The sequence below is a fragment of the Zeugodacus cucurbitae genome, chromosome 5, assembly GCF_028554725.1.
Source record: "Zeugodacus cucurbitae isolate PBARC_wt_2022May chromosome 5, idZeuCucr1.2, whole genome shotgun sequence".
NCBI lineage: Eukaryota > Metazoa > Arthropoda > Insecta > Diptera > Tephritidae > Zeugodacus > Zeugodacus cucurbitae.
In genome coordinates this window covers 38,192,313-38,336,491 of record NC_071670.1, presented here as the reverse complement: position 1 = coordinate 38,336,491, position 144,179 = coordinate 38,192,313, and the positions used below count along the sequence as shown (strand labels likewise).

Here is a 144,179-nt window from a genome sequence, read left to right as displayed (position 1 = left end):
GTAATGCCTAAATTCACCACATCTATATCCAACATATCCATATCTAGATATGGTCTCTGTACTATTCACTGAAAACTCACCACATTTAATTTCACCCAGCTAAATTTAAAATATATATGAACTCACCACACAAACTTTTCAGTATTTAATTGGACACCCCTAACTCTTACTTAATACCATGCACACTTAAAGAATTGTCATTACAATTACGTAATCGGTTGGTATATTGGAGAGAGCGATTGTCAGACCGCAAGCGACCGCACTTAAGCCATCATTAGTCTCATTGAGCCCTCACAACCTCATTATTAAAACTATTACGTTACGATAAATGAAAATAAAAGATTAAAAATATTTAAGCAGCTTTATAAAAACAAAAACAATTCATAATTGTCAATGATATGTATCAGCGCACAGTTGGAATGTTTTCTTAATCCGCTTTTGGTTTTGTATTGGTGAAGCTCGTGGCGCACATTAAAAGCGCTGCAATATTAAATAAATTTATTGGCATAATTGTCAAGCATTTTAATCACAGTGTGGGTCCTGTTTTATTAATAAACGAAATTGATATTGAGCAAACAAATAATATTTACGATAATAATATTAAACTACATAATATGATAGCTAAAGATTAACTTTTAATGAAGCGATTAATTTTAGCTAAAAAATATAATGAATTTAATCATTAAAATGGAAAATTGATATTCTAAAAAAACATATTTATATTAATAAAAGCAATATGTGGTGTGGAAGTAAGCGGAGTATATGAAAAACCCCGAAATGAAATTGGTGTCACTGCAACCTACGCATTTCAATCTACTTTATTTAATATACGGCAAAGGGAGTAATAAATGTATGTATATACTCATATAAAGAATGTGCAAAGCATTGTTAATTTCATTTATGATTGATAGGGATTCCGTACAAAGTAAAAGCACAGTAGGAGACCATGAGTTAAATTAATAAACCCACATGTAGCAAATATAGCTGTCGCCAGTAAGTGAGGCATAAAAGAGGGTATACTTGTATCTAATTTTCTTTATGATTTTTCTTGAGATGGCACAATATGTGCACACTCTACATATGGTGACAGTTGCTGCAGCTTACAGGGAACACAAAGTAGTATATGTTGTTAGTGTATATATACTTACTGTATTAAAACTTCTTCGCAAACGGAAGACATTAAAGAATAAATTGAGTTCACTCTTATTTACTTGCTTTCGCTTTAATTATTGTGTAATTTTGCTAGAATTTTCTTTACAGCCAACTTCGAAATGTCTTTGATTACTTATACTCGAATACGAGTAATTAAGGTAGGCTTTATTATGAAAACCTAACGAAATTCCAATACTAAAATCTTCTTATTACTGATATTAGCATGAATTCTAAAATTTGAAATTTTTTCTTAAAAAAGCCATTCTGTTTATTTTATTGTTATTTCATGTTCAAATTTTGCAATTTCTGATTTTGAGAAATTTTTATTTTATCTTTAAAGGATGTTTTTGAGCATAGTAGTCTGAGAAATGGAATAGTAGTAGTGCTTGAAACAGGATGTGGATTTTTTCAACTTTTGAACTATTTTAGGAAACGTTTTCGTTTAAGGTCATATTGCTGATACCGGCCCCTAAGGGCGGTGATGCTATAATCATCGTAGTCTGCATAGCTTAAATATAATAATTGTCTAGAACGCTGTCCTAATTCGTTTGCATCGTCCCTCTGTTGGATTTTGGGACTATTTTTTTTTATTTTTGTGGATCAAATATAGATTAAATTATCTACGACTTTGATATTATAACTGACGTAGGTTGGACTATTGCTTCTTATACCTTAGGCGAGATTTTATTTTATACCTCACCTCTTTTTATCTTCGACTTTGTCCAAGCTAATGCTATATTTCTAATTAACTTACTTACAAAATTAAGAAAATCACATTTGTTCTGTGACTTTCGAATTTTGCCGTATAGCCGAATAGCAACAACATTCTCTTAATTTTTCCGTTGTTTTAGTAGTTGTAAAAGTTGTATAAGCATATATTTCACTCAATAGTTTTGGAGTATGATTCTTGACAAAATATAAACACATGTCCAATTGGGAGAATCGGATATCTCGAGATCGGAGAACTATTAATAACGCTCTGATTTAATTATAGATTTTAGATTTAGTAAACATATACTTTACATTTTTTTCTTGTTTTATAATCCACCTGTAATTCTCAAATTTGGCCTAAGATGTTTTAGATTCAATGTGATATATACATATAGGGAGCCAACATTCTATTGTACTCTTCCTAACCACTTTTATGATCTTCTTTTCTCAAATTGGAATTCGTTTTAAGTTTGTATAAGTCTTTTCCCATTTCTAATTTCCTCATGTTTCAAGTGCAGTGACAACAATTGAACTATGGCATACATCAGAAGAGCTCTTGTGATTCTCTATAGCCATAAGACAACTAATTCGCTTTATACGCATAATATGGTTTATTTAAAGTAGCCCAAGTAAATTATAGTAAAAGTAATGCCGATTCCTCTTCACAAATAATACAACTATTTACAACAACAATACAAATAATAAATGCCATAGTTTGTATCAGATCTCCAGGGAAATTAAAACACTCATTGGAATAAGTCAAATAGTTTGTTTAAGCACTTAAAACAACACTTAGTAGAAAAAAATTGATTTGGCTACCCTTTATTTATATTGACAATAAAAGTTATTGTTGTACGGCCGATAATAGAAAGTGAAGGGCTCCATAGAGCATTACCTTACGAAATCAGCAAGTAAAAAGTACACAATAAAATAGGTACACAATGTAAAGAGCAGTAACGATGCGAAAAATGCAAAATGAAAGGAAAACAATTTACACTCAATAACAGTAAATGTTAATTGAACAAAAGAGTTATTTGAATACTCAATAAATAAGCACTAAAGGTACATAATGAGGTTTTTTGTTGATGTTGGTGCGAGCTTTTTCAAAAAGAGGTAAACGGGTCAACATTTGCATACAAAAAGAAGGGTGGCAATTTGTATTTTCTTTTCACTTAATTTAATTCTTTTATGCCACCATATTTAACAAATGATTGATTCCCTTTTTAGCTCTTAAGAGGGTCATCCCATGTGACGTCCTATTTTTAAGTGTTTTTTTCTACGACCAGTAAATAGATAGAGGCTTAAGTTTGTTATCATTTAACATATATTTCGACGGTATAGATATAAATTATAAGCTAAATATTGTGTAGAACATGAGTTACAGCGTTCTGAACACCCCCGCCTCGAAAAAAGGCTCCACGATTCCGGCTAATTGAATTTTCGGAAACAAAAAAAGTTATCTTAAATGCACGAAACTCACTAGGATCAAGTGAATATGCCAAAAATTGGACTTTTGGTAGACATTTAAAAAAAAATGCGATATTTTTGAGATACGATGGAGGAAAGTTGACAAACACTGTTTAGAAAAAAAAAATATCGTCAAAGTTTCCAGCTGCCAACTAAGCGCTTTGGACAGCTCAATCTTCTAACTGCTGTATCTTTAAAAGGACTTCGAATTTCTGAAAATCACTTCACTACCATATTCTAGGCTTGTTATGTAAGCACTTTATCATAATATTTTTTTTGAGCCCATCACATCAGATGACCTCCTCAATTATAATGTAAATAAACTGAATTGATTTAGAAATGTTGAATTGCCCGCAGAATTTGCGAGATCTTAAAATAAACTCCGCACAATATAAATTCCTGTTTCCAGGAAGCAGGACAATAACACACAGCGGCTGATGTAATCGTAATCGACTAAAGCCCACTTGAATAATGAAAATCATTATATACATATAGTATATGGAAGCTGGAATAATTCCTTGACCGATTTCACTAATTTTTGCCACCAAGCTGCTTTATATTCAAGATTATACGTTCACTGATATCTCACATATTAATCGATATATATAATATGAAGCTCACCGGATGTTTGAAAATCCCTGTAATAGGAATAAGTAACTAACCGATTTTATCAAGTGTGATTATCAAATGATGCACACTATTATAAGGAACATACCTCCTCTGAGAGATTAGCCACAGGCCGAAACCTTTATGTACTATGCCTTAAAGAATTATTGTCTTTCAACCATTGATAAGTGATCCCACACCTCCAATGCAGTATTTATGCATTCTTTTCTTCTTAACTGGCGTAGGCACCGCTTACGCGGCTATATGTAGCCGAGTTTACAACAGCACGCCATTCATGCTTCCTCTTGGCAATTTGGCACCAATTGGTAATACCAAGTGAAGCGAAGGAGATGGGATTTTTAACCAAGAAGTGGACAGGCCGCGTCGATTGCAATACCAACCTGCTTATCAAACTATAGCTTGTATGGAGGGATGGACGGATTCTAACTCTACGTGATAAATTATGCTATTATTCACTGATATTACACTATTTGCCATGAAGTTAATAATAATATAATATTTCGCAAAAGATATTTTACTTGCGGCTTTGCATGTTTCTTCGCGTTTATACAGATATTGACATATATTTGAGAATTTAGAACGTACTTGTCAAATTTCTGTATGTAAATGTACTCCGTTACTCACTTCTAAATATCAAAAGCAATTATTTGATTACACTGTGTGTGGAGTAAATAGTGAAAACACATTCAATTAAAAAAAGCCTCCTGGGCGTATGAGGAACATCTTACCCCTTTAACTAAAAATAACTCACGCACAAATGCCTGAGGATAATCATGAGCACAAAAGTTCGTAGCAAACTAAAATATTTGTATGGGAGTATCTAAAAAACCGTAGAAAATTCAAGTGACAGTTAGTAAACCGTATAACTTATCTGGCGTATTACTCATACGCAACGTAGCACATACTCCATTAATATTCTTCTCCACATTTTATTGTTTGCAATCATAAATACAGAATGTGCGTGTAAAGGCGTATAACAAAAATATGTAAATAATATTTTCGCTCACTTAAAAATCACAAAGAAATGCGTTTGGCTTAACAGAGTCGTTGAACTTGTCGCCTAAAATAAAAAATAATAATTCAATAAAAAAGACTACAGTACAAAAATACAACAATATGCAAGCGTACTAGTATTTCAAATGTTTCGTTTCCAAAGTTCTCTCAACCTTGGCTTCAGCAGCTATCTGTCTACCGCAAGGCTGGAGTTGCTTGCGTTACTGTAAATAAATGCTAATCTATTATGCTGCCTATGTACATATAGGTATATATATATGTATGTTAATAAGCTGATGGCTATTGAAAATGTATACTAAGTAAATAAAATTGAACTCGTGTATTGAAAGCAGTCATTCGAGAGTGGAAAATTAAATTCGTCTACCAAGTGAATTTAACAAAGCAAAACGAGAAAGATAACATGGCATTCAGGTTGTTGACATCGGCATTGTACCCAAGCGACTAACTGTTCAATTTGTTGTTATAGTTGTTATGGCTGATTTTCGTTACAGCAACAACAACCGTTAAGACTACGCGTGCAGATTGACAGGTGTAATATGTTCTTAGTGCGTTTGTTTGTTTACAACTATTATGGCTGCAATGAAAATGAAAATAGAAGAGAAATAATAAAAATTGAATTTATACTGGTGTGCTTTAAACCGCTAAGGTAGATTATGATTTTAAATAACTGTATAGTTTTAATAAATTTAATTTTTTAGTAAAATTTATTTAACTAATTTTTATTTCCTTATATTCATTTTTATATAACATGTAAAGAATTATTTTAAAATTCCCGTAATTTTTTGAACACACCACAAAAATAATAAATGTTAAAATTTTTTAATTTTCACCAAAGCAAAACTAGAATAAATCAAGCATTACCTCTGGCACCATTAAAATCTACAAATAACATGCGTTGGGTATACAGAGTTCACTACTATTCGCACATAGACACTACAGTACACTTTATTACTGTCTCCGAATGGCTGCAAGCTGGAATGTCACTATTAAAACGAACGCATGAGCACATGCAACGGCGCAAGCAGCGCCATCATCACCAACACCATTACGAACGCCCGACGCATTGTCAACGTCATCACCTTTGTCTGCCACTCGAAATATGCATGATTCATGCCTTTGTCTTTCCGATTCTCCGGCATTATTTGCTCATTCATACTTGCATGTCCACGCAGACACGCATAAAGAAAAACATCGATGAGTCTGTTTGTCCTATCAAATTACATTAATGCCACATTCATTGTGCGCTTCAATGTCTGGCTGCAAAAAACAATTCCAAGAAGTCTTCCTTTCCCACTCTCTTTTGCACTCGCACGCTATTACATTTCCATGCCATGCGGCAATGTTTCTCGCTTTGTTTTGTCGCTGTTGCATTACTCACTTATCCCTGTGGCGTCTTTAACTGACATCGAACTTTGCTAGCTGCTCTTACTCGCCTATTTCTTTTTTGTTTTTGTTGCGCTGTTGTTTTTTCGCAGTTTTGTTGTTTTTGTTTTTCCAGTGTGTGTGTTTGCTTTGGCTGGCTTTCACTTGCAGTCAGCCCACACGCAATCAATTTGATTGACATGCATCAACGTTTGCACTTTGTGCGACACAAATGTCTGATTGCAACTGGATTTCCGGGTTGAGAGTTCAACGACAGCGGCAATAGAAACCGACGAAATGTCGCCCAATTGTCGCTGTGTGTGTGTTTGTGTTATTTGTTGTTGGCTGAAACTTGAAGCAAATATTGTATTTGTCTCTGTGGAATTTTACCAATTTTCATCGGATTTCATGCAAGTAAAAGGAAAATTGAGAATTTGCCATTCAATTACTGATTTTCTCCTAATCATTTCATCAAATAATTTAATTTCATTCCTCAAGTGTAGAGCTAGATTATGGCACCTATGGTTTCAGTGCTTACTAGTACATTTAGATAATTGAGAAAGTATGTTGCGGAAGGTGTGCCTTCTCAATTACATATGTATGTCTGACACGAAGTTAATCTAGGACTATTAGCTGTTAACTCTTAAGTTCAACATTAGCTAGTTATAGCGGTTTGGCTTAGTCTTTGTACTATTATATTGCTGATTGACTGATGTGGTTTCGCTGGACCTTTGCGTTTGCAACTTGATTATCCTGTTCTTATTGAACTCAGTTTATAACACCTTTTCTATCTTTAAGACATTATGGGCATCGATATAAGTAAGGTCATCTACATTCCTTTTGTTTTGTGACAAATAGAATACGATTAAAAAACCAAATCTGATCAAACCTTATATAATCTAAGGGAACATAACCTAGCTCAAAAAAGTGATCAGAAAACTTACACATTGAGTCGATTTATTCGATGATACCGTCATATGAACCAATGAGACCTACCTATGAACATTACATACTAAACGGGGTGGTAGTTCTTATTTTCCTTACTTACAGATATTGAAAGCAGTAGTAGATGCCTTATTCACAGTATAATCAGAATACAATTGAACAAATAACAAGATGACAGTTAGACATATACAAACATGTATCCTAAAAAAGTGCTTAGAAAGCATCCAGAACTGGCTGAGAATATATGAAGATAAAAGTTTGAATTTATTAGCCGTAACTATATATGTAACGTGTGTTATACCCCTGACAGACGGCGGCGTTGACTCGGAATAACTGCTTTAATCGGGGTTAACTCGAGAGTTATCTCAGTTAACTCCGTTTACTAACTCCCATTTAATCCTTAAAATTTTAGAGAGTTAGTGGGAGTTCGTGGCATTTTCGTTGGCAACATTGTTAATCATGGCCGCTTTTTATCTATTGTGAATGAAAATATGCAATACTGACAGATGTTTTCCAATTAAATGTAAACAAAAACATACGCATGCTAATTTTTTCTAAGATGGAAGTTCTAATAATAGCGTATTTATGTCTATTTTTTAATAATTAGTGATTTTGTACTATTTATGCGGCTAACAACCACAGTAATTGCTTTCTATCCAATTTTATTTCATCAAAATGGAAATATTATTGCCAATCAGCTGTTATAGGAGTTTATAACTCGCCTTGCTGCCGTCTGTCACCCACAAAATTGGAACTGATTAAAAGCGCAATTAATCTGGGATAACTCTGCCGTCTGTCTAGCGTATTATGTTGTGCTAATTACGAGAGATACGTGGTGAGTTCAAAAATGAACGGAAATTGTAAAATTTAAAGTTTCACGGATTTTGAGAGTCCAATTGTCAAAATATATATAACGCTGAAGTACGTCAAATAATGTCCCAGACCAGTCTCCTTATAACTTTTTCCTATTTCCAAAAATAAAGACAACCTTAAAGGGTCGTCGTTTTGCAAACATACAAGAAATCACTGAAAGAACCAAAGGCTATCCCAAAAATCGATTTTTTGTTTGATTTATTTTATTTGAAATTTATATAAATCATATGATAAGCAAATTGTTTAACAAACTCTTAAATTTAACTTATGTTATTGATCTCCAATGAGGTCAATGTGATTTCCTCCATTGTTGCAAGAGTATAAAAACGAAAATTACCAATAATTTTTTAACACACCTCGTATAAAGTTTTGTTTCGTTAACCGCCAGACACAGTCATTAGAGCTTCTTACAGCTAAGGTCTAGAAATCTCGAAACCATCGCTGTGGTTTTTGGCATGCAAATATTGAACTTAAATGTAGATTTCCAGGTATAAAGTCAAGAAAATATAATTTTATCAGACTTAGCGGTAAATATTAATCACTCTAACTTCACTGATGACAGCATATTTTATATGATATTAGAATTTAATTAAAAAGGGAATTAAGAGTCTTAGCTGGTAATGTTTCCGTGCTTAACCCTGAAAATGACTGCAAAATTTATTTCATATTATATTACCAAGTAACGTAAAACTCCTTATTTCGAAGTAATTTGGAGTTCAAAACTCAAATGGCTTGCTGATGAACCTTATTTTTATACTCTCGCAACAAAAGTTGCTAAGAGAGTAATAGTTTTGTTCACCTAACGGTTGTTTGTAAGTCATAAAACTAAACGAGTTAGATATAGAATTATATGTATCAAAATGATCAGGGTGACGAGACGAGTCAAAATCCGAATGTCTGTCTGTCCGTACGTCCGTCTGTCCGTGCAAGGGATAACTTGAGTAAACATTGAGATATCTTAACGAAACTTGTAACACGTATTCCTTGGCACCCTGAGAAGGTTGCTTTCGAAAATGGGCAAAATCGGACCATTGCCACGCCCACAAAATGGCGAAAACCAAAAACTATAAAGTGTCATAACTAAGCCATAAATAAAGTTATGAAAATAAAATTTGGAACATAGGATCATATTAGGGAGGGGCACATTTGGATGTAATTTTTTTTTGGAAAAGTGGGCGTGACCCCGCCCTCAAATAGGTTTTTTGTATATAACTCGCAAACCAATAAAGCTATATAAACCAAACTTTCTGCAGTCGTTTCTTTTAGCGGTTTCCTTATAAAGTCCAAAAATTGAGGAAATTGGATTTTAACCACGCCCACCTCCCATACAAAGGTTAGGTTGAAAATGACTAAAAGTGGGTTAACTCACTAACGAGAAACGTCAGAAACACTAAATTTTACAGAAGAAATAGCAGAAGGAAGCTGCACTCAGATTTCTTTACAAAATGAAAAATGGGCGTGGCATCTCCCACTTATGGGTCAAAAACCATATCTCAGGTACTACTCGACCGATTTCAATGAAATATATAATACTTTCTTGAAACCCTAATGGCACATGTGAAAAATGGATGAAATCGGTTCATAACTACGACAACTTCCCATATAACTCAATTTTGAATTCCATCTGATTCCTTCACTTTATAATATATACATAAGGAACCAATGAAGATAGCGGAATAAAACTTTACACAAATAGTACATATCATCTCTGGCTTCACTTGAGAAAAAATTGTCGAAAACGGACTATAACTTTTCAAGGCCCCTGTTATCGAACATGTTGAACTCCGCGCCTAAGGGTAAATTTTAACCGAAAATATGGATAAATCTCTCTGATAATTTAATGTAATTCAGAGGAAATTGTTTATTCTAATAGTGTGTCTCGGTTCCAAAAATTATTAAAATCGGATAATAACATCTCCTAGCTCCCATATACTCAATTATAGGCTTTTCAAAAATATGGTGGACTTTAATCTGCATATATTGATTAACATGTGAGATATCTTATCGAAATTAAGTGAGTGTATAGTCTTGGATATAGTGTACCTTGCTGGTGAAAATGAATGAAATCGGTTCAGGAATTTCCTCAGCCCTCATATATATGACGATTTTCGTTATTCTATTAAACTTTGTGCCGAATTTATAGATAAATTTGGGTGTAATCTTAATAAAATTTCTTCAATAAATTGCGAGAGTATAAAATTTTTTCCTTACTTGTTAAATATGAGTCACTTCTCCGTGCTAGCAGCTATGCTGTTAATCGTAAAGTTGGTAAGCCAAAGAGGCGGTCTTGCATTCATGCATTTATTTTATTATACTCATTGACAAGCGACCAGTTCTTTACTTGCGTTTTTTTTTATATTTCTCTGTTTTATAATTTATAACAAGAAGAATCGCTTTCTCTATGAGAATAAAGGAATCCATCACTAGTACCAGGCAAGTCGTAAAAACGTAATAAAATTTATTGCCTGTGAATTTCAAAAATCTCTTGACGAACGTCCTCTTCGGCTAATGGACTTAACGACTTGTGGTTATATACATTTATAATATATATTTATTAGCATATATTTATGCATGCAAAAACTCAATTTTATTATCTTTCTGAAAGATGCTAGCATTAATACTACACCAGTATTTATACTAACGTATATACTATGTATTTGTATATATATATACACTGTGGAGACTTAAATGAAAATTGCTTAACCAAATTCCACTCCTACTCTTATTTACTGGTTATTTGTTGTTATTGCACGTTTATTATTTTCTCACTGACGTTGCTTATTTAAAATTGCAGCGCTTTTGCATCGAGTAGCTTATCAGTGCGGCAGTAAAAACATAAAATCGGTTTTATGAAGCATGCAATAGATTTCTAAGGAGGCTAATAAGCTGGGAGTTGAAAAATATATTAAGCAGCCATAAAATGAAATGGTGCAATCGTTTGTTTATTACTATTCTACACTTAAAGGTCAAATTGCCTGGTAGTGGCAATAAACGTTTTATTTCAGTAAGAATTTTGAATAATGGCTTACTATTTTACTCTAGATTTGTAATATAAGTTCCATTGTCGAAAATTCCTCGATATTTTCAATAGGTATGAAGAACGCAATAAGATCGATACATTTCTGAAGTCGGTGGTTATTGGTGATGAAGGCTGGTTCAATAACGACAATGTCAAGTGGAAACGGTCTTGGTCAAATCGCGGTGAACCGACGTAAACGGTGGTTACCCAGAATTGATTGTCAGGAAGGTTTTTCTATGTATTTGGTGTATTTGACAGGACATAATCTGCTAAGAGCTGCTTCCCTAAGGTAGGAAGCAATTAGCTAGAAGTGGCCACTTTTGGCAAATAGAATGGGTGTTGTGTTCCATAAGAGCAAAGCCAGGCCACACACATCGATTGTGACTCAACAGAAGCTCGGTGAGTTTGTTTGCAATGTTTTATGCATCCATCTAGCCATCTACTTCAAGTCCAGACCTGTCACCAAGTAACTACTACCTATAATTTTGCTTGTGAAAAAGAAACTTATGGAAATTTACTCTCAGGTTTTTGTCAATAGGGACATAGCTTCTATGAGAACTATGAACTTAAAAATGTCAACAAGTTGTCGAACAAAGCGATGTACATTTGAGCTAAATCGGATAATTCTAACTATGCTATATTAAACCTTCAATTCAATGCAAAAATAATTCTTTCCGCTCTATTTTTTTTATAAATATAAAAGATTCAAATATATGAGATTCAAATATTAACTAAATTAGATTTTAAAAACGGCTTTTTGAAAAATTTTGACATTAGCTCCACCAATCGGGTACATTTTTGATTGAATTATTTAATTGTTTGCCATCAATATGTGTTGCGATATGAACAAAAATCGTAGTTATTACACGAATACATATAAATACGCAATAAATACAACTTAATTACTATAATTAATAAAGTGGCAACACTATCATTCAATAAACGCTTACGCAAAAGCTGATAAGTTACACGCTTACATTCATAGTTAGCAATTAAAGAGTTAAAGCCAATTAAGAGTTGTAAAAAACTTTACACACAATTAACTCAGTTAATTAAATCATAGAGCATTTCAATTAGTGGCAATTAAGTTAATTAAAGGGCGGTGGGAGTTGATTAAAAAATATATGCAGCTACTTTTTTCACGTTAACAGTTTATATATAATAAAGGACGCATCAACTTAGTAGCGCGTGTGCACTGCGCCGCTGATTATAGCTACCTTATTATTGTTTTCTTAGTTTATTTGCTCGTTTTCTTTGTTTACCAACGCTTGCAATCCGCATTAATTTACGCCGGAGACTTTTTAACGAATTCATGCAACCCGGTTGCAATCAGCTCACTGCACACAATTGGTGGTGGAGAGAGACACGTTACTTTATTTAAACATATTTACTGTGGCTACATATGAATATGGGTATATTAGGGTGTGTGTTATTTTTGAAATGGTTTTTCGTTATTTTTTTTAATTAAGAATATTTTTTTAATTAATTTTACAGATTTGATGATCAAATATATATAAAACAAGTAAGGAAAGGCAATTTATTGATATTGTTTTATTAAGAAAACACACAATATATGAGGGCTGAGGTCCTGAACCGAATTAACTCATTTTCACCACCAAGGTACACTATGTCCAAGATTATATGCTCACTTAATTTTGCTAAGATATCACACATATTAACCGATATATTTTATACCGCCCACCGAAACGTCGATAATTCGAATATAAGGTATATGTGACCTAGGGGAAGTTATAACCCGATTTTAACAATGAGAGATTTATCGATATTTTCGGTGAATATTACCCTTAAGCACTGAGTTCTTCATGTTCGATATACGGGGCATTGAAAAGTTATAGTACGATTTCGACAATTTTTTCACAAGTAATGCCACAGCTCAAATACAGTATTGTGTAAAGATGTCAATAGCAACCTTCTCACGGTCCCAAGGAACATGTGTACCCAGTTTCATCAAGATATTTTAATTTTTACTCAAGTTATCCGTTGCACGGACGGACGGAAAGACATTCGGATTTTAACTCGTCTCGCCTTCCTGATCATTTTGATGTCTATTTTTCTATTATAAAGAGGAAAGATTTGTATGTATGTTTTGTAATGAATAAGCTCAAAAACTACTATGCCGATTTTAAAAATTCTTCCACCATACGAAAGCTGCATTCACCTGGAGTAACATAGGCTACATTTATTGACATAATCCAAACTTTTTGGAAATAGTTCCCAGATGAGGGTAACAAAAAGACTCCAGAGAATCTTGTCGTTGGGGAGTGGGGTCGTTGACCTGTAAACAAAAATATCACGTGACCTTGATGTGACATCACGTGATCAGGGTGGGGTCGTTGACCTCACTCAAAAATATCACGTGACCTTGAAATGACCTCACGTGATCAGGGTGGGGTCATTGACCTCACTCAAAAATGTAAACAAAAATATCACGTGACCTTGATGTGACATCACGTGATCAAGGTGGGGTCATTGACCTCATGGGGTAACAGGATATGATGTTACCGGAACCGGAAATGGGGCATCCGGAAACGGATATGGATAACAATATTGTCGGAACCGGAAATGTGGTGGCTGGATATTGGTTACTGAAACTGGAAGTGTGGCATCCGGAAACGGAATGAGCCAAATGAAGCAAGATATAGGATAACCGATGGAACCAGATATGGGAATGATGTGTCGGAACCGGAAATGAAGCAACCGGAAATATTTTACTGGAAACGGATGTTCGATATAGATCGAAATTGTACAGGAAACGTCCCCTCTCCAGAAAGTGCTAAGTGACGGAAGCATCGTCAGCTTCAGGCTTAACATAAATGTTTCCTGTTCATGGAAGTCTTTGGATTGTATCATATCCGCCGTTTTTCGTTATGAGACTTCTGTTTACTGTAATCGTTATCGATATTGGTGTAAAGTTTTACTCCGCTATCTTCATCGGACACCGAACAATATTTATCTCATTACAAATAAAATATAATTTCATGCTCGAATTTTCTTCATTTTACTTTTTTAAATGAACCCACACAAGAAGTTGTTTAATAAAATAAAAAAAAAAAATTAGATTGAACCTTTTTTTTTGAGAATCCGTAGTATTCGTCATTAGACCCCAGCTAATTATGACAGTATGATACCTATGAATTTCAGCATCTCATACACTTTTTCGTGTTGATATCATTAAGATATTTCAGTCCAGTCAAAACCAGCGTGTGAAAAGAGAGTTAAGAAAATCTTCGGCCACAATGATCGGATCGATTCGGTCAAGAAAAGTATTTATAAATCAGTATACATCTGGACTTTTTCGCAAATCGTTGAATTTTTCCACATTTTAAAACATTTAAAGAACAATAAATTAAACCCCCCTAATGCACCCACTTTTAAATTACATAGAGCGCTCAAATGTGCTCACATGCAAACCAGTGGAAGAAATATTGCAACAGAAGCAATAAGACGCGTCTTACAGCTGCGTCAACCAAATATCCACAATGCACGTATCCACAAATTAACCAGAGATGCTGTCAAACTGCCGTATAAAACAGGAGACTAGCTGTTGATTGTGTCGTCTTCATTGATGCATATCCCTGGAGCGGTGCGTTCATTAACAACAATACTTGGCATATAAATAAATGACTGCACAGAAGTGTTGCGATGGAATATTCAAAAATTCACAGAAATATACATGCATATATGCAATATGAGCGTGTATAGAAATCGACTCCACTGTGTAATAATAACAAAAACAGCTGCCACATTTGTAACCAGATCCCTTTCAGCAGTCATTGCCACCATGCAACAATGCAGCATCAGCGTGCTTGTGTATGTGTGTCTGTATGTTTATATCCGACGACCACAAACCACATACTACCAACCGCAAAGGAAGCCACATGTATGTGCCTGTGCCCGTGGATATAAGTATATGCATGCATATGCAACCGTTTGTTGCTAGTTGATAAAACGCTACACAACTCTGATCGTTTTGCAGCTGCTCAGCAGCAGAAGTTGCAGCTCATTGACGGCGCTCAGCTCAACCGAAAACCACAAAATGAAACGTGTGCAACACAACGGTGATAAGATGTGCATATGCGCTGGGTAAGGAAGCATACATTTCGGCGCATATAAGAAAATTAATTCGACAATGTGTATTTGCAAGATATAGTGTACTGATGCAAAACTGGCAACACTTTCACATAACACACACAACTGACTTATGTATATTATAGTGGTAGTAATGTGCTTTGGTAAAAGTTAGAAAGAAGCTAAAATAATTCAGTAGCTATGTGGAAGAAGATAATAAAATAAATGATACTTGCCATGTCTGCCTAACGTCCATATCGAAATTGTGTGGTTGAAATGAACGTCTTAAGGTTGCTACTGTTTTTTCGGTTAAAAAGCAATAAACAATTTCTGACTTATTAATGAAATATATTAAGAATTTTTGATTATTTTTATACTCTGCTAAGAGAGTATTATAGATTTGTTCACCTAACGTTTGTTTGTAAGTCATAAAGCTAAACGAGTTAGATATAGGGTTATATATATCAAAATGATCAGGATGAAGAGTTGAAATTCGGATGTCTGTCTGTCCGTCCATACAAGTTGTAACTTGATTAAAAATTGAGATATCTTGACGAAACTTGGTACATATGTTCCTTGGGATTGTGGGCGAAATCGGCTTATTGCGACACTCACAAAATGGTGAATACCGAAAACCTAAAAAGTGTCATAACTAAGTCATAAACAAAGTATGAAAGTAAAAAAGTTTGGTATAGAGCATCATACTAGGGAGGAGGAACTCAACGCCTACTTCCTATCTACCAGAACTTTGAAGCCGATCTGAATAGTTTACTTTACAATATATTAGCACTAGTGAATATATCAGAACAAAACTAAATATTACATTTATAGTGCGACAGCCCCTTTCTAAAAATCGCCGAAATCGGTCCATAGATTTTCAAGGCCCCATATATCGAACATGAGGACCTCAGTGTTTTTAATAATTTTTTTACCGAAAATATAGGTAAGTCTCTCAGATTTTTTGAAGAAATTTTAATAAAATAAAATTAAATTAAATTAATAAATTGCGAGAGTATAAAATGTTCGGTCAGCTTAGCCCGTTCTTACTTGTTAATATATACATTAGGAACCAATGAAGATAGCGGAATAAAACTTTATACAAATATTGCATTTGAGCTGTGACATCACTTTTGGAAAAATTATCGAAATCGGACTATAACTTTTCAATGCCCCAGATATCGAATATGAAGAACTCAGGGTAGGGTAATTTTTCTCCGAAAATATCGGTAAATTTCTCAGATAATTTAATTCAAAGGAACTTTTTTTTGTAATATGTGTCTGTGTCTCTGTACCAAAAGTGATTAAAATCGGGTCATAACTTCTCTTACCTTATAAATCGGTTAGTATTGGAAATATATTAGCTAAATTAAGTGAGCATTTAGTATTAAAAATGAGTGAAATCGATTCAGGAATTAAACTACATGTAAAGATGTTTATTATTCTCCTGAACTTTAGGCCGACTATGCGAGTCAGTGGTAAATTGCGAGAATATAGCATATCCGATTACACCGAACTTAGACTTTCCGTACTTGATCTAATTTAAAAACCAGCATTTTTTAGACACCCCTATATGATTGTTTAACGGGTAAAATTCTTTCTTTGGCTATTCTTTTTTCTTGACACCATTCGTCTCAGTACAATAAACGGTTCCCACTACAGTCGGGTATATATTATAGGACCGGATTCCAGTTTATGCCAGACAAGGAAGTCTGGAAGTTTTCTGGAAAATCATCATTATGTCATTGATACTTATTTGTCCCGGTTACGACAAGAGAATGTATTGCTTGTTATTAGTGGCATCAGTGGAGCTCAGTGTGGTTTGTAATATTTCATAATCTCGTTGTGATGATAAATTGGGGAAATGATTACATACTAATTTAGTTCTAAACAACACAAAGGTTCTTTCCGACTCTTAACAAGCATTGCAGTAGAGGAAAATAGTGGTGTTAGTAGAGGAACGTATATTTGAAAAATCATGGGTTTCCTCTGGTTTAAGCATAAATATATATCTACCTATAAGACGAGAAATCCCTTTAATTTGTCAAGAAAGTAGATTTTAATTCGACAAATTTCTGCACTAAGTGTCGTCATTTTGAAGAAAACTTAACATAAGGTTTAAACGATAATGAGATTGTAAAATTAAAGAAAAATCAAATTTTGTGCAGTTATCTTATATGATATGGTATGTGAGAAGTTCTCTGCATCAATTACGAATAGTTCCTTGTTGTATTACTTTTTTCTGGAAGCTCAGATAGCCTCTACCGTAATGCTTTGACAGATTTTGATTGGAACTTTATGCTATGCTATCATTTACACAATTCTTATTATTAAATAATAAATTTGATATTTTCAAAATTTTTTTTGAATCTGTTGCTTGGACAATTGATTGTGAATAAAAAAATAATTTACAATTCTTATTTTTGTATTATTACATACATAGTCATATAAATAAAATTCTATGCTATTTCAAATTACATGTGTAACTACTATATTACATATGAGTAATTCCTGCTTAAGGCAGTAAACTTGTTCAATTTGTTCTCTTCATTACATCTCTTGACGTCATTGCCAACAATGAGGGCTTATGTATATTCCAGCACAGTGAATGTAATAATATATCATAATACACAATCACAATCGCACTGACATAAGTTCACATCAGCTTTAGCTGTAAAGACTACACTTTATTTTTACATGACTGAAATGAATGAATGCGTTACCAACGCAAACTACTATAACAATGTGTGGTAGACCTAGAGCACAATAATGTACTAGTATTGTTGTAATGCGGTATTGTAAGCAGAATATGAGAAATAGTTGAGCATCAATTTTTCTTCATTAGCTGGCAAATGCCAAGATATGCATATGCCCTCAATGATGTAATTGCATTTGAGATTTGAACAATATGACATTAATGCCTTAAATAGCGTCTAAAACGATGTTTAGGAGACAATTTTCTATATCAGATATAAATTCACAATTTTTTATTTAAATTAATAAGTGATTGCATATCTGTGTTGGGTATATGTCATATTATTTTATTTATTTTCAAAACATCTACTGTGATGCGCATTTATTATTTGCCTATACGAGTAATATAAATGCTGTTGTAAAATATGAGTGCATCCCACACATATCACATTCGTATTGTATTCTAGTATTCCATGCATATTTATTCATATTCGACCTCATTATTACTGCAACTGATCACTCATAACTGACGTGATTGCATTGCCTATAAATGTATAAGCAGGATATAAGTTGACAATTGCGTAAATATAGGCTAAGCAAATTCAATATCTACATGCATAAATACAGACAGACATATTATTGTTCACTTGATAATCTCCATATTGCAGTATTTGCTTTTGTGCCTACTTCGCTTTAATTTTGAAATAATCTTTGATGGTGTAGTTGTGTGGGTATGTGAGGGCGTATGACGAAGTAATAAGCATTGATAAAATTTATAGAATTTATATTTAATACTCACATAAAATATTCACACATATAATTTTTAATTCATATATGTAGGTACATATATTTGAATTTATTGGAAATTATTTCAAAAATTTAATATTTTTCGTTCATATTTAAATATTATAAATTTCCTCATTGCATAACTTGAAATAGTCTCGCACTCTTTGACTAGTTTTAAATAGTTCTTAATACCCATAATAGTTTCTTGGTTTTAGGTTTATGGCAGTGGACCATTGCGTATAAGTAACCTCATCGCAGTTGAATCCATAACTTTTCGCTAAATTATTTTACTTTAGTTGGTTTAGTGGTTATGTTGATATGGCTGCTATTTTATGTACTGTGAAAGACGATATAAATTATTGATATATAGTACAAAAGTGAAAATTAAAAGAATTCTATATTTTCTCCATTTAATAAAATGTTAATAACGGGTGACCCAAGTAGAGGTACTATTTTCAATGGCATTTTTTTGACTGATCAGTGAGTCGTTCTAAGCTGTCATGTTATTTTTGTTCAGTATTGTTTGGCATTTCTTAATGGAAAGACTTATGTCTGAACAACGTTTACAAATTGTTCAACTGTTATTACGAAAATCCACGTTCTGTTAAGAATGTGTTTCGTGCGCTTGGCTCAACTTTTGGTCAACATAATCGACCTAATCGAGCGTACTATTCGCAACACCATCACCCATCTTGAGAAACAGCGGTCATTATTGGATAATGTTCGACTGAATACCACGTTCAGCACACAGTGAAGAAAATATAGCAGGTGTATCTTAAAGAGTACATGAATTTAGTGAAGAGTCGATTCGGCGCCGTTTGCAGCAACTCGGGCTGCCGTATGGAACGACTTTGCGCATTTTACGTCGAGCTCTTAAATTGAATACAGCTTGTGCAAGAACTGAAGCTGATGAACGTAATAGCCCTTTCACACAGGAGCTAATTGATCAATTAACCGGCCTCTGCTCGAGTAAAACGCTGATTAAGATCGATTTACCATACCAAAATAAAAATCTAAATAAATTTTTAATTGAATTATAATCGACTTGAAAATGAAATGCAACTCTGCGACCAAGACCATATTTGTAATTATATATACGTTCTTTGTCTACGGGTTGTTGTTCACGCTACACGACGGTAGATGCCGCTGCTGGAAATAAATAAAAAATAGCAAATAATGAAACTTACCTTATGAGAAGCAAAACCAAAAATATTTAACAGTTGATCAATTACCAGTAGCCGGAAGTGTGAAGAGCAAAAACTGGTTTCTCAATCAAAATTTTAATTGATCAATTAATTTGGCTGTGTAATGGCGACCAGTGGCACAAACTATCGACTATTTGATGCCTGAAATTGAAGCTCGTGATCTCGGCAACATTTGGTTTCAACAAGACGACGCTACTTCCCACACATCGCTACAATCAATGGATTCAGAGAGCAGATTTGCCTTCGAGCAGAACATCACGCGTGTCATACGCCAATTAATAGTCGAAATTATCGAACGAGTCATCGAAAATGGTACTCAATGGATGTACCATCTGTTTTCTGTGTTTTTTTTCTTTAGCGAAGCTCGAATTGGATCATCCTTTATAAGACAAAAATACTCAATGTACAATTATAAAAGGACAAAATCTTTTAGAATTATTTTAATTTTTCCTGGTTTACGCGAGCTTTGAATTATGTTGATTGTAAAATTCTCTTAAAGAATATATGTGACCTGGTCTACGAAAAGGGAGCTAACGTGCGAAAACTTGTTTTCTGGGAAACAGCTGTTAAAAATAAACAACTCTCATCTTCCATCCGAATCAACTAAAAAGTGAAATTTGATTTTTTGACACCTAAGCCCCCTTTCCGTAGACCAGGTCACATATATCGAATAAAAAAATTGTGGCTATAAATCCCTGGAATATAGTTAAAAACAGTGCAAGAACGTAACAAGACATCTAGAACTTACTTAATATTGATAGAACATTTCTCCAACTGTTTATTCCTTGAATATCGAAACTAAACTACAAACTGAGATTGTCAATCTAATGTATGTTTTAATCGTCAGCGTTTTATCAACTTCGAAATGTGAAAGTTGCCAAGTCCTTGTTGAAGAATTGTTCGTTATTTTTGTACTTGTCACGCGATCTTAATACACATTAGACTTAGTAATAAAGCTTTTTCCTAATCCACCAGCTAGATGCCTTTAAGACACTAAAATGTGCTATAATACCCTTTTCGCACAGGAATTAATTGTTTAAGGGGCACACCTATTGTAATGGCCCAAAAAAAGGTGATTTGTGGGAATTTTTATTAAAAAAATATTTTATCAGTTATTTCAAAATTTTAAGAATATATTTATACATGTTTCAAGAATATACAGTGAAATTTTTGAAGAAAAAAATTAAATATTTTTTAAGTTATAGTCGATCTCCAACGGCTTGAAAGAAAGGTCCTTCACTGCTGCAGTGATTCCGGCCTTCTCCGTGGATGAAATCTAAAAAAAAAAATTTCCTTAAACTAGATAATATTGTCTGTAGAATGACCTACGATAAAAAAAATCAAAAATTGACAATATGGCGGCGTTTTAAAAAAATAGTCGAATTTTACCCAAAATGTTGGTCGTTTGTGGCCTGCCAAAATTCGATTTTTTGATCAGATCAAAAATCGATAGATCATTGTACGGAGAACTATATATAGAACATGTAAAAAAAATTCGATAGTGATCGGATCATTTGTTTTTGAGTAACCACTGCAGCAAATTTGGAAAGAGCTGTTTCGAGAAAAACGCGTTTAAAGATAAAATGATCGTTTACACTGTTACCGAGCGGCTACTCTTTAAATTGCTATAACTCAAAAACTCTTTGAGATATCGATTTGAAATTTTAATATGTTATTTTAAATCTAAATTTTTAATCTACCGAAATATGAAACAAAAAAAATTAATTTTTTTTGAAATTTCACACTGGGTGTGCCCCTTAATTAACAGGCATTTGCTCGTTTAAAGTGCTGATTTAGATCGATTGACTATACAAAAGAAAAACTTAATTTTGCTACATTAATTTTTAATCGAATACCAATCGAGTTGAAATTCAGTTCTGAGGGTTCTGCTGTGTGTATTGATAAAATTGCTGTACTGGTTGTTAAAATAGTTGTCCGCACTGGAAATTTCGCTGATGAAACTTGCCAACTTTTTATGAAAACCAAAAATATATAACAACTGATCCTTAATCGAATAGCCGGCAGTGCGAAAGGCACAAACATTTCTCATTTATTATTTTAATGTATTAAATTAATCTGACTGTACAAAATCTAGACTGTCCTAACTCTCCTAAATTTTACGACATGCCTAAAACACCTTCAATCAGGTGAATTTTTTTCTTTTATACTTCATGGATGAGTATATATTGAGACATAGAAAGTCTACTTTCGAAGATTTCCCTTACATTTCAGGATCTTCCTATTATACAAATTACATCAACTTCGCGAAGTTTATATCAATTTCTTAAATTGAACTTTGTTAACCGGCAATAAGCCGCTTTCAACACGCTATGGCGGTGGTGTCTACTTAATATTCCCTCAATATACACAATTTAAATTTAATGGATTAAGACACTTAAGCAAAGTGGCGTACCACATAAAGAGACATTCGAGGACATAGCGCGGAAATTCAACTCTTCCGCTATTACTTGAGTTTCTTGAAAAAGCATAAAAAATATATATAAACATACATATTATATATCTGTATATCTGTATATTATTGTTATCCATGTAAAGTATGCACATACACATTATTACCAGACATTAAAACACGTTAACAGACATACGAGTATCTATGCATGAGTAGAGGCAGAAGCGTGAATGAATATCAACAATTTGGCGTCGTTAGTGGGCTGACACGCTACGTTACGCTATAAAGGGCTATAAAGGGACGTATGTGGATATAGTCGTAGATATGTACATATGTATATATAATCATAGTAGATGTGCATGTGTGTAGCGGCATAGAGAATTGAGTGATATGTTGCAATAGAGCATGCTTCTAGTTGTAGCTGCCACCGTTGCCGTTGTTATTGTAAGCCCTGTGCAACGAAGCGCACTATTGTCCATGCACGACTGCAACTGTAAGCATTTTGGAAAGCATGCGAATGCAAATAAACAGGCAGAGCCACACACATATGCATATACATATATGTAGTTTGTAGTGAGTTTTTACATATATGCCTAGCGATTTGTGTAGGCGCCTGCAGTTAGTGTATACAAATTTTACCCAAGTGAAATTTCATTTCGCTAATGCGCCTCACATTTTGTGGCATTGTCTGGCCAAACACACAACAGACAACACACATAAACTTACACACGACAGTCAGTTTATGCACATGTGCCTTTACAAATTGACATTTATATGCATAAAAACCGTCTATAAGCACACATACACATGCCTGCTAAACCCTTTGCTGCGCTAACTGGTGACAATTGAAAGCGAAGGCAAACGGCCGGAAAGACAACTACCACAAAGTGTGGCAGTGTGACAAATATGGGTCAGTGAACTCGCTGTTGCACGACATAGCAATCACAATGCATGCACACATACATATTTTAGCATATAGACATTAATTTATATGCGCATACATACTTACACTCATATAAACAAAAAACACACGGTATGCAGTGAAAATTGCATGAAGTTGCAATGAATTTTCATAGCAGCTCATAAAACAATTATCCAGTCACATCCCTGCACTGCGTTAGCGCAGAGAGCTACTAGTAATACACGTATAATATACGTAAATGCATTGTGTTGGGCGCGTCGCTGGCGTATGAGTAACATTTGTTTGTTTTCATGGCGTAACAAAGTAATTGACTTAAGTAATATGCATATTTCATTGCGGCGGATATTTAATTGGAGGTAATTATGCGTGTTATAGTAAAGACAATATAGATTTTGTTATTATTATTTGATGGAGCCTTCAATATATGTAAACAATGTGCTACTGCATGATAAATACATATTTTGTGTGGCATATTTGATTTCTTAGTTTCTTATTAGAGTTCAAAGCAAAAATAGCAAAAATTTCGTTTATGGTGCTCCAACTTCATTATATCAGAGTAGTGAGTGAGGTATTTTATACATAAAATTACATAACGAGGGCGATACTACTCAAATTTAGCTGATATTTGATATCACAAGAACATAATATTACCATGTCTTCTGTATATTACAGTTTGAAAATGTTAAACATCGTTTCGCAACCATGCCTACTTCTTATATAACACAATTTTAAATTACATATAACTCTCTAACTTTACAATATGTTATACAAATATCATATGCTATCTATAAATATAAAAATTTCATGTCACGTTGTTTGTCCGGGATTGGCGCCTAAACTAATGAACCAATTTTAATGAATGAATTTGTTTGATAAATTGGCGGGAAAAAATCAAAGATAGAGTTTTGGTATATTTATCGCAAACTACGAAAGCTGACAGAAAACATGGAAAGTAGTAGAGTCTTCTCAATATAGTAGAGAAAGGCTTCACTAAAATTTAGATAATGGACGTAACACTACACACTACTCTTTGGCCGCTTTGATCCAAATTTGATGCATATTATTTTGACATCCTTATGTACTTTTGATAATGAGAATAACGGACGTACAAAACATTTTATGGCGAAATGTTGAAATACTTTAATCGAATACAGCTTCAAATTGATTCCTCAGCAGTAATATTATTATGACTTTTTACTGAAAATATAGAAATAAAGGGCATATTTTCTTGATAATATTGTCAAATTAGTGTATATTGGGGTCTGTACTTCTCCTAGACCCTCTGTATATATCTAATATAATGATTTTCCAACTCCCGGCTTTATGGTGGTTATCAAAGAGGCTGCCGTATTTGGTATTTTTGACAGCTGTTACTTGATTTAAGCAATTGTGAGTGCCATTACGAACAAACTTACTCTGTCAGTTGTAAGAAATAATTTTTAAGACATAATGGCAAACCCATATCTTTATAATTAAGTTAAATTCTTAGCCATAACATTATATTACATGCGTTTTATTTCTTCTTGAAGACCACATGTCTCTAAACACACTCTTTTATATCGGCCAATATGTGATACAACAGGGCAAATATGTATAGCAATAAATTTATAGCCTTTTCGCACAGGAGCTAATTGATCAATTAACCGGCCTTTGCTCGATTAAAACGCTGATTTAGATAGCTTTACCATACAAAATAAAAATCTACATTAATTTTTGATTGAATTTTAATCGACTTGAAAATGAAATGCAACTCTGCGACAAAGACCGTATTTGTAATTATATATCCGTTCTTTGTCTGTGAGTATTTGTCCACGCTCTAAATTTGGAAGTATTTTTTGACAAAATACCAGCAATACTACTCGACGGTAGATGTTGCTGCTGGAAATAAAGGTTGTGTTTATTGATAAAATGGTTTATTAGCTGATGAAACTTACTTATGAAAAGCAAAAACAAGATTGTATAACAACTGATCGATTATCGAATAGCCGGCAGTGCGAAGGGCAAAAAAATGGTTTCTCAATTAAAATTTTAATTGATGAATTAATTTGGATGTGCGAAAAGGCTATAGCTGTACTATAATTTGGGGCAAAAACGGATGAAATCAGATCCCGACTTGTTTACTTATTTTTTAATATTTCTTGTTCTTTTTTTAATTTATTAATTTTTTGTCTTGTTCAGCTAATATAAGCATATTTTCCTTCGAAATTCTGTGTGGTAATTTCATTAAGGCATGTTAAATATATAAAGTGTAGTTTTTATCGTATTATTATTAGAAATTTTATTGGCACTTCTTTCAATTCTGTCAGTTTAAATACATCTAAACGAAAATACACCTAAGCGACACAGCTGATGAATAGCTCTGCAAATGCATTTATTTGATTTATGCACTAATTTCGGTGACACAAAAAAAAGTTTATTTCATTTCTTCACTTGCTGAATGCGCAGCTGGTTTCTTTACCACCACCGGCATTATTTGTGTCATTCGGCAGACGAAAAATATAAAAAGGAGAAGGAATTTTTATTTCGCCTTTCGTTTATAGTTTGCTTATAATTTGGTCGCTTCCGGGCTTTCACTTACAATGCTGCTTCTTCTTTCTTCATTTTCTTCTGCTCGGTCTTTGCTCGTTAAAATTCGCTAATTAAATTTTATGCTTTTTCTCTTCCTTGTCGACGTTAACCGTATACACTATACGGGCGAACTGATTGTAACGATTCCCAAGTGGCTGTTGACCCATATTGGCATACACTCTGCTCTGTGTGAGTGTGTGTGTAAATATCTATATGGCTGTGTTTGTGTATACGCTCAGCTATCTACCGGCTATTTGTAGGTGCCATAAGTCTTTCAACTAATTGTTTCCGTTGCTGGGTGGACAATTTAAAATCTCAATGAATTTCGCGCGTAATTAGTTATTTAATAGCATGCGATTTACGCGAGATTTAATAGAATTTTAGCTATAAATATAAATAGAGGTTGATGTTTTTAGTAGCTGTAATCAAAGTTGTATGCTAAAAATATGATGGAGATGATAAAATGTGATTTCATACTCAATTCCAGACTTAAATGGAGATATTGCCTAAACACGTTCGTAGTTGAAGAGTACACGGAAATTCCTTTTTATATCATAACATAAATACCTATTTGTATTACTAATGAAATTTTCGTTTTCGTATTTATATATCTATATGATCACTTATTTTATTTTTATATATTTTAGGTGATGGAAGTTATAATATCATTAGTGGTAGTATAAAATGAAGAAAGAATTTACAATAACTCTGCAGCTCAAAATGAGAACGCTAGCCTCGGATGCAAACATAAGCACAACTACATATTTGGTGAGTCCTATAATTTATTTATATTAACGTTATTTTAGTTAAATTCAAAAGTATATCGACTAGTTTATATTATACCCTTAATATAGTATGCGAAAATGAGAGTCTTTTTTCACATTTTCTATTCTTTAATGTCTTTAAGTACCAAAAAGTTGTGAGCTTAAAATAGTTAATATTGAAGTTAGAGAAACTAAACAGCAATCACTAATCACTAAAAGCTCTTGATATTTGTATTTTAGGGCGATCCTTTAAATTTAAATGAAATGAATCAAAAGTCAAATTACTCTATGGATAACAAAAAATTAAACTTTTAAAAGAAAAGATAAAAAGAATTACAGCAATTTCGTCGATATTTTAGGTTAATTTTAAAAGAAATCTGACCTTTGACCTCAGGTGAGTTATCTTAATTATTAAACCAGAATTAGAATTAATGCCTAATATTTATGTCTTCTGTGAAAAATAAGTTGGTTTGGTAGTTTAATTGAATCCACATCCCTTGATACATTTGACTTTTCGACGTTTCGGTGTTGAAGTTAATACTGTTTGTTTTAAAACTTGTATATTTGCATTTAAGGATCACCTTAATTTACACATATGAATTACATATTAAAAGATCCTAGTAAGATGGGTATTGTGCGATATGTTCGTGGTTAATTCAAGCGAGCCTAGAAGCATCCCAAACTATCAAGAGGATACAAGTGAATGAGCATTTGCGTATAAGCATGGACATATTTATAGATAAATATATGAAAGTAGCCTGCTGGAAATGTTTTCAAAATAAACTTTTTATAGAAGAGCATTTTAGGCCTCAAAGATATTTAGGCCATTTTTGAACTTTAAACCGGTTGATACAACGATAACACTATACGGCAAAATCGACCATTTTATGGGTATTGGACAAAAAAAAATTTTTTCCATGAAATTGAGTCGAAGATAGCCACCGAAATCGAAATATTTGGATTCGAAGTTCGAAAAAATTTAATTTTCTTCTTAATTCAAATGTGTATACAACTTTTCCGTCAAGCGTATATGACAGATGCCATAAAAGGTCAAAATTTGATCTCCTAAAAAAATAAAAAACGTGTATATCGAAAAATTCTGAAAAATACTGGACCCCTTGTATGATAGATGTTAAACTTGACCGAAATATTTTATACACCATTGAATTAAGAAGAAAGCTTAGATTTTATGTATATTTAGGATTTTTTAGTAATTAATAATATGTTTTAAAAACGTCCTTTTTTCGAACTTCGATGGCAAATATTTTGATATTGGAGGCTAACTTCGAAAATGGTAGAATATAATTGTTTTACTTAAGACTTAATTTCCCTGAAAAAAATAGTTTGGTTCAATACCCTGCCGAGTGTTGGACAGTGTAATTGATCTAAATACATATGTCTCTGGGCACCATATTTGATAGCGCCTCCCCTATTGTAAAAGGGTATAGAGACATCTCTCATCTCCACTTTACTCTGATCACCAAACTTAGCGAGAAATTTAACTAAATGAAGATTTTCTGCTGTAGAGAATCATAATCTCCAGATGTATAATTAAATTTAGTTTTGCTTTCATGTTCTACGTTTATTAACTTGGCGTTGTCATATTAAAATAATTATATATAAACAAATAATATCTTTTTGCTAAATATGTGCCGTGCTACTTTTTCAAATTCCATTTTTCGTCCAAAAGTTCTTTGTCTGTATACCACTAAGCTAACTTTATATAAGCATTCCGATAAAAATATACAAAAACTACTTTTTCGTCAAAGTTTCCTACTGGGGAGTATGCTAAAGTATTCTTAATAGGCATTCACATACAACACAGCACATAAAAGTACTCATACAGATATGTGTAATTATATTGTATCAATGGGAATATCTTTGCGATTTACGACTTCAGGCGCTAGATGTTGTCTGGCAACACACAAATAACTATACAAACAAACAACCAAAGCTCTGGAGAGTGAGTGCGGAGATTACACAATAGTATCACATTTCATCGGAGTGCCTTCATAACCGATTAATTTTATCGCTATGTTGAGGTACCCATAATGAAACAATAATAGCAAGAAGCTCAATGAAGTATGTACATATTTGCCAGTAGTTACTGTAGCGTAATCTTTGATTACTTCGAACATATTTCTGTGTATTTAAAGTATCATTTAACAATGTTTAATGAAGGGCGATGCTCACTCACAACTTCATTATTACTGAATTTTCCGCATACCTTTACATTTCTGGACTGTAAAGGTTGCTTACTACCTGCCTAGGGCACTTAAGAAGCACCATTTAAGAAATACCGTTAATTTGCTGTTCTTATACGTATTAGAACTATAAATAGAGTAACTAGATTTGGCAAAATTTTTTGGGATGCTCTCTGAAAGTCAAATAGTTTCTAAAATTAATATGGTTCCCTTTCTCAAATCACATTTTATGGTATCCCATATGACCATTACTGGGTGTAATGTTGTTGTAGTTAGTTTTAAAGAAATACTTCTTAGTAAATGCTCTTTTTAATATACGAGATCATACGGCATTTTTGATACAAAGGTTCAAAGTCTGGTCAAGTCTTTATCACATTTATTTGTATACATACAAAGAATTTGTTTAGCTCGGAGTGTATTTGTAAACAATATTTCTGACATGTATATGAAAATTGAGACCCATTAATAGATTTGCATTTGTTCAATTTGCATACTTTTAGGATGATAACTGATAAGCTTTATAGTGATAAACATACGCACAGGCGTTTATGCATGGTGAGCGCAGAAAAACAGAGAAGTAAAGTGAGCGAAGCAGAGTAAGATAACATTTTTATGTTATAAAGAGAGCATCCACAAGCTAAGAGCTGAGCGGCAACAAGTGGTGCTCCTAAAAATATTCAGTTTTCTTCGAAGTAAAAGAGCGCCGCATCTATAGAGACACCATAACAGAGTGGCACAGCTGTTTTGTGTATAAAAATAGCACAGTTGCCAATATATAAACAAACGGTTACTCTCGAATTTGTCAATAGTGCATGAAATCGACAGCATAGCCAACCTCAATATTTCCGAGTTTATCCACTTTCAGGCTCTCAGTTCATGCTTTGATAAACATAACATAACAGCAGCTGTTACTAACAGTATTGCGTGAGCGCTGTGCTCTCAAAGTGCGTAGTTGTCTGCTGTTGAGCTCCTGAGCATTGCCAATCAAAAAGTCAACTCACATGAACACAACGAATTGTGTTGGCTGCAATCAGTCGAAGGCTGCACGCGAAACGATATGGTTGCTTCAACGGGTTGAAAAAGCTAATTTGGATATCTTTAAAATTTGTATGTGACTAGAAAAAAGTACACAACATGGAAAAACAAAGTGAAGCAAAGTGAAATAATAATTACTTGTAACTTGTGTAAAGATGTTGAGATATTTAAAAAAATATAAAAAGTTTTTGAAATTGTACAATTTAATTTGAAATTGTAATTTTCATGGGTAATGAGTTAAAAATATGTTAATATCCTGTTTTAAAATCAGTAAAAAATTTTAAAATTTTCGTGAGATAGAAAAAGTGCAAAAAAAAATTAAAAAAATTTAAAATAATATCAAAAATGTGTTTTTCAAAATAAACATATGTCTATACTAAGTGACACTGATTTAAATAAGTAGTTACTAATATTAACAATTAAATTTTTATCAAAGTCACTAACGTCCTTATCGGTACTAACAAAAATGTTCAAGTATGAAAATCAATCCACAGTCTCCTAAGTAATAGTTAAAAATGTAAATGGTACAATATATTAAATATACATCTATTCTAAAACTTGTGTTTAGATTAATATTAACCTCAATATATACATAATTGGCTCTTATATTTTTGCTAGCTGTTTACCAAAGCTTTTAGTTCTATTTACTTATAAAAATGTACATATATAAATCAATCAAAACGGTATTGGCTGTGTTATAAATAGTCTCACAAATTGTTTGAGAAGTTTATTACTGCCAGAAATGCTTTTGTGGGTGTAATCTTATCGGTCTGTTATTGCTCATGTTCCTCTTTTCAATTGGAATTCAAGCAGTTCATCCACCGTTATAGTAGGTTCCACTTAAATTGTGATATATTTTCCTGGTGCTAATTTATATAAATGCTAAACACGGTTCTCTAAAAAATAGCCTTCATCGAACTTCATTCAAATTATCCATAGTAGCCTACTCATGGTTGAGTTATTAAATATAACGAGCATACATTATAGAACCACAATAACTTCATTTCCATTTGTACTTACAAAAACCATATCACATTTGTGACACCATTACCACATGGAATATCAAATGAAGGAGTAAGCACTACGAATTTTATTGTATGCGTAGACAATTTTGCATTATTCATGGAAAATACTTTGAAAGTGTGATTTAAATAATCATTAAAAGGAAATCTTTCATTTACTAGCCAATTACTAATTCATTAAATTGAGTGTTATATTTAGAATTGAGAAACTGAAATTCAAAATCAAAAAGCGTTGAACTTTAAAGCCTAATAATCTAATCAAACCATATATTGATTGTAGTTGAAAATTCCTAAATGTTTGGTTTGATCCTCAAGGATTTCTTCAAATTTCTGGCAAGTGATGAGTTCGCCTGTGGTAGGTTAAATATGATAAATTGAAGTGCATTGAACTGAGGCGTTATTTTATTATTTAGATGATATAATCAAGAAGAATGTGATATTAGATATTATAAATTCGAAAAGTTGCAATTAGGTGTGGTGAGTTCGCTTTAATACTTCATGCTTCTACCTTTACTATTTTCAAAACTTTCTGATCTTTAACTCATATTTCTCTTCTTTAACTTTCCCCATTATTATCAACGATCGAGAAAAATTGAGGAAGCTGAAAATGAAATTACATTCCGTCCTAATCATTGCCACGAATTACAGAGCTAAATTACTTTCCCTACACCAAAAATTTAATTAATTTTGGTTCAGAAAATGTGCTTCATAAAAATGCTTTCCCACATAATTTTGTTTTTTTTTATCATTTCTAATAAACTTTTTTTCTGTTCTCCACAAACCACTTAAGTGCCTTTTGTATACATATCCATATGAATACATAGTATCCTTGTACATATTTCAATGCATATGTATACAACATTTTTATGTGCTTTCTCCCCTCCGCTTTGCCTAATTGTGTTTTACCCAAGAGTCATTTAACAAAGAAAATAGCAACAAAGAGCTATTCAATTTTCGCAAAATTTAATGGTGCATTTAATGGTTTATGACCTCAAGTGTAGTGTTATATTCAATCGAGAGAGAATACAACTCAATGGCTTTTACTGGTTTGTGGTAAAGAGCTGTGCGGTGTGTTTGCAGCTGTTGTAGAGGCAATTATCCCTTGAATAGATGCGCTTACAAATTGAATTACCGATTCTGCGAAATATAAAATGTAAAAACATTTTTGTTCAAAATTTATAATTAAAATTAGGAAATTTATATTTTCTATAATAATGTTAGAGACTACTAATGTGTTTCATTAAATAATGGGTATTCATATATTTGCGCTATGATTATGATTAATTATGAGACGAATTTCTTCAAGTCTAAGCTCGAAGTAACCGTAAAGTGCGCAAAACGCTCTTTTTGGTAAAAAATTGTTGATCTGTCTTTCAAAAATATTTTTTACTTATTAAATAATTGAGGTATTCTTAGTAAACTATAAGTTGGCGTCCCAGTGCAAGATTGAATAATTTTCTTTTATAGTAAGAGATCTTGATGTACAGATTATTTCTCAGGTTCTTTTATAATCTGATAATTTTGCATTATTTAGGATCCCATGGAACATACAAGTCATGAAAAAGTTTGGCAAATATATGAACACATTTTGCTATGATCTTAAACTTTGCTAGGCTTCATTATTCCTCACTCTTTAATAAATACATTTCCGAAAAAGATTTTAGTTTTTATGGAGTCTTAGGTCGGTAGGTAGGAGTGCTGCCCTGTTATAGTTCGGGCTCAATTAGCACTATCTGTGCCATTTTGATGCACTAAGTCGTTGACCTTTTTATTTGCTATCAAGTTTAAGCTTCTCGTTCAACCATTTTGTGGTTTTGATGAAGCTACTAATATCCGTTATAATTTTGTAGACATCCATTTGAGGTTTGATACTTGATGGATTCCCAGTGTCCTGTGTCGGATCTGCGATAGGGCTGGGCATTCACAGAGGAAGTGGAAAATTGTTTCCTTATTCCCTGTTAGTTCGCAGCTTCGACATATGTTACTGTAGGTCATACCCATTTTCGACGCGTGTTCTCCCAATGGCCAATGTCCTGTTATGGTAGCAGTTAGCCTGAAGATACTGTTCTTTGACTTATTTAATAAGTCGTTAGTTCCCTTAATGTCGTATTTTGTCCATATCTGTTTGGTTATTTTGCACTTAGTTGTATTTTTCCATATGTTATTTGCTAACTGTTGAAATTGTATATTGAACTCTCTCCTGATCGAGCATAGCGGTCTTGGTATTAATTCTGCTTTCGATTTGTTTAGATAAGCTCCCGTCTTTGCCAGCTCGTCTGCTTTTTCGTTGACGAAAATGTTCCTATGGCCGGGAACTCAGATCAAGTCTAGGAGGAGCTTGTCTTCTAGCGACTTCAGTGCCTTCTTGCAATTTAGGACAATGCTTGAATTAGTCATGTGCGACGACAATGCCAGGAGAGCCGCTTGGCTATCCGTGTATATTGTTGCTTTATGTATCCTCTCATAGTTTTCCAATAGAGCTTCGCAGGCCTTCTCTATGCCTAGTACTTCCGCTTGGAAGATGCTAGCCGAGTTTGGTAAACGGATAGAGAGAGAAATGTTCAGATCATCGGAAAATACTCCCGTGCCTACACCGCAGTCCATTTTGGACCCGTCGGTATAGACTGAGATGGTATCTTCCTCCCCTATTCTTCCCCTTCTCCATTTTCGTCTAGAGGGTATCCTCACCTGGAAGTTACTATTGAAATCCAGCTTTGGGAGAATATAGTCTGATTTATTGACTTGTACTCTGAGTTATAACTATGTTCATAGTTCTTCTGATTCCAACCTCCTAATTCCTTTATTCTTATTGCAGAGCATGCTGCTAATTTTTTGTTTAACTTTTCTTAACCATTATGCTTTTATATATGTCAATATATTTTTTTAATTATTGGTCAAAACGATCACTTACGGAAGAAAAGCAATAAATTATTAAAATGTTCTTACTTTTTGTTCTCGAAATTTTAAACATATTGCTGTTGAAAATTTAGTTCACTGTAAAAAGTAATAAAGTTATTTAGAGACAAAATGATGGGTCTTAAAGTGATTTCAGAATGTAATGGATTATAAAATAGTCAGATCAGTTTTTAAGAGACGATGTTATTAAGAATAAGTAATAGATATACGATACCTACCTGGAATACCATCCTTAAGGGACTAAATGAGTTGATATATACATATACTATACATATACATCAAATACATATATATAAATATTGTGATAGGTCATCTGCCAGCAAGTGCCCAGTGATGTGACTAGAGCCCACGTGCAAAAATTAGCGTGCTTGATTCATTATTCATCTCCGGACGAGATTTTGACCTTGAGTTACCGCATATAATAGTGTCTGCTTGCTAATTCTTAAACCTCCGAGGTCTTGAAAAACATCATTCTATTTTTCGAGAAAAGCTCAAAATAATACAGTTAGTTTGTGATAATAATATTAAAATACCTACACAAATAGTATGTTTTACGAAAAATGTTCCACAGCAAGAATCGATTGCTATGTTATTGATTTGAATATCTTTAGCGAGTAGTCTTGCAAACTTCCTACACAACCTTGTCAGTAATAATCGAAATAGCAAAAAAAAGTTTTACATTTCTAAGAAAAAAATTATGAATTTTATATTCAACGTTAAGGTTAAGTACGTTGAAACCATTCATAACACACAAATGCAGTAAATCAAAACACACGCAGCACTGACGGATATTTGCAATTGTAAAATTTCGCTAGAATTTACGATTGCCTGTAATAACATGGGAAATTTAAAAGCTAAGCCATTAAATTCAATATATATATATATAATTTATCTTAGTGGTACTTTAATTTCCCGTCTAAATGCAAATAAAACAATTGCAGCACAAAAGCAAGGTAAACCAAACGCCAATTAAAATGGCAAACAAGCCAAACAAAAGGATAAACATAAAATAATAAAAAAGAAAAAAAAATAATATAAAAAGTGCATTAAAATATCGAAATTGATGAATAAGGTAAAATATTTACATTTGACTGAAGTGTTTACCTTTAGTGTATGTGAGTGCAAAACAAAAGAGAAAAGTGCAAAATAATCAAATAAAATAAAACAAGCTGAATTGCAATCCAAACAAGCGCCGGCAAATAGCAATGAGGCAAAACAAAAAGGCAAAATATGCTTAACAACACAAATAAGCGAAATTGGCGAAAATTATTATGCAAACAAATAAATCAAAGCGCAGCAAACAGAGCAGAAAACAGTGGAAATGTTAAACAGCAATGCTGTTTAGGCAGCAATAAAGCGTTTAAAGCACAACATCCCTTTCCTGCAAATCAAAGCAAAAATATTTAATATATGAAAGCCCAGCGAAAATAATTGTTAAAGAGAATAAAGCATAATTACAGCATATCAAATGAAATCAAATGAAATCAACTATTTTAAAATTGAATTACACAAAATCATAAACAAAAGTGTTTGGAAATTATTAAACCCAAATAAAATACAGTGCAATCTAATATGCGCGGCAAAATATTGCCAAATTAATGTGAAATGTGAGTGAAAATAATCTGCAAATTTCGACGAAACAAAATACGCAATTTGAATAAAAATACATACATATTAGCATAAACAGATACTACATGCCTGAGTGTGTGCACCATGGCGTATGAGTAATTGAATATTTCAAATTCAGTCAAACAGCAGCGCAACGAACGCGCGTGCATGTGGAAACTGTAACTCATTGCTGTCACAAATTTATATTTTATTTACAAAATTTAAGCGTTGCGCATTTCTGCGACCAGACAGTTAGTTTGACAGTCACGCAGACAGACATTTGTACAAACTTGTCGGAGACTGTGCATAGCGCAGTGTAATTGGCGCAAATGTCGCCAATGTAAATGTGAAAAAAAGTATTGTCTGTGGTAAGTCATGTTTTGTTGTATGATAAAGTAAATAAGTATTACATACATATGTATCTGTATAGTGCGCAAAAAATTATTTGTGTATAGGATAACTACTGTTGTTTTAAAGGGTTTATGTTTGTTGGAGAAAATTCGTTTTTTTAACTTTGCAGTTTGTAAAACTTCACTGAGGAACTGCATTAAATACATAGCTTTCTGTTGTGAATTTTTTAAATTTTTCGAAAGATTATAATACAGTTTAAAAGCGGATTTAAGGTCGGAAAAGCAAGAAAAAATCTAATAGAGTGTTTTTTTTGTATTTTTTTATGTTTGTTGATCTTTTAAATCTTTTTTAATTAAAATACAATTTTGCATAGTCACATATTAAAAATGAAAAATATCGTGTAAGACTCACATAATTAATGAGCTGGATATGCACAGATTTATGATTTATAGCTCGAAACTGTCTTTCAAACTAATTTTCGAAAGTTTTTACCACTTTCTTTCTCGTTCATGCCAGTTCATGTTCATTGCAATAAATCCGACCAAGCATGCCTCCTTAAATTTAATAATTCATTTACACTATGACATAATTTACAGTTATAAATGTTTAAACAATAAAGGTCATGTAATCTTAATTTTTGCAAGGATATTTTTATTTGGGAGAATCTAACCTAAAAAAGTCACTATCATAATTACTATAATAATAAGTGCTCTCATCAAGGTTCCATTTCGGTGTAAGCTTTTACAAATCTACTCAATCGTCTGGTTAAAGTATAATTCTATCCTGCTATTATACTATGTACTTATAATAAAAGCGAATAAAAAGACAGCGGCTACGCTGGCTAGGTCATGTTGTCCGAATGGACGAAAACACTCCAGCTCTGAAAGTATTCGATGCAGTACCCGTCGGAGGAAGCCGAGGAAGGGGAAGGCCTCCACTCCGTTGGAGGGACCAAGTGGAGAGCGACCTGGTTACACTTGGGATCTCCAACTGGCGCCGAACTGCGAAGGAAAGAGACGAGTGGCGCGCTCTCATCGATTCGGCAATAACCGTCTAACCATTCAACGCCAATCACATACATACTTATAATACAACAGATATATTCCAATACAACTTAAGTAAGTTTAATTTATAGCTAAGATTCTTTCGATTTGCCTCATGTAAGGGGAAAATAATGTGAGTGAATATCATTCAATCCAACAGGTGACACTCTAGTTTTAATTTTTTGTATCTTGCTGGTTTCTATATTAGTTAGTTTAGGAGCTATGAGACAGTGTAACACTTTTAAAAAATCGAGTTTTTTATTTTGCTTATTCGATAGTTTCTACTTTCAAAAATATCATGCGAAAGCATCGTCGTATCTTAAATAGTTTTTGAATGACAGCGTTCTAAAGAACGACCGCTCGTTAAGCCCCTAGAGTTGAAACTGTAAATGCGTTTTTCTCGAAACAATATTTTTCAAAATTGCTGACATCATAACTCAACAAGACATTTTCCGATCGACTACAAATTGAAACTGAGTATTCTTGAATATATTTGCTATGCAATGACCTACGATATTTATGATTGGTTGAAAATTGACAATTTGGCATTAAAAACACTATTTTTTTACCTAAAAAATGGACACCTTTATTCAGAACTCCGCCATTTTTGTTAATTTTTGATATTTTTCATTCGGCTGGAATAATGTCGGCTATTAGGGACCTTTTTTTTTGACTCTTTCGAAGACCCCACATAAGTTTTTTGAGTTTTTTTTTCAATATTTAAAAAAAAAAATTTAATATAGCTTAAAATATAGCTTATTATGTCCAAAAAATTCGAAACATTCGATCGAGTACTTTAAAAAAAAAAATTCACGAAACCGAAATAATTTTTCATGGGTTACACTGGTATTGCCCTTTAAGGCAGTAGTCTGCTTTACAGGCTTCAAAAAATCGATTTTTTTGTATTGTTTTAAATCTCTTCCAAAACTATCCAAGAATATGTCTTTCAAATTCCAGAGGCCAATTCGACATATTTTCGAAGCTAGAGCAGTTTTTGTGGCCGAGCATCGAGCAGGTGCGAATGCACCTTTTTTCATAAAAAAGTGAATTTTTTTCAAACTTCGAAAAAATTTGGAATTTTATAACTTCTTCGGTATTTTTTTAGTTTCAAAAGAAACTTATAAAAATTATAAAAACAAATTTGGTTCGACTGTTTCAGATGCATCGCACGACCTCCATCACCGGCACCGATTTACAAGTCTCCAGGCTCCAGGCAGACTCCAGGCGATCCAGAAAAAAACTTACAACTTTGAAAAAATTGCAATATTTTTTAATATTAATATGGTTTTTTAAGTCTTAAATACAGTACACTATCGTCTTAAAATTCCGTTTACCGCAATCATTTCCTTCGCTTTCAAAAAAAAAAAATGCTAAAAAAGCTTTTTTTCGGCTTCTAAAGCAGACTACTGCCTTAAACTATGCTGTTAAGTATTTCCAACTTTTTTATTATCTAATTATTTATTGAATAGACAGACTCGATATAACAATCTGTACATTTGGGACTAGTTACTTAATTCAGGAGTCTGTCTTAAACATTTTAAATGGACCTAAAGAACAGATTACTTTAAAAATATTCTTCAAGAACATTTGTGGAATTCTGAAATTTTAATCCTCCAAATTTACATAACTATAACTTATATCATCCATAGTATCAGGTATCAAGTTTAATTTAATAAATCAAATACACAATTGTATTTAAATTTTTTTTTTTTAACGCGATTTAATCACTAAAGTAGGTGAAACTGTTTTCTTAAAGTCCCTATTAATATATTATTTACTCATATCAGTTAATTTACCTATATTCTTCTCCAATTCACATTCCATTCACGTTTTTATTCAATTTAATTTTAATAGAATTTCAATGAATTCCCAGAGCAAACTTCATGCTTTTTACTATATAACACCGAAAATAGCATAATCGTGTGGCTAGACGACATTTTATTCCAAATCGAATTATTCATTGAACCACACGAAAGAAATTCAAATCAATGCTTTACACCTAAATCACACTCGCACATACACACATACGTTTAAGTATGTCAAACGAGTGAGTGCAAACATGTCGCCATCAACAATCCGAGCAAATAAAGGCGCACACACAATGCATGTCAGGTATAAAAAGCACAATGCACTGGTGAATAGACATGTTAGTTGATTCTATGCCGCACGTTAATTCCCCCACTGGCTTTCGTTGTCTTGCTCAGAAAAAGCTGTGTGAAAACTTTGACTGAAGAAATTGCCGATAACCTGTCAGCACAGCACTTGGCGCAGGCAATAGAATGCCATCGGTCTAGTGTGAATGGTCGCCAAAATCGGGGTGTTTGTTGCGACCTTACGCATATGCACATATGTGTGTGCGTCTACTCGAGTTACAAGTTTACAGTTAGATCGACATGCTGATAAAGGCATCACAAATGACCTGTGCACAAAGGTACCGTGATTGTCGGGCCGTCAATGTGTCAACATTGTATTTCGAGCGTGTGAATTTTTATGCTCAAAGTAATCCGATTGCCTAGCGGAAATGTGTAAATGGTAATTTAATTAAATTCAAAAACTTTAACTTGAAAATTGTACATATTCATAAGGTTTCTAATAAAAATATACACGAAATTCCGTAACATTATGGGAAATACCACACACCTATCATCGATAAAAAGAAATAATTTCATACTATGAAATCACTACGAGTGTTGCAATTCTGTCAAAAGTCCAACCTTGTGTCACACTTTACATGAGTTTTTGCTGTTCTATGAACAGTATGCTTCAATATGGAAGGCTTTCCACATGCTTGCCCTAGCATACATTAGAGATCAATAATCCATCGAAGTGCAGTACTGCAATTGGTAATCTGGCACTCTTTCATCAAGATGTGACGTCATAATTGTCACTTGTAGGAATTAAATTACAAAATGTCTGCCTCTTCAAGAACATTTCTTCACATATTGCAGCCATGAACTGATTCCAAATAAAATTGTTTACTTAAGGGGCTATACCAGTGTAACCCAGTAAAAATTAGGCGATTTTTGGAAATTTTTTAAAAGATAGATAGATCAAATGTTTGTCGAGTTATGATGTCAGCAATTTTGAAAAATATCGTTTCGAGGTTTATATCTGCGAGCGGTCGCTCTTTAGAACGTTGCCATTTCAAAACTATTCAATATACGGCCTTGCCGATTTCACAGGATATTTTTGAAAGTATAAACTATGTAATAAATAAAAATTATTATTTATTTTTAAAGTGTCACCCTTAATCAACTATAAATTCAGAACCGATAAAAAGGCCGACAGTTTTTTTTGTCCTTTTGTTGGTGTATTGCTATAATGGTTGACGACTTGACAGTCACAGTCCGTAATCCGTTTCGTTTACTTATACACGACTTTCGCGAGAACAGTTGTGATTGATATCAACTACTAACGATATAATCTAGCTTCGCAAGAACAAAATATTTGAGTAATAAAATTTTATTTATGATTTATGTATATTTCTGGTAACACTTGAAGGGGTTAGATCAGTCCAAGGTTTTAAAAGAAATAATGTTTTCTACTTAAAGTACTCTTTAGAGACCTAAAACATTATTCAATTGGTAGAATAGGCAGAATCTTCCAAATCGTTGTAATGTTAAAGCGTTCGGGCCAATCAAAGTTGAAACACATTTTTCTCGAAACGAAAAATAGAATCACCGTATATGATCTCCATCCATATGTGTATGATCTCTTGAAAACGGTGGTTCTAAAGATTGTCTGGAGCAACCATTTTGATAATTTGTTTTGCATAAATCAATGCCTTAAAACCCTTAAATGAAAAAAAGTTATTTAAGTTTTATTTAAAGGTATTATTACTAGCTTGAGTTTGTTTATGAAGTGTTATGTAAATATTTGCGAAAGGTTCATAATTTCTTAAAAAGTTTCTTCTTGTGCTTGTCTGTACCCCCAGCCTAATTATGATTGAGTAAAAGCTCGGTTAATCATTAGAGTATTTTCTTGAAGATTTTTCAAAGGTCAACAAACAATGTAATGTTTCTTGTATGTTTGTTACATAAATGTTGATCTCAAGTATTTTAAATCAAGGTTGTAGTTGCGAGTTTCAAAACAACTTTTTTCAATTATTTTGCTTTATTTATTAATTATAAATGATGGTTTTCAAATAGAGTATACCTTTAAGAACAAACTAGCGCTTCGATCATGTAAAAATATTGAAATGGACCACTTCTCTAGAACATGTCATGAACGGTGTTTTCAAAATAATCCTCTTATAATAAGTACATTTTTATTTTTGACAAAATGGCGTGTTTTTTGAAAAAATAAAATAAAATCGTTTTTAACTGAAAATTTCACAAATAATAGTAACATTTTTTTAAAAACTCATAACTTCGTTCAATACTTAAGAATTATATCTAAGAATATTTAGTTAAAATTTGAGACCGATCGATTGAGCTATTTCTGAGTAATCGTACTCACCGACTTCGAATATACAGTTTTTAGGAAAACTCATTTTAAGCACTCTCTGAGGCCGATATTTTTTAATTTCCAGAGAATATACTTAAATACATTTACATTTCGAAAATACAATAAAAAATTAAAATTCGAACTAAGTAACTTGCAGATCTTAGTTCGACAAAATGCGCTCTAAACTTTCGGGTACAACAGCGACTAATCGGTCTATATTTTCGTTTATTGCACTCTACCTAACACCCCTAAAAGAAATAATTTAAGAAAGCGTCTTATTTGGTTTTCGGGGTATCTAATCCATATGGTTGAGTGAGAGGCTAGCTTCTTGATTCCAGCCCTCTTGAGCTAAGTCTCTTGTCAACGCTGTATTTGTAGCCCTAGTTGTAACTTTATCGAGGAGTTCTGATACATCGCATCTTAAAAATATTGCCAAAAGATTTTAATATTATTTAAGACTTCTTCATTTTGATGCGTATTTTTTTCCTAAATAAATCATTTCGATTATATCAACACCTTAGCTTTAAATTTACCTCTAACATACATATGCATAACCTACTTAAGCAAAAAATTGACGCTTACATAATCAATTTAAAAAAGGCTTAATAGCCGACCAAGAATGCGTTTAAGCTCTTCGTGTTATTTTCAAGATTGTGGACAACTATGTCGATGATGTCCTCACCATGAATGACCTCATTTTCCGATTGGGCACTTGTACTATCTAAGTAATACTAAGTAATAGTGGCACTCACTACAAATTTACTGCATATGCATATATGGGCAGGTGTATGTATGTGTGTGTGCGTCGTAGTAAGTCAACAATGACTGATGGCAAGTTTTTGTAGAGCAAGCGACACGTGTGAATACAGCCAACTCAGACAAGCTCGAATCAGCGCACATGCCTGCACTTGAAAATTAGTTAGGATGTTTGAGAACCTTCTATGTATGTATGTGTTGTGTTGTAAGTACGTTTGTATGTGTGTGTATGTGTGCGCCTATAACGTTAGCGGGAGCGGATGAATCTTGAAGCCCACTCAAATGAATGGCTGATGAATGTCAGCAGAATGCTTTGCACATGAATAAGTGTCTGAAGGACATTTTCGTGCACAAAGACGCACGGCTGTAGATGTGTGTGTATGTGGGCATACTTTGATTTACAGCTGGTGCACATACACAGCTAAGATGCAGGGTGAGGATAGCGCATAGCAGAGATTGGTGAAGCCTTAACAAGTGTGCTTGTTAGACCTTTTTTTCTCTCTGCAATTTTCGGCACACAGACATCCGTTTGAGTAGTGCGCAAGCAACAACAACAACAATGTCACTTTTAAGCTGATTAAGCAGGCTGAGTAACGAATTTTTTCTATGTAGCCTATGTTGATGGACTAGGTTGGCGCGCCGCATGAAGGACGATCATCGACGAGTGAATGATGTGAGAAATCAACGCAAAGAAAAATTGAAAATTCAAAAAATTTCCACAGAAAAAATATATACATATATGCGCTCTATAAGTATAGAGTATAGTCAACTGCTGTTGAAAATATCGTACATGTAAATTGAGAGGGCAACAGCAACAACAATGGATTGCAAGTATTTAGCAACAACAAAAGCGACAAAAAATCTAAAAACGAAAACACTTAGCATAGCTGCCTAACGGTCTGGCTACAACATTATGGCGATGCTGACAAATATGCATAACAAAGACCTAGTGGGCGGCATTAAATTAGAGAATAATATGTACAGCTTTTGACAAAGGCCAGCTTGAATATAATGAGATCAAGTAGGTGAAAGTAAACGAAGCGGAGCAGAGCAAAAATAAGTATTTGTAAATTGCATGCAAACACAGCGAAAAAGAGAAAAGAGAATTAAATGGAAAAACACGCGCTTGTCAGAAAGCATTTAATCAAACATATTTTTTCGCTTTCCTTTCGCACAAAAGCTTTCTTAAGAAAACTCAGCTTTCACCTTTTCCGTTACCTTTTGTGCACTTTCTTAAGCATCTGCTACTGTTTCTTAATTTTATTTATTTATGTTTGCATTTGCGTTGTCCTACTTTCCTTTTCAATTTTTTGCTTTTTTGCTTCTCTTTTGTGGGCAAACAGTTTGCGACATGCGCTGCCTTTTTGCTAAGCGATTTAAACTAAATTAAAACTCTTCATCGTGTTTTTGTTCGAATTCACTGAAAACCCATGGTTGCTTAATCGACTGGAAGTTAAACACACTGAATTGGTTCAATATTATTTGGAAATAAAAAAATTAATACCATTTTTTCTTTCTTTTTGGTGGTTGCCTAAATAGTATGCGTTAGGTACGTAAGGTCTGTGTAGTCGGTCATTGGTTCAAATTCCGTTGAAAGAAGGTCTAAAATACTATTAAATTGCTAATAGCAGCTTTTCCTTTGAGCTTTTTTTATATGAAATATGAAAGCACCATATTCTTGTTCTATAGAATTAAAACATACACTATAAGTGTACTGTTCAGCAAAATTGTTATTATTATGACAAAAATTTTGTATGAAATCAAATCTACTAGAAACTCTTTAATTTATTTAACCTAAACTCCGATTATCTGTCTATACATATGTAACTGGAATATGAGTTGAACCAGTACAGCTAAATTTCGCCGACCGTTCTCTTCATACATTTTTAGTCTCGTCTCCAATAAAATAATTACAGCATAAATCTCTCAACCGAACCTCATTCTCCTAATCATATCTTCCTTTTACAATAGTATTTACTATATTTCTATATATGTCAATCCTTTTGGCCCAATTTTAAGTTAATTCTTCTATCATAAACCGTATCATACCTTCAATAACAACGCACTAAATGTTGATTTTCAATTAGAAAGTAGTGTCTGGTTTATCAGCGCAGACCGCTGAATTGATTTTCAGTTCAATAAACAAACGTCGTAGCTAAATATATAGTATGATGGCTGTAGTTACTGCATAAATAGGATTTCATTTGACGGATCAGGTTATTTATCACAGTGATCCTTCTTGTGGAGGCAAAGACTGGTGCTAATATTCGCTGATTTAGAACCAATCCTTTCACGAATTTTAGAAAGACAAATCTTCCCCTTTCTTAGTAGTAAACACAAACCAAACTTTATCAAGATATGGAATCATATATCCACAGTCGAAAAATAAATTTGCCCACTAATGAGTACGAACATTCTTGCGAATATCATTTGTAGAAACGAATAAAATGTCTGTCAATGTTTTCACCCTAATATAATTTTTCATATGGGATGTTTGGGCGAACACTGCCATCCATTGCTGAATTGTCCGCACGAACACAGGCAAGATAGAAAAATCCTATTCTCTCGAACAAAATATATCGAATTTATATTGTGAAATACAATATAGAGCCAATTTTTGGAAACATGGTATGGTAGTGAATATCATTAACCAAGCTTTCTCCAAAACGTTATACACAATTAATATAACTACCAAGTGAGACAGCAATTTATCTTTACGTTGGATTAGGATTATTAAGACATTGATTTTTAAGACATTGAAACAGTTAACTTCATTAATTTTTAACTTAAATGCACTTCAAATTAGGCCAGTATTATAGTATAGTAGATATACAGGGACTCACGAAATGATCACGGTATCAATAGGTACCCAATCGATAGTAAAAAGCTAATAAATCTTTTGATGTTTTTTTTTTATTTTTTTTTCTTTTGTTATAAAGGTATAATAATGAAGAATTAAATACAAGTAATATTTCATTAAACAACAATAAATAAAAGCAATAACGAAACCAAATGTAATTTTGTCACATACATACACACCTGCTACACCTCAGGCCGTAATTCGCTCAATGCGCCGATATCTCGTGCAACCGATTTTTTTTTAATATATCCCACATGTGCTGGATAAAGTTTAAGTACGGAGGTTTTGGAGGCCAATCTAGCGTACTAATGTTATTGTCCTGGAGTCATTTGCGAGTGGCACTTGCTGTAATTTCGGATCATTGTCCTGTTGGATTGTCTCACCTATTTTAGGCAAAGTCACCTACAGTGCCAAGCAATAACACCGCATAATTTCAATACAAAACTTTGGCGGCATTCGATTTATTTTGCTTCATATTGGTAACCAACAAAAGTTTTCAGTTGGATTTGAAGTTGACTGCGTGTGTTAGACGGAATAAAATAAGAAAGAAGCGAGATCAATTTCGTGAGTCACTGTAGATTATATATACATCATCATCATTTAAGCTTGACCAAAAATTTGTTATAAATGTTGATTAGGCCCATAGTTTTACTTTTTATGGTACTTACTCATTTCATTTTCGAACTTCGAAAGCAAATATTTCGATTTTGGATTTTTTTTATTATTATATTATAATAACCCAAACCTTAAAATATAAGAAGAAAAGTTTTGAAATTTGAATTTTTTTTTCATTCGTAGCAGCGAAACAAAAAATAATGCCAATATGATTTTTGATTACATCATTAATATGTTATAAATATTAGATAATATATAATAAATGCTATAAATATTTATAAATTCATTTCTAATTTTTGTAGTAGTTTCTTTAGTGCTTCAACCGCTAGTAATCAAATACTCAACCTATTCGGCTCAACTGGCCACATCTAATTTATTACAGAAATTATTAAATGTAGTTTTTATTATATATTATTGAATCAAATATTTTACTGCAAGCAAGAAAACTTGTTTTATACATATACATACAACCAATAAAAGCTTTATCACAAATCCGCTATCAGTCAAGCCCACCACACATGACAATCCCATAATACAACTGTGCTCCGTTGTGCCGCTGTCATAAATTATCTTTTTTATGGCACTTCCAGTTTTTTCTAATATTAGCCAGCATTTAATAAAGTTTTATTGCGAATGTTTAATCGCATTCCATTGAATACACTCATATGTGTATATTTGCACTCACACTAATAAGCTCGCGACGGGGCGTATGAGTAACGCATATAACTTCAAAGCTAAGTACCATATGTTGAAGTATCTATGGCATCGCTGGCATTTTTAATTAGTTGCCCCACATGTTGCTACTAAACTGAAATAAAATGTTGATTAACGAAGTTTGAGTTGAAGTTGCAATAAAATTTACCAATAACATGTGAGGCTTGTAACTTTTTTATGGCAGTGGCATACATTGCTTTACATATGTGTATATGAAATTATATTTGTACGGAATATATTTATAGCACAATTTCCCGCGCAGATTTCAGCAAAATGCGCTATCGATTAACTGCCTTCATTAACAAGGATTCACATTAATTAAACGTTGGCATTCAATGTTGTCCATATTGCGGTATGTTGGACACATGCATCATAGTGTATTATTTATTCCATACTCTATGGTATTATGAGTCCCGCAAATTTTGCATGTAGCATATTTGAGCACCCCCTTTCGATCATCAATTGTAAACAAAGCTTTTGAGTGTTTAGTAATGCAACTGTGTAAAGTCATTGTGCTTTACTCCCTAATGACAGGTAAACTAATCAATATTTACCTTAATTTCGAATGAGCTGATTAGGTGCATAGCATTTGAACCCCAATGAAAAATGTGCCAAAAATTGTGGTTGCTTATATTCTCATAAATAGGTCAGACTGTTTGGAAATTGCGTATAAACATTTGTAAAATTCAATATCTCTTAGCTAGATGGGCGTAAAGGTGCGGAATTTATTGTAGAGAATAGAGTGGTTACCTTTATACCTATGAATATGGGTCTAAAATGGTTCATGAGAAACTAAACTTGCCATTTATGAAAAATAAGAAAAACATAGCATATATGTATACATATATATAAATAAATATTTTGGCATACAGTTGCTAGTCTAAAATAAATATTGAAATAGGGGCCAATTATATATTGAATATATGAATTATGTCCGAAATTTATGTTCCGAAAAACGTTTAGTTCCGGAAATTATTATAACGGGTGATTTTTTTGAGGTTAGGATTTTCATGCATTAGTATTTGACAGATCACGTGGGATTTCAGACATGGTGTCAAAGAGAAAGATGCTCAGTATGCTTTGACATTTCATCATGAATAGACTTACTAACGAGCAACGCTTGCAAATCATTGAATTTTATTACCAAAATCAGTGTTCGGTTCGAAATGTGAAATCCGCTTTTTTATCGACAAATTTTGTTCAGCGATGAGGCTCATTTCTGGTTGAATGGCTACGTAAATAAGCAAAATTGCCGCATTTGGGGTGAAGAGCAACCAGAAGCCGTTCAAGAACTGCCCATGCATCCCGAAAAATGCACTGTTTGGTGTGGTTTGTACGCTGGTGGAATCATTGGACCGTATTTTTTCAAAGATGCTGTTGGACGCAACGTTACGGTGAATGGCGATCGCTATCGTTCGATGCTAACAAACTTTTTGTTGCCAAAAATGGAAGAACTGAACTTGGTTGACATGTGGTTTCAACAAGATGGCGCTACATGCCACACAGCTCGCGATTCTATGGCCATTTTGAGGGAAAACTTCGGAGAACAATTCATCTCAAGAAATGGACCCGTAAGTTGGCCACCAAGATCATGCGATTTAACGCCTTTAGACTATTTTTTGTGGGGCTACGTCAAGTCTAAAGTCTACAGAAATAAGCCAGCAACTATTCCAGCTTTGGAAGACAACATTTCCGAAGAAATTCGGGCTATTCCGGCCGAAATGCTCGAAAAAGTTGCCCAAAATTGGACTTTCCGAATGGACCACCTAAGACGCAGCCGCGGTCAACATTTAAATGAAATTATCTTCAAAAAGTAAATGTCATGAACCAATCTAACGTTTCAAATAAAGAACCGATGAGATTTTGCAAATTTTATGCGTTTTTTTTTTTTTTAAAGTTATCAAGCTCTTAAAAAATCACCCTTTACAAAAATATTTCAAAAATTTTGCCGGAAAGAAGATCTTTAAGAAGATTTTTCGAATGTTTTTGTTTATTATTTAGCTGATATGATACCAAGATCCCATATATTCGGCATAAAGTGCACCAGAACAAAAGTCATAATAAGCCTTATCATTGAATCCGTTTCATTCGAAAAATGGTTCGATACGTTTGAAAAATTTTACGTTGAAATCATTGAAATTGTATCGAAAATAAAACTCACTTACCGACTTGATAAAATACATTCCGCGGCTGATTTCGAAATCATTGAATCAGCATAATCGAAAATTTTGGTCGAAATCTATTTGTTGGTGAATGAGTGAGAGACTAAAATATATTTTAAATGGGTATTTTAGAGACAAGAGACAAAAACACACTAACAAAAATAAATTTAAGGCGTTTAAAAGCGATATAAAGTTGACCTCTGAAACGGCTAAAGAAATTTCCCAAAGAGCCTCAGACGAATTAAATACTTTTTGGTATGAAATTTCACAATAGTTAAACGATGTAGGCTTCCAATCCAGGACAAATCTGGATGAAAGAAAATGTGTAAAGGCATCACGTGTATATATTACGGGTTATTCAAGTATTTTATTTATAATTTAAAACTGATTTTAAGTTTTGGCAAGAGACACACTTTGTAAGGAAAAAGGGAAAATTTCCTCTAAGTTTCTTTATAGCCTTTTCGCACAGCCAAGTTAATTGGTCAATTAAAATTATAATTGAGAAATCAGTTTTTGGTCAACGCACTACCACCTACTCGATAATCGATCAGTTGTTATATATTTTTGTTTTTGCTTTTCATAAGAAGTTCAGCTGATTGCTATTTTATCAATAACCACAATCTTTATTTCCAGCTGCGATATCTACCATCGAGTAGTATTACTGCTATTTTATCAAACAATACAACCAAATTTAAAGCGTGGGGTACAACTCGCAGACAAACAACTCGATTATGATTCGATTAAAAAATAATGTAGAAAAATTAGATTTTTATTTTGTACGGTAAATCGATCTAAATCAGCGCTTTAATCGAGCAAAGGCCCGTTAATTGATCAATTAACTCCTGTGCGAAAAGGCTGAAAAATTTAGCGATATTTTAGTAAAAAATTCCGAGTTTCCTGCAGGCCTTAAAAAGTTATAGAACGAATTCGTTCATAGATAGTGGTTGTGAAGCGCCCATTTTCCAACATAACATCCTGATGTCAAGCAAATATAATACCTAAAAAGTCATACTCGCACGGAATTTAAAGATGTCATTTTAAGGTTTCTTCCCAGCTTCAATAAACATTGATTTTCAACTAACACTCAGAAACGCAGAAATTTTCTAATAGCATGTCTGTAACTGTCTATTATCAATCAAGTTGAACTTCCCCTTGCATTTAGAATTTTTTTAAACATTATTGCCACTTTCATTTCACTTAAGCTGCCCCAGAAAATAGTTAAATGAAAATGGAATAGAAGTCACGAAGGGAAAGTGCACGCCTCTTACCCGCCTGTCTACTGTCCAACTGCACAATTCAACATTTTAACGACAGTCCTAGAAATACTTTTTTCCCCTACTTCTACTAAACATTTGCTCTAAATTCTACAATTTCTTTATTTCTGGTTGTTGCGTTTTGTTTATCAGTTCGGTATTGTTGTTTTTTTTTTGTTTTGCAAAGCCAGCAAGTAAATTCACTTCTGTGCAAACCAGCAAAAAAATGTCAACATTTTTCAAATGCGTACACCAATTCAGAGAATTTATTGTTTTGTTTTGACTTCTTGATGTGCGTGAGGGCATGCGCCGCTGCAATGCTCGTATTTGTGTATTTATAAGCGCCACAAAAACCCAAGTTGCTAGCGTGGCATATAAAAAATTTATAAACTCGCAAAGCAGTTTTTGTTGTTTTTACTGCAAAATATTTACACAACCGGCTATGCACGAGTATTGGCAACTTCCGTGTGTGTGCGGAGAGTTTTTTTTTTTTTGGTTTGCCATATTTTCTCACTGCCAATGGTTCAATTCAATTCAAAGTTTCCTGCAATTTTTCTGATTCTGCTTCTTCCCCTCGCTCGGTTTGTTTTGTTTTTATGCCTTTCGGTTTCTTCTATTGTTGTTGTTTTCTTCCCTGTTATGTGTCTTTTGTATGTATTCCCTTTTAGCTCCCACTCATTGCTTCCGTTTATCTTCTCAACACGCCAGCATGTGTCACCCCACACCGCTCATGCACATATATACATTTTGTTGTTTTGGTTTTCTGCAAGTTTTTGTATTTTGATATGGTTTCCTTGGAATCTGTATCTAGTTACAGTGTATTTCATGTGCGTGTGTGTGCAGCATCAAGTGTATATGTATGTATGTATGTAAAAAAAATACTGATTTCAACTGCTTGTAGCAAACAACATTTCCGAGAATTGTTTTGTATATTTGAAGATATAGGATTACAAGTCAGTTTGGAAATCGCATATGCAGCATTTATTCGAATTTCAATGAAGCACTATTCAAGTACTTGTCTTACAATTATATTTTCATAATTATAGATTTGTGGTTTTCTTTAAAACCTTTTTATAAAATTAACAGCTGTTTGAGAAGTTCATCAGAAGTCCATTCAATACCTTTATAGAATTGGTTGCCAAATATCCTCCATCTATTATATGCTCGCTACATGTTGCACAGAATACAATAGTTTTGTTTACACAACAGTTGTTGTTTGTGAGTGCTAAAACTAATCCTATATCTAGAGTTATACTCTATATAAAGTATATACTATAATGTTTAGGTCCTCACCCAGAGTTGAAATCCGAATGTCTGTCTGTCCGTCAGCGATAACATGAGTAAAACTTGATACATCTTAATGAATCTTGGTACACATATTCCCTGTCACCATGCGAGGGTTGCTATTGCTGATGCGAAATCGGCCCATTTCCACGCTCACCAAACGGCGTTAACCGGATATAACTCAAAATAGTTCAATCACTTAACGCCGCAAAACTGCAGCCCAACTCAGCTGATACAGCCTATCTTATGAGATCGCAATAAAATGAACACTCACCACTGTACAGTGGTTCCGCTTGTATGAAGCCGCGGCCATAAATACTTCCCGTTGAGATATCGCTATGAAATTTTCACCAAAAATCTAGAAAAATAGTCTAAATATATTATAAAAGAATTAGCCACATCGAGCGACTATATTCTATAGCTCCCATAGGAACGATCGGGACAAATTATAATTATTTTGTTACTTTCGGTTTTAAACTTTGTAAATTTATTGTAATAACAGAGATATTAATATATGGTGGGAAAAAGGAGTGGTTCACTCCCGCTCGCCCACTTCTTTAGATATATATATATAGAAGACAGTGTGGCATCATTAATTTAAAAATTGTCAAAATCGGACTATTTTTAAGGCTCCACATATCGAAAATGACGAGCTCAGTGATAATGGATAAATCTCTCATACTTTAAAGAAAATTCAGAAGCAATCTTTTCTTTCTTCTAATGTGTCTCTGTGCCAAAAATGGGTGTAATCGGGTACTAACTTCCCCTAGCTCTCATATTCCTCACATTAGTGAGTGAGCGTTTATTCTTTGAAATAATGTATGTTGGTGGTGAATCTGAGTGGCATCAGCTCGGGAATTATCTCATAATAAAATTACAAAAGTAAATTGCGAGAGTATGTTTGGTTAAATGTTTGGTTACACTTAACTTAACTTAGCCCTTTTTTGTTTTTAATTAATAAACTGAATTAGCAATAGAATTCTATTTCCATTTTTTGTTTTATTTAATTTTTATTTATTCCTATAAGCTGTAGTTCTAATACGCGAATATTTTTCCACATAATCTCCTTGTTAATAATAATTTGTTCTGCATTTAAACAAACAGTTTCACATGCACTTCGTAAACAAGTTTATAATGTATTTAAGTATACACATAGAAAATATAGAAAATTCTATCAATTTTATTTTTTTTTATTTTTATACTTCGCTTAATCTCCTTAATTGCGTGGGGCTCCGCCATTTATGCCAAATTGGATGCTTTAAAACTTGTTGAAATGAAAATAAGCAAAAACGAAATATGTGATTCATGAGCACATAAACGCGTATATACTTATGTTTATGGTATATACGAGTATACCATCGTTACTCGCTACACTGAGCTCACTTTTGCAAAAGTCTCAAATATCAAATATTCACTTTCAAGAATCAACAATCAAAACAAGCATCAAAAGAAGATTAAAAAGTGAATTTGCTTGATTATAAATGCAGCTGTTGCAGATATGTTGATGTTTTGGCAACATATTGTGCCATAAAGTTTATAGCGAAAATAAGCAAAAGTGAAAAAAGGAAAGAAACATATTTTTTTATGCGTGCTAGTACAAAAACAAAAATGGGGAAGTAGACAAAGGTTTCATATATATTTCGTATGCAGTGCTGGAGGGCGTGTGCATTTTCAGGAGGGGTTGAATATATTGTTTTTGATTTTTTATGGATTTTCTGCCGAATTGGGCATGGTTTTCTTGATGATAGTATAAAATCAGTGGCAGTTCTTACCTAAAACAAAGTTCAGAGTATCGCGAGTTCGATAGATCCAACCTCAAATTATCTGGAATATCTGTTGAAAAATAGATATCCTCTTCTAGGATATGAGTTCGTTATTGAATAGATAGATAGATATTTTAGAAATACGACATTAATTGACCATAAATAAGATCATAGTCTATCTTCTACCATAGAATTCACGAAAAAGCAGGGACCATATGAGTTACTAGTATGTACTTGAACTGAAAGGGAAGACCTGGTTTGATAAAACATAAACTATTAAATTTCTTTGAACTACTACTTGGACTACTTTACAGACCAACATTTTTAAGAACAAGAAAGAGCAACAAAACTTACAACAAATACGTGGCTCCACCATTTGAAGTCTAAAGTAGGTTCTACTCCCCCTTTTGTTACTAAAATGCACAAAACTGAACCTAAGCAGGTGGTCATTTTTTGAAACAATGAAATGTAAAACCCTTCTTTCCCTCTTAACGGTTCTTTTTGCTACTAAAATCATGAAATATAGACGTTATTTCAGGATAAATAGATTCATGAATATATGTGTATGAAGAATGATTGTTAGTAGTTATGTTATACATATATATGTATCCGGTCCTTCTATCCTTTTAATATGCTTCTAACCTATTGACTTTTTGCAGTTTTCTGCGCATAAATAATCGCCGTCTTCTGTGCGCGCTCGAATAGAAAAGAAAACTTTATTTTTAACTTGAAATTTCACTTATGCAAATTCTTGCGATTTTTTACCAGCAACCTCGTCCCGCACTGGCGCTTAAGCATTTATGCATATTTAATAACTACCCATAAACTGAGAACTAGTTATAAATACTAGCAAATAGTTGAAATTTTATATTCAGCCTACGCTTCCTGGGCGCCAGTTTCTAGCTTTGCGCTGATGTCTATTTACCCCATTTACATAGCATTAGCATAGACGCGTTTGTGTAAATAATGCGAAGGAGGCGTAGCAGAATTTGAAGTAGTAAAAAGATATTTTATTCGTGTGTTGATCCGTTTTGTCGACCCTTCAGTGACATTCGAGCCAAAGGCTTAGGAAATCAAAGCTAAGTTATGTGTAGTCTCTCATTGAAGGTTTGCATAAATTTGCATCAGAAATTATCCAAATGGGTTAAATTACAGACCATTAAAATACTTGAGTATCTTGGACTTAAATCTGTTGAAGTTCGAAATAATATTTTGTTAGTAAATTACATACATATAAATATATATCTGTACATTACTATTATATTGTCCACTTCCTATATATACATATATCTATGCAGTTATTTATTTATATTCTATAGTATATGCTGTGCAGGGAATTCCGATAACAATGCAATATATATTCAATATCTAGTATAAATAGCAATTATACCAACTGCGTTACATTCATTATGTAAGGGCTTTACCTCGAATTCCATGAAGCTTATTGAGTAGTGACCGACATTAAGTTATTATTAGACTTAGAGCAAATATTTAATTAGTGTGGTTATTTCTGAGAATTAGCATTTGAATCTTGTCTGCTGCAAGAGTTAACTAAATGTTGGTAAAATTTTGTGTTTAATATTAAATTTATATTGTTATATATGATTGTTTAATGGCATTTAACGCCGATCTGATAGAAGAGATGAAATGTAATATGCGAAATTTTCACAACTAATGAAAAAATCGCATAACCCAATTAAATGAAAGTTTAAGTCGTTGGTTGCTTGAACCTTGTGGAGAAAAATCGTTTTTGGTCACTCCCAAGTAAATGACAATCGAAAACTTTTCTCACTTGCTTCTACACATTACTGTCGAGGGTACTTAGCTCTTAATATTTTGGAATAACATACATCTGTATTTTATAATTCTATATTTATCATAAGCTGTCTTCGATTCGCCATTTTCTACTTGTTATCTTTCCGTCCGTTGTGAAAACAAACTATTGCATCAAAATTAGGAACTGCTTACTCGGAAATATTCAGCAGATTTAAATACTCTACAGAAAAAAAATAAAACTGCTTTTCAATGAAAAATTGCAATATGCCTATCACCCTATATACAGTAAACAAATTCTGTTAATTTGTTCGTGCTAATTGTGGTGAGTAATAAAAATACTTCTTTGGTGCACAACAAAAAACTGAATGTAGTTGCTTTAAAATTACTGATAATCCTTCAATATTATTACCTGTTTCAACTTTATAGCTTCATCATCCATATTAATATTATAAATGCGAAAGTAACTCTGTCTGTCTGTTACTCTTTCACGCCAAAACGGCTGAACGGATTTTGATGAAATTTGGTATGGTAATAGATGATAACCTAGAAATGGTCATGTGCTATAAATAATCAAGCCATCGTTCTTAGGGAGTAGGCATTAGGCAGATAACTAAATTGAGTTAGTGATTTTTAGTCGAGTTTGTTAGGACTTTTGCTCTTTCACGTCTAAACGGCTGAACGGATTTTGATGAAATTTAGTAAGGTAATAGATGGTTACCTAAAAACGGAAAGAATATCAAAATGATCACGTCATCGTACTTAGGGGGTAGAAAGTAGGCAGAAAACTGAATTGAGTTAGTGATTTTTTTATGGTTTTGGCAAAACTCCCAGTTTGCTCTATCATGTTCTGGACGAAGTCGCGGGTAAAAGCTAGTAATTCATATTTGAGAGTGAAGGGTAATTTTAGGAAATTATTATGATATGTATATTTTGTATAATGTCGACACAATATTCCGAAATACAAACCACGTTAATCAAAACGTCAATACTGTATACAGGCAATGCAATTTCATTGAAGGCTTCATTGGAATTATTCGTGTGAAAAATGTGTAATTGTTTATCCACCCCGCATTAACAAATTAACTCAGTGTTCCAGTTCCCATTACATTAACAACATTTATTCGGAGAGAACAACTTGTTCAGTGTTGCATTTGAGTTAGTTATGGGAAGTTCGTCTATGTTTTGTACATATTGAACATACATACGTGCCCATATTATCCTAGAGACTGTGTTAAAAAAGAAATTAAAGATCCAAAAATCTCGCTAATCGCATTCCTGATGTATTATATTTTATAAAAAATAAATAACATATTTATAAATTTTATTTATTATTGAAGAGCAAAAAATGCTTTATCTCTAATTATCACCGTTTGTTAGAAATTCGAAACGAAATTGCGCTTACTCATTTTTTTTTGTTCATACCATTGACGGCTTAACTGTAACGAACAAAAGTTATGTCAACAAAAAGCTTCCATAAGCTAATACAAAAATAAAACGAAGAATGGGAAAAGAAAAACAAAAACAATAAATCCTTGCGTATGTTTTGAAGCCAAATAAGGAAAAATATTGATTTCTTATCACGCATTTTTTCTCAATTCTATTAGCATTGCTTTATTTCACTGGTCACCAAATGAGTTGCTAGAACGAAAACTAATTTGGATTCTTAATAAAACATATATATTCATATTTACATACGTGCCGTATAACAATAATCATTATAATATTACACAATAACATTTATATTGGTACTGGATTTATTTACAAGTGAAATTGAAAATCGATAATTTTAGTTGGTGTGATATTCGTGTTTCAAACTTTTGTTAGACTATAGATAATAGTAAATGGAATAAAACTAAATTAATTGAAGAAACATTATATTTATATATGAAACAAGTAAGGAAAACTTAAGTTCGGGTGCAATCGAACATTTTATACTCTCGCAATTTATTGCTATATTTTTATTAAGAGAACACACAATTTAACCCAAATAAGATTTTTTTTAAGAAGCCTCTATATTATGATTTTTGTAGCTTTTATTTATTATTTTACTTTTTACTACTACATCCTGGTTTGTAGCTGTGTCAACTCTCTTGGACCGAAATTCGTTTTTGTCGCATTAAGATCATCGATATCTTTTTTTTTTTTTACCACCAATATAGGTCATTCAATCAGTCATTTATGGTTATCATATTGAGGTTTCATGTCAGGAAAACTTCTCTTTTGAGTCAATGAAGTGACAGAAATCTGTTGGAAATGCTATTAATCCATCGAGGTGTCAACTGCCAACTATTTCTACAATCGCAATTTGGTATTGTTGCAAAAACACTCATATGTTAGTTGTTAATTGGCGATTCTTTATGTGTCGCCACAAATTAAATGATTTTAGGCATGCGATTAGCCCGTCAGTAACAGTTGATCCAGGAATAATTGGAAGAGTCTGGCGTAAATTACCTACTAACAGAATCCTGGCTCCACCAAAAACATTCATCGACAATCAAGATCTTTTAAAGTTCGTTATAGCGCTATTTTTGATGCTATTTTGCCTACTGGTGTTTCGTTCATTTGCAATTGCCGTATGTTTGCCTACTAACAGGTGCCAAGTTGCCCCTATTCCCGTTAACCTTGGTGGTGAAAATGAGTGAAATTGGTTCTGGAATTACATCAGCCCTCATATACTATATATGATGATTTTCTATTGGACTTTATGTCGAATATATAGGTAAAATTGTGTGTTATCTTAATAAAATTACATCAATAAATTGCGAGAGTATGAAATATTCGGTTGGACCCGATCTTAGCCTTTCCTTATTAGTTACAAATTGTTTTGGGCTATCGACACAACCTTATACAATTGAACAATAACAAAAATATTTTAATAAAGCAACAATGATAACCTTCAAAATATTATTTTTTTGTTTTCTCTTTTTATATTTTTCTTGTCAACTCGAATAAAATTCTCTTATTGATATCTTCCTCGCAATTTTTCCATATTTACTCACTTTCTAATCTTTTTCTGGCCTTCCACGAATATTTCAAGACTAAAATTAGCCAGATCGGTTTGGCCGTTCTCGTTTTTTTTGCGGCACAAACGAACAGCAATTCATTTTTATATTATATTATTATCAAGCGACTATTTTTTTTAATTCCGCACAGGACCATTCAGTAGGAATCGACCGTACCTCCGTGCCTGAGTGGCGCCTACAACTCTACAACGCATAGTTAGCCGCCGAAAAATTTCAAAAGTTTTAACTCGTGATATCTTTTGAATGGAATGTCAGAATCTAATAATTCAAAAAGTTATATAAAGGTTTTGAAACGATCTTAAATAATAGATCATTTATTTCGATAAGGATTAATACTAAGGTATAAATAAAGAGCCTTTTCAAGTAGTGGTATTTTAATTAATTTTTTTATATAAAATCGCTTATTGTGATAAAACTATAATAGTTAGAGGTATGATGTCGCGATGTTGCGTTTTTTGTAGATAATGATAAGTTCTACAAAATTGTAGTACATCACTTTGTTATATCTTCAATCGTTTTCGCAGCATTCGCGATTAAAGAAAGTTTTTTTGGTATTTTTTTTACATTATCGGATTTTTGGTAAGGAACCCTATTTTTTTTTAAACCAAATATAGCCTATGTCACTCAGGGATAGTATAGCTTTCCAACGGTGAAAGAATTTTTCAGTATAGTATAGATTACTTTTTCAACGACCAGGGTAAATACATCGGCAAATTAATTTAAAATAGTTTTACAAATTAAAGGTACTCTCTTTCCTAGATGAATAAACCCTAAATTAAAATAACAAATCAATAAATTCACTATTTATCCTAAATAAACGAAACAAATATTAAATATAAAATCTTAAGATCTTTCAAAAACATTTCTGACTTTTTAAAGACGTAAAAAAAGGTCCTCTGCCCTTTCAAAAGAAGATTTGGCATGGGGAGAGTCTGACCAAAAATATATATATATATATAATATATACATATATGTATATGTATATTTGGCATGGGGAGAGTCTGACCAAAAATATATATATATATATAATATATATGTATATATTATATACATATATGTATATATATTTGGCGTATGCACCGCTTATGCGATTATAGGCGAATCTATTTGAACGCGCTAGTCATCTCTCCTTTTTATTATTTGGCGCGAATTGGAAATACCAATATAATCCAGGTCACTTTTGACCGGGTTTTTCCTACGGAATGAAGGGCTTACTGTTCCTCTGCTTCCACCAGCGGGTACTGCATCGAACACTTTCCAAGCTGAAACGCTTTCGTCATTCGAGCAACATTACGTAGCCTCTGTCTTTTTATTCGCTGAACTACATATGCCAGTGTCGTCGTATAGCTCATCGTTCCATCATCTGTGGTATTCGCCGTTGTCAATGTTCAAAGGACCATAAATCTTCCGCAAAAGCTTTCTCTCGAAAACTCCTAGTGCCGTCTCATCGGATGTTGACATGGTCCATGCTTCTGCACCATAAAGAAGAAAGGGGATGATAAGGGACTTGTAGAGTTTGGTTTTGGTTCGTCGAGAGAGGACTTTAACATTTAAATATCCACTCAGTCCAAACTAGCATCTGTTGGTAAGAGCGATTCTGCGTTGGATTGCGAAGCTAATATTTTTGGTTTTGTTGATGCTGGTGATGGTTGGAGGTGGGGAAGGGGTCATGTTCAGAAGTTAACGCAAGAAAGTATCAAGACTCAAGCAGCTCACGGCTTCCGGTCCGGGTGTCATGATGAATACTATCTCCCCTGGTCTCTAACTCTCTCCCCTGGCAGTTATTTTGCCGGGGGAAATACGGCAGGGAAGAGACGTTTTCATGAAAAATTTAATTTTTAATTTTTTTTCACTTTAATTATCACAGTATTAGTAACGTTATATGAATTGCTAGGGGAGAGACAAAATCAGTTTTCGAATCCAGTTCTCCGCACGATCGGGGCGTAATAACTAAAAAACTACAGCGCTCAAACGGATTTCGCGATTAGTATTGTTAACTTCAGGTTGAAATGAGCCCATGAGATCTTTTTTCAATGCGATCGTCTTTGAATTTATGTCGTTCAAGCGGAATAAAATTAGGCTGGGTAGATACATAAAAAAATCGGGACAAAAGTTAATTTTAAAAATTATATGAAATAAACAAAATAATTTGGTTTTTTATTTAACAATACTTAATTTTAATTATTTTACTTAGTTTTGGTTTAGCAACTCATACAAAAAATATATGTATTGTCCGAAAGTTAAATAAAAAGTAGCAAAGGGACAAACCAGGGGGGAGACTTTTTTAGACCTTGAAAGGAATTTCAGAAAAAATTGTTTTAATTATGCAGTAAAATGTAATATTATTTAATACACTACATTAATATGATGTGATTCATTTAAAAAAAATAGCAACATAAAGGACAAAAACAATACTTTAAGCTGATTGTCGCACAAGTTACCTCTTATCGTAGAATCACCCATAAACAACCATTATGTGAACAAAACTATTTTACTCTCTTAGCAACTTTGTTGCGAGAGTATAAAAATTTCAAAGTGCGAACTACGCACTGCGATTTTAATGAAATTTTAGTGAAAACGTCAAGAAATTTTGGAGTATGATTTACATTATTGTTTGTCAATTTTCGGATATTTGGTATTATATGTTCAAATGCATTAAGAACGATTGACTTACAAACTTATAAATGAATATCTTTATGTCAAACTCTTTAACATTTATTGACAATCGTATACTTTCGTTGACATTTATTACCCCTATGTTGACAGAGATATATTATCAAAATGTCACTAAGCAATGAATTTCGATTGAGATAGTGTTGAAATTTCACACAAATATAATTTTATCCATAAAAAAATAAACCGAATGCCTGTCATTTAATTTGACATTATACAAACTGCACATAATAAAAAATGACGCAATCATTGATTGATGCTATATTTAGGCTGTTACTCCAAACATTCATTGTGATAATTTATAAAATATCTATTATACATATATTTTTAAAAACGTAACATTTTCTTATATTTAATTTCATTCTGCCTTAGAGTAGATTTTGTTTCCCCCGTTTGGAATTTTTTTGCTCACCTTTACGTACAAAAAAGTACACACTATTGTATAAATAAACACACCCACAATACTATATAAAAATTCAATTAACTGAAACAAATGCTCTTAATTTTTACTTAATTTCCTTAACAAAAGAAGACAATAGCAGTTGAAGCTATGTACACGCTTGAGAAAATAAAAAGCTCAAGTGTCAAAGATTACAAAAAGTGATAATTTCATTGTACTGTATTCACATTAGTCGCTGTATTGTGTAGTATCACAGTAGACAATAATGGAGTAAAAAAATGTTTATATGTTTTAATGCTAAATGAGAATAATTTCTTCTATTACATACAACTGAAATTGTTTTGGTCAAGCCTTCATACTAGGCTGAAAATTTACTAGGACTACTTGTACCTGTTTTAAAGCAATTTATCAAAAAATTTATTTGTTTCATTCATTCAATACATAAAACAGTATAAGTTTTTTTATCAGGTCGTTGAAAATTCTAAACAGGGAATACTCAATATCTCAAGTTATGGTTTCATTATGCTATTGCTAAAATTCTAAGAAAATTGTAATGAAAATATATGACAGGCGACATGTTGTTGGATAAATGTAAATATCAGTTGAAGAAAATGTCCACATCTTCTGGTTAAACTTTACATATTTTTATATATTTCACTTAACAATAAGTACTAAATAGTGTATAACAAGTTAATTTCCCTGTAGGATAAGCATATTTATAGATGTAAATAATAAAGAGCACACGTCTATGCAACAAAAGCTCTCGATTAATATTTTTTTCATAATGTGCTAAGTACTTTTGTATACGAATATGAATGTATGCAACTAAAGCAATGGAATGCAATGTTTGCTTTGGGATTTATCTACAAAGCATATTTAGCATTTGTACTCTGCCCAATACACAAAAAGGGATACCCCACAATTTGCGCCAATTACCGTGGGATAAGCCTCCTCAACATCGCCTATAAGGTTCTGTCGAGCGTACTGTGTGAAAGACTAAAGCCCACCGTCAACAAACTGATTGAAGACCCGTGAAAAAAGGATCGACACACACCATCTATTTGTCGACTTTAAAGCTGCTTTCGACAGCACGAAAAGGAGCTGCCTTTATGCCGCGATTTCTGAATTTGGTATCCCCGCAAAACTAATACGGCTGTGTAAGCTGGCGTTGAGCAACACCAAAAGCTCCGTCAGGATCGGGAAGGACCTCTCCGAGCCGTTCGATACCAAACGAGGTTTCAAACAAGGTGACTCACTATCGTGCGACTTCTTTAACTTGATGCTGGAAAAAATTATAAGAGCTACAGAGCTAAATAGAGAAGGTACAATCTTCTACAAGAGTGTACAGCTACTGGCGTACGCCGATGATATCGATATCATTGGAAACAACACCCGCGCCGTTAGTTCTGATTTTTCCAGACTGGATAATTAAACGAAGCGTATGGGTTTGGTGGTGAACGAGGACAAGACGAAATATCTCTTGTCGTCAAACAAACAGTCAGCGCATTCGCGTCTTGGCTCCCACGTCACTGTTGACAGTCATAACTTTGAAGTTGTAGATAATTTCGTCTACCTGGGAACCAGCATTAACAGCAATAACAATGTCAGCCTGGAAATCCAACGCAGAATCACTCTTGCCAACAGGTGCTACTATGGACTAAGTAGGCAATTGAAAAGTAAAGTCCTCTCTCGACGAACAAAAACCAAACTCTACAAGTCTCTCATCATTCCCGTCCTACTTTACGGTGCAGAAGCGTGGACGATGTCAACATCCGATGAGACGGCACTAGGAGTTTTCGAGAGAAAGGTTTTGCGGAAGATTTATGGTCCCTTAAGAATTGACAACGGCGAATACCGCAGACGATGGAACGATGAGCTGTATGTGTTATTCGACGACATAGACATAGTCCAGCGAATAAAAAAACAGCGGCTACGCTGGCTAGGACATGTTGTTCGAATGGATGAAGGTGCTCCAGCTCTGAAAGTATTCGATGCAGTACCCACTGGAGGAAGCCGTGAAAGAGGACGACCTCCACTCCGATGGAAGGACCAGGTGGAGAGGGACCTGGCTTCGCTTGGTATAACCAATTGGCGCCAAACTGCCAGAAGGAGGGATACGTGGCGCGCTGTTGTGGACTCGGCTATAACCGAGTAAGCGGTGTCTACCCCTGTCAAGAAGAGAAGAAGATATTTAGCCACCGAATATCTGACAAAGTTACTCAGCACATTACATTACACTCTACCCAGTAATCTTCTAGAAGCGTTATTGTTGTAAATGCGTTAATAATGATTAAGTTATTATTTAAAGTTCATACATTTTAGCATTTTAAATTTATTTAATAGTCCACTTATTAAACTTTAGGAAATTAATTTTGTTTTATTTTATATTTTTAATATTAATATATAATAATTTATTTGTATTATATTTTATAATGTTATCTTTGGTTAGAATGACGATATAAAATCCGCCTACGGTCTTTACTTCTACCTATGTTGACCGGCTAAGGTTAAAACACATTGGATGTCATTCCTCCTGCCACTAAAATTTACTATCTAATTGCGTTTTCACACAGCCAAATTAATTGATCAATCAAAATGTTTATTGGGAAATCCTTTTTTCTCTTCACACTGCCAGCTGCTTGATAACCGATCAGCTGTTATACCATTTTATTTTTGCTTTTCATAAGAAGTTAATAAGTTGTATCAGCTGATTGCTATTTTCAGCAGCGACATCTACCGTCGAGGAGTATTAATGCTATTTTATCAAAAAATACAGCCAATCGCATGCAAAGAAGGTATATATAATTACAAATACAGTCTTTGTCTCATAGTTGCATCTGATTTCCAAGTCGATTAAAATTAAATTTATAAGTAATGTAGATTTATATTTTGTATGGTAAAAAGATCTTAAGGGGCCATCCATAGATTACGTCACACCTTGAAGGGGCGGGAGGGTGTCATTCAAAAGTGACATTGTTAGACAAGGGGCAGGGGGGGGTCAAAAACTTTGTGACATCACATTTCAAAACTTAGGGCAATATCGTTTCCTGCTCTGCTGCGCTCCTGGGTGCTAGACGACTGGCTGCTCTGTATCACGCCGAACACGCAGCAGCATTACCAAGTATCTATTATTTCTTGACTAGTCATTCGTTGTCTTTGTACTTTAATATTTAACTAAATGTTGATTTTATTAAAGATTATTCAATAAATAGAATAACCCTTTTTTTATTTTATGATAAATCCATAAAATTGGAAATGGTTGGTTCTTAATTTTTTTACCCTCAAAAATACAGTCGACTTTGAAAAGAGACGGCCACTGTAAATATTCCCCATAATTATGGATTTTAACTAGAGTAGCTTGTTAGTCCTTAAGCATCTTATCGATGTTTAATTGGTACTTATTATATTACGCGACGAATAAATTTAGAATCTGGGAAATGGATGGAAACAATAAAAGGACACCGAATTTCACCGCAAGCGAGTGGGGGCACCTATTGCAACTCGCAGGAAAGCATATAACCGTCATTGAATGCAAGAAATTCCAAAAATTGTTTCAGCAAATAATTTTTATTTTATTTTTTTGACAAATAAGTCAATATTCAAAACAAAAATCAGCTGTTACTTAAGCACTGCTTAAGTCTCCCATTTTCAGTACGTAAGCAGAACTTAAATATGAACTGTAAAACGCAATATTTCTGTTTTATCTTAAGCACAACCTAAGCACTGACTGTGAATCCGGGCAAAAGAATTTGTTTCCAAATAAAAAACAAAATCTTAATCTTCAAAATATCATTGTTGCACATATTAACTTAATTACTAACAAGACAAACTGCTTCATCTCTCAAGTTCTCTAATTAATATATTCACGTAAAATTCAAAGAAATCCATACAAAATTTACTTGTTTCTGTTCCTTCAAATACAATGGGTGGATAAATCAAAATGGGTATACAGATATTCCTGAAATGCGTTTTAATCTAGTGAACCACTCTGACCAAATTTCAGCATGCGATTTCTGAGAATATTCAATCACTACCATAACAAATTTAAATATATAATGACTCTGGACAGAGCACTGAGTCTATATCAGAGCATTATTACCAAGATGTATTGTCGAAACTTATGAAAAATTTACTTTTCTTATGTATTTATTTGTTTCCTTTTCGGATTGTGTTTTGTGAAAATAAACAATCTCAGAAATTACAGATATATACTTTTGAGAAATTAGGTCTCTTGGCTGCAATTTGTTTAACTTAATCTACAAAGATTATATTTAAACCTAACAAGTATTTACATATACATATGTACATGTACGTGATTGAAAATACCTCATACCTAAGGCTAAGTAGGTCGTGTTGAGTGTGTAAGTATTTGTAATTAGGCCACTTTATCACTTACACATGTACTATGTATACAACTATATGTTATGTTAAACTAAGTATACATACGTATAACATTAGCTCGTCATATGTAAATGCGTTACTGCTCCATTTACAGTACTGACAGCACCTTGAAGGGATTTTCTAATTCACTCCACTCCACTCTGTGGATGTGTGTGCATTTGCTCTTTGGTGTCTTTGCCAATTCCAAGGTGCACACAAAAAAATTCATTAGCATAATTTATGGCACACAGCTGTGCGACGACGTCGATGCCGATAACAAACAGAATGTCTAACTTTTGTATTCTGTGATAACCGTTCACCTACCTTATATTCACATACATCCATACAATTCCATGGAGTTATGTTTACGACACCACGCCTTCTTCACTCACTCACACCCTCCAACGTTCGACGTGTGTCAAACGCATCAGCGCGAGGGTAAGTGTTTGTTGTAAGACACGTGTTACACTAATTGGCCTATTTAGCGTTGATGCATACACTTATACATATTTACGAGTGGATTAGATAAAAAATGATATGTGGATAAGTAAATACCTTTACATAGGTATAATGCCATATATGCGTATGTTTCTGCTTGCTAAGACAGTTTATGTGAAGCAGTAATATGAAAAATCGAGCCCTTAACCCATAAATTTTAAAATGTTCCTTTAGAGATGTACGAAAATACATATACATACATATGATCGGACCAACCTATGTGGATGTACTTTTATAAATTTAGAAAAGCTCATAAGAAGTTGTCATTTCTCTCAATTCAGTCTCTGTAGACTTTTATACCACTTTAGTGGCTCTATCGATGAACTATCGACTCTTCCAAATACTTTTTTTTTGAATTTTCAATATGCATTGGACATAGCATCAAAACTGAACTTTAGATGCAAATCTGAGAACCTTTCGGACAATTATAAAAAAAAAATGATAAACAGATATCAGTAGAACTCAATCGTTATTGATTTATTTTCTTGTCCTGTAATTATTTTCTATTTTAATGTGAACGTTCGATATACTCAGTCCCTTTTCCCATGAAAACATCTTTAATATATCGTTCCAAAGTACTCAGAAACGATCGAAAAAGGCGACTTTATATCGATATCTATTCTTCTGCTTTGGAATTCCAACATACGGTTGGTCTAGATCGAGAACTCAAAACTTCGTCAGTTGTCTCTATCATAGAGTTAAAGGTTCCATCTTTCTCTGTACTCATCGCTGACACGGACGGCTCCTAAGACTTCGCGTAGAACAGTTCTCGCGAATGCTCTGAGTGTAAGCCAATATGTAATAGGCCGTGAATGATAAGAGACTTATGGAGCGTAATTTTTGTTCGTCGAGAGAAGAATTTCTTTCTCACGTTGGCAAAAGTTATTCTGCGTTTGATTTCTATTCTCAGATTGTTCTTAGTACCAGAATATTGTTCTGAGTCTGAGTTAGACAAAGTCATTCAATTCGATCTCGAGTACATCAAATAACACAATACATTCAAGAGATTAAAACTACTTAAAATCCTAGGAAAAACTCAAACCAGTCTTCAGGATGAATTAAAATTACTCGTTATCTGAGATAAATTATATAGCTACCTATAAACACAAAACAACGTATAATATTGAATAAAAGAATCGAAGGACACAAATAATTTGTTTCATTTATTTAGCAATTTTCACTTTCATAGATAAATTTTTTCCCTGAAGGTGTGAAGGGGTTAGTGGGTTTCAAAATTTGAAAAAAAAAATTACAAAATTATCAAATCAATCCGAGTAATATTCTAAGAGATATACCCTTTGGGAGTTCCGCCCATCAGGCCACGTCAGTAAGAAGGTAAAACTTTAAACTCATTTATCGAAAACTCGAATTGGTTAGTCGGTGGACACGATTTCTCGAAAAGGTATAAAGCGATTTGGTCCAAATTATGCACACATCTTTGGAATACCATTATCTAGTTACTGGATTTTTATTTTTATTAGACCATTTTTTCGAGCCCATATACGGCGAAAATTTGACCAAAAAGTGAGTTTTTTGGTTGAAACTCTGTCAAAAATTTAATTTTCACTATTGTCTTATTTCGTTCGTTAATTAACTTGATTTATCCATGTACTATGGAAATATTTTTATACCTTGAACAGGGTATATTAAGTTTGTCACGAAGTTTGTAACACCCAGAAGGAAGCGGCGGAGGCCCTATAAAGTATATATATAAATGGTCAGTATGTTGAACTGAGTCGATTTAGCCATGTCCGTCTGTCTGTATATATACAAACTAGTCCTTCAGTTTTTAAGATATCGTTTTGAAATTATGCAGATGTTATTTTCTCTTCAAGAAGCTGCTCATTTGTCGGAACTGTCGATATCGGACCACTATATCATATAGCTGCCATACAAACTGAACGATAGGAATCAAGGGTTTGTATGGAAAACTTCCGCATTTTACTATATATCTTCACGAAATTTGGTGTGAGTTAAAAGATCTATTTTCTTTATAAAATAACCTTAATGTTTCTAGCAAACAACCCGGCTAAAAAGAATTAGTAAAATATTTTCTTTTTTTTTACTTACTTTTTCTTACGTCTTTAGATTTGCTTAAACCCATAGTTACTAAAAGAAATGCACCTGTGAAGGGTATATTAGCTTGGTACAGCCGAAGTTAACGTTTTTTCTTGTTTTTGTTATTATTTATTTTGGATTCAACAATAATGAGTTCTGAGTACAATACCTCTTTTTTGGACACGAACCGGGAGATGAGGCGCCAACGGCTGAGTTTTCGGAATTGTTTAATAAAAATTTCGTTGAATTGTTTAAATGAAAGATATGTTGTTTTTAGTCTCTGAAACTCACCTAACTACTTAATCATATGTATGTACCATAAGTATATTGTTTCAATATTTTTCAACAAATTTTCAAATTTTTTTTGAAGAATAAGAAAATTTATCTGAATAGGAAATTTCCTTCGCATGTATTGAAATATTTAAATATCCTATGATTTCTAGTGCCAATTTGAAGATGATACTCTCAGCTGTCAGATACAAGAAATTTGGCAGCAATATAATTGTAACAGGCATTTGTCTTGAAAAGCCACATACTTTTCTTCATAACTGTTTGCATATTTTAGGTCCACAAAAAATATGCGTGATAATTAAAAAATGGTAGCTTCACTTAGAAAAGTAGTTGGCTAAATTTGTTTTTAGAGCACTCAGCAAGTAATTGTCACTCATACGCCATGTACACCCAGCTGAACAACCCTTTACTACTACCGTGAACGCCTACACACACAACCTAGAAGCGTGCAGCAGAAAATAGAAAACGACACAAATATAAAAAACAAAGTGAACTAAAAATGTTACTGCAGCAGCGGAGGCGTTTAATACCTGAAAAAGGTTGCTTTGTGTTATTAAGAGAAAGCGTGCCAAAGGAAGCTAAAAATGTAGCTGATTTCTCAAGACATGCTGTGTGATCTGCACTTGGGCCACTTATTCAACTCACACAAGCGCATTTGCATACTTCGACTGACATGTTTGCTCCGCTTATATAGTGGAGTAGTTGCAGCTGCTTTGTAATGTTAGCATCAGCTGAGCTTGCGTAATAAGTGCGGCAAACAATAACAATGTCTTTCAGAAAAAATTTACATTCATTTTCGCTTTTCTTATGCTCACGTGACTTTTTCCCTTAAGCCACTTTTTCGTTGTTGGCAGCTGCTTGTTGTTATGTTTTTTTTTCTCTATTTCTTATATTTAGCTAGCTATTGTTGCAGTTCTTATGTTCAACGCGTTATTTGTTGGTTTTTTATGACTTTGTTTGCTTTCTGCTTTCTTCGTTTTCGTCAGCTTCTTGTATTACTTATGCAGCAGCTGTGCCCTGCTTTCTCGCCGTTATTTTTCGACTATTTCCATATTTGGGGCAAGTGCTTGCTGCTGTTATTTTCTTTTAGCAGCAAAATGCTTGACATTTCGAGTTGAGATTTCATTTTGCTCCAAGCGAAAAAGTGTAAAAAGCAAATAGATGCAAAAAAATTTGCAAGTATTTATGAGCACGGTTTATTGCTGAGAAAGGTGAATGCTGAATGTGAACGACAACAGCTGCGTATTATGCAATGACAACAAAAGCAACAAAAATGCACTGTATTTATATTTGGTCGAACGCAATTCTATGCGTTTAATTGGCGCATGGTTTTATGAAAGATTTACAAATTTACATTCACACAGATTATAGTTGGGGGACAGTAATTCATTGTAAATACACAGTGTTTATTATAATACATTTATTACATGAATATTTTAAAGAAATTCTAGTTAAATTCAAAGAATTCTGAAATCTGTTTTATACCCAACGAGTAAGACAGGAGATATTACTAAGAACTTGTTCCCTCTCATACAAATTCTTACGGAACAGAAGCAAACACCACAAAAAATACACACCTTTTGTTGAACTGTTCATAGCCATAACATAGTTCATATAAGAATCACTTACTGATCGGTAGTTCTGGCTAAAAAAAACAAATCCTAAAAGAGAGATCGAAAAGAGAATCAAAATGTTGTTAAATTACATATTTTTATATTCTTCATCTGATATAGTTAGTATTTAAATAAAATAAAAAAATAGCAAACTGTAGTTCAATGGATTCAAATCTGGACTTCCAGATGACCAATTATCTACAGCTCTGGAACCAAGAATATTGCGTTTTAGCCACTGTTGAGAGGTTTTTGCCTTGTGTACTGGAGCAGAATCTGGCAGAAATATCCAATGCTCTCCATCTCTCTTTTCTTCGAAAGCCTTTTTCAATAAATAATATTTTGAACCAAAAGTTCTACAAAAACGTTCATTGTTTTGACTACGATACCATTAAATTTTCTTTAGGCTATATACGAGGGCAGCTATATATATTTCTGGCCTAATAATGAAAATAGGAATATTTATCAACGAAAATGGTTTTATTGTTTTTCAAAATATTCTCCATCAAGCTTTATACACTTTTGCATGCGCTCAAACCAATTTTCGAAGCACTTTTTTTGAGCCTTTTTTTTGAGCGATTGTCAAATTGTGCGGAATCCAACGAGAACAAACCTTTTTTACGGCCAGGTGTTCATGCAATATCGAATGTATGCTGGTGGGAGAAGGTATGTTACATGACGGTCTTGCATTATCAGTTCACGTACGGCATCGATGTTTTCTGGTCCAACGGCTGTTTTTGGATGACCTTCACGGAATTCGTTTTTGAGCGAGCGTCGGCCACGATTGAATTCGTTGTACCAGTTTTTCACAGTGCTATAGGGTGGTGCTTCATAGCCATACAAAGATTTTAGTTCATCGATGCACTCTTGTCGCGATAATCCACGCCGAAAGTTGTGAAAAATGATCGCACGAAAATGTTCACGAGTTAATTCCATTTTTGGGCCGAGATGAATTTTTTAATTCCCTGTAAATAAAACAATTCACGATTAAATGATAAAACGTTCTGAGTGATGTTATGGTAAAAAATGTCAAACTTTCCAATGGAAATGTCAGATTGCATCTGGCAACACTTAGTATTGCCTAGGGCAGAAATATATATAGCAGTCCTCGTATTTCTATCGTATTCCCACCTATATTCCATTTATCTCTGCCAGATTTTACACTAGTTTCAAAACTTTACTGGCTAGGAGTAATTAATACTACACTATTTAGTTTAAAATTTAGGGAGAGCGGCTTAAAACTTGATTTAAATAAGAAATCGATTACATTTCACTTTTCCAAATTAATTTATATACTCTCGCAACATGTTGCAAAGAGAGTATTATAGTTTTGTTCACATAACGGTTGTTTGTAAGTCATAAAATTAAACGAGTTAGATATAAGTTTGTATATATCAAAATGATCGGGATGATAAGACGAGTTTAAATCCGGATGTGAGTCTGTCCGTCCGTCCATGCTTGATAACTTGAGTAAAAATTGAGATCTCTTGTCGAAACTTGACATATGTTCCTTGGGACCGTAGGTGGGTTGCTCGGTGAAATGGGTCATTGCCACGCCCCCAAATTGGCGAAAACCGAAAACCTCTAAAGTGTCATAACTAAGCCATAAATAAAGCTATACAAGTAAAATTTGGTATAAGGGATCGCACTAGGAAGGGGCATGTCTGCGGGGCCCGATCGCAAATACGGTTTTTTGGAATATCTCGCAAATCAACAAAGCTATATAAACCAAACTTTCTGCAGTCATTTCACTTATGTACCCCATTACACACCATTGATATAATCGGATAATCACCACACTCACCACTCATACAAAGGTTATGTTGAAAGTTACTAAAAGTGCGTTAACTCACTAACGGAAAACATCAAAAACACTAAATTTTAATGGGCGTGGCGTTCGCACTTACTTATGATTCAAAAACAATATTTCAAAAACTACTCGATTTCTTGGCACCCTGGTAACACGGATGGAAAATAGGCGAAATCGGTTCATATAATAATAAAACTATAACAATAAATTTAAAAGAGTTTAAAATGTTCGGTTGCACCCGAACTTGGTCTTTCCTTACTTATTATTCATTGGAATATTCCCGAAATATTTAGAAAAGCTCTCAACTCTCAAAGTAATTATGTACTTAAATGTGTTCAAATTAATATATCCGATGATTGCATGTTGAAAAAACAAATACTGTTCTTCATCACTGCAAACTTATTTTAAGCGCACAAACTATTCGTGGGTAATTAAAAAATGTTGCTCCGCTCAGAAAAGTAGTTGACTGATTTTGTTTATAGCCCACAACAAGTAGATGTCACTCATACGCTATGTAAGCCCATACGGCAAGAATGCTTACCTAACTCTAAAACTCTTCGCTTGTTGCAAGCAACGCCAATATCTTCTTCTTCTTAACTGGCGTAGAAACCGCTTACGCGGTTATAGCCGAGTCCACAACAGTGCGCCACGCATCTCTCCTTTAGGCGGTTTGGCGCCAATTGGTAATGCCAAGTGAAGACAGGTCCTTCTCCACCTGGTCCTTCCACCGGAGTGGAGGTCTCCCTCTTCCTCGGCTTCCACCAGCGGGTACTGCATCGAAAACTTTCAGAGCTGGGGCACTTTCATCCATTCGAACAACATGACCTAGCCAGCGTAGCCGCTGTCTTTTTATTCGCTGGACTATGTCTATGTCGTCGAACAACACATACAGCTCATCATTCCATCTTCTGCGGTATTCGCCGTTGCCAATGTTTAAGGGACCGTAAATCTTCCGCAAAACCTTTCTCTCGAAAACTCCTAGTGCCGTCTCATCGGATGTTGACACCGTCCACGCTTCTGCACCATAAAGTAGGACGGGAATGATGAGGGACTTGTAGAGTTTAGTTTTTGTTCGTCGAGAGAGGACTTTACTTTTCAATTGCCTACTCAGTCCATAGTAGCACCTGTTGGCAAGAGTGATTCTGCGTTGGATTTCAAGGCTGACATTATTATCGGTGTTAATGTTGGTTCCTAGGTATACGAAATTATCTACAACTTCAAAGTTATGACTGTCAACAGTGACGTGGGAGCCAAGACGCGAATGCACTGACTGTTTGTTTGATGACAGGAGATATTTCGTCTTGTCCTCGTTCACCACCAGACCCATTCGCTTCGCTTCCTTATCCAGGCGGAAAAAAGCAGAACTAACGGCGCGGGTGTTGTTTCCAATGATATCGATATCATCGGCGTACGCCAGTAGCTGTACACTCTTGTAGAAGATTGTACCTTCTCTATTTAGCTCTGCAGCTCTTATAATTTTCTCCAGCATCAAGTTAAAGAAGTCGCACGATAGCGAGTCACCTTGTCTGAAACCTCGTTTGGTATCGAACGGCTCGGAGAGGTCCTTCCCGATCCTGACGGAGCTTTTGGTGTTGCTCAACGTCAACTTACACAGCCGTATTAGTTTTGCGGGGATACCAAATTCAGACATCGCGGCATAAAGGCAGCTCCTTTTCGTGCTGTCGAAAGCAGCTTTAAAGTCGACAAATAGATGGTGTGTGTCGATCCTTTTTTCACGGGTCTTCTCCAAGATTTGACGCATGGTGAATATCTGGTCAGTTGTTGATTTTCCAGGTCTAAAGCCACACTGATAAGGTCCAATCAGTTTGTTGACGGTGGGCTTTAGTCTTTCACACAGTACGCTCGATAGAACCTTATAAGCGATGTTAAGGAGGCTTATCCCACGATAGTTGGCGCAGATTGTGGGGTCTCCCTTTTTGTGGATTGGGCAGAGTACACTGAGATTCCATTCGTCGGGCATGCTTTCTTCCGACCATATTTCGCAAAGAAGCTGATGCATGCACCTTATCAGCTCTTCGCCGCCGTATTTGAATAGCTCGGCCGGCAATGAATCGGCCCCCGCCGCATTGTTGTTCTTCAAGCGGGTAATTGCTATTCTAATTTCTTCACGGTCGGGCAATGGAACATCTGTTCCATCGTCGTCGATTGGGGAATCGGGTTCGCCATCTCCTGGTGTTGTACTTTCACTGCCATTCAGCAGGCTGGAGAAGTGTTCCCTCCACAAACACAGTATACTCTGGTCATCAACCACTAGATCACGCCAATATAGAATCTATAAACGTGCTTTGAAGAATAAAAATAGAGGCGAATAATAATTAAGATTTTATAATATTACTTTCACTTGTCGAACCGCATTGTTTCAATGATTTCTTATCTAAATTTCGAACATCACCGAAACAAATACTTTTTACCAACATAAATCGTGTCAAATAGCAAAAAAAAAAGATTGCACATATTTCGAAAATTGATTTTTCATTTTCTTCACCCATTGGTTGGCCATTTCGTTCATTCGATTACGAAAAAATTGTGTACTTACCAGATAATATGGTTTGTCACAAAAAAATGCTATTCTCATGACAAATGAATAGCAGCCATTGCGGGTAAAAAAGGCGGGAGCAAGTACATAGATATCAATGAGCGTTGCAATGCCGTGGCAACTACAACTAAATGTAGTATAAAATATAATACTCGTTTTGAAGATGGGCAAGTGACTGCTGGCTGCTTTTTTGTCCTTTTTGTCACGTTTCTATATTTTATTTTTGCGATTTTGTTGTTGCAGCTGCTTGTGCTTGCATTATGTCACAATATTTTTGTAGCATTAACGTAACGACGCGTCGCTGTGTGGTTTTAGCAAATGGTTGCTGTCAAGTGACATTGTTGTGGAAGGAAAGAAAAGCAGCGGTCGGGCAGCTAAGGGCGTACTGCGGTGTCAAACTCACCGTTTTGATGGAATGTTGCACGGTGAAAATATTGGTGATTTTTTTTTTATAAAATGGAGAGGTTCGCAGGAATACCTTTTTGTGTGACCGTTGGATTTTTAATTTGAATTTTTTATTGTTACTTTGATCTTAATCTTAATTGTATTGAAATTCCGGCTCTTTTCTGTGAGGCTTGTGAATAGCTATAGGTTAGGTTTGGATAGAATAATATTCGAAAGTACTACCGGTAAAATGATATTGAATCCTTTGTAATATTGAGATGATAGTAGAAGCGAAAGTACTGTGGAAACTCATTTATGAAATTATTTTGAGCTGATTTCCGCAGTTCATTTACTCTTTCAAACAGTTCAAGAGTTTTACTTCTTAAAAAATTCTTCCACATCAATCAAACCATTCAATAGTTGGGTTTTGAACGCCAACGTATTATCAAAATAAGTATTTGTAATTCTACAAAATTGTATATTCGCCCGTTAGTCCTTGGGTATCCTGTACTAACGTTTGAAATACATTGATATAATTTCCGGAACTTCTGCCTTACAAAGTTTATCTCATAGATACCCCCATTTTCAAAAATATGGTATAAACACTATTAAAGACACCAAATATATGTTTCTAGCGTACTAGTCTACAGTTTAAGTTTTTAGGTAGATAGGTAGGTAAAGTGGATGTCTCCCGACGCACTTAAACCTTTAGACTAGAACTCGCTCACCCTATCATGTCCTCTCTGAACCATTCTGTGGTCTTGATAAAATTGTTCAATTCAACAAGTTTTCTGCGGAGAGATCGTCAAGATCGTGACTGATCGTTGCCTTTCTTTTACTGTACAAAGTCTTGTAACCACATAGAAGATGTCCCACGGTCTCCCCCTCTTCTACTTCCTGGCAGCTTCTACAATAGTCATTGTATGACGTCCCCAGTCTACTGGCATGCCTACTTCTTACGTTGTTCCTCTTAAATTTCAATAAACGGCATGTGCGGTCCTTATTCCATTCAGCCCACGTTTGTCTGCTTGTCGAGCAAGTCAGGGATTTTTTCGACCGGGATTCGGATTGTTGATTAAATATCTACAAGTCGTCAGAGGCATGTACATATATACCTTCCTTATCCGAATTTATTTGTAAGGTGGCCAGACTATATAGTCTAGTTCATCCTTCACAGTTTCCTGGAATGTCACTGTGTCCTAGAACCAATTGCAGGTTTATCGTGAAATAGTCAGATAGTTCCAATAATAGCTCAAGGCATTCTTTCACTATATTTCTCTCTCTGATCTCTCTGATTTCAAGGCCGCCTGACTGTCATAATAGTAAAAATATTTCTTGTTGTTAGCATTCTCTTTGTTACAGCGAGTAGCTACTTATATCTTGTTGTGTTTTTTCCAGTGTATTTTTTCTCTTCGATATCTCCACCGACTTAACCTCAAAAAATTGCTATTTACAACCAACTACCGCACTATTTTCCGTGTATCTACCAACACTCTATTTGCATTACACTTGTCAACTCACAAGCAAGCAAAGTGAGTATATAAAATATTTTTCAGCTTTCAACACTTGACATCATTTCATTTTACTTTGTGCACGAATCGGTGGGTAATGCAGCTGCCACATAACTTACCGTTATGCGCATACACAGGTCCATAAACCATTTTACGCAAAGTAATATATAAAACTGATGTGCTCACAGCTTACAACTCACTACACACATACAGGCGCATATATAAATGCACTTACACACATACTGCTCCATGCAGTAGAGCATGAATGAAGAAATAATGCAGGTGATAAGTCTGCAAAGTACAAACTGTAAAAGGCAAACCAAGGCAAGTGAAGTGTGTGAGGGCGGCACAAAGCGTAAAAAGGGGAGTAAGCCTTTGACTGCTCACCTCTGATGCTTTGAATGAGCTTTTGCAATATAGTCACAGCGTTGCTCACATCAAATATATATACATATTTACATAAATACTTTGTGCACTTTCCACTTAAATGTTTCGCAGCGATTCTTGTTAAATCAAATCGAGAGCAAGCCAGGCTCTAACCTACTTTCCCGGCATTTGGCAAGTTTAACCACTTGGCTACAATCATTTCATGGCATCGCAAAGTAAAACTCATTGACATTGCTAAGCTCAAGTAAAAGTAGGGAGAGAAATCAGGCTGTGCCGCATTAACAGCAAGTCGACAGTGCCAATGTCAATTTCGATGACTGTGATTTTTAAAACATTTCATTTTCGATTGGCGCATTAAATCGGGGTAAAAGTAAATAGTAAATGGGATTTGACAGCTAGAAGTAAAAGCTAAGCAATTCCAATGACACGCGCAAACAAATGCTGGCTATGGAATACATATATATATATATTTGTCTCTAAATATATACAACCAGTGATAAATCTTTCGAAAACTCCCATCCAAAGCACGAGTATAGACTTTTAATTTTATATTTTATTTATATATTATTTTCTTTTAACGCCACAAATGTCTATCGTAAGTTAATCATCAATCAGTGTCAGCAGTATAAAGCTGGGTTATTGTTTGAGATCTGTGCGGTCTGTATGCGTCACTTTTAAATTGAATATACTCGTATATATGTATGTGTACGTGGGAGTGCGTGGGCGTGCTGCGTTCACTGTGACAACTTATGCGTTCGCTTACCGCGCCACTCTTTGCCCTTAAGCTTTGCATCTTAAGCCCGTTTTCCTTTGCCTTTGGCTTTCCTGTTTCCTCCTTCGTCACAGTTTTGTACGCTTCCTTACACTTATTTTCCGCTTGAGCTCCATAGTTTCATTTTTTTTGCGCGCACAATTTTCTTGTCCTCTCCTTTGGGGATTGCCTTTCGTTTCATATTTTTTGATTTGATTTATTTTATCCATCATTGCGCCGCCACTAACGACATCGCTGATTTGCATTTATTGAAATACATTTGTGTTGGTGATGTGACGCACGCGCACTAACACTTGTGCAAATAAGCAGATTTTTTTCTGTTAAGAAAAGCAACAAAGCTTAAATGACATGGTTGTGCTGTTGTCTCATTTGCGAGTTTGCTTCAGAGATTAGAATGCTTTATGGCATTCTAATCACAAAACTGTGTTAACTGAGTTTGTATTTCAAGCCAAAGCCATGGCCCGAGCCATTTGTAATACAAATCCATCTATAAAGGCGAGGAAATTTATGCTAGTCTTATGTAGAACATATCTTATATCCCTACTAATATTATAAATGCGAATGTAAGTTTGTTTGTTACGCTTTCACGCAAAAACTACTGAACCGATCATCATGAAACATTGTACGTATACTCTTGAAGGTACTAGAAGCAACATAGGGTACTTTATATTAAAAAAAAAAAAAAAAAAAAAAAATTAGATGATTTTTGAATGTCGAGCTCCGACGAGACAATATGGATGATTTTGATAATGGAATTGCACGAGAGCTAGATTATGATTTCATAGCACTGCAACATCAAGTGACAGAATAGTGCCTCAATTACTTCCAGAGCAAAATCATGTTTTCCATCAAGTTTTACGTAAAATAGACTCCGGTAGTGGTGGACTCTTCTTTCTCGATGCACCAGGAGGAACTGGAAAAACGTTTTTACTTAACTTATTATTAATGTCCGTCAGAAAAGACCAAAAAATAGCAGTTGCCGTAGCTTCGTCAGGTATTGCCGCGACGCTATTAAACGGCGGTCGTACGGCACATTCCGTTTTAAAATTACCATTGAATTTGGCACAGGAAGATTCGCCTGTAATTTCTGTAATTTTAGTAAAAATAGTTCACGAGGTAGAATTCAATCTTTTAGTGTGGGATGAAAGTGCAATGTCTCACAAGAAGGCTATAGAAGCTTTAAACCGGACCCTCCAGGACTTGCGAGATAGTACAGATATAATGGGAGGCATGGTAGTTTTATTGGCTGGTGATTTCCGTCAAACCCTCCCAGTGATTCAGAGGTGGACACCAGCAGATGAAATTCAAGCGTGCATTAAATCGTCAAGCTTATGGTCGACAGTTAAAAACTCCGCCTGAAAACGAATATGAGGGTGCATCTTCATAATGACGTGGATTCAGGACTTTACGCAGAAATGTTGTTGAAAATTGATGATGGTTGTTTAGACGTTGACGCTGAAGGCTACATATCACTGTCAAGAGAATTTTGTAATTTAGTAGAAAGTGATGTGGATCTCATTGCTAATGTTTTTCCGGAATAACAACAAAATTTGTGTAGTGATCAGTGGTGGACCAAACGAGGTTCAGGGAGAAATGAAGGAATATTTGTCAATGGATACAATTATGGATACGGAACTAAGTACTTCATATCCTGTGGAGTTTTTAAATTCACTTGAACTATCGGTACACCCCGTCACATAAACTTCAATTGAAACTAAATGTACCAGTAATGCTTATGCGAAATCTAGATGCTCCTCGGCTATATAATGGAACAAAGCTTCGGATAACAAAATTGGGACAAAACATACTTGGCTACTATTTTAACAGGTGTCGGTAAGGGAAATAGTGTTATAATACCTCGGATACCAATAATTCCCACTGACCTTCCATTCCAATTTAAAAGGATTCAGTTTCCCGTCAAGCTTAGCTTTCCTGTTACTATAAACAAGGCACAAGGACAAACATTACAGGTTGCAGGAGTGCATTTAGAAAACACATGCTTCTCTCATGGTCATCTTTATGTAGCCTGTTCACGTGTATCCAATGCCAGGAATTTACACAAATTTGCACGCGACAGGAAAACTTATAACATTGTCTACAAAAATATCTTAAATTAATACTTTGTATTTTATTTTTTTAAATTGTTAGAATTCAGAATTATTTATTTGTGTTACGGTGAAATATATTTTAACATTTGTTGTTGCATTTCAATAAGCATATATTAAAGTGTTGAAACTTCTGTCTGTAGTAATTTTTAAAAATTGTTGATCTCAGCCAAACAATCAAATTTAGTTATCATATTGACTCATTTCTATTATTATACCCTTACCCTTTATCTCTCATACTTATTTAATGACTCCACTGCGGGCGAAGCCGCGGGTAAAAAGCTAGTACAACTATAACTATAACTATAACATTTATTCACTGCTCTGCTTTAACCACCACTGTACTCTAAAAATACTTTTCTTCTTTACTCTGAAATCAAAATACACTTATAGTTTAGAAACAGTCTGGTGACGATTGAACACCATACGAACATTTTTTCTATGGTTTAATTATATATTGAGGATGGAGTCATATGTAGAAGTTCACGTAAGTGAGGAAAGTTTCTGACTGTCATTCACTTGGGAGTGGCCAGGAACGATTCTTTTACATGTGGCTCAAGCAGCTCACGACTTCCGGTCTTAGACCAAGTATCCTCTGGGTAGCCAACAGACATCCGTTTGGAGGCGAGCTAAAGTGAGAAGGCGAAACCCGCCTATGCGGTTGTGCGTAGGGTTTTGGGACCCACCACATAAAAACACCCTCCAATGAAAAAGAAAAAAACAGCCTCGGATGAGAGACCCCAATTTTGATGACGACCACTGCAAACGATTAAAGGACTACGAAATAAGGGCATGCACCTGGAATGTCCGGACCCTTAATTGGGAAGGTGCCTCTGCCCAGCTGGTTGATGTCCTCGTAAGAGTAAAGGCTGACATCACCGCAATCCAAGAAATGCGATGGACGGGACAAGGACGGAAGAAGGTGGGTCCTTGTGACATCTACTACAGCGGCCATATAAAGGAGTGCAAATTCGGTGTGGGGTTCGTGGTGGGAGAGAGACTCCGTCGTCGAGTCCTGGCATTCACTCCGGTGGATGAACGTCTAGCCACAATCCGCATCAAAGCGAGGTTCTTCAACATATCGCTGATTTGCGCCCACGCCCCGACGGAAGAGAAGGACGAAGTGATCAAAGATACCTTCTATGAGCGCCTAGAACGTACCTATGAGCGCTGCCCCCGCCACGATGTCAAAATCGTGCTTGGCGATTTCAACGCTAGGGTGGGTAAAGAAGGTGTCTTTGGCACAACAGTCGGAAAATTCAGCCTCCCTGACGAAACATCACCAAACGGTCTGAGGCTGATCGACTTCGCCGGGGCCCGAAATATGGTCGTCTGTAGTACTAGATTCCAGCATAAGAAAATCCATCAAGCTACTTGGCTGTCCCCGGATCGAATCACTCGCAACCAGATCGATCATGTTGTGATAGAGGGACGACATGTCTCCAGTGTTTTTGATGTGCGTACGCTTCGTGGTCCCAACATCGACTCGGACCACTATCTTGTAGCAGCTAAGATACGCACCCGCCTCTGTGTAGAAAAGCGTACACGTCAACAAACACAAGGAAGGTTCGACATCGAGAATCACCAGAGGTGATCTAGTTATTGATGACCAGAGTATACTGAGTTTGTGGAGGGAACACTTCTCCAGCCTGCTGAATGGCAGTGAAAGTACAACACCAGGAGATGGCGAACCCGATTCCCCAATCGACGACTATGGAGCAGAAGTTCCATTGCCCGACCGTGAAGAAATTCGAATAGCAATTACCCGCTTGAAGAACAATAAGGCGGCGGGTGCCGATGGATTACCGGCCGAGCTATTCAAATACGGCGGCGAAGAGCTGATAAGGTGCTTGCATCAGCTTCTTTGCAGAATATGGTCGGAAGAAAGCATGCCTGACGATTGGAATCTCAGTGTACTCTGCCCAATACACAAAAAGGGAGACCCCACAATTTGCGCCAATTACCGTGGGATAAGCCTCCTCAACATCGCGTATAAGGTTCTGTCGAGCGTATTGTGTGAAAGACTAAAGCCCACCGTCAACAAACTGATTGGACCTTATCAGTGTGGCTTTAGACCTGGAAAATCAACAACGGACCAGATATTCACCATGCGCCAAATTTTGGAGAAGACCCGTGAAAATAGGTTCGACACACACCATCTCTTTGTCGACTTTAAAGCTGCTTTCGACAGCACGAAAAGGAGCTGCCTTTATGCCGCGATGTCGGAATTTGGTATCCCCGCAAAACTAATACGGCTGTGTAAGCTGACGTTTAGCAACACCAAAAGCTCCGTCAGGATCGGGAAGGACCTCTCCGAGCCGTTCGATACCAGACGAGGTTTCAGACAAGGTGACTCACTCTCGTGTGATTTCTTTAACCTGATGCTGGAGAAAATAATACGAGCTGCAGAGCTAAACAGAGAAGGTACAATCTTCTATAAGAGTGTACAGCTACTGGCGTACGCCGATGATATCGATATCATTGGAAACAACACCCGCGCCGTTAGTTCTGCTTTCTCCAGACTGGATAAGGAAGCGAAACGTATGGGTCTGGTGGTGAACGAGGACAAGACGAAATATCTCCTGTCGTCAAACAAACAGTCAGCGCATTCGCGTCTTGGCTCCCACGTCACTGTTGACAGTCATAACTTTGAAGTTGTAGATAATTTCGTCTACCTGGGAACCAGCATTAACAGCAATAACAATGTCAGCCTGGAAATCCAACGCAGAATCACTCTTGCCAACAGGTGCTACTATGGACTAAGTAGGCAATTGAAAAGTAAAGTCCTCTCTCGACGAACAAAAACCAAACTCTACAAGTCTCTCATCATTCCCGTCCTACTTTACGGTGCAGAAGCGTGGACGATGTCAACATCCGATGAGACGGCACTAGGAATTTTCGAGAGAAAGGTTTTGCGGAAGATTTATGGTCCCTTAAGGATTGGCAACGGCGAATACCGCAGACGATGGAACGATGAGCTGTATGTGTTATTCGACGACATAGACATAGTCCAGCGAATAAAAAAACAGCGGCTACGCTGGCTAGGACATGTTGTTCGAATGGATGAAGGTGCTCCAGCTCTGAAAGTATTCGATGCAGTACCCGCTGGTGGAAGCAGAGGAAGAGGGAGACCTCCACTCCGATGGAAGGACCAGGTGGAGAGGGACCTGGCTTCGCTTGGAATAACCAATTGGCGCCAAACTGCCAGAAGGAGAGATGCGTGGCGCGCTGTTTTGGACTCGGCTATAACCGCGTAAGCGGTGTCTACGCCAGTCAAGAAGAAGAAGAATTATATATTTGTTTCTCGCCGATTACACTAAACGGCAAAACCGACTTTTTCTGAGTATTGGACCAAATAAAACATTTCCTAGAGATTGAGTCCAGAGGGAAAAAAGTATGTTACCCATTTTTTTTAAGTTAGTCTCCAGCGAAACCTCTCTTGGACGGACACTCACCGTCGAGCGATTTTTTTCGGTCAAGAGATGTGTCTATCTAAAGGAGGTAATTTGTTTTAAAAATTTAAGGAGAGGTTTCCCTCTATATTTGACTTATGATGTAGTCTCCAATACTGAATAGGGGAGCCTGTAATCGATACCAGTTACTGATCAATATCAAGAGATTGGTTTTATCTAATAAAAATCATAGGCGAACCCGTACGAACGTATTTTATCTAAGAAGTGAAACTTCTTATAAAAGACCATTAGTTGTTTGAAGGCGGTTTACCGACCTACCGGAGTATTATACTATGTTTGCATATAACGAGATTATCTCTATTTACGAGCTTAACTCGATAATCTGTAATTAAGAAACCAGATTTCTCATACAAAATTCCTCGCTTGATAATCCGAGATTATAAAATTATCTCATTTTATATAACTAGATTTTCGGTATTATTCCTAGTTTTATCGATAATTTTGCGAAGAAGAGGAGAAATATCAAATGAAAATGTAAACAAAAATGGCCGACAGCGAGAGAAAGATGTGTAAAAAAAAAATTGATAATCTCATTTGGCTATATGTAAACGGTTAGTTTATTGAACGAGCTTAGAACGAGATTACTTTCATATGTAAACATACTATTAGCGACGATTTTTCATATTAATTAACTTGAGTACAGTATCTGAATGCCACGACAATAAAATAGTAGCGTTTTTAGACAGCCAAATTAATTGATCGATTAAAATTTTTATTGAAAAACCCCTTTTTGCCCTTCATACTAAACTATACGATAACCGATCAAGTGTTATACATTTTTGTTTTTGCTTTTCATAAGAAGTTGGTAAGCTTCATCAGCCGATTGCTATTATTAGCAGCGACATCTACCGTAGCTTTTTTATCAAAAAATTCAGCCAATCGCAGACATAGAACGTTTATCGTACGTCTTTGTCGCAGAGTTGCATTTGATTTTCAAGTCGATTAAAATTCAATTAAAAATTAATTTAGATTTTATTTTGTATGGTAAATCGATCTTAATAAGCGTTTTAATCGAGCAGAGGCCGGTTAATTGATCAATTAGTTCCTGTCTAAAAACGATATATGGGAAGTTGTTTAACCAAACTGATATGGTATTTGTTAGTATTTTTGGTATACAAGAGGCTAAACACTTACTGGGGTAAATCTAACCAAAAAAACGATTCCGCCGTTTACATACTCATTTCAAATAAAGTTTTCGTATTCATATTAGTCAGTTTCTCACAGTGAACGATTGTAAACCAAAAAGCCATAACCATTAAAACACAAACACACACAAAAGACTGAAAATAAAAGAAAATGTGACAAGCCTTATATGCCTATATTAAAAGGATGCAAAGAGACATATACACCAGACAATGTCAAAGCTTTGCGCACACATTTTTTGTGCAACAATCAGTGTTCACTTCGAAAGCGTTGGTCGTTTTTAATCTCTTTTTTATTGATCATCAACAAAAGTGTCACCTGTAAAAACAAGTGAAGCCTGAAAACAAGGCAACAATTGATTGACCCTTTTTCGCAGAGACAGAGAAAAGCAATACTTTTCAACCACCTTTTTTGCATTTTTTCTGTAGTCCTTTGTACGTGCACATAAAAAGGTTCCGACTGCAACTCAATTGATTAGAAGTTTTGTGAATTTTTATGTTTTATTGCGCAATGAAGCTGGTGTTTATTGTATTTTTTATTGAGCGAATTCGATGTAAAACGTCCTTTTTATGGTCTATTATGTATTATAAGCTGATACTGAAAGCTTTTACGAACTCAGTTTACTATTTGTGTTTCTCTTTTTAATTTTATTGCTTTTTGGCCGAAAACTTTTAATCCAGATTTTATTCATTTTCAGGGTTGTAATTTAATATTTTTTGATGAAGAGAGTTTTGGTTTAAAGTTGAGAAGAGAGATTAGTGTAATTTTAATTGAAGAGATATCATGATAAATTAACAATAATAATAAAATAATCGCCTGATAAGAGTCCATACATATAGAAACGTATTATTCAACCGATACATTTGCATAAAGAGATGGGTCTAAAATCGAAGGAAGTTGTTCTGAATTTCTCTATTGTATTGAAACACAAAACGAATTATTATAATCCTTCCATTGTCAACTATAAGTCACAAAGGGTCTGCTAAAGGTAGAAGGGTAAGAAGACTACCCAGCTTGACCTTTTCTCTCTAATGCTTACCTTACCTATACCTGAACAGTCGTTACTAAACACTATTTAACTCGCGCCTTCAGGTAATTAATTAATTTTTTTGGGAATTTCTTACCTTATATATCAATCTACCTGTAATTGACCGAGCTGTGTCAAATATTTTCCTATAAAACCGGCGTACACGCCACTTTGCATTTATTCATATACTCGAGTAGCGAAAGAACAGACCACTGCGCATTAATAATGGCTGAAGAAAAATTGATTCTCAATTATATATTAGGTCAAAACTATAATGACGACGAATTAGCAAAATACTACACACATCCGGAGAGAACTTTGAAGCGTATCCACATTAGCGGATGTATTAAGTATCTTCATGAATTAAATAGTAATTGGAATATAGCTAAAATGAAAACAATTTTGAATGACGAAAATCGAAAGCAAGTGAAAAAGTATATTGACGAGCTTATAAGTAGCTCACCAAGTCACTTAAGAAATCCTCGAGTGCGGCGTAGACTATTTAGGGAACCTAATTACAGACGTAAATCCTCTAAAGTACACAAATTAGTCCGAAATCCAGACGTTATAAACTTCATAGTGTTTGACAGGAATCAATGGAAATCTTTACATAAGATACGACGCGGTTACTTAGATGAAGCACGCACAAAGGTCGAACAGAAAATGCGCTGGGAGCGTATCTCCAAATTATTTGGCAAACTTGGACAAGAAGATGGAAGCACCAATGAAATGTTGAAAGAACCCAACTTTAATATTATAGATACGTTTAATATCTCCATAGTTGATATTTAAGAGATTTTGCACTAATTCTAAGCACGACAAGGAAATTATTGTAAGGGAAAATTTTGTATTGGGATAATTGTAATATAGATGATAAGTAGAATTAATATAAATAAATAAATAAATAAACAAGCAAAATATTAACTTTTTCAATATTTAATGTAGGGCTTCATGAAACATTGATAGTACGAATATATCCGAATTTCAAACAAACAATCAAAACAGTCACACCATGGCTCCCAAGTAAAATTTCATCTCATTATCTTTGACTATGGGAAATTCTAAATCAGTCCTGTGTTTCCTAAAAATAAACAATGTGATATTTCACTCAATGAAATTCTTGAATATATTGTGGTTTTAGATTAGAACTATTCTGAACTACATTAGAAGCTTTAGCGGTGTGTGCTCAGAGGAGACCTCGTTTCAACAAAGCTTGTCCTATAAATTTTGATTTTCACAGATCTAAATAGTATGTTCGAGTACATCAAATGGTCAATTAAAATTCCTGTTATAACCGAGCCATACATGTAACAATACGAATACCAGATGTGTGTCACCAAATACCAGCACTTTGCCATGTGAGCAATGTAGTATTTTTCTGGTAACAATGTAAACATTTTATTTGTGTGGTATTTCAGCAGAAAGCTAATATAAAAAAGCACATCATGAAAATAGTTGAAATCGGATAATAACCACGCCCACCTCCCATACAAAGATTGTGTTGAAATTTACTAAAAGTGCGTTTATTCACTAACGAAAAATATCAGAAAGACAAAATTTTACAGAAGTCATGGCAGAGGAGATCTGCATTCAGATTTAAAAAAAAATGGAAAATGGGCGTGTCGGCGCCCACTTATAGGTCAAAAACCAAATCGACCAAAAAACTAATCGACCGATTTCAATGACGAACGAAAAATTTCTTGACTCTCTAATGATACGTATGGAAAATGGGCGAAATCGGTTCACAACCACCATCTAACTCAATTTTGAATTCCAACTGATTCCTTCACTTTATTTTGTATACATAAGAAACCTATGTATGTAGATAGCGGAATAAAACTTTACATAAATATTGTATTTGATGTGTGGCATAACTTTTGAATGTTCCGGATATCGAACAGAGTTCTGAGCCTAATGGTAATTTTTCATGAACGATGGGTTGAATACCTTATAAATCGGTTAATATGTGAAATATCTTAGACAAATGAAGTGAGCATATAATTTTGGATTTAGGGTACCTTGGTGGTGAAAATGAGTGAAATGAGCGATTCGGGAATTACCACAGCCCTCACAAGTGTTTTCAGTATATTAAAATCCATATTATTAGAAAATCCAGAAAACTTCTTTGAAAGATTTTCTAAATACACTCGAAGTGAAAAAAAAATTCAAATTTGTTTTAAACATATTTTAAGATGTTAATAAACACCAAAACACTCTATTTGTCTATAAATATTTATTCTTTTCAACACTTCAGTTACGTTATAAATATTTGGTACTTGCCAAATACTGAAAACTCCCAAGGCAACTATAGATTACTTCTTCTTGTTGAACATGGTAATTCCAAGCCTGCAGCAGTATGAGCTTGTCAATTCAGCAGCATATTGGTTTTCCAAATATAATTTTTTTGTCTAAAAATGTTTGCACTTTTGAAAGAGCACTTTTCTATTTTTCTATCACATGAAATTTTTGTTTCCACTTTGCTGCTAGCTTGATTGTTTGCTGTCGTTGTGGTTGGTGAGCTTGTGGAGCATGCGACAATTGCCTAAGTTTTTGGAGAACCAATCAAGGCGCAAATTCTAATAATAAGCACAATTACCCTGTGGCCAAAGCAAACGAAATACATACAAACAAAAACATAAGAGAGTGTATATATGTGTGGTTACAAGTGAGTGTTTTAGTATGTAAGCCGTGAAAATTGCAACATAGAATTCCTATGGTAGAAGCTATTTGTTGATGTTGATTTTGCGGTTAATAATGCAGACTTAAAAGCTAATATATATGTATTACTTACATATTTTTACAAATATATTTATTTACATGCATATATACAAATTCCCCCTAATATGAGACGTCAAGGCTTTTCGGTGAATCCCACACACTAACATACTCGTATATATGTGCCTGTGTGTGTGTGCGCTCACATCCGAAGGCGAAGGCCACATTCATGTGGCATTCAAAAAGTTGTTTCCCAGCGCTTTTGTTTTTATTCTTATTTCGTGTTTTGTACGCCAGCATTTCGGCGGCTTACCGTTAGCTGGCAGCTTTCAGTTCCAGCAACCTCGACCAATGTCAGCAGTGTGTACATTTCAGGAGAATGTTGTCGTTGGCAATTTAAGTTCTCTTACATTTACAACAACAATCAACCAACACATACACTCACACGCACACATAATAATAGTCACCAACACACGAGCAATGCTTGCTCGCTAGGCATTCACACTCGCATTGGTGAGACCCTTGAATATTCGGAGAAAAAATTACTTAACACTGCGGCTATGGCCGACATCGTCGCACAACCATTTTGTGGCAGAACTTTTCTTAACAGCAATGAACACTACCCGACGTGAAGATGGCAGGTAAAGATGACACACCGCTCACAGTGATCGACGCTGACATTGAAGTGTGCTCGGAGCACATTGCGCTGTGAGGGATCTTGATAAAGGAAAACACTTTTGCTGTTGTACATACATATGTACAATATGTATGTGTATAAATATGTACACTCATCTCCACGGATAAGCACTGGATTTTTCCATTGTAGTTGTTGGTGCTTTTACAACCTTTTTGTTGTTGTTATTGTGGCGTTGTTTACTTGCCGTTTAGTGGTTTTAAATAACAATTTCGCCTTAAGCGTTTTTAAATTAATTTTCCTGCCAAGTTTATTCTAGGTTTCTTTATATTGGTTTAAATAGGGCGGTATTATTATTGTAATCGTTTCGGGGTAAATATATCAAGTCTAAACAAAAAACATTAATTTTATTTCGAAGAACTGTTACGAAAATAGAATATTTTATACTACATCGTCTTATAAATAATTGAAAGAATATTGTTTTTGCAGAGTCAATAGAATAATAACCCGAAGAATTTATATTTAAATTCAATTAAATTTTATTAAATTCAATATCTGTGCTACACAATAAACTCATTTCCAAAAAATTAAAGGAAACTCTACATATTCAATTGGCATCTCTAAGACGCCTAGCGACACTATTACTTTACTCAAAAGATCGATTTCGGCATAAGCTACACTATCGAACAAAATAAAGTGCAAACATACTAATCTTAATTTCGAATTTGGCTTTAAGTTTAAAACAATGAACAACAACTCTGTTATACTTATTTATTTTATCTTACACGTTATTTAGTCAGATGAAGCGAAATTAGAGTTAAAGAGTTCCAAAAGACGTAAATGGGTGTGCTGTGTGCATATTTTAAAGCCTAGGGGCAGGCCTCTCATAGCCTGGATCATCATCACTTGAAAAACTGGTTACAAATGACTGAAAGATGACTGGTGAGCTCTATTATGATATATTAAAGGAAATATTTGCGAAAAGAGCTGAAGAAATAGGCATGAGTGATTATATCTTCCAAGAAGATAATGATCCCAAGCTCAAGAGGAGGATAGCGCAGCTATTTTTTATTAAAATGGCGATTGATTAATTGGACTGATCCATTCAACCTCTCAATTCAAATCTAATAAAGCATCTTTTGGACGGAAAAATGTCATTTGAGGCGCGAGTTATCATAAACACTTTCTGGGAATACAACAATGGTGCAAAAAAAAAAGATACATTCAAAATCTTAACGCTAGTATGCCTAAAAGATTGGCGAGGTCATCAAAAATAAAGGAAGAAATTCCAAGTATTAACAAACATTTGTGTTTTAATATTTAATGAAATGAAGAAAAACTTCTGTATACAGTTTAACAAATTTAATTATTTATTGTTTATATTAAATTCTTTAAAAATTAAATAAAAATTGTGGTCTTTACTTTGAAGAAATATTCATTCATTTTGATGTTCACATTCACTTTATTTTGTCCGACATAGAAATAAGGCATTTACAAAATTTTTAAAGAAACATTGCCGTTCTAAATTCTTCACAAAACTGCCACTCTGTGATATGATATACAAATGTATATGCAGAGTTTTAAACATTTAAGGATAAGAGAGCATGGGTTTTAAAATCTTAAAGAGGTTATATTCTAAAGCATACGGCAGTCGGGCGTATTTATTCAAAATTGATCTGTATTTACTAAGATACTAAGCATTTTCAAAGAATTCACCAATATTTTTTTAGTTTATTATTTTATCTTGCTGATATATTATATTCATAATCGTAGTTAAGCCCTTTTGGTAGGGTTTGGTTCACCTCTCTAGAGTGGTCGTTCTTTTAAGCAAATGTTTTACTCTATTCATTGAAATACAAAAGCATTGAAATTGTCAAATTTCACTGTCAAGTATAAGTCACAAACACATTGTTAAGGGTGGGAGCGATCCCTCTATAGATTATCCTATAAATATCAGGAACAATGTCGACCTTGAACAGGTATCAAAAAATCCACGACTGCACTTCAATATTGACCTTTCCTTTACCTGTACCGTTATAAAAAAATTACTAAATACTATTTTCCTCGCGCCCTCAGGTAATTAATATCTGCTTTCTGCGAATTTTTTTTTACCGAATATCTTATATATCAATCTACCTGTGTCAAATATTTTGCTATAAAACCGGCGTACTCGCCACTTTGAAGTTATTCATAAACTTGAGTAGTGAAAGAACAGACTATATCGCTTTAAAAATGGCAGAAGAAAAATTGATTCTCAATTATATATTAGGTCAAAACTATAATGACGACGAATTAGCAAAATACTACACACATCCGGAGAGAACTTTGAAGCGTATCCACATTAGCGGATGTATTAAGTATCTTCATGAATTAAATAGTAATTGGAATATAGCTAAAATGAACACAATTTTGAATGACGAAAATCGAAAGCAAGTGAAAAAGTATATTGACGAGCTTATAAGTAGCTCACCAAGTCACTTAAGAAATCCTCGAGTGCGGCGTAGACTATTTAGGGAACCTAATTACAGACGTAAATCCTCTAAAGTACACAAATTAGTCCGCAATCCAGACGTTATAAACTTCAGAGTGTTTGACAGGAATCAATGGAAATCTTTACATAAAATACGACGCGGTTACTTAGATGAAGCACGCACAAAGGTCGAACAGAAAATGCGCTGGGAGCGTATCTTAAAATTATTTGGGAAACTTGGACAGGAAGATATCAGCACCAATAAAATGTGGAAAGAGCCTAATTTTAATATTATAGATACGTTTAATATCACCATAGTTGATATTTAGGGTATTTTCCTAGTGATAAAGACGACAAAGAAATTATTCTAGTTATAGTGAGGAAAAATATGTATTGTGATGATTGTAAAATAGTTGATTAGTAGAATTAATCTAAATAAATTAATTAACTCGTAGAATAAATATTCGTTTCAGAAAATTTTTTTTATCGGAAACATGGATATAAATATAAAAATTCTTTGAAATTAGAGATTAACCATCTTTAAAGATACAAAAATGAAGGGCTGCTATGTTTCTTAAATAATTTTGTTGGTTAAATATCGGCAAGGGCTTGAACGAAAAAGATTAAACAATATTTCTCGTTAAATGTTGCATAAAAATCTACTAAATTAACAGTAGCAACAGTGTTAAGGTCATACATTAGAGAGATCAAGTAGATCTCGTCACGACTTTTTATATTTTATTTTGTGTCAATCAGAAAAGAGAAGATACGACTAAAATGTTACAGCAAAAGACCTACACTAAATTTTTAAGTAATTAGTTTTTTGTATTCTTGCTAAGGCCATCCTTTTTCACTCTGAATTCTCTTAAATTTTCATTCAAAAAATGCTCACCCCTTTCAATTAAATTTTACTTTACAGCTGTGCCCTAAAATTCTAAAGTATTTTCCCTTTTCCTAAAACAATTATTGTAAAGACCGAAAAACTTTCGCGTCCCACATACACATGCATAGCTGAGCAATAATAAAAGTACAACGCTAACAACACAGACGCCAGAAACGGTTAAAGCACCTGCCAAAAAGAGATATTAAATGTTGTTGTTGTTTTTTTTTTACTTATCTACCTTAGACAGTTAAAAGCAAAAAAAAAATCAAACAAAACTCTTCAAGGATTTCAGCTTAACGAAGAAGAAAACATAAAATGTAATCCGTTGTATTCTTGCGCAGCATAAGCTCTGTGCGGCATAAAGCGCACGAATGCTTGCTTGAATGTGGCTGCTTTTTCCTTCTTCATCATCTTTTCTACTTTTGTTTGCATTTTTCTTTTTTGCTTTTTGCTATTCGCCAACTTTACGCTTGTCGAGTTATTTGGCGAAAAATATTTCTTCTTATCACTTTCCCAACTCTTACGCTCCACCAATAATGACGTCATAACCGCTAACAGGCAAGTCGCATAAAAGTTGGCAAGCTGCTCTATAGCTCTACTATATTGTTTTATTGTGGGGAAATAGAAAATAAAATATGTAAAAAAGCAAGGGGGGAAATAGTGGCATAGAAAAACTTTAAGAGTTTAGGGTTGTATTTAGTTATGTGGAGGGTGTTCAAGGTACATGTGTATATATAATACACGAATATCTATACAGGTTAAGTTATGTAGATTTGTAAACTACTACATTAGTATATTTGTATGTATGTATATATCACGTAACATACCCCTGAGGTCAAAGCACTATGTGTCATAAAAGTCATTTAATTTATAACTGCTTATGTGTTTCTATGCAAATGTGCATTACGAAGTTTTTATACAGTCTGGTAAATGGAAAAAACAGTCTCAAATATTGCGCAGATTAGAAACTTAATTTATAGCAAATGTCTCTAGGAAAAAGTTTTTTCTTAAGTTTTTTAAGTAAGGACTTTGTTAGTCCTAGTTAAAGTTATTAAATTTTTCAAAGAAAATTTTAAGTTCTCAACAAATTTAAACAAACAAGGAAGGGCTAAGTTCGGGTGTAACCGAACATTTTATACAATCGCAAGTTATTTATTATTATTAAAATAACACACAATTCGACCCATATAACCGGCATAAAGTGCACTAGAATAACCATAATACATAATACAAATAGTATATGGGGATTGGGATAATTTCTAGACCGATTTCAACTATTTCTGCCAGCAAACTACATTATATCAAATATTATATGTTCACTCAATTTTGCTAAGATATCTCATATATTAACCGATTTATAAAGTATAAAGTCCATCGTAAATTTTAAGATTCGTATATTAGGTATATGGAGATTAGAGGAAGTATTGACCCAATTTTGGCACAGAGGCACACTACTAGAAAAAAACAGATCTCCTTTGAATTTCTTTAGAATATCTGAGAAATTTAAGTATATTTTCGGTTAAAAATAGGTCACAAGCATTTAGGTCTTCATATTCGGTATCTGAGGCCTTGAAATGTCATAGTCCGATTTCGGTGTTTTCAAGATGGGTGCTGTCGCACTAGAAACGCAATATTTGTGCAAAGTTTTATTCCGATAAATTGTTCGAGTAGTTTCTGAGATATGGATAGTGGGTGGAGCCACGCCCATTTCAAATTGGGTATACAAATTTGAGTTTAGCTTTTCTGTACCATCTCCATCACGAAATTTAAGGTTTGTGGTGTTTTTCCTTACTGAATGGGAGGAAAGCGTGCTTATAATACGATTTCATCCATTTTTAGACTATATAAGAAGGTACCTAAAGGGAGCGATTCCAGGTAATTGTGGTATATATATAGCTTGATAGCTTTAGAAGTTTACGATATATGTACAAAAAACTTAGAAGGGGCGGAGCCATGCCCACTTTCCCAAATTTTACTTCCATAACTTAATTTATGGCTTAGTTATGGCACTTTATATGTTTTCGGTTTCAGCCATTTTGTGGGCGTGGCAGTTGTCCATGTGTCAAGAAACTCGTGTATTCACTTACAACCAACGGTTAGGTGAACAAAACTATTATACTCTATGCAACAACTATTATACTCTATGCGAGAGTATAAAAATGAATAATTAAATGTTAGAAAAAATATTATTGATCCCTTTTAAAACTGTATGATAAAACTGAATTTTCCAGTGACGTTTGGTCAGTGGTTTCGCAATAGTCTACAATTTTCGAGGATATGATTGCACGAGACACTGATTTGGTATTTTAGACATCATTTTAAATTTCCTGCTTGAAAAACTATTACAAAAAGATCTGTCCTAAAAGTTGGTTACCAATAATTGCGGGCTAAAAGTAGGAATAGTCTCACTTGAATATGTGCATTAAGATTGATTGGGAAGCCATTTTGATTTGTAGAGTTTTCGCCGAACCAAAATTATGTTCTACCAGAAGACGGCATTAGAATGGAGTTCCATTTACTGGTAATTTTTCCGCCTACTACACTTTGACGAATCAATTATCTACGGCAACTAGCGACAGTAAAGTAGCCACTAGGCAATTCTGAACCATAATTTGCATTATGCATGGGAACTTGCTACTTGTGTTCTCTCCACAGTTGAATTGTGATAAAGTGTGGATTTTATTACCTACGTTTTAATGACCAACTTTATAGCCAAAGTTCTCAAATATAGGATAAATAAAGTGCAGTCAGTCAGCATCTAATTTATATTTGAAACAGAGTATACGGCATTGGTAATATCCATTTTTACTTACCAAAAAACACAAATAAAGAGAAAAGCAAGTTTTGATAGTACTTAAGGTATTAAACCCTTGTGCGAAACTACTGAGGGAATGTGTATAGTAAAACTTGTATTAAAACAAGTAATTAACACACTGAACTATTTATGCGCTCCATATATTCTATATAGTTACGAATAAAACCGCGATCCACCCCAAATGCAAACATCCTTGTAGTAATGACCACGTCAATCACAACTTTAGTTGCCATTAATTAATGCAACTGTAATTGCGAATGTGCGAGTTCACTTGACCCTCTTCTATATTTTCGCATACACGTCATTTAACTTTCTCTAACCTACTTGAGCTCCAGCTTTTTAGTTCAGCATAGTTTTCACGTCGTCCAAAACGGAAGCTTGTAATATTTCTTCACGTTCATGCAACGCACACGAACTTTTCAAGTACTATGCACTCACATCGATGCAAATATAAATTATTTTTTGTTACTATAAATATAAAAAAAGCTCATATGTGTGAAATCATTGCGTCCTTTTTCAGTTTCTGTACCTCATATAAATACGAGTATTTATATTATTTCATCATTTTTTTTTTTTGCTCTTCGTCGCATTGTCGGCAGAGGTTTTTCTTTTGTGTTAATTATACTATATATGTATGTATATATCCGACTTTTTATACTCTAATCGTGACATTCGTGTGGGTATATCGTGCTTCGAATGCTCATTGTTTAAAATGTATTATGGATTATGTTTCATGTTAATGCACATTGAACTGTTGAGTCATTATGGCCCCCTCATTGCTTTATGTAAATATTTAGCAATGCCTATAATGAAGTATAATAGAACAAGTAAGGAAGGGCTAAGTTCGGGTGTAACCGAACATTTTATACTCTCGCAATTTATTTATTATTTATTTAACTTTATTTATATTATATAATACACAATTTGACCCACATATTCGTCATATATAGTGCATAAAGTCCATTGAAAGTTGGAAACCATAATATTTGGTTAGAAGCTCCGGGGTCCTCGTGTTCGATATATGGGGCCTTATAAACCTATGGTCTGATTTCGGCGATTTTTAGAATGGGGCTGCCACACTATTAACATAGTATTTGTGCAAAGTTCTGTACCGATATCTTCAGTACTTACTTTATCTATTGTAAAGTAAACGATTCAGATTGTCTTCAAAGTTCTGGTATATAGGAAGTAGGCGTGGTTGTGACGCGATTTGGCCTATTTTCACAACATATCATTGGGATGTAAGGAAACTATTACAAAACAAGTTTCATTGAAATCGGTCGAGTAGTTCCTGAGATATGGTTTTTTTAGAGATATGTAGAAAAAACTTAGTAGGGGGCGGGGCCACACCCACTTCCACAAAAACATTACATCCAAATATGCCCCTTCATAGTGCGATCCTTCATACCAAATTTTATTTCCATAGCTTTATTTATGGCTTAGTTATGGCACTTTATGTGTTTTCGGTTTTCGCCATTTTGTGGGCGTGGCAGTGGTCCGATCTTTTCGAAAGCAACCTTCCTATGGTGCCAAGAAATAAGTGTGCCAAGTTTCATCAAGATATCTTAATTTTTACTCAAGTTACAGCTTGCACAGACGGACGGACGGACGGACAGACAGACATTCGGATTTGAACTCCACTCTTCGCCCTGATCACTTTGGTATATATAACTATATCTAACTCGTTTAGTTTTGGGTGTTACAAACAACCGTTATGTGAACAAAACTATAATACTCTCTTTAGCAACATTTGTTGCGAGAGTATAAAAATAATATAATTGTTTTTACAGAAATATGAAAAGAGAAGTTCAAGGGAATTATACTTTTCTCTGGCGAAGCAATGTTTTCAAATATCAACCAAGATATATAATAGAAAGTTCTCTCCAGCACATTCGCTACCTGTCTGAGACACAGTGTGACTCTTAAGTTCCAGTTTAAATATCAATTACTAACCACTGAAGCAGTTTAGATTTTATTTGAACTAATATTCGGGAGACATGAGATTTTAAATGCAAGAAACACAAGAATGACAAGAACTTTGTCCACGGCAAGTCTCATTTTGAGTAACCTTGAAGATCAACCGTATGTTAGTGAAGTATACAAATATTAAGGTATGTTGAAATCGGTTCAAAAATAGATTTTTTTCAATCTTAAAGCATACGTTCTTAGCAATGTTATCTCAAATAGAGATTTAAGCAGTAGATTTAAGCTAATGTTGCTCCGCTACACTAGACAAAAGTGTACTTGAAACTTCAAACGCGATGATCTCGATATCATGTTTTTCTGATTTGCGATGAATTGCCGAAAGAGTTTTCAACCGATTTCAATTTTTTTTTTTCAAATTCGTATTCGTAATTTATTTGCTGTGTCCTTGAACGATTTCATGTTTTCGTTTAAATTTTCATATTAATTTTATGAATTTCTCAATACATTTTATCAGATGAAAAAGTAGCCTTTTTGCTTCTTTGCTTGCAGAATTTTTTTCTCATTTCAATGAATCGTTCAAGGACACCACATGTCTCCGTACTAACGAAATTTGTTTGGTTTTATGATTTCAGTTAAGCTGATGGACTGGAATCTTAGTCCCGGCAAGCCTCTTTAAAAAAAAAAAAACGCGTTTTGCCTCGTCATAATTTTGACAATTATTAGTATTTTTGTATGTTGTTGAGCTAATTTTACAGATTAGACATTGTACTGTGCAAGACGTATACCAAGTGAGTAATTAAAATAGGGCTACATACCTTTAGAGAAAACAAAATTTTCGCCATTTTCCCGCACCTCAAAATACATAACCACTTAATTAACCGTAAAATTTTATTTCAAAATACACTCAGTATTAACTAAGCCTTTCAAACAAATGATCCTTTCATTTTTTTCTTCATTTCCATCCAAATATCATCGCCATAGATAACAGTTCTCTGCATCAGTCATAAATTAAATAAATTCAATTTAATAAAAATTAAATCCCTTGCAAATCTCAATTTTAAGCTCTATTTGACACAGCTAAACAGCTGCTATTTGGATCTTAATAGCTTTATCAAAGTCTGGCGAATACCTGCCGAACATTTCGAATCTATTTTGATGCGAAATAAAATAATTGAAATGCTAATAACACCTGAGCACAATGGAAATTGCATATTATCAGCTTCAACACGCATTGCAAATAAGTTTGTCGCTCGTTGGCTTTCTGTCACTGCCAATTATTCCACTATAAATCCAGTTAACAACTAATTAACATAAAAATTAATTCACCCGAATAGAAAGAGGCACAAACAAACGGTACGCACAGCAGCGCCTATACGAAAATGGGCCGCAAAAATAATGTCTGACTACAAAGACAAAGCAGCGAAAATTTAATTGGCGACGCAGCGAGCAGAAGGTGGTGTGTAATATGGGCATGAAAGCGAAGAGGAGGGTTAAAAGTCAAATACATGCGCTGCCTTTGACAGTATTATACGTTTTGTTCTATATATTATGAACGTCTGCCATGTAATAAGTAAGCGAAAGTTAATATATATAGCGACACAAAAGTATGTAAATGTGTCGTCACGCTGTCTGGCGGCACTACTGCAACAAAAAACTTTGTTAAAGTCACTCTATGGCTTGCATGTTACGTATACGCCACGTCGCACACTTTTCACTTTGCGGTTGAATTGTAAAACTCATTAAATTGTTTCTTCATGTCTAACATTTTATGGTGGTTCATAAACACAATTGTAATTAAATGAAATTTAATTAGCATTAATTTAGGCGAATTCATTTAAGAATTCATTTTTTTGTCAATTTCAATAGTTAGCAGCGTATTTTTACAATGCTCGTCTGTGAGTTAGCAGAAAACTTTCTCGAATGAGAATCCGAACAAGTGCTTTGGAAATTTAGCGCTAAATTGTTCTGCGTTGAAATTGTGAGGTTTGATAAATGAGCTTTTGAAATGAAAAAAAACACTTCTCCATATCGAGTATTTATTTAGTTAGTTATGTATGCCTTACTCATTCTGATAGAAACCTCTTTCAACGTCAACAGGAAGCATGAAAATGATTTCGCAAATCTTTAAAATATACTGAGATAGTAACATGGGGGTGTTTGTACTTAATATCATTCAAAATAGCACAGTATGCTCTGCGCTTCTCTCAGTCGTTAAAACATTTCTCAAACTCAGCGATTTCAGTGAGACTGGGTTTTTAGGTTAAAAGACTATTTTCCTTAAGAGCATCAGATATTTCAAGATAACTAAACTAAATATAAGGAAAATTGCCATAAAGCGCTACAGAACTCGTATATGGCAATACTATGTATCTTTGAAAGGTCTTGGCATAACCTTCAAAACGATGATTAGTTTGGATATATCGTTCAACAGTTATAGACCTGTAAACATGGAGTTCAGTAACGCCGAAATTCAAAATTTTAAAGTGTTCCTTCGTTAAAGGCAAATCCGCTGGAGAAACGTTTCGTGAGATTAATGGTGTTTTGTAGGATAGTACTCTATCACTTCGAACTGCGGAGGAATGGTTTCGACGATTCAGAGCGGGTGAAAACGACACCACGCATAAGCCAGTCGGCGGAAGACCTGTGACGACGATCACATCGATCAAATCATGGAAAACATCGAGTTAGACCGGCATGTGGTATCTCGTGACATCGCCCAGGAGATGGCCGTTAGCCACCTAACCATTTCAAACCAACTGCAGAAGGTTGAAGCTTGATGTTTGGGTGCCGCATGATTTGACGCAAAAAAATCTTCTGAATCGAATCAACGCCTGCGATATGCTGCTGAAACGGAACGAACTCGACCCATTTTTGAAGCGTATGGTTACTGGCGACAAAAAATATAACAATAGATAAAAACGGCAATATCAAACGAAAACGGTCGTGGTCGAAGGCCGGTGAATCGTCCCAAACAGTGGCAAAGCCTGGATTGACTTCCAGGAGGGTTTTGCTGTGTGTGTGGGATGGGTGGGATTGGAAGGGAATCATCCACTATAAGCTGCTCCCATATGGCCAGGCGCTTAATTCTACCATCTACTGCGAACAACTGGACCGTTTGAGGCAGGCGATCGATCGAAGCGTCCAGAATTGGCCAACAGGAAGGGTGTGTGTTTCACCAGGACAACGCAAAACCACACACTTCGTTGATGACTCATCAGAAGCTATGGGAGCTCTGATGATAGGTTTTATCGCATCCACCATACATATAACCCGGACATAGCGCCAAGTGATTACCACCTGTTGTTGTCCATGGCGAACGGCCTTGGTGGTGTAAAGTTGACCTCAAAAGAGGCTTGTGAAAAGTGGATGTCCGAGATCTTCGCAAATAAGAAGGGGAGGGGGGCTTCTACTATTTGTACTCTTCTCTTCTCATAATTTTAATATACTTCTGTCTTCATGATGTTATAAACTTCCAATAAGATATTTATACAAATAATTTATTCACACTTACTGTACCTATAAGCCAAACCAGATCAAAAGTACATAGTATATTAAAGGCTTGTTTGAAGAAAACTTTCATATATCCACAATATTAAATTGAAGAAAATTTAATGAGAATTCACACAACCACGCCCTATTCCGACCGCAACAGAACTTGTTCATGATTGCAGCGAGTTTATCACTTACTATTGAAATAGTGAGACTAACTTTCACAAGGTAAACAAAGTGTTGGTGTCTCATGTCTACAGATATAGTGTCTTTGTAAATATATATATTCCCAACAACAGTTGTATAGGTAAATGTGCCTTCGTCCCTGCGCTCAAGTAACTTTAATAAAATTCAATAATTTGCTCAATTAGGATTCACCAAACCAAACAGACAAGCAGAAATCTGTGTTCCCTCGGCGAAATGGGCGAAAACTTGCATCAAACAAAACGCCCGTCCAACTCAGCTGGCTGCAAAATGCGTCTTTACTTTCACGAACAGCGCTTCATTTGTCCTTTAAATCCACTTCCACACTGCCAATAGCTACATATAGCCACAATCATACTCACTCACACGACCCACACTAGAAAGCCAACGCGTCGTCGTTTATTCGCACGTGTTAATCAAAGACAGAGAAAAGTTTTCAGCCGGGAAAATCTTTACAGCTGAATAGCTGCTATGAAAGGCAAAACTTTAAGAAAATTACCAACAGAAAAGTGATTATAGACGAGTTTTTTTTTGTTCGTCATGGCCGCTACGCTAATTTTAACAAACGCTTATCGAACAGAAGAAAAAAACCTGTCTGCACGCGCAATATATTTAAAGAACGTGTATAAATATATATATTTTGGTTGTTGTAATGAGATTATTTCATTCGTATATTTTTGCTTTTATTCACTTCCAGCTAAACACTCCAGCTATGGACGCTAAATTGGATTCACGTCAAGGACAATTTCCGGCTTCCTTTCCGGACACATTCAAGGATTTCTTTGCTGTTATGAGCGAAGACGAAGATCATCTCGATTTGTTCTCGAATTTGCTGGAAGATAAGGTAATTCGAATGCGAAATATTAATTATTTCTTCAATAAATAGAAATTAAGTTAAATTTAAAAGTAAATTAAAATAGTAAGCGAAAAATAGATGAAACGCATATTTATATGAAGCAAATATATTTAGAAATAGCAATTAATTAATTAATTTCCCTCCCCCTTACCAATTTAATAATCCGTTCCTTGGCAGATATCAATTAGGCTGTTCACGGTAAGGTGGTTATCGGGTTATATGATTATTAGATTAAAAATAACCTCTATGCTCCGTGAACACCCTATGTATGGTTATTTGCTTATTTTTAAACAAACAGCTGTTCATTGTTTACAATTTTAGTTCAATGAAATTCCTACTTATAAAATGCCTAAATAAAGTTTAAAAAGCAAAATAATCGAATATAAAATAAGTTCTGCTGTTCAGGAAATGGACTTTATTGAAGGTATGTGCTTATTAAATAATCCGCATTTTAAGGCATTTCTGTATTTCTGTAGACACTAAAATTGGAGTATAAATCAATGACAAAAACTGTATATTTATTTTGCACTTTATGATTCTTACTTACTTTGATGATTTTTGATAGTTTTAATGATTTTTGATGCTTTGTGATGCTTTTCGAAGCTTTTTATTTCGGTTTTAATTTGCCGATTGTAAACTAAAAACAGCTGTTAATAGTAGATTTTCCAATAAGAAAATTAATAAGAAAACTAACTGGAAATGCCATTCGCTTAGTTTTATTTATTTTTTGTGCTGCCATTTAGTAAAATTCCAACGACTTTCTAACACTGGAAATAAGCAAACAACCACATAATCTGTAAACAAGGGCCTAGGTTGGTCAAAGTTGGTTATTTTGTCATACCGCATTTTGTTGTTGTTTACTTAATCACATAACCACATAACCTGATAACCACCTTATCGTGAACAGCCTAAATGAGCTAGACCCTTTAATCTAACATTTTCTTTTCGAACCCATAGCTTTAACTTCGTGTGCATATGTATATAGATATGTGGTCGGGCTTATCCATACGAATTATCACGTATGGTATGGCTGTATAAAAGGTTTTATCGTGTTCCGAGTTGTTCCTGTCTATGTTTTAGACAATTGATGTTCTTCTCTTGTAATTTAAGCACATATGTAGTTCCGAGAGTGAGGACATACTCTCAATACACTCTCTGTCTTGGTGATTTTGTTCTAAAATGGTAATCAAATTCTTCCTTTTGTGTATTAGTTTTAATAAGACTCAATAAAATATTTTCAAATTATAGCTTTCTAGTTTCGTCCATTGTCAATATCAATTATTTCGTTATTATAAGATACTTGTAATGAAATTTCCACGTTGTGTACACCGGCCATTGTTGTTGATGTAAATGATGTGAAAGTCCTTGTACAGATATAAAATCCGAATTTAATATTTCATTTCAAATATGGATATATATAGGGTGAAACTTTTTAAATTGTGTTTTGATTCAAAATTGTTGTTATTTTTTATATGTTATAAGACATACTATTTATTTGATATAATAGATGGTGGGTAGCCTTACTATATAGCTACCTTCTCGTATATTATACTGGAATTAAAAAAAGATATAGATATATTTACATTATTTTGAGTTGGCCCTACAAAACGGACAGAGGGCCAGAACAAAATGCCTTTATCCGTCCGAACCCTTATATATTTTAATATACTTCCGAAGATCTCCATAACTCGAACTCTTGAATTGGCAATAGCGTTCAGAAGCCTAATTTCATGCAAATTTCCTTCCATAACTCCAGAGCATAATACAAAATATAAAATTTTACCATCAAGACGGAATTTTAAGAGTTCCTATATCGCATGGAGGCGAATAAAAAATATTACATTACACTTATGGATTGCATAAATCATGTGACAAAGGCATGGAATACGGACGTCAAGAGTTAGGGAAGTTCAACTGTATATAAGACGGATATATAGAATTTTATCAAAAATGGCATGGCAATTGGTTTGAACTGAATAGCATTGACCGCTGGGACTCTATCTTATACATACCAATTCTTTTGTCAATTTTGCATCAGTTTTTCCAACATAGCGGTACTTAGTATACGTGACTTAGGTGGATAATCGATAGGACCATTTGTACAAGATTTGGTCGTAGAAAGTTTGTCCAAATTTCCAATGGATTGTCTGTGATTGGTGTTGATGGTTTAATGCCATCTACGGTTAAAAGCCTGCTAAAGAGTAGTATCCAAACACTGGAAGTTGATTTGGCTTCATCTTCAATTTTAGAAATGTATTAAACAATAGTTATTGTAGGTGCAAAGAAGGGTCTTCTCAATATTTTTTGCAATCCAAATACACAAATCTTGTTTATTAAAGTTGTACTTAGTATAAATGTCAACCAAATGTTATTACTGATTTCAAGATGTACCATATGAAATTTAATTTACAATTAATTAAATTCACCAAAACCTTCAACTATATTTTGTTAATAGTCCTTAGTTAGGTTTTATGGATGTTCCGCTCAAGAGGAGAAAATACTCATACTATAAGGACAGTCCTTTGTGAAGTAAGAAAAAAAGACTCAAACCCATGAACAAAATTACATTTACAATAAGGTAAAATGTTCGAAAATGTGTAATTTTACCCATATGAAATAAATTATACGAAAAACACAAATCTGTGAGTTTATTCATTAGGAATGCCGTTCACATGAAGTTTACAATAAGGCTGAATAATTTTTACGCTCTGGAATGAAATGACTGAGTTAGTTGATCTCATTCCAAAACACTTTTCGCTCTTTCAAGATAATGGAGCCTTTATAGAGTTTCCCTAATAAACTGGAACATACGATTATGAACTTGAGACTTGTATTATGTAGGAATTGAATTCGTTAGTGATCGATACTTTATATATATACACCGTGTTTTCGAAAACCCGTGGAATTATTACTTAATACAGCGGAAGAACATTTGTGGTACATCGGATTTTACTGAATAGCTTTATGGCAGTGACTCTCATTGATTACCCTTCCATTTCGTAACCTAACTATATAAGTGATCATCCTATTAACAAATTCAAATGTAAATATACTTTACGCTGTATTTATCATCATACTTTTGTAAGATTACTCATAATTCTCCCAACATAATATTATTTTCAATATAAATTTATTTAATTTAACCATATGTAACTTCCGCATTAAACACATTGGCACATACAATCCCACTTCCTACTTTTTGTATATACTTCATACTTACAACCTTAGTCCCACCACTAAATAAGGCTATGTATGTATAATAGCATTTCTAATACAAATTGCAACTATACAGAATTATTTCTCGACAAACTGCAACTACTTTCCGTACAGCCATAAATTCATAATACGATACAAATAAGTGTTATCATTTTGCATACAAATCATCTCATACTCTGTGTCTATCTATCACTCTCGTTCTATATTTCGCATTGGCGTGCAGGTGATACCGCATCACAACAATGCCAGCCACAGTACAGCGGGCAACAGCAGCAGCAATCGCTTCATGCAACGGCGACACGGTGGCAGTCTCCGTTGTCCCACAAACCCGCAAAGCGCCAGCGGCGAAGGCGCCAACCATTCAGTCGGCCGCTCGAGCTCGTTTCGCGTGCATCGACCGCGAAACCCGGCGGCCACATATGGTGGCGGCGTTGGTGGAGGCATAAGTAGTAGTAGTAGCATAATCACATTGAATAGCATCGGACAGTGTGTTGGTGGTGGTGGTGGTCACAGCCAATACCAATAGTGGCCACAGCACTGGCAGTGGCAGCAGTGGTGGCGGCAGTAATGGCAATGGCAACTTATTTTGTAAGCACATCAAATATTGCTGCCTGCATCAGCAACATCCACAACTGCCCACCATAGCAGGCGCCACCACGCCTCATCACCAGCATCCGCTCCAGCAACAGCAGCTGAAACAGCAAGCACAGCCACAACAGCAACAGCCAACACAACCGAAGTCGCCGCACAAACACCGTTTGGCGCAACAATCAGCGCAAATGCAAACAAAATCCGCAGTAACTGTGCCGACAGCGGCAGCAGCCGGTCACTACTTACAACAACACGTGCATCACTATCAGCCCACAGGCGGTTCATATGCGTCGGATTATAGCAATGAGATTAGCGGTAGTGTGCGCATGGGACCCGATGGCGAGGACAACAGTGGCGCTGATGGCAAGGATCGACAACAGCATTTATACGGTGTACAACATATGCATCAGAAACAACAGCAACATCATCATCAGCAACAACAGCAACAGCGTGCGGCAGCGTTGCAAAAACGGCATTCGGTGATATTGGAAAGAGCATTCGATTTTGGTGAGTGCAAAATCAGTTTATCATATTTCAAAAGGACTCAAACTACGCACTCATACACACATTTCTATTTTCATTTTAACTCATGTGGGTATATATTTGGGCTTAAAAGCACTTAAATAATGTAGAAGAGTTCATTGGATTTATTTGTCATTGCCCTTTCCATAGTGTATAATAGACCCCATAAAAGTCAGCAATTAATTTTTCGTTTCTTATAAAATCATTCTCAGAAGTCAATTTACTGAGACAACTCAGTTATAGAGATCTTCAGTGAAATAGTATATTATAGGTTTTCTATATTTGATCGTCTATATTCGGCCTACTAGCAAAGCAGTATTCAAAAGAAATTGCGAAGTACAAATCGTTAAAGCAGTAGATTTCTCAGGTTAGGGTTAGAACAATAGGTTTCTCAGGTTGAACGACCAGTTAGAATTGTCTACTAAATATTTAGCATCAGACTTTAACAGAAGCTTTTACGTGACTGAAATATTCTCCAAGATTCGAAATTATCTTTATGGAAACAATTTTTGCATTTCATATTTAATGTCATCTATGGTACTCCTTGAGTAAAGACTATAATGAAACCACACATTACTCTGGCTATAGATAGATAGATTTTTCATTCACTGTTGGTACTTAAATAGCTTCTGGAAAGCTATTGAAAAGCTTTTCATTTCCCTAAGTAGTAGACTATTTCTTACAAAGATTGTTATTTGTTCTACCTTCAACGAACTCTGTTGAGAAGAGCTCTAATCCAGTATTTTTTGTTCAAGGCAGTAATCGTCAAAATTAATAATTCTGGGTCTTTCAAATATTTTTCCAGATTTACTATTATTGTGCTTATTCTCTTTATAATGTATGCTCTTTTTAATCGGGGCGATCGACTAAAGTAAGCATACGGCAACTGTACGAGAAGCGAAGACGCAAAAGCACCCACTCATATAGAAAATGTAAAATAAAATTTTACCAGTTTTAAGAAGTATATGCAATTAACAAAAATTATTTGAAAAAAAAATATAGTAAAATGATGTGACAAAAGCAAAATGGTTGCCACCGCCTCCCAAGCTAAGAACTGTATAAGATCTATATTCGTTTATAAAACACTGTTTCACACCATATCAATCAATCTACCACCTATACTCTTATAAATACACCGACACTTTCATATGGCAAACATCAGAATTCAGTATATTTTTGCTTCATTATCTTACATATATATATGCATATATATAAAATAACTGTATTCTCAATAAATGTAAGAAAATCTATTGCTGTTATTGAATGTATTCACTGCTTCATTTCATTATATTCATCACCAGTTCCCCCCTTCCATCTCATTTGCTTTTACCTAATTCACTTCCGCTTCCATCATATTTCCTCCCTTTTTATGTTTATCTTCGCACTTATTTACAAATTCATAATAACCAAACAAATATCTATCAGCAACACTTCCTATTTTACGCGTACAAAAGGAATCCTCTGCTGTGAATAGACAAAACACCCTTTACAGCCGCTAACGAAGCACCGAAATCACTGAGCCTACAACACGTCAAATGCCATTTTGTCCACTTAAGCTGCGTATCCTTGTAATCGTAAAATATGGCTTTGGTCACATCACTCAAACCACAATTGATTGCTTGTCGGCCACTTCCTTTTGTCGGTCACTTTCGCACGCCTATCTTCTTTATCTCAGCTATTTTATCGTTTGTGTTTCTAGAACTTACACCACCACCACTCAGTGCTCTGTCTTTATTTTCAATATTATTTGCCTTTGCGCACGAGCTAGGGAGCACTGTGGCTTGCCTGGTCAGAGTTTTCTTTTATCAGATAATAAAAATTTTATGAGCCCAAGCAGCAGCAAAAAGGACAAAGCATCGTAATTCCACTCAGCTTAAGTGCACACGCAGGGTTTGATGACTGGTGAAAAGTTGGCGGCGGCTTTTCGTTAAAATGAAATGAGTTAGTGCAATTTTTTACGAGATAAAAGCAAGGTCATTAGTTGCATTAATTTAAATGTGCGGTTATGCTGTGTTCTGTGTTTTCGGCATGCAATTAATTTGCGAATATGAGTGGAGGCGGATATACTCGTGCATATGTATATGCAGCGTTGAAGAGTAATGTGTTTATGGTGTGTTTAGGTGAGATAGATTAATTTACGAATTCATGAACCGAATAAGGCACAAATACCCACAGCTTTAGGCTGCTGTGAACCACATACAAAAAAAGTTACATATGAATTCCATAAAAACATTTGCTTAGAGAGGCTTACTAAATACCATCGTAAGTCGTGGTCTTAACAGCCAAACAGAGGTTAAAGGTTCAAACGTGGCCGCCAATAAGCTACATGGATTTGTTCAGGATAGTTCGTGGATGAAAATATTATATTTAAATGAGAATGCTTATTTCTCAAATAGGTGTGTTTTACAAACATTGGGAAAATTATAGAAATTGTCACTTCTATTGCATATTTGAGAGATAAATACGATTGTTTAAACAAAAAAATGTACATCTACAAAGGTATTTTAAGAAAAATTGCAAAAATATGAGTCATAACCTTCGAATTTGTTCGTTGTTTAGTGCTAAATATATCGCAAATTAATTTGCATAAAAATAATATTTACTTTTTCTGGATTGGTTCCATAATAAGGTTAAGACCATGGAAATGAATTCTTCTGCTGGTACCAAATTCAACTGGTACTTCAACAAATTCTTTCTGAGTGCGGGAGTCATCTCCTGGCCAATGAATCTGCTGTGATTCCCCGAGCTATGAAAACAGTTCATATACCCATTATCTCATCATAAGTGCTAGTTGCTGTGCTCTCAAACCTCACGCTTCTCTAGTTATGTTACGAGGGCTGCTATATATATTTCTGGCCTAATAATGAAAATAGGAATATTTATCAATGAAAATGGTTTTATTGTTTTTCAAAATATTCTCCATCAAGATTTATACACTTTTGCATGCGCTCAAACCAATTTTCGAAGCACTTTTTTGAGCCTTTTTTTGAGCGATTGTCAAATTGTGCGGGATCCAACGAAGGTATGTTACATGACGGTCTTGCATTATCCGTTCACGTACGGCCTCGATGTTTTCTGGCACAACGGCTGTTTTTCACAGTGCTATAGGATGGTGCTTCATAGCCATACAAAGATTTTAGTTCATCGATGCACTCTTGTCGCGATAATCCACGTCAAAAGTTGTGAAAAATGATCGCACGAAAATGTTCACGAGTTAATTCCATTTTTTGGCCGAGATGAATTTCTTAATTCCCTGTAAATAAAAAAAAATCACTTTTAAATGACAAAACGTTCTGAGTGATGTTATGCTAAACAAGTAAGTTCGGGTGTAACCGAACATTTTATACTCTCGCAATTTATATATTTAACTTTATTTATATTATATAATACTCAATTTGACCCACATATTCGTCATATATATTGTATAAAGTTCATTGAAAGTTGGAAACCATAATATTAGGTTAGAAGCACCGAGGTCCTCGTGTTCGATATATGGGGCCTTAAAAACCTATGGTCCGATTTCGGCGATTTTTAGAATGGGGCTGCCATACTATAAACATAGTATTTGTGCAAAGTTCTGCATCGATATCTTACTTTATATATTGTAAAGTAAACGATTCAGGTCGTCTTCAAAGTTCTGGTTTATAGGAAGTAGGCGTCGTTGTGAAGTGTTTTGGCCTATTTTCGCAATATATCATTGGGATGTAAGGAAACTATAACAAACCAAGTTTCATTGAAATCGGTCGAGTAGTTCCTGAGATATGGTTTTTGACTCATAAGTGGGCGACGCCACGCCCATTTTCCATTTTGTAAAAAAATCTGAGTGCAGCTTTCATCTGCCATTTCTTATGTGAAATTTAGTGTTTCTGACGTTTTTCGTTAATGAGTTAACCCACTTTTAGTAATTTTCAACCTAACTTTTGTATGGGAGGTGGGCGTGGTTATGATCCGATTTCTTTCATTTTTGGACTGCATTAGGAAGTGGCTAAAAAAAACGGCTGCAGAAAGTTTGGTTTATATAGCTCTATTGGTTTGCGAAATATGTACAGAAAACTTAGTAGGGGGCGGGGCCACGCCCACTTCCCCAAAAAAATTACATCCAAATATGCCCCTTCATATTGCGATCCTTCATACCAAATTTTAAAATTTTAATTTTTTTTCCATAGCTTTATTTATGGCTTAGTTATGGCACCTTATGTGTTTTCGGTTTTCGCCATTTTGTAGGTCCGATTTTGCTCATTTTCGAAAGCAACCTTCCTTTGGTGCCAAGAAATAAGTGTGCCAAGTTTCATCAAGATATCTTAATTTTTACTCAAGTTACAGCTTGCACAGACGGACGGACGGACGGACATTTCAAAATTTAGGGCAATATCGTTTCCCGCTCTGTTGCGCTCCTGGGTGCTAGACGACTGGCTGCTCTGTACCACACCGATCACTTACTGGTGTACTATTAAAACATGTTTTTGGGTCACATCTTGATTCAATTAATCGAACTACTGACTTAGATCTAGAAAAACGAATCTTCGAAAGTGCGGGTAATGTGTTGGCTGAGATTTGGAGCAAGTTAGTCATTGATAATTTTCCAGTCGTTGCTGAATATGTTGCACCAACTGTTACTGGACTGGATATTGAACAGGCTATGGTTGAAAAATAATGCTACTTGGTATGCTAATATGTTGCACCAATTTTTTTTAGTGAGTCACAATATTTTTTACAAATAGTTAAATGTGAAACTATTGCATGTTGCGGTGTAAGACGTTCTAGTCTTTGGAAATTATTAAAAGAAGGATTTTTACCACCACCTGTGTTAATTAAACAGACATCAGAAGGTTATGGAGTCACAGGGAGTGATAACAACAACGCTAAGTTTGCTCCATTATTACTACAGATATTAATAAATCTCCAAGCATCATCCCATCTAAACAAGTTCCATATGATAGTTATTGCCCTAGTGTCGAGTCATACTTATTTAAAAGATCGTGTAGCATATGTGGCCTATATTTTTCTGCATATAAAGCCACCAATCAACACAAACAAACACATAAAAAACAAGAGCTGTTACCTATCGCGAAAATTCGTCCTCAAAGAATTGCGGCTAGATGTGCCCGAGACATTCTCTGTTTAATGAATGATGACGATGCTTAATGGATGGAAGATGTTGATACGAAAGATGTTCCTGACATCCAAATTCAGAACGAAAATTAAGTGCCTGATTTACCAATAATAAATGATATAAAGGAGTGGGTCAAAAGTCCATGTGACAACTTGTGACAAGGAGGGGGGAGGGGTTAAAAAGTCCTTAAATTCGTGTGACGTGATTTATGGATGGCCCCTAACGAAAATGCAAAAACAAATTAATTTTTTGAAAATCCTTGCTTACCCCTAACCCCTTAACCAATGCCATGTTGCTTGTATATTTTAAACATCTTTAGAATTGTCCAACCAATCGCTAAATAAATATTCCGAACTTGTTACCAGTGTATACAGCATCAGCTAGTCTTAAATAATTTATCTATTCTGATCCCTTACGAGTACTATTTTTTGTTCTGAATAATAAAATAACTTGTAAAGAATTCGTAGAAAATAGTAGATAGAAAAAGTACCTAACACTTAGAATCTTGAACAGGACAAATATCGTTTCACAACTATTCGAATAATAATTAATTATATTATATTATAGAGCTTACAATATAAAGATATCAAGAAATGACAAATCTGGCTGACCTTCGACTCATCTCGGACAACTCTCATTTTGTGCAGACAATACTGACTCCCATTGATGCTGGTATATACGTATATATTTAAAACTTTTTATTGAACAATTCTATATTATTTTGTAATTTTGAAAATAATTAAAAGAAAATTCCACTTTTTACAACATCGCACTGAAAGAAATTAGCTTTAAAATTGGCTGTACTTTTATTGCTCGTTATATAGAATCACAGCAATATTCTCCCTAAAAATCACTGCTCTACAAGCGCACACACACAATTTAATAAATGTGCAATTTGTTAATAACCAAGCGCAGTTTATCCAAGCGTGTATGTAAACACCACTTTAACACGAATATCCCACCACTACTATCCACACTCATACCACTACACAAGCGCATTTCAGTTTTAGTGTATGGAGCAATTTTGCTTGTCCCTATCTGGTGCTTGTGGATGGCAGCCAAGCTTTCGAACTTTAAATTAGCTTCCATCTGCAAGTGAAATAAAGTGAAAATGCAATATGTCGATGTAAGTTAGTTGGCTTTATGCTTAAAGTTACCAGTAACAACATTGGCCAACAACTGAAAAAAAATTCAAAAAAAATCCGAGAGAAAATTAGAAAATTCCGAACAACAAAAGGTTGTTGCACAAGAAACAGTTCGTGTGCTGAAACGTACGTACGTCGATATAACTGAATGTAAGTTGGATGACTTGAAGTGCTGTAAGCAGAGAAAATTCAATAAGAATGTGTGTTTCAGGAGCTACTGCTAGTTTAGTGTAATTGAAATCGCTTGACTAAAGGCGATGCCATGCAACTAACAAGGAGGGAGGTGAGGTATCGCAGTTGAAGAACAATTCGTTGTTGTCCACAATTATTAGTAATTTAATAAAAATAATCACTGCAATCTTTCCATAGAAACACTCAACGATAACAATGCGAAGCAAAAATAGAAATCAAGAGATAATGCATAAAGTGTTGATGAGATAGCATTTAGCTTTTTATTGAAAATTGTATAATGTTGTAATTATAAATAGATAGAGTACGCAAATCCTCATATCTTCAATAGTGCTCGTTAAATTAAAACATTTTAGTATACAGACATATTGATATCACACAACAAGCCTTTTTTTATATAAACTCAAAATATAGTTATTTAAATACAACTACGTAATTGATATTTTATGATTTGCGATAATCGATAATTGGATTACATTGAAAGAATGCTTTGATTGATTCCCCAAAATAAATCTATGAACAACCACCTTATGTTATTCGTAAATCTAAAATTTTCCTAATCAAATATTCACTTCTTGCTTCCTGTCGAATCGGAAAAATCCCAAAGACTTCATAGTCCTTTGGTTATTTGTATTGTACGAAGTTAATTTGAATTTGAACTCAGTCTCTCCTCCTCCCCCTTAAATTTAAGTTAGGCCGTCTTATCGAACAAGGCAGATAAGCAAGTTTCCTAGACCATTATGTCCATTTGCTTACACTTGAGAAGTTGCTATCTGTTCCTTTCCGATTAACACAACCATCATACAACCGCCAGAAAAATTTGAGTGCTGATCTATGATTGACAACATAAGTAAGATGAACCCATTAGATTAAATTAATAATAGTCTTTTCGCCCAGGATGTAATTGATCAATTAAACGGCATTTGTTCGATTGCTGATTTAAATTGATTTACCCAACAAAATAAAAATTTCATTTTTCTACATTAATTTTTATTCGAATTTTAATCGAGTTGAGAATGAATTGTAACCCTGCGAAATAGCAGTAATAATACTCGACGGTAGATGGCGCTTCTGAAAATAAAAGATGTGGTTATTGAGAAAATAGCAATCAGCTGTTGAAACTTTCCAACTTCTTATGACAAGCAAAAACAAGAATGTATAACAGCTGATCGAGCTAATCGAATAGCAGGCAGTGCGAAGGGCAAAGAGTGATTTCTCAATTAAAATTTTAATTGATCAATTAATTTTGGTGTGCGAAAATGCTACAGCACTTTTAGTAGTAACAACTTCTAAATTTTCATTCATTTATTTTCGAAACATAAGAAGCATCAAGCACAATGTCAGACCTCCATTCTGACTGAAATATGTATCAAACTGTCTCGATCTAGTGTTTCAAAAGTCATAACTTGGGAAACAATAAATGACTGCCGACCCTCTTGGACTCGACAATAGAGACAATAAAGAAGATACTAATATGAGTATTTCTCATAGATCAACACCATTTACCTGGGTATAGTTTGTTAGAACTATCTAACTATCTATCCTCGAATTTCACAAATATCATCACATTTCAGAGTAATATAGTCACGGATGGTATTCTTGTTATGATTCCCTTTATCCAACACGGAATAATTCTATGGAAGTCTGCATTGCATATTCTCCCACCGTTTCCACGTATTATTTCATTATCTCAAACGCCTTCTGCGAATATATCACTTTAGCAAACAAATTACCACTCAAAAGCAAAACAACAGAGCACAAATGCTTTACAAATCCGCCACAATTACAATTGACAACTTAATCAATATATATACTGTTTTCTACAAACATCTTGCAGATGCCAGCTGTGAGGAAAGTGATACCATAAGCACCACTTCTTCGACACCCACGCTCGCTGAATTGCCTTTGTTAGCGCCACAGCCACCACCAAGCAATACGACCACTGTGCTAAAGCCAATTCTAAAGAAACCGACAACAGCTGTGCCACAGTATCAGCAAATGCACACACAACAACAACTGCAACACCATCAAAGCCAGCACCAACAACAGCAAATGCAACTAAACACATTAAAGTCGACAGGACCAGCAACAACGACAGCCGCCACCGCGCAAACGAACGTCTGTTGCAAAGAACAAATGCTGCCACATCGCGCGCTCCCCCAACCACCGAAGGGACGCGGCTACGGCGCATACCACACCAAAGAGGCCGTACTGCAGCGTGTGCAACAACAGAGCGGCCTACTTTCCGGCAGTCGCACAAATCTCAACACGCTAAGTGGCATGTTAGGATCAGCGATAAATCTCGCCGGCATCGGAGGCGGCCTCTGTGCGAACGCTAACCCGGGCTTGGGCAATAACGTGGCGACGGCCGGTGCGCCCATCGAACTGACGTGTGCGGGTGTTGTGGGCGATTGTGTTGGCAACAATATGGGCGGTGGCGAGTTGCACTACAGCAACAGTAATTACAACTTTGATGCGACGACAGTAAAAACAGCAGCAGCCGCGACTGACGTGGGCGGTGCAGAGCTTAAAATGGCGCTAGCGGGTACACCAGCTTGTTGTGCGGCCAATAATGCGCCACCCACCAACACCACCTCCACCAGCGCCAACACTAACACCAATACCAACACGGGCAACAGTGCCGCTAATGTAACCAATAACTTGTTGTACATGGACCTGCACACGGCCCATCCGGCACACCCGAAAACATCGACGTCAGTGAATAAATTCAGCGATCTATTAAATGCTGCCAGCGCAAATTTTGTCAACGCTGTTGCAGCGCCGGCTATTAGCGCGAACTCCAACAGCAGCAGCAACAGTAATCATAACGGTGCCATAGCGGCAGCGGTCGCATTGGGCAACACTGGTCGCAGTAGTGCCAGCGTAAGTACACACACACACATATACACAATTACACCTGTCTACTTAAATGTAGGGTATTTAAGCGGGCGGGTGGAATGCGCTTAAAATGCGTGTTAATAGCGCGGGTTGACTGCGGGGTTTATTGGATTTTTAGGGCATCACAAATGCACGGGTAAACGCTACTCGCCGCTGTGCGCTCGCATTCATTGCGTTAAGCCAAACGAGTATTTAAAGCGGAATATCATTTACATGGACTCTTTCAATTAATTGCATGCGAACGAGGTCAGCGTTGAATTGAATTTGCGCTGAGCTGTGCTCAGTTGAGCTCAACAGTGCGGCGCGCGTAAATAAGTCAATGCGAGAATTAAGAGTTCGCGCTACATAAAATAAGCAGTTGAAAAGCAGTGTAGTATTTATATTTGAAATTTCGTTTCACCAATTAATTGGGTCAAATTACAAGTTTACACCCAATGAGTTGGATTGTGGTGGTATGAAAGCATGGTATAAAAGCATGCATTTTACGCTTTTGAAATACGGAAAAAGATGATATAATATTCCCTGCAGTTATAAGAGGCTTACGGTAGCTTATATGAAACACATTTGTAAAAATAATTGTAATTTTTTATTTACTAGACTTTCAAAACATTTCGTAGTATTGAATGCATAACGATAAAACTTATGACTATCAGGCTTATCTTAGAACGCGAATATTCATATTTTTTAAGTCAATGAATTATGTAGATTATAAATTTGCTGAATCAATCGTCCATTTAAATTTGCTGCTTAAAATTGTAGCTGCATCAGGCAGCTGTTGGGAATGAGTCAGAAAAATATGAGCAGACGAAGAAAATTTAGTACCATATTCAATTTTTAAAAGATGTTTAATGCAAACGTTCAAGGAGACCAGTAAAAAAATGAATCAACCATGAAACGATCGACCCAAATCTTAACATATAAGGAAGACTCAGCATTCTAACATTATATACTTTCGCAATTTGCAAGAAGCTAATATTTAAAAAATTTTCCTTGTGTCAATAAAATTTTATAAAGGTTCTAATCATTGAATCCGTTTCGATGGAAAGATGATTCGAAACGATCGAAAAATTTTACGTCGAAATCATTGAAACCGTATGGAACATAAAATTTACGAACGAAGTGAACCATTTACCGTCTTGCTAAAATACATTCCGCGGCTAATAGATTGTGCTAATTTTAAAATCATAGAATCCGCAAAGTCGAAAAATTTGGTCGAAATCTAACCGTTGCTGAGTGGGTTGCGGAAATTTAATTTAAATTTAAATATACTATTTAGAAGTTTTTATGTAAACAACCACTGATTAGGGACTAAATTACATTTTAAATGGGTACTTTAGGGACAAGATACAAAAACACACTAACAAAAATCAATTTAAGGCGTTTAAAAGCGATATAAAGTTGCCCCCGAAACAGCGAAAGAGTTTTCTTAAAGAGCCCCAGGCAAATTGAACGAAGCAAAAAGCACAGACAATTTGATATATCAAATATGTTGCATTTGTCGGTAAAGATCGATATAAGTTTTATGTTTTATGTTCTCACGTTGTGGTAAAGTAGTTTATCGGAATGAATGATTGCATGAAAAATTTCGATCGAATTTGCTGCGGGTTCAATGATGAGGCCCAAATTGTAAGACGAAATAGTGACTCAATTATAATCAATCAGAAGGTCGGAAAATAATCTAATTATATGAGGACGGGTAATTAATTGAACGATTTCGCTAGTATCTACTACTATACATAACCTTCTCTTAATTATACTCTCGCAACAAATGTTGCTAAAGGGAGTATTATAGTTTTGTTCACATAACGGTTGTTTGTAACACCCAAAACTAAACGAGTTAGATATAGGGTTATATATACCAAAGTGATCAGGGTGAAGAGTGGAGTTCAAATCCGAATGTCTGTCTGTCCGTCCGTCCGTCTGTGCAAGCTGTAACTTGAGTAAAAATTAGTATATCTTGATGAAACTTGGCACACTTATTTCTTGGCACCATAGGAAGGTTGCTTTCGAAAAGATCGGACCACTGCCACGCCCACAAAATGGCGAAAACCGAAAACACATAAAGTGCCATAACTAAGCCATAACTAAGCCATACATAAAGCTATGGAAATAAAATTTTGTATGAAGGATCGTACTATTAAGGGGCATATCTGGATGTAATATTTTTGGGGAAGTGGGCGTGGCCCCGCCCCCTACTAAGTTTTTTGTACATATCTCGCAAACCAATAGAGCTATATAAACCAAACTTTCTGCAGTCGTTTTTTTTAGCCACTTCCTAATACAGTCCAAAAATGAAAGAAATCGGATCATAACCACGCCCACCTCCCATACAAAAGTTAGGTTGAAAATTACTAAAAGTTAACTCACTAACGAAAAACGTCAGAAACACTAAATTTCACATAAGAAATGGCAGATGGAAACTGTACTCAGATTTTTTTACAAAATGGAAAATGGGCGTGGCGTCGCCCACTTATGAGTCAAAAACCATATCTCAGGAACTACTCGACCGATTTCAATGAAACTTGGTTTGTAACAGTTTACTTACATCCCAATGATATGTTGTGAAAATAGGCCAAATCGCTTCACAACCACGCCTACTTCCTATATACCAGAACTTTGAAGACAATCTGAATCGTTTACTTTACAATATATAAAGTAAGCACTAGTGAAGATATCGATGCAGAACTTTGCACAAATACTATGTTAATAGTGTGGCAGCCCCATTCTAAAAATCGCCGAAATCGGACCATAGGTTTTCAAGGCCCAATATATCGAACACGAACCTAATATTATGGTTTCCAACTTTCAATGGACTTTATACAATATATATGACGAATATGTGGGTCAAATAGTGTATTATATAATATTAATAAAGTTAAATAAATAAATTGCGAGAGTATAAAATGTTCGGTTACACCCGAACTTAGCCCTTCCTTACTTGTTTTTTGTTTATTTTTATTACGATGACTTTTCGGATGCTCAAATTATCCATTGTAAAGGAAAAAAGTCTGGTTGAGTTTAAAATATGTCATATGGAAAGTAGACATGTAATCCGATGGTCAGATTTTACTAATCTACAACACCAATCTCCACAGAGTTTCATGGAAAATGTGTACCAAGATTAATAGGAAGTATAGTCTTTAAACATCGAAAATTCAGTTTTCTAAATTTCTATGTTTGAAATAGGATCCATAATATAATATTAGATTACGTAGCAATTAGTAAATAAGATTTTTAGTATAACCATTTATATATTCCTTAAATATACACACATAGAATGATAAAATATATTTATTTTCCAGACCAAACGTGTGCAAAAATCACCATTACTCACCAGACGCCGTTCCTCATCCATCGTCACAAATCTATTGGCTTCCGATGTTAGTTATAATCGTGGTGAGGGTACAACTCTTGCTGATATTACAAATTTGAGAAATCATCATGCAACAACAACGGATGGCAGCACAATCAATTTAACGCACAGTGGCACGCGGTAAGTAATGAAAATATATGATTACATAAATATGATTACATAAAAAATAATATAAGTGCAACGAAAATGTATAGAACTAAAGCAAAAGGTAATAAGCTCATTCTCAACTGAGACACAGGCTCAGTTTACTATGTCTAAGGGTTATCTCATGAATGAATTATTAATAGAAGAGTAGAAAAACAGTGAAAATGCGGCAAAGGTATTGTGGATTCTGCGATACTGTGTTCAGCCATTAGCTAAATTTGTGTCCTTGATTTTGAGTAGTTTTTGGTGAAACATTTTTTTCCAATTAGAGCATGATTTCGTTGTTTGATTTAAAGGTATTGTTGTCGAATGGCTATTAGACTTTAATTTGTTGATTACTATTGCGGTCCATCATAATTTTAAATGAATGAGAATTGTGATTTATGGACTTAAATTCGATGCGAAATATTGATGCAAGAAAAATCAAGACGAGAAGACTATATTGATCCTAAGTTTACATAATCTAAGACGGAATCGACTATAGTGTGCAAAAAGAACTAGCAACTTTCAGGAATTAGGAAGATCCATTATTTTAGTCTCCTAAAAAATAGTCCCTTGTGCAATCACAATTTCCGATTTCTTTTAGTCTCTTACTTATTCCTGCAGAAAAAATGTTTATTCTTTCTTAGTGTACAACACATAAAGATTAGCTACACAAAAACTGCTCAAAGATATTTAAGAAATTAGACTTAAACTCCATCATTTCAGCACAGGTAAGAATAATAAGGTAAAAGCAAAAGCACTAGAAATAGAATAGTGCTGAAATAATGAAGCAAACAGAAATGTAAGTAAAATACCCACAGGCTTAGCATTCACAACCTGCTGGTTCGCTACAAAGAAAAACTTGTTGCCAGCAGGATAGTTGCATTGCAGCACAAAGAATAAAGCCTCCACAAGTACTATTACAAAAATAAAACAATAAATACCAAGAAGTAAATAATTAGATAGTTTCCAGCAATCAAATATGGACTAAGAGAAATGAAAAAAAAAATTGCTTTGATGCGTAGCAAAGGTAGTTTGAAGTGTCTGAGAAATTACTGCTGAAATGAGAAATGAAAATAGAACGATTCTTAAAATTTAATAAGTGAACTTCAATAATATATCTTCTGTAACAATATACCACTTGGTGTTACTACTATTGTTAGATATGCACTTTATATATGGCTTTTCCAGTTTTTGTGTTCTGAGGAATGTCAAAATACCACTTGCCTAATATACGAAAGTGTATATACAAATTCACTACATCTACCATTGTTACTTTAGGGAAGACACTCCTAAAAGGGTAATTATACAATATTGTGGCCAGGTACATATATCCTTCTCCATAACCTATTTCATTACAATTTTCTTCTTATCCTTTCATACATAGAGCAAACCTCCTCAAACTGTTTGAGAAGCTCTCACCTCGCATGGTCTCCAGTTTGGATTTATTGAGACATATTTAATCAGACTTGTCAGCATTCCCGTTACCCTTTATATTTTTCGTCGTGAACCCGAATTAAGTTAGTCGTTGGGATCAGAAAACAAAACATACATTTGTTGTTGTATGTAATACTCGACTTCAAACTGATAGTAAAGCACAATTTTTTAATGCAAAATGCCACACAGTTATGCCACATTAAATGAGTCAAAATTGTTTAGTATAAACTTCAAATCGTTAAAGCACTTTGCACCACAAACCATAATTGATAGTTACATTTCATGCGATCACCACAAAAGTCTAGGAGTTGACGACCCAACTGCGCCGTAAAGCGATGTGCTAAAACTTTGCTGAGCACACGCATGCATTGCCAACTAAACACGCTTGCAATAAGTTATTACAGACACGCTGAGGCAAAATGCCGCAACAATGTCCACTTTGTGGGCGCAAGAGTGCTTCCGCTCCTCAGTGAACGCACCTGCAAAAGCTTCGAGCTCGCCAGCAACTTAGTCATGCAATTTTTGTGGAATGCTTTTTGAAGTATGCTTTGCCATTAAGATTGTGTGCAACGTTATATACACGCATATGTGCTCTTATGCACATACTAAAGTTAATATGCATGTACATGCCCGAGCACACATTCTTCGCTACGCATTACTCATACGCCTAGGTGGGCGCGCACACACATAAGTAGTAAGTACCGTGCAAGCTTATTGATATTGCGTGCAACCGCCAGCAATATTGTTGCCATATTTATTAGATGGCATGCACAATGCCTTTTCTGCCATAATATCCGCTGGGCAAAGTACCCACACACTCACATACGCCCACTATTCCACACACGCGAGTACTCAAGCACATATATGGTTAAAATGAGTTTATATGTGTGTACACACACAGGGCAGTAGAGCACGTGTCCATGCGGCAATTCATGAAACGGGCGTTTAACAGGATTTCGGCTTGAGGTGGAAATAAAGTAAAGCCATTGACTGCGAATGCCTGCAAGAGAACGGATATGAAAGAGCAATCAAAAGGGCAACCGTGCCGTAACTGCCAAAGTAAAAACAGAAGAGAGAAGCGCAAAAAAATTTTGTGGATATTAGGACACTGAAAAAGAATGGTCTTAATGCACTCAAAGCTGACAGTACATAAAATATAATTGTGTGAAGTATTAACGGGTATAAGTTGGAGGCTTTTCTTTTAGGGTATTTGGGATATATTAAAAACAATATTTATATACCTTTGGAAGTTTCAGCTTGATAAGAAGTGAAATTCGGTTAAATTTGAAAATTGGTATAAAATACTGAATAATCACCAACATGGTCCGCTAAGTACTTAACGCGAAATATTTTGGTAAAGTGGTGATTTATTTCTCAACATAGTCTCATTTTAGTGTGATACAGTTAACTCAGCGATATTCCGATTTCGTGGTGACGATAAACTGCTCATTCGACTCAAATGTCTACCCATCTAGTGAGCTTTTCAAGTTTGGAAACAAAACGAAGTCGTACGGCGAGAATTCGGTAGATGTAGCTGCTATTCGACCAATTTGGCCGTGGCGATCTCAGCGGTGTAAATTCACGCATCAGGGCCAAACAACTCTTCTCCTAAGACGATGTTAATCCATTCTTGTGAAATCGAGTATATGGCTACCTTTACGGCCTATAGGCCAATCCTTTGTCGCAGTAGATTCGCCGGTAAAATCCACTGTTTTAACAATGACGCCGAAGCACTTTCGGATTGCACTTATATAAACTGTTCTGAAGTGATTTCATGATTATGGGATTATCATAAGCGGTCTACCAATACGATATTGAGCACGTATCTTTCTGAACGTGATTCGTCAAAAACCGCCACGTCAGTCTTGTTGAAATTTAATAAACTAATTTTTGACGATCGCTATTGAAGAAAAATATTAACCATATACAGCATTCAAGTGCACCTTGATTTCACTGCGCAATTTTGCTCCCGAAAATAGGTATCGCGTGACCGATCGATATTGCTCTTCATCCATTTTTTTATCATCCGTAGATATACCCAAATATGTATATCCAAAATAATTAAAAAATATTTTAAAATGTGTCCGCCATATTGGTCCGCCATTTTGTATTTTGGAAAACTACCGTAAAATTTGTATTCAGCGACCCCGAAAATTCCCGTGTAACGAGTTTCAAGCGAATCCGACGAATTTTTCAACAAATCGTCCGCTATATTAGATCCGTCATTTTGAATTTTGAAAAAACCGACACCGGATCAGCGACTCTAAAATCCCCCAATAGCGAGTTTGAAGCGAATCTAATGCATTTTTACAAAAACTATCCGCCCTATTGTTTTTTTGGGAATATGTCAAATCCCTAATCCGATTGGGTTAAATAGACTTCGAATTCGGATTCAGCACAGACCAAAAAGCGTAGGGTACACATTAAAATATCCCCAGGTCAAAACCTGAAGAGTTCATGCTTTTCGTAGTTTATTTTAGGAATGAAATATTGGATGGATCGATCGATGAGTCAAGCTGCTGGACTCTAACGGTCATGGTGGTAACTTTAACATATTCATGTGGACTAGAGGGGGACTTTACCTGCTGTTGGTTGAATGAGGTTGTACACGTAGGAGTTGTATATTTTTTCAGCAAAGCATGTAAAGCTTATATCAAGAGAGCTCTCTTGTTTTAATGTGGAATGATATTCAACAAACACTTTTATCGCTTCTTCAAAAGCTGTTGGGTTCATCAAGAAAGATTGCAAGTCTCAACTGAAACATGAAATAAAATTGTTTAATTAAATTTATATCCCCCAAAATTTTTTTCAATCCATTTTGCTGTCTTAAATAAGCGCACAACCCCACTCGTCTTTGCACAGCTTAATAAATATTACATTTCCGCCAACAAACCAAACACAGAAATATATATATAAAAACGCGAACAAGCAATATAATGCTACTAATTCCCATCGCCATAAAGTTATTTAATTAAATTCCATGCCATTTTATTATCAGCAATTGCACTAACAATTAAATTCACACACTTACAGTGACCGCATCACGTTGGCGAAATCACCAGTGAGCGGCAAACCGACACGCCTCCCCTCACTGCACTCCATGGGCATTGACAGTGGCGGAAGTGGCAGCGGCAGCGGCAGTGGCAGTGGCAGCAGTGCCGGTGTGCTCACCTTTCAACAAGCCATGTCTGGCGCCGTCTCACCGCAGTATTCCACTGCCGCACCGCTACTGTTCGGTGGCGGCGGCGGTGCAGGCATTGGTGGCAGCATAGCCACAAATATGGATTTGTTATGTGGTTCATCCACGGCGCTCGCCTCCGTGTTGGAGGACACTGCAACAAGTGCTGGTGATATGGTCAGTGACATGCTGCAGACTGGTGACTCGCCAACCATGAGCCATCATCATAACAACGGCAACGGCGGTGGCAGCAACAACAATAACAAGAATAACGGTTTGAATGATAGTCACTATGAGCTAGATGTTATCGAAAGCGGCATTGGCAGCGTGGGCGCGGTCGTCAATGTGGGCACAAGCGGTGTGCATCGTGCTGCCTCCAATATATTGCACAGCAGTTCAGCGACCATTGCACAGCTGCAGGGCAGTCGACAGCGTCAACGGATGCGCACCTCGAGTATGCCAGCTGAAAGTAGAAAGGTAAATATAAACTCAACGTTAAATTTGTTTTTTTTTTTATTAGCGTAGGTCAGAGTGCATATATGTGTGTGATTGGGTAAATATGTATGTGTGCGAATGCATGAACGGGTGCTTGACTTGTTATTGTAAAAGAAAAACCCCTGTTGGAAAAATTATTGATAATGAGTTGGAATTTTTTATTTTTTCAAAAATTTAAATATTAAATTAAAATGATAAATCTCTTGAATTCATTTTTGCTGATTTCTTCAGAATATGAAAAAATTTCACAATGCTTATAAATCAACACTCTCACAATCAACATTCAAAGTAAAGTTGCAAATTTCTCAATAAAAACTTTAATAGAATAGAAATTTTAGTTAGATTCCACAAATCGCTGATCCAAAAATTTCCAAACAGGTATATACACACGTGTCACATAACCAAGCCTCCCTTGCAACTGCTCACAAATTTAATCGCAAATATTTTCTGAAAACAGTGCAAGGAAGAGCAAAGCAAGCAATGCAAAAAAAAATAAATAAACTGTTGCCGGCTTGATTGCGCGCTGTGCTTCCGTTTAGCTTTTGATGACTTGCTTGCAGCACTTCAGTGTACTTAGTTGTTGCTTTAGCTACCTCCGCATATTAAATAATACCAACTTGAAAAGTTTATCCTGAACTAAAGCTAATTATGAAATATTGTCGTCTTTAAGTAAGCTTATCCTCTCTAAGAAATTCAGAGAGAAGGTTCTTCGCTTTAATAGCAATTGAGATAGTTATTAGTAGTTATCTATTTTATCCTCTAATTTCACTATATACTTATTTCAAAATAGTAAATCTCGCCTCTTTTCATTTTACTATACTATCCCAAGTACTTTCAGTTGCATTGAGTATCATACATTTAGTATATCTGGGAGATGATGAGTCCTACATTTTCTATTGTTTTCTTGATAAAACCACATTTTGCCTAGTAGTATGGGAGCAACCCCACATATCTCCATATCAAATCAAAATACTCTACTACAGATAATACGTGATGAACTTCAAGGGTTCTATTTCTGGTTTATGATAGAAGTGAAGTGGAAAGTAGTTTCCTTGTTCTATTCTACGAGGGCTGCTATATATATTTCTGGCCTAAAAATGAAAATATTCCTATAGGTATAGGAATATAGCAACGAAAATGGTTTTATTGTTTTTCAAAATATTCTCCATCAAGATTTATACACTTTTGCATGCGCTCAAACCAATTTTGGAAGCACTTTTTCCACCGATTCAGACACCTCCAAAACATGGTTTTTGAATGCTTCAACAGCATCTTCTGGCGACGAAATTATTATTTTCTTGATGTGTGGGAATAAAAAGAAGTCATTAGGTGCCAAGTCAGGGCTGTACGACGGATGACCCATCAATTCGACGTTTTGGCCGGTCAAAAAGGCGCTGGTTTAAGTCGATGTGTGAGAGCTCGCATTGTCATGGTGCACAATGATTCGTCTTCTCTTGTTCGTTTTGCGAATTTCTCCGAAGACTTCAGGCAAACAAATGGTAGTGTACCACTCAGAATTGACCGTCCTACGTTGCTCAAGCGGAACAGTCGCCACATGACCAGTTTTGCCGAAGAAACAGGCAACCATTTGCTTCGAAGTGCTTCTTCCACGAACTACTTTCGTTGGATTTGGCTCGTCTTGGAAGACCCACACGGTCGATTGCTGTTTTGTTTCGGGCTCATACGCATAGATCCATGATTCGTCACCTGTGACGATTTTATAAACGTCTTTTGAAGCACTGCGATCGTATTTTTTCAGCATTTCTTTACACCAATCCACACGAGCCTTTTTTTGAGCGATTGTCAAATTGTGCGGGATCCAACGAGAACAAACCTTTTTTACGGCCAGGTGTTCATACAATATCGAATGTATGCTGGTGGGAGAAATGCATAGGCATGCCTCTATCTGAAGGTATGTTACATGACGGTCTTAGTTTGGCCTCATAGTTTGCGGCTTTCCTATCGTTATAGGACAGACCCATTTTCAACGCATATCCTCCAAACCACCATGCCCCGATATGGTAGCAGGATCTATTTAATAAGTCTTTAGTCTACATTCCGTTATAGATTTCCATAATGGGCAAGGTATTAGCTCCGCCTAGGATTCATCTTGAGAGGCTCCTGTCCTTGCCAAGAAGTTGATTTCTCGTTTCCAAAAATGTTCCTGTGATCGGGAACTCAGATTAGGGACAGGTTGAGTTTTTCTGCCAGTGAGCTCTAAGCCCCCCCGCGTTTGTTGACTACCTTAGGTTGCTACCTTTCGGATGACGTCTCTTGGCTGTTGATGCAGGAGTATTAAGCGCATCCAGTAACCCCACAAAAGACTGCCCTGTATTCCACTTAATTTCTTAATGTTATTCCGTTTATTTAGTGATGGCCACTAAAACAGACTTCTTTATGTAAGAGTTGGGGCAGATTAATTGTTGTACCACTGAGTGAGAGAAGATTAAATGAAGGAATCTTGGTATCACTCAGGAATATCATCAGTTCTGTTATTCGTGGGTTTACACCAAATCCGTTACTCGCGGACCACTGTTCGTAAAGGGAAACAGCCATCAACAGTATATCGTCTGCTTAAATTTTCATTGATTTGTAACATAATGTATTAGGAAGAGCACATTCGTCTTCTTCAAATAGCGCGTATTTCAAGCGTTCCAATAATGATATACATATAATAGCTTATGGTTTTCTATATTTCAAGATAGTCTATGAAAAGGATTTTATTAACATCCCATATATAACTTTTCCAGCTGGTTATTAAGCCTTCCCTCGACTGGGTTCATAAAAGTTACTACTAATCATTAATTCCTTGTTGATTTTAATTGATTGTGAGCTCATGAATATATCACATTGTTCTGAGATTTCGCATACAAAACCTCCTCATGATATCTCTAGAGTGTTACCTGTCTCTACTTTATTTTATGTGTTCTAAATAATTTTGTAGAGCGTACGAATGATGGGTAGCAAGCCCACCACAATTTTTAGGTTTTGAAGTATGAAAATTTATCAATTTTATATTACCAAAAGTTCCGTCACTAAATATAGTATTCCTCGTAAACCAAATGGCCGACAGTTGTAAAATGTAAACACATGTCCTTTGAAGAATGGACCATTGCTAGCTTCTCAGATTCTTTCAGAATTTTTCAGTCTCTCTGATTCAAGATTCTAATGTAGGTTATTATTAGCTACTAGTCTTATTCTGTTGCCGACAGTTTTAAAAGTAAAGAAGTAAATATTTCGATAGTACCAATAACTTGAATGTCCTGTCAGAGACGGCACTTATAGCTTGCTCAAATCGCTGAAATAATAAATTATTTTACAGAAAATTCAGCTGCTGCTCTGGCAAGGCTTCCCGTTTACAAAAGTATAATATATTCTTGTCTCAAAATAACTATCCCTGCATTCGTTTAAAAGTTAAATTCCATTTATACGAATTTTCGTAGACGAAAATATTATATATTTATGGCTGCTCTACTTTTACAATTTGGCTTGTTTGTTTTCAATTCTCGACCGACGGTTTCACATGAATCCAAAATGAAAAAAATGGCATAGTGTTGACTCTCGTCCGCCACAAATTTAATACGCAGTTATGGAAACACAGACAAACTGCCTACATATATACTCGGCAGCAATTTATATTTTACATTTTCCTCCAATTTATTTGGCGCTTTTCGGTAGTAGTGCTACAGTTAAGCTGCTAGTAATATGAAAGCGACTGACAGCAATCTCTGCCGCTCGACTGAATAGCTCAACTCTCAGCACAATTTATGCAAACACACACACACACACATGCAGATGCACAAACACAAATGTAAATGTATAAGGCAACAACTTTATTTTTTAAAAGACAAACAGAACACACACCCACACGAAGGCACGCATGCTTGACTGCATACGTTTTTCATCAAGTCAATATACGAATGTATGCATGCGCTTTTGCCCACTTTTGTGTTTACCTTTCTTTTTTCTTCGTCTCTTTATTAAATTTCGCTTATGCATACTCATACACGCACACATATTCTTTGAGAATCCTCGTTTTTAGGTCAGCGAACCTGCAAAGATAAATAAAAAGTTTTTAAATCAATATTTGACTCGCCTCAGCGCCAACTAGCTATCAACTATGTAAACGCTTGGGTGCGCACGAAAAACTGAAATATCATATTCCAAATCAGGGCAGTGAGAAAATTGTGAATTTATTGCATCAGCTGTTCACTGACAAAACAATTTAAATGTGTGCGTTGGCATGTCGCTGACAACTAACGTGGAGCATATTTATTTAAATGCATAACTGTTATAGGAGTATGTATGCGTGCATGTATAACGAGGCATATTTACACCAGTTTGTTCCAATTATATGCATGTGTACAATAATAATTGCCCATTGAAGGAGTGTAGGTATATATGGTTTTGATGATAGTAAGATGTCCGAAATCTACGTATATTAAATTTCAGTATATTGTAGTAGAGAATTTCGGCAGATTAAATACAAACTCGACAGAAGATTATGGTACAAATTTATAAAGTAAAGGCCTTCTGGCAGACACACCTCTGGGCTATCAACTTCAGAACCTTAGTATGCTTATCTCGCTGGAACTCCACTGAACCTCCTTCTCTCTTTCTATCATGTACTCTATTGGTGTATTATAGAGAAAGATCCTGGGAAAGTTATGAGCGTTCACTCAGTGTTTCAAATTGGCTTCAACTTAGAGCTTAAAAAAGCTTTCATAACTCGGTATTACCTTTAATTCCCTGATGAAGTTTTTATTCCAAATCGTCGAGTAATTTGAGACAGCCCATCTCCTAAGTTCGAGGGTCGTTCTTATGATTTCCAGTTTTCCAGTTTCTGATGTCCAAAACGAACATGGAACATCCCTCACATAATAAAGTTCACATTCGAAAGAATAAATCTCGGAAGATACTGAGAGTTACTTACCTAACCATCTCGCACAGCCAAGGGATTATAAAGACTCTTTCGACACGGTATTTTAGTTCCAAACATGTCAAGTAAGGTAAAAATTATACTGGGTTATAGGAGTATGTATGCGTGCTTGTATATTGGGACATATTTACACCAGTTTGTTAAAAATACATATGTTCAATATGATATAACGGGTTTTTCAAAAGGGGCGCTACAAAAGTAGATCGATGGGGACAGCAAACGACGACATATTTTTCCCATCCTTTTGACATTTTTCTGCAGCAATGGTTGCCATTTCATCATGGAAAGATATGCGATCCAACAACGATCCGAAATTATTAAAATTTACTACCGAAATTCGGACCTCAAGTTTAAGAGCGAATTTTCATCGAAAAATATAAATATTCAGCGATGATGCTCATTTCTGGCTGAATAGCTTCGTCAAAAAAATCCGAAAAAATTACGGCTTAGTTCCTTACTGTGAATGGGAATCGCTACCGCTCAATAATAACCCAATATTTTTGGCCCGAATTGGATGTGGATATGGACTTGGACACACCGAATGTCACAATCGATTTATTGAAAACCAAGTTTAGTGAACGTTTTATCTCACCAAATAACCCAGTCAATTTTCCGCTTCGGCGATTTGCCGCCGTTAGACTATTTCCTGTGAGGCCTCGTCAAGTCTATGGGCTATGCCAACAAGCTAACTACGATTGATGAACTTCGAATATCGAACTTGAAATTGCAGTATTGGCCGATTTATGCTTTAACACCGTCGAAAATTGCATATTACGCTTTAAATGTGAATGCCTAAAACATCAGAGCAAAACCTATATAACAATCGGCTCTATATAGACAAATATTATACTTTTACCCTTTTTTAATAGGTAAGTCACACCAAGTTCATTTTAATAAGCTCCTAAATGTCAATCAGAAACTTGTATTTAGTGCTTCAAAACTATTTCCGGAATTTAATAAACATATAATAATAGAATGTATAGCGAATAGAGGTAATCGCCAAAATGTATACTAAAAATTTCAAGATGAGATCATCCAAGTATACACCAAGGCGTATACTCCATATTATTATAGTTGCTCTCACTATTATCACCACGATCTTACTCATTTTGAATAGATTCTACTGAATAAATATTTTTCTAACGCAGGTTGTATAAAATGAACAAGTTTAGTATTTTTTCAACCACATTCATCTTACTCATAATGCTGGCGGTCTCTTTTTATTATCACAAAATAATAATAATAATAATAACAATAACAATGATAATAGCAACCTTGCCACATGAATAAACCAATGTCGTCGCAGTCAACTTTTTTCCCCTCTCAACCGCTTCTGATGTTCTTTTCACAACTACTCATTTCATTATGCATACACTTCTAGTTCATCTTAACTAAGTGTATGCAACTCGACACAGCTGAACACTTGCGGCTTCATTTTAATGTGATTTCACTAGTGCTTTTATACCGTACTCCTCACTGTACTATGTTTATTTACTTGTAGCCACGTCTCGCCGATACGCGGCGTGCAGCAATACATTGTGCCGACCTCGATTTGGAATATTATCGCCTAAGGAGTTTCAGCATCACGTCGCATGGTGTATGCAATTTGGGTGATTCCCTGCGGTAAGTAAACAGACAGGCACATCAATAGACACGTTAGGCGGCTGACAAAAACGTACAAGAAAAAAGACAGTATTAGAGAGTGGAAAGGGAGAAGTAGTTGAAAATGTCATAAAGCAGACGCGAAGACGACCAACATAAAGAGATTATAAGTAAATATACATAGATACTAAATACACCGTACATACATTCAGGCATGGAGCAGTAGTGCTCATGTAGCAGACGCGACTAGACTAGACGTAAGACATGCAAATGACGTTGAGGATATTCATGTCAGTTGAAATTAAATATTTAAAACGCAGCAGTATTTTCACAAAGCCCCCAGTAGGAGGCTTTCATGTTAATACGAAGGTGGTGGGATAGGTACATGAGCCTTTAAATATGAGAATTTTTCAAAAAATATATTTAAAAAAAAAATTATTTTGTAGATTTAAAAGACAATAAAACAGTTCAAGATCACTAAATCTGTATAATTTATTTTGGGGATATTGCAATACACCCACATTCAGTCCACGATTATAGTACCGCTCATCAAGTAGACAGATTTGCAATTTAACTTCATGAAATATTCTTTATATAACAGCAGGGTTGTATTTTGGGATGACGAAGATATCAAGAATTAAATCAAAATTAAATAATTTAAAAAAATATATATTTAATAATAATAATCTTAGCAGATATCTAGAGCCTCCTCAGAATTACTTCTATGACTATCCTAAGGTTCTATAATTTTAATCAATGTTTTTCGAAGTAAACCAGGAACCAATTGTGCTGATACGGCTCGAGAGTAATAGTTTTAAAGTTTTAGAAACCTCCTCTTTACCTCCTTCCACCTTGACGTAACTAACTGACATATGACTCAGTTTGAAAGTAGTCTAGTGACAAAAGTAGTAGTCTAGTGACAACTGACAACTGATAGATCTTTAAAAGCGCACAGAGCCTTTTCAAACAGTCCACGTATTTCCATAAGACCACAGACTTAAATGCTATAACAAAATTTAAAAAATAAGTTCAGAATTTTTGCCAGCTACTCGCATCTACAATGTTTTATGCCACGGCACGTTTAACGCTAACTGACTTGCTTTTCTCGCATTTTTTTCTCCATTTTCTCCACTCATAAAATCATCATTTGACGGCATGTCAACCGCGCCGCCGCCATCTCATCTGATTACATCTGCTATTCGCTCAGAAGCCGCCGATCACGTTCAATCAACTCAGTCACATCGACGGGCACTTCCAACAGCGGCAAGGAGCACCGGAACAACAGGTGCGTTTAATGCTATCATATTGTTATTAACTCAATTATGCGACGTTGTAATAGTATATTCAAACGGCGTGACGACATGTACCTGATACAAACACACCTATTTCGTATGCAATTACATGCATTTGATTTGTTGGTGTTTGTGGTTATTTAACTTGTTAAAAAATCAATAAGCGTTTAATAGCATAAATGCCGTCAAATTCAATTTCAACTACCTATGAGTTTGCCTTGCTGTTTTAACACTCTGCTATTTTTTGTTTTTCTTTATTTTGCACAGCAATGCATCGCATATATCCGGCGACAACATTTTTGAGTCTACGGAGAAACAGGATGCAGGCAAAGCGCCGATACCCGCCTATAAAATTGCAATGCTTGGCGCTTCTGGTGTTGGCAAAACGACATTAACCTATCAATTCACAACATCCGATTACATTTGTGCCTACGACTTGAGTTTGGGTAAGTGTGGCAATTCGCATGGCAGGAATATGGCTTTGTAAATATGATATGTAAAGTGTTGTGAATGAATTTGCGTTTTGTGTGTCAAAAGTTTATTTGGAATGTTTTGACTCAGTTGTTATAATGCTATAAAGTGAACTGGGAAAAAGCTATTTAAGAATATGTATTTTGAGGTAATTAGTTTTGACTATCTTTGGAAAAAATGTGTTATTATGTTTTATTTATTCGATTTCTGTTTTATTGTAAAAAAAAAAAGAATTTATGAAGTGAAATAAAAAAATAAAATATAAACAGTTTCTTTTGGTTTCTTTATTTTATTTGTTATTTATTATTTATTATTCAATTTTATAATAATATATATATAATATAATTTGAAACTGTTTACGTATGGGTAAGTAAAGATGTTCCGCATTCTTAGCAAATTTATTTATGTTCCGAATCTTTACTTGTTGAAGTTATAAATCTTTGATCCAACAATGTTGTAGGTGTTGAAATTTCCTTTCATATTTCACCAAAAACATAAAAATCGGTTAAGATTTACCGGAGTTATGACCATTCAAAGTGTTGGTGTCACGAAAGGATATTCCCCTCCCCGATTTACTCGCATTCGGATGCGCATAAAAATGTTAATTAAGCTGGAAGTTCTGCTATAAACTTAATTTGGATATCTATTAATGCGAAACCAGTTAGAAAATGTGTGTACTTTTGAAAATTCTATGAGAAATTTCGATTTCAAATGCCTCAAATTAATATATTATTTTCCAAATTGCGACCACTTCCGTTCTCAAATCATATAGATATATACATGAAATTGGTGTAGAATTCTTCATTCAGGCTACAAGAGTATATAAACGTTTTTACTAACTTCCTGGACGGATACAATTTTATTGCAAACAAACACGAAATTGACTCTCAAACTGTTGGAAATAAGGGCTTAAAATTGAAATATTTGAAGAGTTAGTATCTCATCACAATAACTTTTCATGCGACACACAAATTTGCCAAAATGCAGATTTCTACCAGGCACCCAGAAATGGCAGCAGGTGGATTTCTGCCTGATACTGTTAACGCACTGTTAACTGTGCAGACTGTTATGTTAGCGTACAGTAGAATGTTATTGTCCATGTTAAGCCGCTGCAGAGAGGTCAGAAAGCATGTAATCACACTTTTTGCCAAAACTTGGTGGGTTCTTAATATTTTTCGAGGTTTTTTTGTTTTAAATTGATGCATTAATTTGGCGAAAAATTATAAGAACAAATTCCATGGCAAAGTGATTAAAATTAATAAATATTTAATAATACAATATAGTACTATCCTTGCTGTTAGTAGGTTTTCAAACTTTTACAAAAAAGGGAGCTACTTAACTAATGGTACTCAGAATAATCTGCAGGCCTTCCTACAACTTTCTATGGCCATAATGTCCAAATAAAGTTAGCATTTGCTGGTGTTTGATGCTGTTTTCTCATATTTGTTGCCGATTGCAACATATTTTAATTTTTTATAAATGTTTACAGTGCAACAACAACAACTATTTTTTTATACACTTGTGGGTCATGCGATTCTGAAGAGACCAGTAAAAAGCGCATGGCTCTAAGTGCCTCCGTTTGGCCACAATTCGCATTTTTCTATTTCGCAGCCACCTACTGCCTGCTCCTGGTCGCCTAGTAGAAATCCCAGTTTTTCGCACCAAATTGAAATGCATTTTTCTGCAGTGACGCCGGCAGAGCGGCAGAGCCGTCGGGCATCGCGCTTTGGTGTTGCATATGCAAAGGGGCAAATTTGAATTACCGGAAGCGGGAAGTGGCGGGGCCGGAAGTCTACTCTGACCGGAAACCGGAAATGAAAATAACAGGGTCTCACTTCCGGTTTGGGGTCCAGACCGGAAGTTGGGGACCGGAAACCGGAAGTGGCTCATATCCGGTTCCCGTCCAGTGGTGATTTCCGGTCCCGCCACTTCCCACTTCCGTTGTTTCAAATTTGCCCCTTTGCATATGCAACACCATCGGGTAGCTCTGCCGCTCTGCCGGCGTCACTGCAGAAAAATGCATTTCAATTTGGTGCGAAAAACTGGGATTTTTACCAGGCGACCAGGAGCAGGCAGTAGGTGGCTGCCGAACATAAAAACGCTTATAACTTTTGACCCAGTGGTCGTAGCAAAAAACTAAAAATGCCAAAATTTGCAGAATCGCATGCGCTACAATCCTAGCTAAGAAGATTTACTCTTGGAATTACCAACGAGTTTATAAATTTAAAAATATGCGTAAAATAGCAAACTTCCAGCGAAAAAGTGGCTAAAACGTCGGAATTTGGCGATCTAACTTGCAAATATAGAAACTACATGCTTTTCTACATTAAATGAGCACATAAAATTCTATGAAATATTTCATGAATTAACGATATGATAACACCAATATCGAACACATTTCGGTGCATCAACCAGCGTTTGCACGTGCATAGCAGAAAAGACGAATATAAAATTAAAGTAGAAAATTATTATTTATTGTGTAACAAACAAAAACATTCGTTCAAACAACAGAATATTGCGTATATTGTGTAATAAATTATTTAATTAAGCGCAAACATTAAAAGTAAAATATTATAAACAAAATTTATTTAATTGAACAAGTGAGGCATTCAATGGATGGCTATTGACACGGACTAACTACTAACACCATTTTCTGTAACATATTTAAGCAAACGAATTCATTTTATGTAAAATTTGCATGAAAATTCGCGATTTGCATCACATTTTTAATTTTATAAATTCTCTGGTAACCAACAAGTTAAGTTCACTTAGTCGGGATTGTAGCCAATGCGTTTCTACAAAAATTTAGATCGCCAAAATCCAACCGCTGGTTCAAAAGTTATAAGCATTTGTGTTTCGCTGCTGTCTGGCGCTGCCGACGTCGGCTGCGAAAAAATGCATTTCAATTTGCTGCGAAAAACTGGGATTTCCACCAGGCGACCAGGAGCAGACAGTAGGTGGCTGCGAAATAGAAAAATGCGAATTGTGGCCAAACGGAGGCACTTAGAGCCATGCGGTTTTTACTGGTCTCTTCAGAATCGCATGGCCCACAAGTGCATACAAAAATAGTTGTTGTTGTTGCACTTTAAACATTTATAAAAAATTAAAATGTGTTATAATCGGCAACAAATATGAGAAAACAGCATCAAGCACCAGCAAATGCTAACTTTATTTGTACATTATGGGCATAGAAAGTTGCAGGAAGGCCTGCAGATTATTCTGAGTACCATTAATGTTAAGTAGCTCCATTTCTTGTAAAAGTTTGAAAGCCTACTAACCGCAAAGATAGTACTATATTGTATTATTAAATATTTATTTAATTTTAATAATCACTTTGCCATGGAATAATGCAACAATTTAAACAATAAAACCTCGAAAAATATTAAGAAACCACGAAGTTTTGGCAAAAAGTGTGATTACATGCTTTCTGCACTCTTTGCATTGGTTTAACATGGATAATAACATTCTACTGTCCGCTAACATAACAGTCTGCGCAGTTAACAGTGCGTTAACAGTATCAGGCAGAAATCCACCCGCTGCCAATTCTGGGTGCCTGGTAGAAATCTGCATTTTGACAAATTTGTGTGTCGCATGAAAAGTTATTGTGATGACATACTTTGCAGAATTCTAAGTCTTCCAATATTTCAATTATAAGCCCTTATTTCCGATAGTTTGATAGTCAATTTCGTGTTTTTTTGCAATAAAATTTGAGCATGACAGGAAGTTAGTAAAAAAAAGTTATTCTTGTAGCCTGAAGAATTCTACACCAATTTCATGTATATATCTATATGATTTGGAGAACGGAAGTGATCGCAATTTGGAAAATAAAATATTAATAATAACTATTTCAAATCGAAATTTCTCATAGAATTTTCAAAAGGACACACATTTTCTAACTGATTTCGTATTAATAGATATCCAAATTAAGTTTATAGCAGAAAGTATTCTCAACTTCTAGCTTAGTTAAAGTTTTTATGCGCATCCAAATGCGAGGAAATCAGGGATGAGAATTCCCCCTTAATATGACACCAACACTTTGAATGGCCATAACTCCGATAAATCTTTACCGATTTTGATGATTTAGGTGAAATATGAAAGCAAATTTCAACACCTACAACATTGTTGGATTAAAGATTTATAACTTCAACAAGTAATGAATCGGAACATAAATAAATTAGCTAAAAATGTGGAACAACTCTACCTATCCATTCATAAAAAGTTACAAAATTTAGTTTTCATTTCCAAAACTCCTTGCATCGATTGCACCAAGCACGCCATTACATTATCATACACATTCTTTCAACAAAAACCAGAAAATATGAATTTTTGTAGCGAAATTTGCGATTTCTACAAGGCATCCAGAAGTGCACAGTTGGTATCCGCGGCATTTCTTGCGACGGTTTTTGGCGAATATCTCGAGATATATCTCCACCTGGATCTGGGTTCTGACAACGTCATAGTCTTTGTCATCCCGTGGGACATATTTCTGCATCAAGGGATTTGACCTGGCTAAAACTGATGGCTAAGAAAAATTAAGTTTTCTGAAAATTCGACGTTTTTACGATATTTTATTGTTGGTACTTTCACGGTTTAAGCCATATAATTCCCATAAATCTTACGTCAAACAGTTTTTAGTGGCTAGAAAATGAATGTGCAACAAAATAACAAAATTATCAAAAGTACACATTTACTATTCAATTTATTATGCATTAATAAACGAAACATGTTCATTAACATCTGAAGTGCCGCTGACCACTGCGTATGAGTAATATTAGCTAAATAGAATCTATGTACATATAATTCACATAACACAATGCTTTGTTTACATTATATTATATAGCATTAAAAATGTGTACTATTAATATCAAAGCAGCGAACAATTCATATTTTATTATGTTTATTAAAGAAATATTTTTCGCAAAAAAATACTGATGAGCCTCTCGCGTGTGCGTTTGAATAGCACTTTGCTAGTTTACATCTTCATTTAACTTACGCGTGCTATAATCAGCTCAAAAGTAGCCATTAAATAGGTTATAAAAAAATATGTGTGTGAAAGTAGACTGGCTGTGAAAGCATTTAATGTTGACGTATAAAAAATTAGTTGTTCAATACATAAATGTGTTGTTAAGTAAACTACTCGTATGAATATATACCACCTTGGTATGCTAGCATATTATTGAAAATGCTATTTCCATGTATTTTTTAATAAATAAATAAATCTTTATAAATTCGCTAGTCATTAAATTTAATGATTGCGGCGCTTATGTGTTAAGTAAATATGAGAAGAAAGTGAATCAGAAAATTATTTAAAAATATTAAGATGGAATTTGTGCTAATATATATTTTACAAAAATAAAAACAAATTTGAAAATTTTTATTAAAATGTTATTGTGATGATTATTTTTGAAAATCACATACATGCTTATAGAATCATGAATATGCAATTATTGCTTTGTCTAAAGTATTTTGCTATACAAATGTTCAGATATATAGAAATACAGTGAAACTTCTCTAACTCGAATCATCATAATCCACGAAAAAACTTCGAGTTAGAGAGACTTCGAGTTATAGAATTTTCATTAAAACATATAAATTTTCAAAAAGCTGTAAAAATATAGATTTATGCACTCTTTTATTTAGTCACTTCGCAACAATTTTTGTGGACATATGATAAAAGATGTTTTCTGTAATTTTGTTTGTTGCATTTTGCTATTGTTTGGCTCTTGACGTCTGTATCCCATGCCTTTGTTACATGATTTATGAAATCCATTAGAGTAATATCATTTTTTGTTCTCCTCCATACGATATAGAGGGACTCTTTTAAAATTGTGCATCGATAGTAAAATTTTAAATATTGTAAAATATAGGTCCTGGTCGAAAAGTTCGATTTATGGAAGGAGATTTGTATAAAATTTGACTTCTATTGCCACTTCAAGAGTTCGAGTTAAGGAGAACTTCGAGTTATGGAAGTTCCACTGTATATGTAAGAAAAACTAAAAATTTTGGCGTGAAAAGTCCAACGAAGGGCAATGTAAAACTTAATATTCGACAGATAAATCAAATTAAAAATCAAACCACTAAAGAATTTTGAACTGCAAAACAAATAAAATATAATTTGGGATTTCCAGTGACAACCAGGCATATTGCTCACATTTTACATGACAGAAATTAGTTAAAATGGAAGAAACCGGTGTGCAAGCCTCATCACAAACAAGTGCACTTAGACTTCACCCGGAAACCCATGCAGTGAACAACTGAGATGGATGATTTTGTGTTTTCCGATGAAAAAAATATTAAATTTAGACGGACTCATACAGTTGTTGCTGACACGATTTGTCAAAAATAAACTTTGGTGGTGGCTGCATTATGGTTTGGGAAGCATTTTAATCGAGAGGTAAAGCAAAAATATGCTTTGTGTCACCGAAAATGGATTCAAAATATACACCGAAATGTTGGAACATGCTGTCATTTAATTATTGGATGACAAAATGGATGAAGATACCACTTTTCAACAGGATAACGTTGCCATTCACGTTTCTAAGAAGTCTTTAAAATGGCTTGAGGAGAGCTATATCGCACTTATAAAGTGCCCATCATACAGTCCTGATTAGAATTTAGTGGAGAGCATTTGGAGGAACATATCCCGCAATTTCTATGAGCAAAAAGGCCAGGGACACCTTTATTTGACTGTATAAGAGCTCAAATTAGACATTAAAGAAACTTGGGAAGATTTTGATCATTCGAAACTGAAACATTTAGTGAACTAGATGCCAAATCGTGATTTTATACTCTCGCAATATGTTGCACAGAGTATCAAAGTTTTGTTCACATAACGGTTGCTTGTGTCACCAAGAAATAAAAGAGTTAGATATGGAGTTATATATATATATAAATGATCAGGATGACGAGTGGATTTGAAATCAGGATGTCTGTCCGTCCGTCTGTCCGTCTGTCCGTGCAAGCGATAACTTGAGTAAAAATTAAGATATCTTAATGAAACTTGGAACACATGTTCCTTGGCACCCTGAGGAGGTTGCTTTCGATTGGGCAAAATCGGGTTAATGCCACGCCCACAAAATGGCGAAACCCGAAAACCTATACAGTGTCATAACTAAGCCATAAATAAAGTTACGAAAATGAAATTTGGAACATAGGATCCCATTAGGGACGGGCACATTTGGATGTAATTTTTTTGGAAAAGTGGGCGTGACCCTGCCCCCAAATAGGTTTTTTGTGTATAACTCGCAAACCAACAAATCTATATAAGCCAAACTTTCTGCAGTCGTTTGTTTTATCCATTTGTTTATACAGTCTAAAAATGAAAGAAATCGGATAATAACCACGCCCACCTCCCATACAAAGGTTAGGTTGAAAATTACTTAAAGTGGGTTAACTCCCTAACGAAAAACGTCAGAAACACCAAATTTTACAAAAGAAATGGCAGAGGGAAGCTGCACTGAGATTTTCTTACAAAATGGAAAATGGGCGTGGCGTCTTGACACCCTGATGACACTGGTGGAATATGGGTGAAATCGGTTCACAACTACATCTATTTCCCGTATACCTCAATTTTGAATTCCATCTGATTCGTTCACTTTATAATGTATTCATAAGGAACAATGAAGCTAGCGGAATAAAACTTTACACAAATACTGTATTTGAGCTGTGACATCACTTGTGGAAAAATTGTCAAAATCGGACCATGACTTTTCAAGGCCCCTGATATCGAACATGAAGAACTGAGTGCCTAAGGTTAATTTTTCACCGAAAATATAGGTAAATCCCTCAGATATTTTAATGTAATTCAATCTCTCTAATATTTTTTCTTATAACAGTTTCTCTCTGTACCTGAAATGGTAAAAATCGGGTCATAACTTCCCCCAGATTCCATATACCTAATTATAAGTAATATTAAATTAAGTGAGCGTATAGTCTTCGATATATTGTATCTTGGTGGTGAAAACGAGTGAAATCGGTTTAGGAATTACCACAGTCCCCATATATTATGATGATTTTCGTTATTCTATTGAACTTTATACCAAATATATGGGTCGACTTGTGTTATCTTTATAAAATTACATCAATAAATTGCGAGAGTATAAAATGTTCGGTTACACCCGAACTTAGCCCTTCCTTACTTGTTTATCATATTATTAAAAAAATTGCATTAAAAATAACAACAACAACTAACCTGGGTTTTTGCATTACAAACAAACTCCCGTTAGCCTAGCAATCAATATAACATCGAATTTGTTTTAAGTAAGTCATTGATAAAAGAGAGAAAATGAAGAATGAAAAAAGGCTGTGTTTAAACGAATGTATGTCACTGTATATATAAATAGACAGACAGATTAAAAATTATTGTCACTTTCTTCCGCTTTCTCTTACCATTACAGACGACGATTACGGTCAAAAGACAGTGTCTGTGCTTGTTGATGGCATCGAAACGGACTTGGAAATTATCGATCATCCTGCCTGTGAAATGTCGGTAAGTAGTTGTCACACTAAACAACATTCACTGGACGGCATATTCCTGCTAGCCATTGACACCGTTAGATGTACGCCAATCGCCACGTAGAGTGTGGGTAATTGCCAGCAATGCATTGTTGAGTTGTCGCTTAGTGATGTTGAGCTGAGTAGGTCAAGTTCTCACTTGAGTGAATATTTAGATGCTGACGACGTTGACGGCCAGCTAGCCGACGACGACCTGCAAAGTTAAAGTGTTTCATATATATATATATATATATATATACATATGTGTACTTCTATGGATGCTTAGAAATGTAGAACATGTTGTTGACATAGAAAGAGCGAGCCAACATTCTTACGATATATGAAAACAATAACCTTTATACGAGCAGGCTCCGGCATACATACATAACACTCATGTGAACACATATAAGAAGAAATATACAGAAATGCACGAACTTAATTGTTGGCGCTTGTGTGTCGCCGAGATAAAGCTCAGCTGAATGTGTGTGTGAGCGTTCGTGTTTTGTAGAATGTCATTAACACTTTGTATGTTAGCCGACAATAAAGCAAAAACAGCTAAATAATATTGCCTACTCCCACAGCGTTGAAGATGTCAGCGATAAAGCCAACAACACTAATATGCGCCATATATGTTTCTAGTAGAGTAGAGTATAAAGGATTTACGACGTATATAATATGCCGTTTTTATAGAATACTTACACCCGTTATCAACGCAGCGACTGTCATCTCAGCATATTAACAATGCACACAAACACACACATATACACAACCACATACAGCCTTCAATTCATAGTATCACCCAGTGTCTGCTGGGTGGCAGCAGCACATACAATTTCATTGACATTAATAACAATTATCTATGGCTTTTATATGAGCTAAGTAGCCGGTTTTTTCAATTTATTCTCATTACGATGTCAACATTTTTTTCCTTTGCAGACGGAAGCCTTTTGTTCGACCTACAACATCGATTTATTTGTTGTTGTCTACTCGGTGGTGGATCGCAATTCCTTTAAGGCGGCCGAGAAGGTTTTGCAATATTTGAAAGAACATGAAATGTTGCTGACACGTGGCGCTATTTTAGTTGGCAATAAAACGGATTTAGAGCGACATCGCGAGGTTAATCGTCAGGGTGAGTATATGGCGAATAAACAGCAAAATTTATGGAGTTAGATATAGTTAGCAGTACTCGAATTATTAATTATTCGAAGTTTCATAAGAAATTTCTGAAAATTAACTCTTTATGATTCTGAGAAAAATCATTTTTGATTTGTATTTGCTGTACTCAACTTGCACTCTTTCTGTACCACTACAAAACTAAAAAATCGGTTAAAATATGATCATCACTTTAGATATACGTTCAGAGGAGATTCAAGTATGTTTAGGTTAGGTTAGGTTAGGTTGTAAGGCTTTTTCCTAAAGGGAAACACACGTACACTTTAAAATACAAGCCTGGTTCCCCCCTAGATTAACAATTAGGAGTCGACAAAGCACTCTGAACCTACTACAAATCTGTAGAGATTTTTAACTTCGATATTTGCTATTTCGCGAGCCTGTTCAAAAAAGTGAGATCCAAGAAATCTCTTTCTTGATCTCGCAAAGGTGGGACATCCTGAAGAAAGTGATGAGATGATTCCACCTCATCCTCCTCCATGCAGCTTCTACAGCTAGCATCCGGTAAGATTTTTAACTTTACAGCGTGGATCCCGATGGGAAAATGGCCAGTAAGAACCCCTACGACTAAGGAGAGGTAAGGTTTACTGAGGGAGAAGAGCTCGGTAGACCTACCGCGGTTTACCTTGGGCCAGAAGGATCTAAGAAATTTCTTTCTTGATCTCGCAAAGGCGGGACATTGCAGAAGAATGTGATGAGATGATTCCATGATGATGATGATCTAAGATAAGGTTTATCGTGGTTTTCCTTGGGCCAGAAGGATCTTGCGACTGCGCATGTGTTAGTAACTGACCAGCGCCTACCCAGCTCAACCGAGGCCCATCTGTCCATTAGCAAAGCGCAATAGGAAAACGGTGCTCCTACATACTTCCATGCTTCTAATAGTGAGTCTGATGTTCCTAATCTTGCAAGCTCATCAGCCTTGCAATTCCTCGTGTGTGTTTAATACGGTTTAAATTTTGCCAAAAAGAAAATATAATTTAGTTTTGTTTTTAATACATTTCCACAAGCATCGAAGCATTCGTTGAAGCACTAAGAGGAAATGAAAATATTAAATCTTTCTGAATTTAAATCTCTTACAACCTTGTCGAAATGTCACATCTTCCAGAGAAATCAAGTCTCAGATCTGATATGAACATATCTAAGTCATTGAACTACTTTTATCTCCTTCAGAACAGAAATGTCTTCCGACTTATTGATAATCTACTATCATCCGACATTTATTCAGATATTTTGTGTCTCTGAGAGAGTGAATAATCCATGTTTTCACTTCTTCTGCTATATGGATTCCATAAGCTCCTAAGTGAAGTCATATGATTCCTTGGTGTTTTCGACGCTGTAGAAACCTTACTCACTTTCACTAATAGACCAATAGTATAGTTTGATAAGACCTGCATGAGAGCCTTATAGTTTCTTAAGTAATTCAAAATATACAATAATATATTGTAAGATTTCAATATCCGCTTTATTCCATACCCATTCCATTCTATTTCCAGCTGGTCGCAAGTTGGCTAAAGAGATTTGCTGTAAATTTATTGAGACCTCCTCTGGACTTGATCACAATGTTAACGAGCTACTCGTCGGTATTGTCGCGCAGTCAAAATTGAATCCACAGCGTATACGTAACCTCGACGAGCGCGATCGTCAACGTCTCAGTCTACAGAGTGCTATACAAAAGCACCGACACATGCACATAGCGCCACGGCGTATGGTACGACAGGTGTCCATGTATCATCCCGATGACGATGAAGACGATACAGCCGATAATGAAAACAATGCGAGTAATAGAGCTGGTGTTAGTGCCAACAATGGCGACAACGTTGATGAAAATCAACCCGCCGCTGATGAAGGCATCGGCACTGGCAGCGAACGCACCGTAAGCACGAGTCTCTCTTCAACCGGGATGGGTATCAAACTGGCAACTTCGAAGAACTATGTACAACGCACCAATAAACGTACGCTTAATTTGGAAAGTATACTCAAGATGGGTGAGAGTGAGTTAGAAGATGAAGAAGAAGCGATACAGCGACAACCGGCACTGCTCAAGCAGCAACAACAAAGGCGTCCCATGAGTAAATTCGATCTGCTTCTATCTGGTGGCAAGAACAGTTTAAACACATCACCAAAGAATCGTCGATTCTACGGTAGTGGCGCTGTAAGCGGTGCAATCGGCGCTTTTACCGGCGGCAGACGCTGCGTTAGCGATGGTTCAACGAGTGACAATTACACGGAGAGCAATGATCAGCTGTTGGACGAAGGTAATCGAAAGACAGTGTCCAAGTTAACGAATCGTACGAAAGTGTTTCTCTCATCGGTGCTGAAGTTCAAGAAAGCGGTGAATATGCGTCGTAGAAACTCTTCCAGTTGTAGTGATCTATTCGTTATATAAGAGTAAAGGAATAAGGTAGGATAAATATGAAAACAGAGAAAGTAATGATTAAATGCCCTTTGTTTAGTGAACAAGAAATCGCTTAGTAACCAGTGATATGATTTTGTATATATTATATATATGTATATTAGATTTATTTTTTCCGAATGGTGAAATTTTAACACCATTCAAAACGTTTACAAAAATCACAATTGATCTCTTGAAAACCAAATCAAATTAGAACCCCACTGTGAAAGTTATCTTTGAACGAGGTTGAATTGAACAACTCATCTAGCTTCTCTTGTAGTTTTGTCTAATTAAATTGAAAATCTACGGTCTTGTAATAGACATCTTGATCATGTACCTGTCTAGTTGAACTTAATTCAATAGAATATGTGGGTACCACTTTAAGTGGATTTTCCGATTTGCCATTCATTTCAAAATTATTATAAAAAAAAATGAAAATAAAAAGAAAGCATGTAAAGCACTCTTATTTCTCAATAACTGATAGATGTAGACTACACTTTGGGAAACTCAGAAAACGTTGGCCATCATCTCTCTGAACCGAATTGAATAAAATCCACTGTTATAATACTTCTTGGCCTCTGGTCCTAATATTTCACGAGGCATATAGTGCACTCGGTCTTTTGAGATGCCTACTGACTCAGGTTATCTAACGCACATTCAATATTTAAAACAATTTGACGGTAGCTATCTAGGAGAAGAGTCACCGTATATAACAATCAAGCACTCCTTGATTTCACTGCGCCATTTGTTTTCGAAAAAACGAAAATCGAATCCCTGATCGTTATTGCACTTTTATTTTCTTGTATGAGTCGAAATACGATATTAAATTTTTGTTGCGATAGTGGCGCTAACGATAGTACTCGACAATAACCTATACTTAAAGCACTCAGACACTTCCACGCTTATATATTTACTACATAACTTAAAAAGACAATCCAAATAACAGTACTATAATGTAACAAACGAGGTCTGTTCAAAAAATAAGTATGTAGTTTGGTTTCGATGACGAATCGTCGGTATATGGTAA

General features: G+C 35.0%; 1 protein-coding gene across 1 annotated transcript; it reads left to right on the top strand.

Moving 5' to 3' along the window:
• The first annotated feature begins 33,871 nt into the window (after positions 1 to 33,871).
• LOC105211990 (uncharacterized) lies at positions 33,872 to 143,150 on the top strand. The gene is given in 13 exon segments (XM_054230507.1): positions 33,872 to 35,758; positions 100,349 to 100,495; positions 103,947 to 104,240; positions 104,242 to 104,821; positions 113,121 to 114,166; positions 117,484 to 117,674; positions 122,151 to 122,772; positions 129,231 to 129,352; positions 130,539 to 130,616; positions 130,891 to 131,069; positions 139,491 to 139,582; positions 140,524 to 140,716; positions 142,254 to 143,150. Coding segments are annotated over 12 exon segments (4,422 nt in total). The 5' UTR covers positions 33,872 to 35,758; positions 100,349 to 100,363; the 3' UTR covers positions 143,147 to 143,150.
• The last annotated feature ends 1,029 nt before the right edge of the window (positions 143,151 to 144,179 follow it).